General features: G+C 51.0%; 4 protein-coding genes, 2 long non-coding RNA genes and 1 pseudogene across 9 annotated transcripts; 1 reads left to right on the top strand and 6 right to left on the bottom strand.

The window, feature by feature from the left end:
• Positions 1-18,971: 18,971 nt before the first annotated feature.
• LOC144367877 (uncharacterized) lies at positions 18,972-41,309 on the bottom strand. Of its 4 annotated transcripts, none has more exons than XR_013427433.1 (5): positions 40,887-41,309; positions 27,960-28,260; positions 26,578-26,717; positions 22,609-23,742; positions 18,972-19,659 (listed from the first exon to the last, which is right to left on the bottom strand). It is a non-coding gene; the product is annotated as an uncharacterized LOC144367877 (long non-coding RNA). The 4 variants fall into 4 exon arrangements; XR_013427434.1 differs by having other exon boundaries at positions 23,567-23,742; positions 40,887-41,301; XR_013427431.1 differs by having other exon boundaries at positions 18,972-23,742; positions 40,887-41,301.
• Lrrc38 (leucine rich repeat containing 38) lies at positions 39,349-66,580 on the top strand. Its single transcript, XM_005317480.4, has 2 exons — positions 39,349-40,569; positions 65,593-66,580. Exons 1-2 carry the CDS (start codon positions 39,936-39,938, stop codon positions 65,844-65,846), a joined length of 888 nt encoding a protein of 295 aa, XP_005317537.2. The 5' UTR covers positions 39,349-39,935; the 3' UTR covers positions 65,847-66,580.
• On the bottom strand, positions 53,789-55,591 carry LOC144367695 (uncharacterized). Its single transcript, XR_013427219.1, has 3 exons — positions 55,398-55,591; positions 54,998-55,272; positions 53,789-54,828 (listed from the first exon to the last, which is right to left on the bottom strand). It is a non-coding gene; the product is annotated as an uncharacterized LOC144367695 (long non-coding RNA).
• A 17,657-nt stretch (positions 66,581-84,237) lies between the features above and the next one.
• LOC144368560 (PRAME family member 12-like) lies at positions 84,238-86,761 on the bottom strand. Its single transcript, XM_078027742.1, has 3 exons — positions 86,466-86,761; positions 85,637-86,206; positions 84,238-84,787 (listed from the first exon to the last, which is right to left on the bottom strand). Exons 1-3 carry the CDS (start codon positions 86,759-86,761, stop codon positions 84,238-84,240), a joined length of 1,416 nt encoding a protein of 471 aa, XP_077883868.1.
• A 14,995-nt stretch (positions 86,762-101,756) lies between these two features.
• Positions 101,757-102,514, bottom strand: LOC144368559 (nanos homolog 1-like; annotated as a pseudogene).
• A 3,812-nt stretch (positions 102,515-106,326) lies between these two features.
• On the bottom strand, positions 106,327-108,986 carry LOC144368558 (PRAME family member 12-like). The gene is made up of 4 exons (XM_078027741.1): positions 108,685-108,986; positions 107,732-108,313; positions 106,984-107,118; positions 106,327-106,900 (listed from the first exon to the last, which is right to left on the bottom strand). Exons 1-4 carry the CDS (start codon positions 108,984-108,986, stop codon positions 106,327-106,329), a joined length of 1,593 nt encoding a protein of 530 aa, XP_077883867.1.
• A 25,953-nt stretch (positions 108,987-134,939) lies between these two features.
• On the bottom strand, positions 134,940-136,190 carry LOC101966372 (PRAME family member 20). Its single transcript, XM_078027740.1, has 2 exons — positions 135,904-136,190; positions 134,940-135,525 (listed from the first exon to the last, which is right to left on the bottom strand). Exons 1-2 carry the CDS (start codon positions 136,188-136,190, stop codon positions 134,940-134,942), a joined length of 873 nt encoding a protein of 290 aa, XP_077883866.1.
• Between the last annotated feature and the right edge of the window lie 3,617 nt (positions 136,191-139,807).

Genomic DNA, 139,807 nt, shown 5'->3' with positions numbered 1-139,807 from the left:
ACAGTTGGAAAACCCTACCCTCTAGCAGCCCTTCCCTGGGTGAATCACTGGGGGCTGGTTGCCACACTTGCAGGTGCAGGAGAGTCTCATCCTGGGGCTACAAGATAGGAACTGAGTCCCTGAAGCATGGAGAAACCTGGAGGGGGAAAGATACTCTTTCTGATCTGAGCCCCCTTGATGATACTTTATTATTATTTCTCCCACATGAATACTATTTGTGGAGCGATGCCTGGGGCTAGATTCTGGTTCCAGGAAACCCAGACCCTAACCCTTCTCTCAGTGATGTGTCCGGATTCTAGAAGGTTCATTCCATGACTTTGTGGGAAAGGTTGAAGGAGGGGGAGATGATAGGGAGTAGGGTCCTGTTGGAGGCACTGGAGACGGGGAGAGGGTCCAAGACAAAGGGAGTTCTGTGCACAGGTTCTGGGCACTCTGGGTCTGAGTAGCTGGTGAGCATGACCGGGCCTAGGAGGAGCTGCGGAGAGACCTGTGGGCAGAAGTTACCTTCCTCAACAGTGGAAACTCCAGGTTGAAAGAGGGAATGCTGGCCTTGGGCAGAGGAGAGACTCAGGGTCAGCTAGAGTGGAAGCCATGGAGCCTGAGACTCAGCCCAGCTGGAGGGACAAAGGAAAGGAGGGCAAGTGCTAGAAGAGTCCCCCACTCTTGTGAAACAGCATATGGACTGTGAATAAGGATGAGGCAGAGATGGAACAGTGACTTTCGAGTGAGATAAGAGTCACAGCCACCCCCACTCAATGGCTTTGCCTGCTCCTGGGGATTTGCACTATCTCATTCATTCTTCAGAAAAACCTTTGTTCTAGGAACAACCTTTGATCTAGGAGTTTGCTTTAGAGCGGACTCACCTGGAGGGCTTGAGGACTCAGGTTGCAGGACCCCACTCCCCCAGTGCTCACTTATTTGGTCTGGAGAATCTTCATTTCTAACAACTTCCCAGGTGCTGCTGCTCCTGCTGCTGGTCCTGGGGCCCCACTTTGAGAAGCACTGTTCAGAGGACATCAAAATTGTCCAGAGTCCTACAGCCAGTGAGTGATAGAACCACAGGGTGACCCTCTCCTGCAAATCAGGACAGGAGATGCTCCGGACGTTGTGCCTTGATTAAGGATTTGGTAGGAGAGTTCTGTAAATTGCTTTCAGGGAGCAGGAAAGCCCCCAGAGAGTAGGAAACTAAGTTGTGTAATGAGAAGGAACCAGGCCTGAACATTCAGGGTGGGCCCTTGCACCTGCGGGGTGCTAGAGATTGAGGCTGGGGTCTCTCCCTGCCTTCTCTGTGGCGTCTGTACAGTCCAGAGAACAGTTGACTGAGCTTCTTCAGATTGTCCAAGGAGACACAGTGCTTCGGGGCTGAAGCACCCCGACCTGAACCTCCCAGGGCAAGGGCAGTTCTGTAACATGAATTAATCATGCACTTGGGGTACAGGCTGGGGCCTAAACCTATAGGGCAGGAATGAGATGAGGCTGTGGGTGGTGGGAGGTGCTGGGACTGAAGGAACTTGTTCTGATGGAAAGAGACCAAGTGTCTGGGAATTGAAATCAGTGCTGGTGTGGCCTCAGGCAACATGCACCTTGGTTTTTGCTTCTTTAAACTATGGGAGTGTCTTTCTACCTGTAAGGGCTCCTCAGGCTGTGAGGAGCACAGCTTCATGCTTGCTCCTGCCTGGTTCTCGGAGTCTTTGCTCCTCTGGCACACAGCTGCATATTCAGCCAGCCCGGTGTCTCCTGCAGAAGTTCTTAAAATGAATCCAATAGGACAGGTTTCTTTCAAGTTTAGGAAACCCAGCTCACCATCAGATCACCCTCTTTGCTAGTGAAATCCTCAACTCAGGCCTTATATCTAAGCTGCCCTTGATCCTGCCTGACCCCTGGGACCCAGAACCCTTCTGGGAAACTGGATTACCTCCCCACTGCACTCAGGAACCAGCATCCTGCACCATGACCCCAACCTGGAGTCTGGCTCCTGCCTTTCCATGAACAGGGGACTGGCCCACTGAGCTCCTCTGGAGCACCCTGCTGCTCTTTGGATGCTGACCTTCCCTGCTACTGTCAGAGTCATGCTATATCCAGTATTTGACCTGCCTCGTAGTGGACTGCATGCAATTTGACTTGCATTTGAAAAGATAGATACCACTTGTCTTTCAGCACAGAGTTAAATAAGTATGGTGGTCAGTCCTTGAGTCTGTGGGGGACAGACTCGAGGATACCCAGCCCCCGGGGTATGGACCTCTGTGGATGCTCAAGTTCTTTATGTAAAGTGGTGTCATGTTTGTAGTTTAAATCATCTCTAGATTACTTGCAATACCTACAACAGTGCACATGATATGCACATAACTGTTACATGATATTGTTTAGAGAGCCGTGGCAAGGCAAATTTTCTAGTGTGTTCAGAATAGATGCAAAGCTTTTTTTTCCAAATATTTTCAATCTGTACTTGGTTCAGCCTGTGGATACAGAGGGCTTACTGTACATGTTATAGACCATATTAAATATGTTTAATAGGTAGACCATATTAAACACTCCATAAAAAGGAATCCCAGGAAGAATGGCTGTAACTGGAAAAAATGTTTCATGACATGATTTGATAAGATTAACCATGAAAAAATTTACATAAAATTGTGTCTGTGAATTTTAACCCATATATCTTGACATTTTTAAAAAAGTTTTTTTTTTTTTTTTTTTTTTATTTTGGACTGGGGATAGCACCGGCCTAACATGTGCAAGGCCCTGAGTTTCATCCCCAGCATAGCAAAAAAAGAAAGAAAAAAAGTTTCAACTTTTATTTATTTATTTGTGTGGTCCTGGGGATTAAACTCAGGGGCCCTCTACTGAATGTCTACAGACATTCCCAGCCCTTTTAGTTAGTTAATTATTTGTTTGTTTGTCATGATTTATTTATTTTTTTAGAGGAAGAATGGTTGATTCAGGCTCATGGGTCCAGAGGTTTAGTCCATAGTTGGCTGACTCCGTAGCTCTGGGCCAAGGTGAGACAGAGCTTCATGGCGGAAGACCCGCAGAGGAGAGCAGCTCAGGACATTCCAGCCATGAAGCAGAGAAAGAAAACTGCTCACCTCATTGGGGACAAAGCACAAACCCAAAGACACACCCCCAGCGACCTGCTTCCTCTAGCCACACCTTACCCTCCTGCAGTATTGTCCAGTTAATCCACATCACTGGATTAATCCACTGATTATGTTAGAGCTCTCATATCCTACTCGTTTCACCTCTGGGCAAATTTTTTTTATTTTAAATATTTTTTAGTTGTAGTTGGACACAATACCTTTATTTTATTTATTTATTTTTATGGGGTGCTGAGGATTGAAGTCTAGGGCCTTGCACGTGCTAGGTGAGTGCTCTACTGCTGAGCCACAACCCCAGTCCTCACCTCTGGACATACTTGCATTGTCTTACACAGGGGTTATTGGGGGGACATCTCTTATCTAAACCATAATGTTCTGCACCTGACCCCCAAAAGCTCATGCCCATCTCACAATGCAAAATAAATATAGTTCATTCCCAAGAGTCCCCGTGGTCTTAACTGTTTCAGTACTGCCAAAAGCCCACGTCCAAAACCTCATCTGAGACTCAAGACAACCAAAACGATCAAAAACAAGCCACATATATCCAATATGTCATGGCACAGAGTAAATATTCCCATTCCACAAGGGAGAAATAGGGCACATTTCTCGATTTCCAACCCTTCTTTCTGTGCCCTGTTTCTCCCTTATGTGCTTCTGAGCTCCCACCAGAATTGCCCACTAAACTCCGCTTTCAACATCCTAAAGCTTTTCCACCTGACTCAACTTTCCTATGTACACATAGAAACACACCACAGTGAATCTCCACTTCATGTACAACCCAAGAAGCACGCTTTCAACCCAGAAAATGCTCCATAATAAGATCAGGATGGACAGGACTCTGCCTCTCCTCTGGAAATGGGGAGAGGTGACTGTGGAGGTGTGATGTTCTCCCAGCTGGTGGAGAAGATAAGGAAGGAGCAAGGAGGCTTTGGAAAGTGATCCCCTTGGGCCCTCCAGGGTGGCATTCCCCTGGGGAGATCCATGTGCATCTGCTGTCCGAGGCTTCCTGCCCTGTCCCTCCCTGGGTTGGATGTCCCCCTAGCACTAGTGGGGTCTCATCCCACCTGTGGTAGTTAAAGGGTTGAGCCCAGGATGTTCCCAGAGAGGGTGGCTTCCTGTCCCCTTGGATAAAGTCACAAGTTCCTTAAAGCCATGAGGTTAGTTTACTGACATATCATTTTCAAATATATAAAGTATAACATATAATATAATATGATATGATATAATATAATACATCAGCCTCTGGTGCTACTTCCTAAATGTCTATAAAGGAAAGCTTGTGATTTTTGTCCACTCTCTGGAAGGTCCTCACTAGAGAGGAACCCAGCCCAGCCCAAGACTTGGAGATTGAGTGATTGGCACGTGGTCTATACAGACAGCCTGACCAGACAGAGACAAGATGAATGAGTGACTTCCGGGATGCTGGGAAAGTCCTGCTGGCACATCCCCAGATCTCGTCCCACTTCCCAACACTGGCTGGGCTAGGGCTGGCCTAGGGCTAGCATTCCGTGGAGGTGCAGTCTTTGGCTTAAAGCCTCTGTCCCTGTTGACTGCAAGTTCTCCCGGGAAGGGCGGCGCCTTGGCACACACAGTCATGTGGACCTTGATACAGACGGGGTCTGGGTTTGCTGCTGGGTGGCTACGTTGGGAAATTGCTAGGAGCCACAGCAAAAGTATTATGATACATGGCACCTTTGTTTTAGGTGACTGCCAGCTAGCCATTGAGATGATATGATTATGTTAAGATTTACATTCGTATGGAAATTGGACTCCTGCTGTTCACCTAGCCTGCTACGGGACTCATGTTACGGGACTCCCGGAGACTTCCCATTGGTTGGGGAAGGATAGTAGGAGGGAATTTCCAGGGGAGGTCCGGCCCCCGGGTCCGGTAGACGCACACACGTGTGTGGACCGGCTTGCTAGCGGGGCGCACATGGATCACTGTCGGCCTTTTTAAAATAAAACTCTGTTTTTGCTCGAGCGGCTTGTGATTCTGTGCCCAGTCGGGTTGCAGCAGGAAATCTGAGACTGGGTAATTTATGGAGAAAAGAAATGTATTTCTCTCAAGTCTAGAGGCTGATAAGGCCACCATCGAGACCACAGGGTCTTGCTGTGTCATTACATGGTGGAAGGTAACATGGCCAGGAATAGCAGGAAGCAGACTCAGACCTTTCTTCTTGTAAAGACACCAATGCCAACATGGGGTTCACTTTCATCTAACTCTGATTATCTCCCAAAGGCCCCACCATTGAAGACCACCCAAGTATAAATTTGGGGATTAAATTTCCGATACATGAAATTTAAAGGATACATTGAAACCATAGCAGATGCATCTCTCTCCCTCTTACAAGAAAAGGTTTAATAAAGTACCCAAGGAACTGCTTTCTTGGATACCCCGAGAAGGAGAAGCCAGATACAGTGGTGCACACCCTAATCATAGTCACTTGGGAGACTGAGCTACACGGATTGCAAGTTCTAGACCTGCCTCAGAAACTTAGCAAGGCTTGTGTCTCAAAAAATAAAAAGGGCTGGGAATGTGGATCAATGGATAGAGCAAGCACCCTTGGGTTCAATCCCTGGTACCATAAAGAATAAAAATATAAAAGGGAGAAAGTGTGCAAAAAAGGAATCCCCAGGTTGCTAAAGACACGTTTCACCAGTGCTGTACATTTTTTGGTGAAGTGGGGCTTGTTGGCTGCGATGACTGCTGGGTTTGGCAGGAGCCTCCCTTCCTCTGGCCATCCTCTGTCAGACAGAGAGGAGGGGCGCCCAGGCCTTGGTCGGCTCTGCTCTTACCCGCTCCCTTTGCTAGGGGAAGGTTGAGTCTTCAGGACTGTGTCTCCCGTGGCCCAGGCGGGGCCCTGTGGCTGAGGACAAGGAACAAGGTGTGATTGTCAGTGTTTCCCGGCTCTATTAAAAGCACCCAGCTTTTGCTTGAAGAAATAAGGAAAACATTCAACTTGCGGATCAACAGGCTTCTGTGCTGTCTGTTGTCCTGGGACGTCCTTGGCCCTCGTTGCTGGACGCAGTCATGTGTACAGGGTGGACATCACACCCTGTGGGAGAACTGAGCGTTGCTCTGGGCCAACAGGGTGGACGTCACCTTTGCGGTGACAGGGAGACACCCCATCTTACACATTCCGCGTCTGATGTGGCTCCAAAGAAATGCAGGAACTCCTCTGTCCCCTGCTGATTTGTCCCCTGCAGCTCATTGCTTATATACATACTGCCCTTCCCCCAGCCAAAAGAAAGGTCCCTGAACCTACCCGTTCATTTGAATCGGGGTGTCTCTGATGGTTTTGGTGACAGGGTCCTCAACTACTTCAGTGGGTGGGGACACAGAGTCAGGCGGATCCTCTGCTTGCTTTTAAGATAAATACTGAGCTTTAAAGGGCAGACCAGCAGTGGGGAGATGGGTTCACCTTATATTCCGACAGCTGTTACCCATGTGCCGGGCACAATGACAGCAAATTGCTACTGCCACCAGGTCCGGCGCCACCCAGCCTGGAGTGCTGGTCCCCAAGATGAGGCCCCAGGCGCTGGCCCAGGCCCCACCCCACCTGCCTGTGAGGCGTGGAACACCTTTGGCATAACTCAGATCTGGTTGGTAAATGAGAATCTCTTTTGTTGAGGTCCAAATCTGTCTTAATCACCGCCCAGGAATCCAATTCAAATATTCAGACTTCAGAATCTGCCAAGAGGTGGGTTTGGCCATGACAGGAAAACAGGAAGAGGCTTTAAAGTCAATAAAGCTGGAAGAAAATAGCTTTTATGTTCGCCGTGCAACCCCACAGCCCTGCCGCTCAGCTGCCTCCAGATCAGGGACGGTCCAGCACGGGGGTGGGGGGCTAGGGCTCTCTTGTCCCGACAGCCTGATTAAGTTTTCTGGGGACAGGCAAGAGGCACAGGGAGTTTCTGGGAGATGTTATTGGAGTGCATTAATTGTTTTCCTTCACAGCCCGGGGCAGCCTGGTCACATGTCCATGACTGGCACTGAGGGCCGCAAGCCAGCACACAGACTGTCTGTTCAGTGGACAACTGTCTATGGAACCTGGAGTGTGCAGCCGGCAGTGTCCTGGCCTGTGCCAGGACCTGGCAGGTGGCGGTGTCTGAGGCTCTTGTGCTCCGAGGTGGGGGCACAGAGGAGACGTGCAGAAATTCAAAAAGGCCAGAGGTTGTGCTGAGTGTCCTGAAAAAGAGAAAAGTCCAAGGAGTGAGCAGCGGTGCTCCCCGTGGGCAGCACCGGCCCTCCAGGGGCCACCGGCAGGACAGTTCCTGGGCATTCATTTCCAGATTCTCAGCGGGCCTGTGTCCCCTTTCCTCACATACGTCCAGCCCCTGGCCCCAGTGTCCTTCTCCCACTTCTCTCTAGAATGACTGACCTCTCAGCCATGCTTGATCCCACAAGGGTGTGTTGCCTAGGGAGGGTGAGACCCTCTAAGGACACAGAGGGACACTTTGGAATATTGATGAATTCTGTGCATGTGTGTGTGTGTGTGTTACTGGGGAATCAAACCCAGGACCCTGCACATGCTGGGCAAGCACTCTGCCACTGAGCTGCATCTCAAAGGGGTGTCTTTGGATGGTGAATGGGATGATATCATCAGTGCAGAGCCCCCATGATCCGATCCTGGTGGCTTTATAAGAAAGAGAACAGAAGATGCACAAACACACACACACACACTCACTTGCACGCACACAGACACCAAAATGTGAGCCTTCCTGGCTCTTGCCATGCTCTACCCACCTGGGGACTCTGCCAGTAAGATGGACATCATCAGAGGTGGCCCCTCGACCTTGGATCTCGAGAACTGTGAAACGGACCCAGCCTGCAGCACTGTGCTGTTGGCTCCAGAAACGGATGGACACGGAGTAGGTGCAGCCTCCCTAAGGCCAAGGAGCCTCTGCCAAAGGAGGCCTTGGTGTCTTTTCCTGGTACAGGGACGCTTCTGTCCCATGTGAGGCCTAGCTTGGTATCCGGAGATTTTGACCCATGTTGGGTCATTTAGAATTCAGGGGGAGAGAGTAGTGACAATATTAGTTTATGACCCAGCTGCCCGCAGTCTGGCTGGGCACAATTCAGGAGCCACTTGTCAAGCAGAAAAGAACTTTATTTAGAACACACAGGCCACACCACATGAGCTCTTCAGGAATTCCCTCAGAGCCCAACTGCCACCACCGGCTTCCCACAAGCCTCTCAACTCCCCCACACCTCCTGCTCTTGAGGCCGATTGGCTGGGTCATGTGGGCGGAGCCAAAGAAGTCCCCCAATGAGCAGCTCCAGTGGTCTGAAAGGGCGGGGAAACAGCCCAATGAGATTCATGGCAGAGTAGCCAATCAGCTGGCAGCTGGAAGTTTGCTGGGGCCACTATGAGCCAATCATCAACTGGCAGCTGGAAGTTTGCTGGCAACTGGAAGTTTGCTGGGGCCCCTTCGGCTGTGGCTCCCAACACCCAGCCTCTTCTGTACCCTGACTCTTGACCCAGACTCATTGCTGTGGGTTGAGAACCCTGGGCAGGCTGCAGCACCTGGCTTCAAACCAGAGACAAAGTCACCCCCTGCCTCATCTGTCCATGTTAGAATTCGTAAGAAGGTGTTCAATAACGTGGCATGCTCACCAGGAAACAAATCAGACTCTTGACAAAAAGGAAGTCTGATTCGGTTGACTGATCTGATAAAGGAGGGTACAGCCTTGCCAGTTAGGTGTCGTGGGAGAGAGCTCCCATTAATTCAATGAGCAAAATTCTCAGCTCTGTGAATTTTTGTGAAAATACATATAAAAATACATATAAGAAGCTAAAAGAAGTTTATTTCAATGCATTGGCAAAGGTCTCCTGAAGTGAGAACGGTCATGCTTTTCCACCCATTATTTGAGTTGATCCAGTTAAACAAAGTGCCTCTAAGTGAAAGGATAATAAGTAATGAGTAGTCACTAAATAATTCTTGGTGATACCTTTTGGGAATGCTCAAATGACTTAGCAACATATCTTTTTGAAAACCAAAAGGTATTTCCCAATACAATAGAAAGAAAATGTCCCCCTCCAATACAATAATCTAATTAGCATTATTAAATTGTCATATACTGATTTATTACTATGTCATCTTTGATAAATATGCATCTTGTGTATAATTGAGTGAAATTGGCCTGTATCCTTTTTAGCATTGTTATTGTATGACTTTAATATCCAAGCTTTATTAGCCTTGTAGAATAAATTAGGGAGTGTTTCTTCCAATAATCTGTTCTTTGAAGGTTTGGAAGGGCTCACCTGGAATGCCTATGGGGTGGGTGTATGTTCTTCTAGTCAATTACTTTTATTTATTTTGAGTTTTAGTTTTTTTGGGACAAGATCTTGCTGTGTTGCTCAGGTTGGCCTCCAACAGGGGTCAAGCAATCCTCCTACCTCAGCCTCCTGAGAAGCTGGGACTATAGAGCCACCACTGCACTCAGACATTTATTTATTTGCTGCTGGGTTGATCCAGGACCCTGTGCATGCTAAGTGCACTTTCTACCACTGCGATACACCCCCAGCCCCAATTTTGTATACTAATTCTACTATTTTTTTTCCGAATACTGAAGATTGAACCTAGGGTGCTCCACCACTGAGTTATACCCTTAGCCCTTTTTATTTCGAGATAAGATCTTGTTTATTTGGTTAGCCAGTCAGTCTCTCTCTCTTTAAATTTGTCTTGCCAGAAGTTTTAAGCTTTTTTATCTCAAGAAGCCAGATCTGGCTGTGTGAATATGACTTGCCAGGCACTGTTCTAAGCGCTTCACATGTAGTAGCTAATTTAATTTGGTGTATAAATTACTGTCTCATTAAGCTTCCATATCTTTCACATTTTCCATCTTTTTGTGTATTTTGCATTCTTCAGGTCTCGATTCTCTCTCTCTCTCTCTCTCTCTCTCTCTCTCTCTCTCTCTCTCTCTCTCTCTCCCAGTTCCCCCATTCTTCCTCTAGTCTCCTGCTTAACACATCCACCGAGTTTCAATGATCAGATCTTTCTATTCAGCTCTTTCTGTGCCGTCTGCCTGGTCAGATTTTTAGGTTTCTTGTTCTTTGCTCTCTTCTTTTATTTTTTTTTTCCTATAAAAATGTCATTCTTTGGGTTTTGTATCTTACAATTCCAATATCGGAAATTCCTAGGATCCTGCATCTGTCTTTGGGGAGCTCTACTTCCCTTGCCCCCCAGTGTGTGGGGGGGTTTGGGGGGAGCCTCTGTGGGTTGGATGTAGTCTGCGGAGATCATGGAGCTCTTGGTGACACTTTCCTTCCGGAAGGATTTGCACTGTGGCTGCACTGTGCGCACTTGAGCTCCCTCTGAGAACCAGGGCTCGGTGGGAGTCCCAGATTCACCTCCCTGGTCTTGCAGAGAGCTGGGGCTTAGCGTCGGGCAGGTCCTCATTCCATCTGCCATCGTCACAGGAGCTGACTGTTCCCATTCAATATTCTCCTCCCTTCCCTCACTGACCTTGGAGATTGTCCTTCTTTTCCTACAAAGCGAGCAATGCCTGGAGAAGTGTTTATTGTAATTTCCCCAAGACCTAGTTATATGCAGTGGGAGGATCCTTCAGACACACTGGTTTGCCATGCTCCTGGGAGGGAATTATATGCATTTTTAATCTTTAGATTACATCAAAGAGAAAATCTGAATTAAGTGTTTTTCCCCCTTGTTCCCCAGGGATTGAACCCAGGGGCGTTCAATGAGCCACATCCCCAGTCATTTTTAAATATTTTATTTAGAGACTGGGCCTCACTGATTTTTCTTAGGGCTTTACTAAATTGCTGAGGCTGGCTTTGAACTCCTGATCCTCCTACCTCAGCCTCCTGAGCTGCTGGGATAACAGGCATGTGCCACTGTGCCAAGCCCCTGAATGAAGTGTTTTTGTGTTGTGTGTGTGTGTGTGTGTGTGTGTGTGTGTGTGTGTGTAGTTGAGGATGGAATCCAGGGCCTTGAACATGTCAGGCAAGTGCTCTACCACTGAGCTACAACCCTGTTCCTGTGTCTTTAACCCCTTTTGTACACCACTTAAGAGTCAAGATTTCACCAGCAATAACATCTGGCTATATTTATTTATTCATTTATTGGTTAATTTTTAGTCCTGGGCATGGAATCCCAGGGCCACATTCAGGCTAGCAAAGAGCTGTACCTCTGGGCTGCACCCCAAGCCCTGCAGCTCCTAGAATTCAATAATATCACTGTTTTACTTTCATTCCCTTTATAATATGGTCACACTCTATTGAGGCAAGTAATACCAGTTTTCAATTTACCATAGCAATACGAAGTGGTCTGTAAAGAGGAATTAACTTCTATATGAAAATTGATTCAACTTAAAGAAACCATTAAATAAACAATCTTACTGGTTGCTATCAAATATTGCAAAAACCATATGAGAACAAGGACTAGGAAACACAGGTCAGTACCTTCCCCGTTCCTCACCTGTCAGTACCTTCACCTGTCCTCCGCAGCCCAACCCCAGAGCTCCTTCTGACCCCGTGAACAACCCAAGAAAGCTCTGTGGCCAGGGCCTCCCAGTCCCCTCCTGTGACCACCTGTCTGAGTCCCTAACTCACCCAGGACTGAAGCAAGCTCCTGAGACAAACCCAAGCCCACGCCCCCCAGGACAAGTGTCCCTTATACCTGTTTGTGCCCCCCTCAGACTTGGTCTCCTTATGTGACCTCATTGCTCTGTCTCCTGTGTCCCCCTACAGGCCTTGTGTCCCTGAAAACCCTCCAGGTGTCTTCCATATAACAGGTGCTCCTCTGGCATTTGGCCAACTCTGGTTGGATTTGGACATTAAAATGGGTTGGCATAAGCAGGGGGACAAGCTGAGGTGGGAGGGAGCCACCTAAAAGGCAGACCATGCACCAGGGGGTGACATCAAATGAGCTGTTGTTCCCGGGTAGGTGGATGATTTGAGTGGAGGTATAAAGACCCCAAGTGGCTGGAATTGTGTCCCTTGGGAAGTGCAGTTTAAATCCCCCTGCTCTGGGGTCTGAGAGTCAGCACGTGATCATCACTGATCACCGTGTCCAGCCACTGGGGGGCACTGAGCAGAGCCAGGTTCAGCCAGTCCTGCTCCTGAGGTCACCACCAGCCCCATTTCAACATGGAGCCAGTACCCACGGAAGTGAATGGAGTCTCTGGCCGGAAAGGAAGTGGCTTCCTGGTCCCTGCTCCTGCCTTTTGAAAGTCGATATTTATTTGCAAAATGTTGTTCCCTTTTTCCAATTCTAAGTCTGTTCCTAAGACCTGGGGAAAGCCCCGTGGGGATTATGTTCTTTCTGGAACTTGCTGTGGTCCAACAATTTCCCTTATTGAGTCTCTCCTTTTTCAAGTCAATGGTTATTTTTAAATACGCCTGTTTCAACAAATATTAACTGAACGACCTCTCCAGTGTGGGGTTTGAGAGCCAGGCTGTGAATCAGACTGGCTGGCTTCAAATCCAGCTTCTGCCATCTGCCGTGTCCACGTCCCTAAGGCTGATATTGCCGTAGCCGCTGAGTGGGGATCGCAACAGCGGCTGCCCTGGAGGGGCATGAGTGGAGCTCAGTTGAGCTCACCTGTGGAGGTACAGGGTGCTTGGTGATGGACAAGGAGAAAGGTGATGATGATGATGGCATGTGCCGTGCACCATGGTAGGTTCTGGGGACACCAACAGCAGTGAACTCTGGCTTGATCAGATGTAGCAGGCGGTGGTGGAATAGAGAGTGGACAGTACAGTGAGGAATCCGTCCCCTGGTGTGTGTTCATAGGAGGGCAAGTCTGCAGCAGGAGCTCCCCAGCCCCTCGGGAAAGGAGGTGTGACCTGCAGGTGTCCTGTCCTCAGCATGCTTCTCCTGTTCTCTGCTACCATTGGGATCTGGAATGTTCCAGGTGAGCAGCTTCCTCTGCCACATGCTCCCTCCCATGACGTTCAGCCTCACTGGGGCCCAGAAACAATGGAGCCAGCCGCCCATGGACTGAAACCTCTGAAAATGTGAGTCTCTCTACTAAGCTGATTTCTGGAAAGGATTCCGTCACAGCAACGGAAAGCTGACTCCCATGCCCTCCATGCATGAAGCCTGCCTGGCTCGCTGTGGCTCCCCAGCCCCACCTGTGGCCAGGTGGCTCAGTGTGTCTATTGCAGGGTGGATGTAGTTAGAAGCCTTTTGTGGCTGCACATCTTGTATCATGTCCTTTGATAACACGTTTTCAGCTTTAAAGCCATCAATTTGTTCTCTGTCTTTCCAACGTCCCTGTCTATTATGTATGTGGCCTCCAAAATAGCATCCGATAACCCTGGTCTCCTGGTATTTGTGCCGCATTGTGTCAAGATCATTAACATAGGGCAAAAATTATGGCATGTCACTTCTGAGTGTATGTACTCCCCACCCCCGTTGCCCGCCCCCCCCGCCCCCCCAGCCATTGATCTCTGGGGAAGTCAGCTCCCATGTTGTGAGCTGGCCTCTGCAGGAACCCAGTGGGCTTCCTCCAACAGCCAGGTGTGCTTAGGAGCAAATATTGAAGCTTCCATTGAACTCTGAGCTGACTGCAGTGCTGGTTGACACCTCATCTGCAACCTCATAAGAGACCCTGCCTCATAGTCACCCAGCTAATCCATGCCCAGATTCCTGACCCTCAGAACCTGCATGACAATTAATATTTATTGTTGTTGTTTGAAGTTGCCCAATTTGGGGACCATCTCTTGTACAACAACAGAAAACAAAAAAAAAACAGTATGTTTTCTAAGACGTCCACATTTCCAAGGGGAGACAGGGGTGTTATTGATTGGCTTTCCACAAATCCCACGCATGATATAAGCAGAGGTGTAATAGCTGGTGGATTCTATGGCGCAGGGTGTCTGAGCAGCCCTGAGTGTGAATCCTGCCCCTGCCGACCCCACCTCCAGCATGGCCATGGCTGAGTCACTGAGCCTCTCAAGCCCAGGAAGAGGGGATAATGTAAAGCTGTCCTCAGGATGAAAGGAAATCGTGCTTGTGGGGGGCCTGAGGCAAGCCCACCTCACAGGACCTCTGTTAGTGTGAATTACGCCAACCTTACCATGAAGTCACGGAGGTGTTGCGGGGGGGAACATGGTGTGGGGAGACGGGAGGACCTTGGTTCTGAGAGCCAAGTGGGATATGTTTACAAAATTGCCAGTGCAGATTTGCCTTTTGGAAGTCACCCTAAATCTCTTGTTGATTTCAACAAAGTGAGCTCACATACAGCAGCTCTGCTCACAGATTTGGTTGAAGGGCATTTGGGACAACGGGTCCCTTTCAGAATGGGCCTTTTTAATTTTTCTCCCAGGATGGACAGAGTCTGATTATTTTATCAAGAGCTCCCCACCACCCCCCTACAAGTGACACGTCCCTGACAGACATTCAGGCGCTTGAAAGCAAGCGTAATGCCCCAGTGTGGAGTTTACTTGGCTAATTTTAAACCCCTGGGCATGCATCATAGGTACTTAGCTCCAAATTATATGGTGGACCTGGGCTTGCTTTTCCTAGGCTTCATCTGTGTGGCAGGTAAATAAAACATCCCTGTCTGTGAAGGAAACACGACAGGTCTCACGAGGCCTCCGTGTCTCCATCCTCCTCTGGCAGGGCTGCAAGTCACCTGTGTAGGCAGCTGTCATCCATCTATGGGGAAGTCTGACAGTCCTGGGATCATGAAGGGACCCAGGACAAATAATAGCCCAGGTTAATGGAGGCCACCAAACCGGGAGACAGCCTGCTCGCTCTTCAGCCTTTGGAAATAATGGCTTAGGGGGCTTAATGCAATGCCCATTTAGGCCACGAGGGGGCAGCAGGGGAGCACTCCGCTGGCCTGGCAGGGGCCAGGCAGGGACGGTTTGGCATTTTCCTGCCTGTCCCCCAGGATGACGCCTCGAGACAGGACAAATATAGAGTAAACAATTGTCGGAGCCTGCAATTTGGGTGCCACAGCTTCAGATGTCAGCTTCTTCTCTTTGTGACTTCTTGTTTTTTTAACATCTAATGAGAGGGAAAGGCGCTGGTGTTTGGAAATAGAAATCTCCTTTTTCAGGTCAAGGTCTGGGCTCAGATTTGCCTGCTTGGAGCGGCGCCCTGTTCCTTCTCACACGCCTTAATAAACGTGTTCGCTCACAGGACAATAATGACGGAGCCTCTACCCCTACGTGCCAGGCGCTCTGTGGGCCACTGGAGGGCCAAGGGCACCTGGTGGAGTGGGGAGGAGCTGGGTGGGTGGGACCGAGTGGGCAAGGTGACGGTCCCTGGGCACTTCAGAGCCCAGGGCAGAGGGGAGGGCATGAGTGGAGGCTCTCCCAGGCCTGTCCACCTCTACTGCTGTCACCAGGGCCAAAGCCACTATCACCTGGGCATTCTCACCCGGCCCCCTGCTTCTCCCCAGACCCCCCTAGACATCAGTCTTGGTGACAGCTGGCTCTTTGAAAATGTTAATCAGATCAAGCCTGTCCCTCATGTAAGCCCCCCGTCCTGGGCTCCCAAACTCGGCCCCCTCTTCCTCTCCTGGCCACACCATGTTCTGACAGCCTCTCATGCCCTCTGCCTTCCAGGCACCCTGTCTTCTTTTTAATTCCAGAAATTTCCAGGCTCCTCCATGCCTCAGGGCTCTCGGATCTCTCTTCCTTCTACCAGGGTCTGCTTCTCCCGCAGGAGCCCACGCAGTCCCATGGGCCCTCCGCGTGGAGGGCGCCTCGGGGGCTTCAATCTCTGAAGGCGCCATCTTGAAACGCTCAGTAGATTTGGACTGAGGCCCCACGTTTTCGTTTTGCTCTGGGCCCTGTGAGTCGTGTCGTGGGTCCTGCCTCTGCACAAACCCTCTGTTCTCTGCACGTCTGGCTCCTTCAGGTCTCCTCCACTCAAACCTCACCTTCTCAGAGAGACTCTGCGTGGGCCCTTTGATTTCCCTTCTCCTTGTCTGCTGTCTGCCCCCTCCTGTCTGCCCGCGACGGTGTCCCCATTCAAAGCCCAGAACTGCCCCCTGCCCCTGTTGTGCAGGTACCTGAGCTGAGTGGAGGAGACAGAACCAGGGAGGAGGGAGGGCTGAGTCTGCGCCGCAGGGGCCTGTGAGCCCTGGGCCTGCAGCTCACCCTCTGTGGCAGCTGCCCTCCCTGAGTGCACCCCACAGCTACTTCCTGGTCCCTGGTACTCTCAGCAGGTTCCCTCTGGGATCTGCATGTGGATCATGAATATTTTTGCGTGTTTGTTTGTTTTCTTGGTTCAAGGTGCTGGGGCGTGAACCCACGGTCCGCCCGTACATGCCAGGCAAGCGCTCTGCCACTGAGCTACATCCTGACTTTCTTCAGTTTTTACTTTGAAACAGGTTTCCAGGACGTTGCCAAGACTGGCCTTGAACTTGTGATTCCCCCTCCTGCCTCAGCCTCCTGAAGCCACCCATTCTAAAGTTTCCTATCCCAGGTGGCTGATGGCGAGAACAAACACCAGCAGCCACCTGGAGACTGGTTGGCATCAGCTTCTCTCTCTCTCTCTCCCTCCCTCCCTCCCTCTCTCTCTTTGTATTTGTGGTGCTGGGGACACAGCTCAGGGCCGTGCACACGCCAGTCAAGTACTCCACCACTGAGCCGCACCCCCCAACCCCATCAGCGTAATTATCTGGTTTGGGGAATGGGGCTTCTTTATCCTCTAGTGGACAACAGAGTTGGGCGCTCTCTAGTCTCATCATGTTGCGCAGACTGGCTCTGGACTCCTGGGCTCGGGGCTCCTACCTCGGCCTCCTGAGCAGCAGGGACTGCAGGGGCACCCAGCTCTTCCCTTTGCTCAGCACCCGTGTGCAGACTCGGGCAGGGAAGCTCCCCCACCCCACGCCAGCATCTGTCTGCTGTCCTCTTAGGCAGCACAGACCTTCCTGCCGTGGATGAGCTGTGAAATTCTAGTCCAGAACCAGAAGGGGCGAATTCTTGTCTGATGTCCATGCCCACCCAAGTCCCCACAGCCGGAGAAGAAATGACTGGCATCTGCCCGCCCCCTGGGAAATGGCCATGCTAAGAGGCCATCCGGGGGGCAGGGAGCAGGGTCCACGGAGGCAGGGCTGATCCCGGCTTCCCAGGTCTCTCTGTGCAGCTTCATGAGGATGGAGTCGGGCTTGTTACTGACTAAGCGTTTGCAGAATCATCTCCAGGTTGGAGTGGCCCTGGGCAGGGCCCTTGAAGGGCGTCTGGAGTCTCACAGCTGCTGCCCGGACTCTGTTTTGCTAACAGATGAGGTTTCTTCTGAAATTTCTCCAGTGCAGAAAAAAAGAGCTCCGTTAAGCCTCTGGCTTCTGAGACCAAGGGTTCAACCTGCGTTGTTGCTTCGGAGTGTTCAGTTAAAACGTGACTTGATTCTATCCACGCTGCGGATTGTGGCTGACTTCCCAGGGCTACAGGGCAGGGCCATCTCCCTCCTGGTCCAATTTATTCAAGAAGACCTTTGTGACCATCGAGCTGTAACAAGCCCAGTGGGAGGCCCACCCGGGGGGCTGGGGGGGCAATGAGTGAGGAGAATACTAGCTGTCCTGTGTCAGGCAGAACTGGGCATATGTGTGTGACTCCCTGTGTCTACCACCAAGTCATGGGGGTGTGGCTACTAACCTCATTTGATAGCAGAGGAATTTGAGTCCTAGAGACAGGAGGAGCCACAGGCTGAGTCACCCAGTTCAGAGGTGGCTTGTGGCCCAAGGATGTGTGTGTTGGAAGATTGTTTCTGGGGACCTTGAAGAGATGGAACCTAATGAGAGGTCCATGGAGACGTACCCTTGGAGGGACTAAGGCCATTCTTAGGGGATTCTGGAGTTGATTCTTATGAAAGAATTGTTATAGAAGAATAAATCTAGCAGCCGCATCCCGGTCTCTTTGACTTCCTCTCTAGTGATGTGTTCTCTTGCTCGGGTGACCTCCTGCCATGGCAATACCATCACTGTGAGGTCTTCTGTGCAGCCAAGCTGAGATGGTGCATGCCCTGAACCTCCAGAATTGTGAGCTTAATAAACCTCTTTTCTTTTAAAGTATGCATACTCAGGTATTTCATTACAATAACAAAAAAAAATGGATTAATAAACTCAGCTAATACATGCATCACTAGGACTGGACCCGTCCAACTCCAGTGCCCAAGTTCATGAGCATCACCCATCATGCCCCTTAAACACTTTTCTGAGACAGGAAGAAAGATAGTGACCTAAATCTTGGGCTTTCCCTGCAGACTCAAGTAGGGTCCAATAGCCACAGTGAAAACAAACCACCTTCTACTACCTATCTTGTCTTTGGAGGAATTTCCCGCTTTGTTCTACCCAACCGAGAACTTGACATTGAATACTGTTTCTGGCCTAGACTCGGCGGGGGTGTTGCCTGGAGATGCACAGGCTGTGTACCACTTGCTTCTCTGCTTAGTCAATTTTCTGTGGGTGTAACAACACCTGAGACTGGATCATTTAGACAGAGGAGTTTCTTTGGCTCATGTTTCTGGAGGCTGGAGGCCAAGAGCATGGCACTGACTTCTTCTTGGCTTCTGGTGAGGGCCTTCTTGCTGGATTATAACTGGCAGAGGGGCAAGAGGGCAGGAGCAAAAGAAAGCCAAGGAGGCTCAACTTGCTTTTATAACAAACCACTGGGGCAAGAATGGCACCTCCCATTAGAGGCCCCAGGTACCAACACTGCTGCCTTGGGAATCCAGGTCTCAATATACGAGTTTTGAGGGGACACATTAAACCATAGCACACACTGTTCACATAAACCCCCATGCGAGGGCTAATTGCACTTCTGTATGCAGTGGCCCTTGGCTGGTATTCATTGCCTTAGTGAAGTCGTTCAAAATAAAGGGAGTGATAGGGTGAAATGAACTGGAGAAAAGGAGAAAGATGATCAAGGATAATAAGTACAACCAGGCCAGATGTGGTTCAGTCAATGCCAACAATAGGAAAGAAAACAACTTGTATTCGTTAGCTATTGCTGCATAACAAATGACCCCCTCCCCAATTTAGTAGCTTACAGCCACAAACATTTATTATCTCATAGATTTTGTGGGTCTGGAATTCTGGAGCTGCTCAGCTGGGTGGTTCTGGTTCAGGCTCTCTCTTGAGACCGCAGTTCAGACGTCAGATGGGGTTGCAATTGTCTGGGGTAGAGAACCTGCATCCAAACTCACTCATGGTTGTTGGGCGGGATCTCGGTTCCTCACTGAGGGCGGAGCTCTCAGCTCTATGCACATGGGTTTCTCCACAGACTGTTGGGTGCTTTTACCACACAGGAGCTGACTTCTCCCAGACGGAGGAATTCGAGAGAGAGAAGAGAATGAGAGTGAGGGCCCAAGATAGAAGTTGCAGTCTTTTTATGACCTAGCACCAGAGATGACATACCTATGCTATTGGTTCAGGGACCATCCCAGCGCAGTGGGAGAGGGGACTACACAGGGTGTGAATACCAGAAGCAGGGACCATCTTGGAAGTTGGGTACGACCCAATACCCAACAAGAACACTAACATCCTTAGAAAATAAAGTTTCATAGCCAGTGCCTGGATCCACCATCTTGGTTTTCTAAAGTCTTCAGGCCCTCCAGGAATTTCAGCCAGTGAACTCTCTCCTTCCTGATAGTTGAGTGAGCCATCACGGGTAAGTTCAACCAGGCCAGATGTGGTTCAATCGATAGGGAAAAAAAAACACTTGTATTTGTTAGCTATTGCTGCATAACAAACTAACCCTTCCCCCAATTTAGCAGCTTAAAGCTGCAAACATTTATTATCTTTGCTCTTGGCTCTTTATAGATTGGCTTTGAGCCTCTTTGGTCTTATCTCCTCTTTTTCCTTAGCCAAACTCACAGATTTCATGCATGGGATGGACCTGAGGTCTGAACACCAAAACAAGGGAAGGCTTCCCACCCTCTTATGAGACCTCTGAGAGAAGAACCTGCTAGAAACCAAGCCTTCCTCCTCCATCTAACAAGTGACATAGTTGTGTTTGGGTTTGTTGTTAGCTGGGCTTCTTACGTAAGATCCTTAAACCGGCAGCTATGAAGAAGGCTAAAGTATGCCAAACCTAGAGCCACTCAGGTCTGGGTTCAAAGTCCAGCTTTGACACCTCAAGGTCATGAGCATGGGAAAGCTAGGTCACTTATCTCCCTTACTTGATTATTGCATTTTTTTAAAAAAAGTGAGATAATATCTAAGTCCCAGGATTGAGGAAAGAGTTCAATTAGATGCCACATGAAAATGGTAGCCTGGTGCCCCAAACTTAGAATTCTGTCACCCAGTCAATGGTCATTAGCACTGACACTATTGAACCACGTAAAGAAACAACCTGAGTGCTTCGATTCCATGTTTTTCAAAGTTTTTTTTTTCAGAATGTGAATTTTTAATATAAGAAAATGCTCAGTTTCAGCTATAAAAGTGATAATGTTTAAAGATGTGCTGCAGCCTGAGCTGAGGTTTTATAACAGCCCAGAGCCTGAGAAGATTCTGAGGACCCATTTTTGCAAGGAAAGTAATGGGGGTGGAAATGATGGAGCTATAAAAATTCCAATTTGCAGTTAACTTTTCAGGAACACACTTTGTCCCTAAAGTGAGGGGCAGGTGCATCCCAGATGAGATGAAAAAGCCCCTTCACCCCCTCTCTGTTCATTCATTCCTTCATAATCGGGCAATTGGTATTTTTTTTTTTTTGGCCCAATAACTGCCTGTCTGCAGGTGTGATCTCTTAGAAACGATTGCCACGGACTCCCTTGTCTGAGGTTCTCGCCTGCCCCATGCTCGCTCATCAAAGGCACATTCTTATTTTCAAGGCAGCAATTTGACCCACCCTCACTCCCCCTTCCAATATGCATTATCATTCTGTGCAGAGGTCTCCGTCCCTGAGTTCCACACTTCAGGATATTGAAAGTCGCTACGACTCCAAGGCAAGTCACCCATCGACAGCTCCCGAATAACTAATCAGGATAGGGAAATGGAGCGTCACAAGGCAGAGCTCATTTTCTGCTCCAACAGGGCTCGTGATTAAGCTGAAAGGTCCCGTTCACCTTCTCTTGCATTTGAGGGTAGAGGGTAGACCAGATACCCAAGAGGACTCTGCCTGTAGGGCCTGGAAACGGGGTGGTGGGTGGGTCATTAGGTGCCACTTCCAATGAGCCATACCCCCTCAAAGGTGATGAAATCCACCTCTGCTGAGGTCATTTGCTTCTTAGAGGTCAGACACTGGAGAGACTCCAAATTCAGCCTCTCCAATCTGATTCGAGAGGCCCACCTTCTTCTCCACTAAGCCCCATGGTGACTAACTGCATTTCCACGGGAAGCCGCCTTGTCGAGATCAGAGCTCAGGGGCTGCTAAGAACCAACCAGGACTCAGGCCTGAAGCTCAAGATCTGGCCTCTCATTGCCTGTCTCCCCTCCTAAGCACCCGATTCAAGACCTTATGTGTACACAGCAAGTGCCCAATAAATGCTAACTGACTGACATGGTTTTTGCACATATAATTGGCTGGTTTTGCTCCATCGAGTTCTCTCCTTGTCACCTTTCCCTCTGCCTCCGGTCACGTCAGAGGCCCAGCTGCTGCTGGAGAGAGCTAGTCTGAGGACCCCAGGAGAGGCCATGGAGCTCCGCCTCCTTCCAAGCTCCACTAAACTTATCGACTTTGAAGAAGGGCCAGGGGAGAGCCGGGAATGAAGCCGAAGGTGGAGGTTTGGGGAAGCAGGCAGAGCTGTGGGCACAGGGACCAACGTGACTCCAGCTAACGCCTCTTCCTATGGTGTGTCCCCCAGAGGCTCATGCACTGGAAAGCTCGGTCCCCATATGGCAATGGTGACATGGTGGCAATTTCAGGAGGTGAGTTCTAGTGGAAGAAGTAAGCTCCGTCCTCAGGAGGGGGACTAAGTCTGTCCCCTGGGAGGAGATCAGGTCTCTTCTGTGTTTGCTTGCTCATGGGGCCCCTCCAGACATGCCAAGTTCCCTTTTTGCTTCTCTGCCACATTATAATGCAGCCAGGAGTTGCCTGCCAAGATGCTAGCACCAAGCTGTGTGGACGCTACAGCTGCCAGAATCATGAGCCAAGTGCACCTCTTTACTCTATATTTCCCAGCCTCGGGTATCCTGTTAGGCAACATGAAACAGACTAATACACCTCTCACTGAGGCTTCTTTGAGGAGCATGTTAGCCTCTTTGTGTGGAGGAAGGGCTAGAAAGAGATGGAGATTCGTTTGCCCAAGTTCCACAACTAGCAGGTGACGGAGTTAGGAAGGAGACCAGGTCTACCCGACACCTCCAGCCCAAGGGATCAGCCGCTTAAAGAATTCTGGGCCTGGTCAAGAGGTGATCTCCAGAGAAGAGGCAGCAGAAGCCTGCTTCCTGAAACATTTTGGATTCAATTTCTGATACCACGGGCAGAGTGTAAGCTCCTAGGTATTCATGTCTTCTTGATTTGTCTCATTTTGCTGTGAACTAGAAGTTAGGGAGGGGAAAGACTGTCATGAGCTCGCTTTGCATCTCGGGTGTGTTTTCTCCATCACTTTGGGGCACCCAACGATGCAGTTGCCCTGTGACACTACCTACCTGGAGGTGGAGGCCGGTGCCCCAGGGCTCCCAGAAGACTGGGCCACTCCAGGTGCCCCTCAGGAGTCTCCGACCACCCTTGCTTCCGACCCACGGGTCATGCAGCTGGGTTCCCCATGGCCCCTCCTCAGGGGTGGAGATTCGATGGAACGGCTCTCGGATGGAAGTCAGGAGAACATCTCCCAGGGTTGTTATGAAGGGTACAACCCCGGGGCAGCCCAATGGAGACCACGCACAGGGCAGGTGGGAGTCCTGGGGACAGGGGCAGGGCCTCTGGGCCCTCCCAGCTAGTCTGCCCCCATGGTCTGGAACTCTGAATCTCATGATTCAAGACGCGTACAGACCCAATCCCAGCCTCCCTCCCTCCTCTGGAGGCTAGTGGGGAGCCCTGAGGGTCCCCATCCTCTACCTGCTTGTTAGGGAACCCACCCTGGCTACCTCCTTGCATTGTACAAGCTCAGAGGTGACCTAAGGGGCTCTTTATGAATCACAGAAGACTCTCCTGTCCCTCGGGCACTTCCAGGGGTTTGCAGAGCTCCGTGCCAGGAGCCAGGAGCAAAGGGCCAATGTACCTTTGTGGTCCTACAGTATCCAAGGTGACCCTTTCAGCCCTCCCTCAGGGCAGCGCACACCTCAGATGTCCCCAGCACTTCTAGTAAAGCCACTCGACTTGACACCAGAGGACACAGCAGCTCTGAGACTGGAGTCGCAGTGAAGCTGCTGCTTCTCTGTCCTGGCTCTGGTTATTTTCCCAGGTGCAAGACCCAAAGCCTGACTCCGGCTCCCACAGAGTTTCAGCAAAAGCAGGACTTGATTGGCTTGTGGAGGGGCGAAGTCTCCAGAGACCACGTGTCATGGCTCCTCCCGGTTCTCACTCTACCTCTCACCAGTTTGTTCCAAGGCTCCGAGCTGGTTCAGGGCCCTCCGTGCACACAGGTGGTGCTTAGTAAATACTCACCGCGGTCACAAAATGGCCTTGGAGGCTGCAAGCACACTACCCTCACACCATGCCTCCCAGTGGAAGATAGGATGCTTCTCAGGTTCCAGAGCCTCATGAAACAGCTTCTTGCAATTCTTGGAGCAGCTTGGGTCACGTGCTGGGGTCAGAAGTGACCACCAGGAGAGGAGGTGGGTCTGTGAAAGAAAAAGTCATGCATATAAAAGACGGTAAGGAAGGCTCTGCTCAGGCCCATGGCAACAGGCACAGGGACGACCCTGAGGGCTTTTGCAGAGAGGAGGCAGATCGCCTTCATCCCAACACAACAGGAGATGACCGAAAGGAACCTCAGGGGTCAGGGGGGGACTCTGGCTGAACTGACCACGCAGGATTCCTGCCAAAGGCAGACTAGGATAGCTAGATGCCAGCTGGGCAATTTGGGAGACGGTGAACCTGGTCAGGTGTCAAGGGTGGGGGGTTCTGGCTAAAACTGGGCTCTCGAGGGCACGCCCAGGACAGGGTCTACCTGAGAGCCCAGAGGAGCCCAGCTGGAGTGTGGTCCCCCGAGGAAAGGGGCCAGAGGAGGGCAGAGCAGAACTGGCCACCAGGAAAACTGTGTGGGTGCTGGGGGGACAGTCGAGGTGCCCACATGGGGATGGGATCGGGGACCCTAAACTGAAGGCGGAGGTGTGTCCTCTGGTCGAAGGTGGCCCCTTGCAGCAGTGTTGCAAGATGGGACCTTCGAGGGGTGATAGGGTACAAGGGGCCCACCCTTGACAATGGACTCGTGCCACATCACCCTGATAAGAGGATGGGCTGCGCCCTTACACCCACCCACCCCCACACACGTGTGCTGTCTTGTCCTTCCATCTTCCAGCATGGGATGTCACAGCAAGAAGGCCCTCACAGATGCTGGCCCCTTTCTTTTGGACTTTCTAGTCCCCAGAACTGTATGAAATAACCTCTGTGATTTTTAAATTATCCAGCCTCAGATATTCTGTTACAGCAGCCCCAAACGGACCGAGACAAAACTTAACCCCTTGAACTGCGAGGTGGCAAATTTATATGGGTTTGTTTAATCCCTGGACCCAGTACAGCTACTTAGCAAAGATTCCCCACGAAGCATCCCTAGGTGTCACCCAGCCCAAGAGCCTCATTTGAGAGATGAGATAAAGACAAGAGAGGTGAGTGATGTGTTCAAAATGACAAAACGAGTTAGAGGCCGCACCAGCCCCAGGACAGATCTGCTGAGTTCAGGGCGTAGTCTTCTGCTCAGAGCTGGATAGATGGTGACAGCCGGCCGGGTGCTGGAGCCCATGGCTGCCCACCCCTAGGAGCCCGTCAGCACACGTCAGGAATTCCACTTATCTGTTGATAAGCACAGTCTTTATAAAAAAAAATTAAATCATGTAGGTTACGATTAAGGTGTATTTAAAACAAGGGCCATCAGGCACTCATGAATGTTCATAATAAATATGAGTAACAGCCAAGAGGTGGAGACGGCCCACATGCCCAGCTCCCAGTGAACAAATATCGGGATAATATTCAGCCATAAGAGGACATAAGGGCTTGGGGTGTGGCTCAGTGTAGAGCACTTGCCCAGCATGTTTGAGACATTGGGTTCAGTCCTCAGCACCACGTAAAAATAAATAAATCTAAACAACTAAAAATATTTTTAAAAAAATTTTTTAAAAAGTTTAGCCGGGCAAGGTGGCACATGCCTGTAATCCCAGCAACTCGGGAGGCTGAGGAAGGAGGATCGAGAGTTCAAAGCCAGCCTCAGCAAAAGTGAGGTGCTAAGGAACTTGCTGAGACCCTGTCTCTAAATAAAATACAAAATTAGGCTGGGGATGGGGCTCAGCGGTCGAGTGCCCCTGAGTTCAATCCCCGGTACCTGCCCTGAAAAAAAAATTCTTAAAAAGTTTGAAAAGGGAGGTGAGGCGCTAGGCCACGCTGGTGGAGGGATGGACTGTGAAAGCGTTCTCAGTAGAAGAAGCCAGACAGGAAAGGCTACAAATTACGTGGTTCTGTTTATATGAACTCTCCAGAATAGGCAAATCTGGAGAGATAGAAAGCAGATCAGTGTTTCCCAGGGGAAAGGGGGCTGGAAGTGACCACTTAATGACCAGGGGTGACCATTCTGGGTGATGAAAAGTCTGTGGCCATGGATACACAACATTGTGGATGGACTTACAGATACCAAGTCGTCAACATTAAAATAGCTTAAAATAAAAGGTAATAAAAACTCCAGGCTCACCGTTTCTTGGTTATTTTACTATTTTTTAGTATTGTTCCTCTCTCTCTCTCTCTCTCTCTCTCTCTCTCTCTCTCTCTCTCTCTCTTTCTTTCTGGGCACTGGGAATGGAACCCAGGAATGCTCTACCACTGAACCACATCCCCAGACCTTTTAATTTTTTATTTAGAAGTTGCTTAGGGTCTTGCTAAGTTGCTAAAGCTGGCCTCGAACCTGTGATCCTCCTGTCTCAGCCTCCCCAGTCACTGGGATTACGGGCATGAACCACTGCGCCCAGCTTAGCACACTCTCAAGGTTGTTTAGATTTGTTGTCTGTGTATGGTGGAAATTATGTAAAATAGTGAGCCATTGCATATCACTTCCTAACTCCAGCTCAGCGACACCATGTTAGGAGCTTGAAATTAGCCAAGGTGGGGATATTTACACACAGATAATGGAAAGCACTACAAACCAGGGCATACACTCCCCACCCCCTCATTCTCTCTGTTTCTCTGTCTCTCTGTCTCTGTCTCTGTCTCTCTCTCTCTCTCTACACACACACACACACACACACACACACACACACACACATACACACACACACACTCTCTTAAAAGATTGTATAGATTTGAGAAAGTGATGGAGACAATGTTAATAATGCGGGTTAAACTGAAAGGTGGGTTGTAATGTAGCAAATACACTATGATTAGCACCAAAAAATTAAAGGAATATTTTAGCATTTAAAGACTGTAATCTGATTCAGCAGAAAAGTTGCTTACATTAGTAATGAACTCCCTACCTACATTTTTCTTGCTTCTTTGCTCATGCAGATGAGGAGATCGATCAACACTCATGGAACTACACTCACAAGCCAACCAAGGCAGCACCTCCTGGCTGAGTCAAATAGTGATCACCCGAGGTGGAGCATAGACACGAGTTCTGCAAAAAATTCAAGAACATTCTTTGAGAATCCATTGGCAAGATGAAAATTCCAATAAAGAGTATTGTATAATTTATAATTATTTTGAAATTGTGTTATATGTCTGCAAAATCTACACACACACACACACACACACACACACACACACACATACACACACACACACATACACACACACACACACACACACACACACACACACGAGCCTGAGAACACATTCAGCCCGTTGCTGGTGGCATCACATTTCTAGACACGATAGGGCTCGACCTAAATGGGTACTTGTGTCCATGATTCCCCCCAAAGTGACAATCCCACTAGAACTATCACTCGTCACTGTCAAGCCTTAGGAACAGGATGTTGGCAGCGCTGACAGCAAAAGGCACTGGTGCTTTACGGAAAAGCAGGTTCCATTAATTTCCATCGGCCAGAGGAAATGAATTAATTTCCACTCCGAGGACCAGCCTGCAGTGTAGTCTTCAGATCTCAGGAATAATCAGGGAACCCAGTTGCTGGATGTTTAGATGAATGAACAAAATAAGCCTCGCACTTGGTCAGCACAGACTGCAGAAAAACCGCTCGGTGACCGCATCGCCTCCAGTCTCCTGGTTGCTCATCAAGGAAGCCCATAATCTTCCAGGTAAGTGATTTGGTGGGATCTACACAAAAGCCCCAGTATAAAGTGACCTCTTCCGGCCCCATGGAGCTCTCCTCAGGCCACCCCAGGTGGAGGACAGCAAAAGACGGCATGTCCTGCCTCCTGGGGTGAAGGACAACCTTGTCTAGTCCTCAGTGGGTGGGGAGGGGGGGATCTCAGGATGGTGAAGCACTTTAGAACTTCCCAGAAGCTTTGCAGATTATCCAGCCTAATCCTTGCAGCCAATCTAAAAAGAATCTTAGAATACCGAAATCAAATTAATATATTCTACAGGGCATGGGGAAACCGAGGCTCTGAGCAGGCAGACTAATTGGTCTAGCCTTGTACACCTTTAGGAAAAATCAATTTGCACTCCAGCCAGAAAGCAAGCAAGGGCCAACTAACCAGTACAAGGAGGAGGGAAGAGGAGCTAAAAATTTGCTAACCACAACGGCTAGTGGGAAAATAGGACAATTATAGTCGTATGCTCTGCTGGAAGCTGCGTGAATGTTCTCTCTCTCTCTCTCTCTCTCTCTCTCTCTCTCTCTCTCTCTCTCTCTCTCTCTCTCTCTCTCTCTCTCAAAAGATCCTCTTGTGCTGTACTCACCTTCTCTGACCTTTTGAGACAGCCCAATGCCTACAGGGTGGGAGGAGGCCAGGTAGGTGACGTGGCCCGGTGACAGCTGCTCTGCAAGGTTATTGAAACAAGTGCCATGGAACTGGGACAAGTGACCAGATGACTTCGAGGACTACGAGTCACCAACGGGGGTGTGGCAAAAGGCATGAAGGAGCTGGACAGAGGAGTCCAGGGCAGGATGGAGCCGGAAGGCACGCAATGAAAACTTGTGGCTTGTTTATTTCTGGAATTTTCCTTGCAACACCTTCAGACCATGGTTGAATTTGAGTCCCTAAAACGATGGGAAGCGAAACTGAATGAGGGGGTGACCACTGTAGCTTAGAAAAGAAAATGTAGGCTAGGTGGATGGGACCCGGAGGGAGGCACGAGCCTCGGGGGATACATAGCATCCCTCATCCCTACCTGGCCGGCCCCGAGTCGACTGAGAAATGAGAGGACAGAAGGCTGGACTCTTTGTTGCTGAGAAAGCCCACGTGGGGGAAGGGCAAACGTACAACCAGAACAGAAGTGGACAGGTGCATCTGCCCAGGCAGTGGCAGAGCCTGGCTGGCCTGGGTCGCCGACTCCTAGGGTAGAGCCGCCTCTGCAGAGCCGGCCTGAGGACCACAGCCCCCAGGGGCAGTGAGGAGATGGCTGACCTGTGAGGACTCAGCTCCCCACGTTGCTCTGCTTCCCCGGGAGGAATGTGGGAAAGGCCAGGAGCCCCTTCCCCAGAGCGGGAGCGTTGCCATTGCACAACCCAGGCGCTTTGAGGGTGCATCTGGCGGCCTTGGCCTGGCCGCTGTGTGCTTGTGTCTGACTTAGAAGGTGACAAGTGCCCCTTCACCCAGGGGCTAAGGGCAAGTGCACGTCTCCTGCTCACTTTGCCTTCTCCTCCATGGTTGTGGGACAGCTCTGTCTGTCCCAGCCCAGATTCCAGGCCTTTAAAATACCAAATGGGGTCAATGATCAGAGAAATGCAGGATACAGGACAGGAAAGGACAGGGAAGGTGAGTGGAACGAGGCTTCAAGGAGGGCCATGGTGCCCGGTGCAGCCACGCAGACCAAGGGAAACTGAAGAGAACCCGGAAGAGCCGCAGAGATTGACAGAGCTGTTGTGGCCTGTGGCTCAGATCTTCTTTAATGTCATTCAAGAAGCACCAGCAAGCACAGAATTTATTATTTAATGACTTGATGTTTCAAGATGGCATTTCTTTGAACTTGACACCATAGAGACTCTTGGCATGTATTACCAGCTAGTAACTGGGGTGCCCACGATAGTAGGACAATAGGACTTCACTGGGCACCTATGCTGTGCCAGGAGCTGTGCTGGGGACGGGGGCTGAGAGCAAGTCACCGTCCAGCCCTCACAGGGCTGGAGACAAGCACGTTAGCAGACACCCCTAGCTCAGCACGGCGGGGTGCACCAGCGAGCACCAGGCACTCGGAGACCACAGGTGGGACACAATTAGAGCAGGAGAGAGTCCCACGTGGAGACCCAGCAGGGCAGAGGCCCAGAGGACCCACCCAATACAGAGTGGGAGAGAAGGTGGCTGGAGAAGGAAGCAAAGGCCACATCTGGACACGGAAGCCCTCCACCCTGCTCACGCTCACTCCAAGGGCAAAGGGGACTTGTTAGAAGTTTGTACTTCAATTTCAGTCTGTAAAACAAAACTGGGGCTGTGCCACCTGTAAGGTTTTACCAGAGGTTAGTATGTATGTATGAATGTATTTATTTATTTATTTCTGAGCTGGGAATCAAACCCAGGGCCTTACACATGCTGGGCAGGTGGTCTGCCCCTGAGCTACACTGCCAGGCTGCCACCTGTAAGGTTTTGTAAATGGCTGATTTTTCAATGAATCATGCAACTCTTCATGTTACCAGTCTTTTGAAACAAAATTTCTTTTTTCTTCTCTCTTCTTCTTTGTTTCTTTGTTGTTTTTAGGGCTGAACCCAGGGACACTTAACACAGAATCCCATTCCCAGCCATTTTTATTTTTTGAGACAGAGCCTCACTAGGTTGCTGAGGCTGGCTTTGAACTTGCAATCCTCCTGCCTCCGCCTCCTGAGTCACTGAGATTAAAGGTGTGCACCACGGTGCCTCACCCTAGTATTGATTTTAAAGGTTAATGAGTCTCTCTTAAATATTCATAGCCCAATTTATTTCATACTGTTAGGCCTCTATGCTTTTAAGAATGCAGCTCCCTATCTCTGGAATATATTTGCTCTATCAGAAAGAGATTCTCCATCTACTTGAACTCCTATTCATCCTTCACAACCCTGTCAATCATCACCTGTTCTATGAAACCTTCTCCTGACCATCTCACCCAGGTAGGTAGAATTACATATTCTTTACTCGTCTGTGCCACTGGATTTTGTATACACTTTTTTTTTCATTGCTTCACAAGTTATTTGTGTGTGTGTGTCTGCCTACCACACTAGCTACTTGTCTGAGAGAACCATCTAAGTTAAGTTGTTTCATTATCACAATTCCCTGGCCCAGAAGAGTATATATACATTTTTTTTTAACTGAACTGAATATTTCCAAGTTTCAAGTTCTTTTCTCATTGAAAATAGATGGCAGGACCTGCCCTACCAGCTTTAATATATATATATATATACATATATATATATATATTTTGAGAATGAAATAACCAGTAAATAAAAATACTCCAATAGAAGGCAGGAGGGACTGCAGGAAGGTCAAGGCCAGCACAGCCCTGCTTGGCCAGAGCCCCCTGCTGCTCGGCTGGATGTAAGGTGACCTTATTTGGTTCATGAAGTGCCCCAGGCTCTCCTAAGCCTTTGGCATGGTCACCGTGCACACCGGTGTGATTGGGGTCAGCTAGAGACAGTGCCTCGGAGCTGGTGGCATGGAGCAGACATGCGACCCCGTCACTCCCAGCTGGGCAGCTGGGCCCCGTTGTTTTTCTCCCCTGCACTTTCCGCTCCCTGATGTCATCAATAAACAGCACCCACTTGCCTGTGCTGCCGCCCTGGCCAACCACCTGGCAGGTTCCCTGGGCCCCCTTGAAATGGGATGTGGCCCGAGGGCCTAGGTTTGTATGCACGGAAAGGAAACAGAGGTGCCTCCAGGCCTGGGCTGTAGCATGCCGGGTGCGGCCCCTGCTGCCTCCCTCCTGCTTCCTGCTGCCCCCTGGGATGCAGGTGAAGACAGTGTCCTAGCTGCTTTGCAGAGCAATGAGCTGGAGGGAACCTGGGTCCTCCGGGGGACCAGGGCTGCCCAGGCTGGGACACATACCTCGAATTTCCTCTCAGCAAGGAAATCCACTTCTACGTCCTTTAATTCAATAAACTATGGGGGAATCTCTTTGTTATAGCAGCCAGCCTCACCCTGACTGACATCCATGAATGCTTCATGACAAGTGTTCTCTGTCCTTTTCATTCATTGTAGTGTGTCCTAGGATAATACCTGGTTCCTAGTAGGTGCTCAGACTAATACTGCATTCTTGAATGGAGCCAGAGGCCCATATTGGAATCCCTGACAAGCTGTGTGCACCTCCGTGTCCTCACCTGTCCCACGGGGCTAACAACTGGACCTATGTTTTGGATTACCGAGATGAAGGTGCTGTGCATAAAGCTCACAGGGCAGAGCCAGCCACATCAGTCATCAATAAGTCTTAGACACTATTATAATTATTTTTTATTACTGCATAAATGTTGAGGGTTTTGCAGCCTTTGGGGTCTTCAGTAATGCTGAAATGATTTTTTTTTTTTTTAGCAAATTAGAAGAACTTCAGGTTAGAAGGGTTGGAAGGAGATCCATGGAACAGAGAAAGAGGGTTGGGGGACGAGGGAGGAAGGACAGGAAGGGGAGCCACAGGGGAATGAAAATGACCAAAGAACACTGTGGACATGTGTGAAGAGCCCACTGTGAATTTCACCACTGCCTACAGCTATAAAACACTAATTTTTTTAAAAAAGCTATAAATAAAGAGAAAGGAGACCAGTAGAGAGGACCAGAAGGACCAGGTGAGCGGGGAGGAAAGAGGAAGCACTGCGGACTTAAGTGAAGCAAATCACCCCCCATGCATGTGTGGTTGCCAGAATGAACCCCAACATTGTGCACTAATAAAAACATCAGAAAGAGAGAAAGACCTCCAGACTGCGGGGACAGTAACGGCCACTGCTCCTGCCATTGGCTGGCAGAGATAATGGGGCTTCTCCCAGGAGTTGTCTGTTCCATGAACTCAGTGTGATGGCTTTCGGAAACACATGCAAATGTATGCAAATCACATGCAAATCCACACAAAAATAGCCCCCTGTGTGCCTCCGCATTTACTAGAAAGAATTCGGGTGGCTTTATGCTGTTCCACCCTCAATCAGATCAGGTTTTCTTTCTGCTCTCTCAGAAAGACGCACCTGGAAGGGGAGAGGTGTGCGCGTGGGTGTGCGCGGTTCTGTGACCTGGGTGGGGAGGGCAGAGGAGGCTGGTGAGGGCACTGAAATATGCTCAGCAATCAGATGTGACAAATCCAAAACCAACTGCCAGGCTCCAGCTGGAGGCCCTTCTTCTGATCAGCTGCCATCGAATTCTCCCATCACCCCATGACCAGACAGCGAGACCACGAAGGAGAGGCCGTCCAGTGATCGGGAGTACTTGGCCAGGGGTGGGGTGATCCCATGGTTTGGCAGCATAATTACAGAACCGGGACCCCTTCAGTTCAGCCCTCAAGTCCTTGGTCAGTGGTCATTTCAGATGGCGGGATCATTTGTCCACATGCGTGGGTACTCACTCACTCACTCATTCCCAGATGTCAAGATAGAGAAGACTCCACCTTTGCTCACGAGGACTTCTTCCTGCTGTCCTTGCTCTGGAGGACCTCTTCTTCTCACCCTGGAGCTCAGTAATGACCCAGTGGTGGAGACCCACATGCAGTCTCTAAGCATCACCCCCCCCACACCCAGGCAGAGGCGGTGGAAGGAGCCTGGGCCAGGAGACACACAGAGGAGGAGGGATTCGCTGCACCTGGGCAGGTCAAGGCCACAGGGAAGAACGTATGGTGTCTTCAAGGGTGAGCAGGAGCCTGCCAGGTGGAGCAGCAGAAGGAACGGCTGTGTTCCAGGCGACAGAAGCATGAAGCCATTCGGCCACGTGCTCCGAGATCTGATTTGGGAAATACGGTCAATGGTGTCGAGATGTACCTTTCCCCAGTTCACCCACCCCAGCTCGCCGACTCCTGCAGATGCCGGTGACGTTTATTAGCCCACAGCACTTGTTTGGCAGTTGCCATATACAGCAAGTCCTTGAATGGTTTGTCCCCTGCTGTGCATGCTTGGCTCTTCAAGGAGGTTGTGAGTCACCTGAGAAAGGAGCCTGTCTATGCTATCTTGGTGCCCAGGGACCCAGCCCAGTGCCTTCCTTGGGAATATTAAGCAGGTAAAGGATGTTGTTGCGAGAGGTGTCCACATGGAGGAAAATGCTCCCACATTCAGGATGCCACTGTTTCCTGAGCACCATCCAGTGTTGTGCCAAATGCAGGTTTGTACATTGTTGTCTTGTTGGTCCCCACAAGAGTTACCGAGCAGACAAGAGTCCTCATGTGACAGATGGAGCAACAGAGGCCCAGAGAGATTGTCTGGCTTGTAGAAGAGGAGCGGTCCAGAAGTGCCGGGACTAGGCTCTGAGCGCAGGCCGAGTGGTCGGACCGATGCTCTGAGCTCCTGCTCTACCCACGTTTCCTGCTCCTGTTCCCGTGCACTTGGTCAAACAGCGTGCCCGTGAGTTTACAGACCGACTCGTGCACCCTGACCGGTAAGCAACCCCTAGTTGTTCTTCTCATGGCTCCTTCCTAAGCCAGGGCTCCTGAGCTTGGGGCTCGGCCTATTCCATACCAAGCATGTCACTAATTTTCCAGAAAGGAGAATAAAGGGGACCAGCGAATTGTTCAGGGTAATTCTGGAAGGACACCTTGGAGGAGACCAAGTTTCCTGAAGCCACCTTGGAAGGTGGATCCGAGGGCAGCCAGGAGCGGGTGTGCGTGAAAGCTCGCGTCTGACGGGAGACAGGGGATGGGTAAAATCATTCGTGTGTGCTGTCTGCTTTCCGGGGAGTAAGAGGACCTACACATGGGTTTGGAGGACCTCTCGGCTCCCAGGCAACTGCAGGGGCCCAGCTGGAGCACTCTGTGCTCCCTGCATGAATCTCTTGCTTTCTACAGGACTGGAGCCAAGGCCACCTCTGGGGGGATGAAGGCCCTTGTCTCACCAGAAGAGGTAAATGAGGATCTCCAGGTGAGACACCTATTGGAGGCTGCTGCACACCTGGGAGCTAGTGGGGAAGCATTATTTGCAGGTGGCAATGAGTCAATAAAATGAACATTCTTCAGTGTCTTTTAAGTTTGGGGATTGATTCTAGGAACTGGGATCAAGTATTGATCTTGGGGGAAGGTAGGCTGAATAAGCTCAGAACCAGGTCAGCAAGGTCATGTCAGGTGGTGATGTAAAAATACTTTGGAAAAACAAATAAACCAACAAATAAAGGCCCGAGGAAATATAAGAAGTCAGGGAAAGCCAAATGTCAGAGGGGCTGACATTTGGGCTGAGAAAACCCAAAAGACCAAATGGTGCCAACCATGCAGAAAGGTAGTCCAGACAGAGGGCACAGCAAGGACAAAGATTCTGTAGTGGGGACAAACACAGGGAATCAGAAAGACCAAAGTGGTTGGAGGGTGGTGAACCACAGGGAAAAGGGTCCAAGATGGGTGGGAAAGGCATGTAGGGCCACACCACGTGGGGTTGGGTGGGATTTTATTCCAAATGCTTTGATGATGTATTAGTGAGCTACTGCTGTGTAACAAATCACCACATCCCTACTTTAGCAACTTAAAACAAAACACTTTTTTTTTTTTTTTTAGTCTAATAGTCTCTGTGGTCAGGAATCTAGGCAGTCCTTCTCTGAGTCATTTACTTAAGGGTGTTTCACAGGGTGCAGTCCCAGCATCGGCTGGCCTGTAGACATCCCAAGTTCAGCCAGGGAAGACTGGTTATTGGTAGGATTCAGTTCCGTGTAGGCCATTGATCAGACACCACCCTTACTTCTTGCCATGTCAGCCACTCCAACATGGCAGCGTGCTTCATGAACTGGGCAAGCCGAGGAGGTGACAGAACCTGCTAGCAGGGTTGAAGTCACCATCTTTTGTAACCTTATCACAAAAATGACATCCATCTCCTTTGGCATGATCTATTGGTTAAAAGAAAGTCACAGGTCCCACCCCCATTTAAGGAACCCCTGGGGGTCGGATCACCAGGAGCATTTTAAAAGTCTGTGTGACACAGACCATTGGAGGTGTCTGAGAAGGGAGGTGACATGATCTGTCCTATATTTTCAGTGGGTCACCTCAGCCTCCTTGGGCACTGGGTGTGTGAGGGGGGCTGGGCAAGAGTGGAAGGCAGATGGCCAGTTAGGGGTTCCGGGGAGAGATAACACTGGATTGAAGGGAGGAGGTGACAGTGGAGAGGCAGAGAAGTCAGATGAAAGAGCTGGGGATGACGCCAGGACCCACTGAGACGTGCCTCCTGCCTGGGGGACGATGGTGCCTTGGACTCTTGTGTTTCTCCTGGACAGAGAGGGTGGCAGTACACTCATTCTCCTCCAGCCCTCCCGAGGCCATACATTTGCTGGATGGCTGGCCAGCTCCGGAGGACCAGCCCATGAGCAGAGAACAGATGTCTCCTTGTGCCAGGTCAAGTGACTGACCCCACGTCCTCATTCTCATTAACCTGCACATGCTCGGACAAAAGCCAGTGGGCAAGGGGGAGGGAGGCCACTCACCTGCACCTGTGCTCACAAAGTCCGAGGAACTGGACAGGCTCAAGGGGGTGAGGTATGTATGTACCCGCTCCCATGCACACAGGTGTATGTATGTGTCTGTCTCAGGTGGGCTGCAGTTGGAGTGGGGAATCGTCCAGTGCAGAGAGTCATTAAAACTGACCTGAGAATCTTAGGGCATCACTAATAAGTTCCAGAGACAAGACTTTTCAATTGACATAAAGTCTATCTACTGTACCTATCAAGACGAACCATTGCTTGTTCACCATTTGTAATATGACTACATGGGACAACCTTACTGCTAAACATCCGATTGACACCTCATTTTATTCTCATAAGAGCCCAGTGAAGTTGACACTCAATTTGTTCCATTTCCTACTTAAGAAAACCGAGGCTTAGAAAGTTAAGTAACTTGCTCAAGGTGACGTATCACAGATTTGACCCTGGACTGTCTGACTCCATCGAAATCCATGTTCTCAATGGCTGCTATGGTCTCCCTGCCTCTGGTTTAGGTTGGTGGAAGATTAATTTCCTGGTTGCATAGAGGAAATTAGGTGGGTGCCACTTGCTACAGGGACTGGATTAGCTCTGACCAGAGCAAGGGGCAGGTGGTGCCCCCTGGTGGTAGTGGTAAGGAAGGAGCTTCAGGTTGCCCTTTTAGTGAGACACAGCTGTGTCCCAAGGAGCACAGAGCGCATTCCACAGAGTCCAGCTGCCCCAGGCAAAGGGCTAGAGTGTGTCTCCTTTCCCAGGGCCCTGGGGATGTCCTCATGCCTCCTTCCCAGGCAGCCAGGCACTGATCAGAAGTGATTCACACCAGTAACCCAAATGACATCACCGAACGCCACATTCTTATTCAAACCCAGGCTTTGCACCTCAATTCTGACTCCTGCACATAACACACTGGCATCACCTCAGTTACAACTCAGGGCCTCTGACTTTGGCTAATTTAGAAGTCATTGCTGGACTGTGTTTGCTACCAGGGTCCAGGTTTGTGGGGAAGGGGTGTGTGCAGTGGCTGGAATTTCCTGGGGACCCACCATGCCAAGGTGCCACCCCATGGGGAATCAGATAGGGGTGGGGAGTAAGGCAAGATAGGAGGTGCCCTGAAGCTCAAGGAGCATGGCAGGGCCACAAGGGTTCTGGGGAGGGGGCTGGGAAGGTATGAAACCAGATTTTTAAAACATCAGGACAGCTAAGTGTCAGAGCCTGGGTTAGAACAAACTCTGGTTTGTTGCCTCTGAGCACAAAACAGAAGCAGAGCTGGCAAGGGGAATCTCTGAGAGGTTCCAGTGGCTCCTCCTGCAGTGTCTGTCCTCCAGTCCTAAGAGCCCCCCACCCCCACCTGGGGAGGATGCAGGGTGAGTGGGTGCGTGGCGCAGGTGGGGACTCTCAGTGCCTGCGTTCTATTTCCAGCTCCTATCACTGACTCATAGCGTGACCTTGCTGAGGTCATGGCTCTGTGTTTCTTGGGAGGGGGGCCGAAGGGGGATCAGAGGTGACAAAGTTTGCCTTTTCCCCAGGGATGGGAGTCCTAGACTATGGGGGACCTCCTGCTCCCCATGAGCCCCAGCTATGTCTGGTCCTACTGATAAAATTTTTTAAAAAATTGTAGATTAGGATCCAAGGGATGGGGGGGGCACTCAAAGCCAAAAGCAAGTTGTCCCTGCCATTTTAAGAGGCGTGGCCACTCTTAGGTGATGTTTCTCCCATGTTATACAAAGCACAGTCCCATACAAATAATTCCCCGCATGGGGAATTAACATCACTGCAAGGGGAGAAGGGAAGCCTTTTCTCCCTCACTTCAAGAGGAGGGACTTGAAGCAGTGGGTGGAATTGCACAATCCCTTCATTACCAGGAGCCCCCTTTTACTATTTTGCTACCCCTCGACACCCCCCCACACCTGCTAGGCCCTCGTTGACAAAATGCTCTGCACTTATTAGGTAGAAACTCGTGGTTTTCATTCATCAAACTCACTCGTGAGTGACAGTTAAAGTTTCTGCCCAGCACAGAAGAACTAGTGCTACCTCGGAGCTCGCTGCCAAGAATGACAGTGTCGACGCTGGATGACCTCTTCCTAGGTAAAAGACCAATTTTTCACCAGACTTCCTGAAATTTCCAAGAGGTCATCTCCAACAGACCCAGGCTGGAGAGCCCCCAGAAAGACTCTGGGTTGTGGTGGGGTCAGGATCAGACCCGAAGCTCAAGGAGCATGGCGGGGCTCACAGGCTAGTCCTTCAGCCAAGCAGCCCACTTGGCAGGGAGGCCTGTGTGCCCCCCGAGACCCAGGTGCACAGGAGCATCAGTGCAAGACGGCAGCGCAACCAAATGCAGGCGTCATGAAGCAACGATGCTCAGGGCTCAGACCAGGATTGGGGCCCCTCAGTACTGGGCTGAGCATTCTGAACCAAGCCTGAGGTTGGAAAAGCACGATAGATCATTTGAAGGTGCTTCTGCAAGAAGAGTGGGGGTGGGGAGGGGGGCTCTTCTGCTACCCATTTCACTGTGTGTGACTCTTGAAAACGGAATCACTGAATCTCACACCTACTCAGGAGCGTTCAGACCAGTCTTTCCAATGCTCCTTTTCAAGAGAGTGAGACCAGAGATGGAAGCCGAACCCTCCAGGCTGGGGTCAATAAAGGCATGCTGGGACCCCTGGAGGAGTGGGAACATAGACAGGGGACACCGGAGGTCCAGCTTGGTAGCCTGGGTATAAGCAGGGGAAGAGCTTATGGACTCTGAGCACCTCAAAGCTCCCAGGGTGCCTCCTCCTCCTCTGGACTCCTGCAAACACTCTTCTCTTGGAGCCCTTGGCTCCATCCCAGAGGCTCAATTGTTTGATCCCAGGGCTCAGAGGCGTCAACAGCCTGTACCTTTGGAAAAAGACTGGGGGCTTAGCTCTGTGGTTTCAGAATCTCAGGCTCCACCAATCCCTAGCAGGGCCAGGGGCCTGGGCAGGGGCTCTGGGAGCCTGTTGCCCCCACAGCTGTTCCCTGCGCTATTTTGGTCCCCGGGGAGCTAGTCAATTCCAGGGTATTTGGACCAAAATAGCTGATAGCAGGACCATCTCCTGATGGCTCTGTGTGGACCTCCCCACGGGAAAGTTTGTAAAGTGGATGTGGGGTAGCCAAGAGGGAACTCTCTGACAATGTCTGAGGTCCTCTCAGCCTTTGGGCAGCCCTGGTCACCCACCTACCCATCAAAGCTTGCGGTTGATGGCAGAGGGAGGGAATAAAAATTTCTGAACATGGTTTCTTGGCTCCCTAGTCCTCCCACAGCCAGCCAGATACATAGTATCCTTTCCCATTTCACAGAAGGGGCTAACCGGGTTGAAAGAGGTGGGTTCACTGGTCCCACGCCACACAGTCTTGGACCTTGGGCCACCATGCCTCTTGTTAGACCCTCAGCGGATCCGTGCCGGCTGGATGCCAGTTCTATCACGAAGCTCAAGCCAGTATGGAAAGTGCTGACTGGTCCTGGCTGCCCTTGGGGCCACCGCGGGGGCCCTAGCAACCCAGGCTTCGCTCACTCTTCGCCCCACCGAGATGGGTAAACTGGAGGTGGGAGGAGGGAAGCTCAGTCACCCGGCAGCCCCTGGCGCGGTCCAGATAGCCTGCGGCGATTTTCCCGGGCTCAAAGCGAGAGTGTACCAGGTTACGCTCCCTTTGGCGAGCGGGCTGGCTAGCAGAGAGCGCGCTTTGGCACCAGGCGGGCACTGGGGTGCGGGGCGCATGCCCCAGACACGCCCTATGGAAGCCGCTCCGGGGCTCAGTAACTGAACTTAGTCGTCGAGTGCCGCTGGCCAAGTCTTACTTCCCGGCCCGAGTTGGGGCCGCGCTGGCGACAGCCGAGAGGCTACCCGCAGCTCCCACCTCCCCCTCCCCCCCCCCCCCGGGATTTTCCAGCGGGTTAATTTCCTGTGCCGGTAAATCCTTTTGCGAGCGCCTGGCTGCTCCCTCCCCGCCGCTCCCTCCCGCATCCTGCCGCCGTGACTCCCCCAGTGGGTCAGCGCCGCCGCGCTCCGTCGCCCCCGCGCGCCCGGGCGCACGCCCTCCCCGCCCGCCGCCCTCCGGCTCCCGGCGCCCTGCAGCCGGGGCCCTGCTGCGCGACCACGCTCCAGGGCTCCCCAGAGAGTCGCGTCCGTGTCGCCGCGGCCGGCCCCATCCCTGGGCCATGCGCCCCCCCGCCGCCCCCCGCCGCCCCGCCGCGGCGCTCGGACTCTGCAGCCTCCTGCTGCTGCTGGGGCCTGGGCACGCGTGCCCCGCGGGCTGCGCCTGCACTGACCCACACACGGTGGACTGCCGCGATCGCGGGCTGCCCAGCGTGCCCGACCCCTTTCCCCTGGACGTGCGCAAGCTGCTGGTGGCCGGCAACCGCATCCAGCAGATCCCCGAGGACTTCTTCATCTTCTACGGCGACCTGGTCTACCTGGACTTCAGGAACAACTCGCTGCGCTCGCTGGAGGAGGGCACGTTCAGCGGCTCCGCCAAGCTCGCGTTCCTGGACCTCAGCTACAACAACCTGACCCAGCTGGGCGCCGGCGCTTTCCGCTCGGCCGGGAGGCTGGTCAAGCTGAGCCTGGCCAACAACAACCTGGCCGGCGTGCACGAGGCCGCCTTCGAGACCCTGGAGTCGCTGCAGGTGCTGGAGCTCAACGACAACAACCTCCGCCGCCTCAACGTGGCGGTTCTGGACGCGCTGCCGGCGCTGCGCACCCTGCGCCTGGACGGGAACCCCTGGCTCTGCGACTGTGACTTTGCCCATCTCTTTTCCTGGATCCAGGAGAACACGTCCAAGTTGCCCAAAGGTGAGCTGGGCAGGCTGGGCGGGAGGCAGCGGGAGCAGGAGGAGGCCACCGCAGCCGGGATTCCTGCCCGCCCCACAGGGGGCTGAGCCTGGAAGAGGAGTCTGGGGGCTCATCAGCAAGGGACGAGGGAGAGTGGGTCTGGAGAGAGGGACTTTCCCTGATCTCTACTGGGAAAGAGGAGAGGCACACACAGGAGGGGGCTGGAGCCTCTTGACCTAGGTGCTTGTTTTTCTTTTCTTCATCAACTCACTTTCCCAAGTTTGGGACCCGCCAATTCTCCTGCCAGGTCTGTGCCCCTCTTGGGCAGATCAACTCACCAGGCCCAGGACAGCTGGGTTCCAGTTGTTTGTGGGTCCTTCCTAAGTGGAAAGCTCTCCATCTGTGGGAAACAGCCCATTCCCAGCACCTTGGAGAAGAGCCATCAGTTCTAAAGGCTGCTCAGCATCCTTGAAGCCTAAGCCAGTGTCTCTGCTTCCCAGCTCCAATTTGCTGCTCTGTCTAAAAGGGGAGCGGAGTATTCCTGGGGAGGAATACAGGCAGCGTCAGCCAGTCGTGCAGTAATGATTTATGGGTTTGTGGTTTTTTTCAGCCCAGATGTGAAAAAGCCGAACAAAAATGTCAGAGCTTGTGGGATCCCCTGCTCTCCTGGTGACCCTTCCAGGACCGACCTGTATGTACATACCCACTTGGATGTACATACTAAGAATACAGGGTGCCCAGAGTTTAGGGGCTTTGGGAAGGTCAGGGGAGGGGCGCTAGGGCAGCCCTGAGGAGGGACGCCAGCATCCACGGGGGACAGACGTCCTCACACTGGATGGATTCCAGCTTGTGAGCATCGTGCCCACAGTGACCTCTGAGCCAGATCCCGCCTCTCACCTTGCCTCCAAGGCTTTAGAGGACTGGGGACCAGCACTGTAAGGCACATGTTTTAAAAGGCGATATAGGTGCAGACTTGGCTGCAGTATACCTTTTATTTCAAGTACTGAGAACTCAGAGATGCTGCTCACCTGGATGCAAAGTTCCTGGGTTCACCTGTTCGTTCTGCCCTGCCATTGGCACACCTGGGTATTGGGGTGGCCATTCCCCAGTAGATAGAGGCCCCCGAGCTGGCCTTTCACTCTGGGCTGGCTCTACCACGTACACAGATTCTGAAAAGATCTGCTCTGTGGGGTACAGAGTCCCCAGCTTTAAACTTGTCCTGTCCTCCTGCCTCGCTCCCCTGATCCACCAGAAGGCTGTGCTGGTGACAGGAGTGGGCTGTGGGGCTCGCTGGGATGGGGGCACACCGTGGTGCTGGTTGCCCTGGCCCTTCCGTTTGGTGGGCTGGCCTCTGCCCCACTGCTGGTCTGCTTGGTAGAACAGGCTCCCACTCTTCCAGAGCAGGGCGAGTGCTGGGGCAGAGGTGTCAGGGTCAGTTCTGCTGAGGGCGGCCGGGTCCTTGAACTGTCCACTTACTCTTTCTGTGCATCAGTCTCCTCGTCCCTAGAGTAGCTAGCTGACCTCTAAGATCTCCACAAAGCCCTAGATTTGAATCTGAAATCCTGGGTTCGAGTCCTGGCTTAAAACCTGGGCTAGTCAGGGTATGTCCCTAGCTTATTTGGGCCTCACCTTGCTTGTGGGTGACGCTGTGTGGTCCATCTGACCGAGTGGCTGGCAGCATCCAAACCAGGTAATGTGGGAGAAGGTGGAGTGATGGGAATGGGAACAGGCCCTCCCCCAGCGTCTGTCATTCAGGGCATACAACAGACACCAGGGGCTACATGGGGCTGGGGAGAAGGAAAGAGAGGCTCTGGACAGGGCAGGCTGGGGGAGGACTGATCTCATTCAATCAGGACGGATAGAGGCTGCGTGAGGGCACCTCCAGGACACAGCGGCAAGAGTGGCTGTGGGTCTCCCTGCCCTCATTGTTAGCCAGAGCAGTGCCCCGGCCCTGAAAACCAGAGGCGGGTGGGTGGTGAGGAAGTGGCACAGGCCTTAAAGGGAGAGACCCGAGTTCAGGTCTGGACTCAGAGGTATGATCCTGGGTGAGCCCCCGACCTCTCTCAGCCTCAGTTTTCCTCCCTCTTAATTCAGAATGTAGTGACGTCGTTCTCTTCCTGCCTGCTGTGAGGTCTGAACAGACCAGCTGGGCAAGGGCTCAGCAGTGCCCAGCACCCAGTGGTGCCCAGGGGGGGGGGCGTCACCCCTTCCTTCCTGCAGGTACGCTGCTTCTGAAACACTTTAAAAACATTTGTATCAGCACCTGATGGTTGTGTGTATCTGTGGGTACCCGGTGATAACGTGACACACAAGGCAGAGTGGTCCTATCAGGATGATTAGCCTTTCCATCTTGAGCACTTATCATTTCTTTGTTCTGGGAAACTTTGAATTCCTCTCTGCTAGTTCTTTATGAAATATACAGTAGGAGCTGGGGATGTAGCTCAGTGGTAGAGCGCTCCCCTAGCATGTGCAAGGCCCTGGGTTCCATCCTCGGCCCCACATAAAAATAAATAAACAAAATAAAGGTATTTAAAAAAGTGAATTACTTAATAAAATATACTATAGGTGGTTGCCAACTCTGGCCACCCCCTGTGCTGAGGAATGCTAGAACTCACCTCTGGACAACTGCATGACGGTGCCTCTCTCCCCGCAGCCCCTGCCCACCCTGCGCTTTTCCCAGAGGCCAAGGTCGAGGGTGGGATCCCTGCCTCTGGCACTGATCTGCACACCATTCTTCTTCCTAGACGCATGGCCTTTTTGTGCGCTCAGGCCACAAAAAAAAATTCTCATCTGTGAAATGGGGATGATAGGGTTGCTCTTCAGGGGGCTGTTGGGAACGTTGGGAGGGTGTTATTTATCTATGAAGTGCTTGCAACAGCAGCTGGTGCCGCCCGTGCCGTCCGCTGTAACTGGGAGGCCCTGCAAAGTGGTGTGTGTGACTTACCCAAGATCTCACAGCGCTGGGGGATGCACAGACCGCTCCCCCACCGGCTCCTCCTGGCTCCCAGCCCTGCCATGCTGACCACCCACTTTGAGCCAAAGAAAATCAGCCTTCACAGGGGACAAGCTCCAGGCCTTTCTACACTCTGCATCTTCCAGGGGAGGGATTCCAAAGAAAGAGCAGGAGGGAGCCGGCGCTTTCTCCCTGTGACCTTGACTAGCTCTGACAGTTGCAAAAATGTGTTCTTCTGCCAGGTAAGCCTCCCCCTGTGGCCACAGCACCGAGGGGGAGCATTTGGCCTCAGAGCAAACCGGGGAGGAAGGGAAGGGCTTGGCAAGACCCTCTGGTTCCCACTGCCCAGGCTGCGCAGGGCAGAGTCGGAGGCGTGGGAAGGAACTGCCCTCCTGGAGGGAAGAGGCTCAGCGAGGCCCGTGTGCCCAAGTGCCAGTTAGCAAACCCCAACACAGCCTCGAAACAAAAACCCAGGACGCCCGATGGATGTTGAATTCCAGATAAACAACAAGCGATATTTTAATGTAAATGTGTCCCGTGCAAAATTTGGGGCAGACGTACACAAACAATTATCTGTTGTTTTTCTGGAACTCAACATTAAAGGGGGTGTCCTTCACTTTACCCGAGCAGCTCTGCCACCCCGCCCTCTGGGTGTCCGTCACGTGGCAGGTACAAATGCTGCCTCTGTGACCACAGCAGCCCTCCCTGGCAGGTGGCTTTGTCCACAGTTCACCCAATAAGGTGAAGAGGCCCCCAAGGCCCCGTGGTTAGGGGCTGAGATGGGCTTGGACTCCAGGGCGTCCAGCCCCGGGCCTGGCCTTTCTCCCAGATGTGGGAAAGGAGGGTGCCACCACCCCCAGCGCGTTCGCTCCCCTGTCCTCAGCTCCCTGGAGTGACTGTGGGCTGCCTCCGCTTTCCAGCCCCAGCTCTACGCCTGGCCTGATGGTTCTCCCCTGAGGTAAAGGGGTCCCAAGCTGTTGGGGGGCAGTGGTCCCCAAGGGGACAGTGATGATCTCTCTTTAAGCAGAAAGGGCTCCAGACCTGGAGGCAGGAGACCTTGGAAATCACTCAGGTGACCTGCCAGGGGACAGAGGGAAGGGTGGGGGGTGTCTGGAGGAGACCAGGAGGCAGCAGTGATGACACTCTTGTCCCTGGTGTGGTGCTCTTTGAGGCTGTCCCTTCACGGCAGCCCAGCAAGTGGAAAGGCGGCAGAGACACAGAGACTTGGCGCTCCAGGGTGGAGCGTCCACCTGGGTGAGCGTCCACCTGGGTGAGAACCCCCCCCCCAAGCGCTTGTTAAAATGCAGATTCCCGGGCCGAGGCTGCAGACCTGCAGGTGAACACGCCCCACCGCCCGCGTTTCCTCCGCACACACAAGCCTGAGACCTGCTCTCACAGTGGGAAGGGCGATTTGCTGGGTCTCTGGCTCTGCACTTCACTAGCTGTGTGACTTTGTGTAAGTGGCCAGCTGTCTCTGAGCCTCCGATTTTTCTTTTGCAATCGAATGAGTAATAGGAGGATTGGAAGGTGCCTTCCAAATTGAACACCATGTGGTTTGAAAGGGATATTATCCTGGTCCACTGGGGAGTTGGGGCCTGGGAAGGCCAGAGGCCCTCTGAAGACCCTTCTGCTGGAATTCAGAAGGCTGTGGTCTCTTGTCATGGGGAAGCAGGCGTAGCTCCTAGACCAGCTGGGACTCAGAGCTGACTGTCCAGAGATGGAGGGACTTTCCCTACGCTATCCCCAGCCTTGGTCCTGGAGCCACAGAGGGAGAAGGATCCTGCACTTGAGAAGTGGTAGCTGGTGGGCGTGGGGCTCCGTGTGCTTTGAAAGTGGGTGAAGTAGGGGACAGGACCACTCCAGGCCTGAGAGAGGGGGACTGGATTCACCCAGGTGCCCTTCCCAGCCCTTGGTGGCTGGTGGGTCACAGCCTACAGCACCAGGGAAGAGATGTGAAGGGTCTTTCACCCTATGACCTTGACACATGGAGGTGCATTGCAGGCTTGGGGGGAACTGGGCAGAACTAACAGGGCCACATGTCATGCTCTGCCTCTGCTGGCCCTGGCCAGTGGGGACAGCCTCCCCACAAAGATCCGCCCTCATCATCAGGCCATTCAGGGGCTGGGGCCACACTAGACCCTCCCCTGGGCAGTCATTTCAGGCAGGACACTGCTAGAGTCACAATGTCACTAGCGCCACCTGCTTACCTGGCCTGACTCGGGGCTGACTGGGGGGACCACCCCCGTCTCCTAGCACCTGCCTCCCAGGGCCGGAGCTGTCACATGGGTGGGGATTTCTTGTCACTGACAAAAGGAATCGTTTCTCAGCCCAGGAGACAAAGCCTGCCCTCTCCTGAAGGTCACACTGGTACTTTCTCCTTAGTGACCCCCAAGGTGACTCTATTTCTTCTTCTAAGAAATAAAAGCACTTTTTTACTTCCAGATTGTAAAAATAACTGGCTCCTGTAATTAAACTGGGGAATTGTAAGGAAATATCATGAAGAAAATAAAAAACAAAAAAATGAAAACTCAGAATCCCATCACTACTCAAGTTGTACAGTTTTCTTCTTATGCTCGTAGGTATTTTTAAGCCAATCGATATCAGACTGCACATGTCCACACTTTTTTCTCTTATTGAGTTGAAATGAGAGAACTCTCGCTGTAGTTCTTTGGCTTTCTTTGTTTATTTATTTATTTGTGGTGCTGGGGATTGAACCAGGTCCCCATGCACCCTAGGCAGGCACTCTACTGCTGGGCTGCATGCACAGCTCTGAAAACCAACCCCAGGAGCCCGGAGGTGAGGTCCTTTCGCAGCGACACTAAACCTGCCTGCTGTGGTTAGCCAGCAGGTTGTTCCCATGTATTTCTGTAATGTAAACAGTTCAGAGCTGGGCATCCTAATGCATGCACATAGCTTCAGCTGTTTCTTTGGATGGAAACAGAGGGCGATGGCTCAGGCCTTTTTAAAGCCATAGATACATTTTTGCTTGGAGAGACCATTAGCAGAGAGTCTAGGTCTCAGGAGGCTGGTCCTTAGCAGTCCTTTGGAGGGTTGTTTGCAGTGGACGCTGAAGTTCAGAGGACAGAGTGAGTGCACCTGTCATCACAGCTCCCAAGAGACGAAGGCAGGAGAATCGCAAGTTCAAGGGCAATCTGGGCAACTTAGTAAGACTCTCTCTCAGAACACAATTTTAAAGGACTAGGGGTGTTGCTTCATGGTGGGGCACTTGCCTAGCAACGCGCGAGGTCCTGGGTTCAAATGCTAGCTCTGGAAAAAGAGGGTCCAGTGCTCAGAGTTCCCAGGCCCAGGACAAGAGGAGCAAGGAGAGCAGAAAAGGCCGAAGAATGATCCTCCTTACCAAAACGCTAGAGGAAGAGACCCTCACCTCCCCGGGCTCTCTCGAGCTGTCTGCGTCCACACCCGCGGCTCCTGGAACACAAGTATCTGCAGCAGCTGCAGCGACTTATAGTAAATGGGGCCCAGAACTGAGGTCTGGAGCCCACGTGACTTGACCTGTTATTGCTCTAAATGTTCCCCCATGGGCTGGGGCTGGGGCTGGAGCTGGGGCTCAGTGGTAGGGCACTTGCCTAGCCTGTGTGGGGCACTGGGTTCGATTCTCAGCACTGTATGTAAATAAATAAAACAAAGGTACAACAACAAAACAATTTTTTAAAAAGTTCTCCCTTTTGATAGCAGCACAAAGACCTCTCTTGGTCGCTTTAACCTGCATTACTGTTTGACCCCATGGATACTGCATATGTTTTTTTTAAAATTTTTATTATTATTATTATTATTATTATTTTTGTACCAGGGACTGAACCCAGAAGTGCTTTACCACCGAGGCACATGCTCAGCCCTTTTTATGTCTTAATTTGAGACAGGGTCTCACCTAATTGCTTAGAGTCTCGCTGAGTTGCTGAGGAGGCTGGCCTTGAACTTTCGATCCTCCTGCCTCAGCCTCCTGAGTCGCTGGGGTGACAGGTGTGCGCCACGGCGCCCAGCAACGCTCTGTGTGTGTTTATATCCCTAAGGAATCGTGTTCCCGCGCAGGGTTGGTTGAGGTCTCAGTTGCTCTTGCCAGTGGCCTCTCCCCTGCCTGTCACCTGTTTGTACATGTCCTGTGTGTCACAGGCTGCCGCGTTTTCAAATTGCCTCCGAGAGGTGAGTCACCGGAGTGTCACCTTTCTTGCCTCTATTGGTGTCCAGGGGTTGGCATCGGCTTTTACAGGCACTGTGTCTGAGTTCCGGTGGAGAGCCACCTGCAGACACGACCTGAGGTGACCCCAGTGAGCCTGCCCGGTGCTCTCTGGAGAGGGCCTTTGAGTCCTGCTACTCTGCCCCCAAACACTGGATGTTTCTAAAAAGGTCGCCTCTGTCATGTCACTCTGTCACTTAACTCCGAGGGACATCTTGTTGTTGAACAGCATGGGACAGTGCATGGGCAGCCCCAGGGACACCCCGTGGGGGATTTTGCCAGTGGACTCAGATCCCAGAGGGTCTAGGCCTTCCAGCCACGGGGCCGTCTGGTCACTGCTGACCCCCCGTCTTGTGGTCTCCAGAGTGTTCTGGGAGATGAGGCGGCTGACGTGTCTTTTCAGCCTTCAGGCGGGCAGTGGCCGTCAGGATGCGTGGGGACTCCAGGCTGTGCAGGCCGGGGGAGTGAAGGTTCCGTGCATCACACTGTGTCCTGGACACGGCCAGCAAGAGACGCAGCCTCCTGTGCTGCTCTGGGCCCTGGAGTTGCTGACTGCTGTGCCCCCTGGGCTCCTGCTCCCTTCCCATCCCCTCCCTTGGCTCACGCTCTGCTCTTCTGATCCGCTTGCCTCCCCCTCTCTGGGCTCCAGGCTGGGCCAGGAGTCCGTCCTGTGTGATCCTGGGTCCTGTTCTGCGTCTAGGTCCTCTGCTTGCCCGGCAGGCCGTGTCTGGCTGTCTTTGTGTTTCAGAACCAACTCGCTCCTCCTCCCTCCTGGCCACCAGAGCCCTCCTCTGTCCCTGGAGCAAGCCAAGCCCCAGCCGCTGGGCTCCTTCCCCCTCTGCCTGATGACATGCAGCTCCTGGTTGTCCCATCACCAGGTCTGCAGCTGGCTTCACCACCACCACCCCCCCCCCCCAGAGGCCATCCCTCACCACCTGCCATCCCTCTGTCACCTGTCCTTGGTGCATTCATCATGATGCTGAGGTTGGTATGATCTGTGGAAAGGGAGGCTCCAAGAGACGAGCAGCCTGGAGGCCGGCCTGGGTAGACGGTGGACGGTGGGATGAGGAGAGGTGGCTGCATGGTCCTGGGGGCCTTCCTGGCACAGGCTGGCACAGTTCTGGCCAGCAGAGCATGTCCAGACCTCCTTCAGCAAGGGCAGGATGGGGAAGCAGCTCCCCGGGTTTCTTCCCTGGGTCTGTGACCCTGGTCATATCCTGTGGCCTCCCTGAGCCTCAGGCCTCCACAGTGAAGGACAGACTGTGGGACAGTTGCCCCTGTCCCTCTGCCAGCACTTGCTGACCAATGAAGGTGGCAGCTGGGGATGTGTGGTGCCGTCTCTAGCAGTGGCCGTGGCTGGAGGGGGCACAGGACACCCAGGGCATGGATCAATAGCCGGTGAGCCCCGCCGAGTCGGACGCCTTTGCTTGTCAAACAGAAACGGGAACCAACCTCAGGGGTGCGAGCAGATGGAAGGACGTGCCACCAGGAATCTTGGTCCTGAACAGCGGTGCCCAGGGAGTCCTGGGACTGAGGCTGGGGTCCCCCCTCCGCTGTCCAGTCTTATGGTCTTCTCTCCATCCACCGATGAGCTTTCTCTACTTTCCTGTCCCCTTGGCAAAAACTGTACCTTCCGTGGCTGCCACCCCGCTCCACTCACACCGGGAGCTGAGGCCGGGCGAGACTGTTCTCCTGGGGCCGTGGGAGGCTCTGTCTGGCCCCCTCTTGGAGCCGTCCCTCTCCTGGTCCATCCTACTTGGGGAACGGATGGGGTGACATGGTCCATGATGGTGCCCAGGAGCTTCTCAGTCACTGGGTATGGGATGGGGTGTAGGGAGTGGCTCTGAGAAGGGAGTCTGAGCAGACCACTCCCCAGGTGTCCGTGGCCACAGCTGGGCTTCCAGTGAGTGGACAGAGAAGCTCTCGGACACTCCTGGGCCCAGTGTCCCTTTAGTCAGATGCAGGATCATGATTTTGAGCTCTTTGAATCCGATTGGTCCCTCAGAACTGCCTCTTAGTCTAAGAGGCTCCTAGCTCTCTGAGGGTCCAGACTCCCTGCCCTTGACCTTGGTCCCAGGACCAGCGTGGAGCAGGGAGAGGTGGAATGCCGCGGAGCTCCTCTGCGGGCAGCTCAGAGCTGCAGGGTGGTGTGATGTACAAGCAGGTGACACTCCTCCCCGTGGACACCCAGACACTGGGATTTCAAAGGCACTGATGCCCAGATCCCATGGCCTTTGTAGGTCTGTGTGCAGCCCTGGTCTCCTGAGCTCCAGGGCACGAGTCTGCGTAGAATTGCGGACCTGGGTGCGGGACGTCTGGGAAGAAGGTTGAGGCCCCTTTGAGTAGGCACCTGAGCTCCGTGGCGGGTAGGAGCAGCAGCTACTCTTTGCATTTGGAGAGTGAACATTTTAGGTCTTTCTGGAAATTGGTGTTTAGATGTCAAAAATAGAGGCTTGGAAGAGTGTGCTCCCCGTCTCCAGCTGTCTGAGGGGCGGTCACTGAACACAGGAGACTTGTGAGTGGCCTCAGAAGACTCGCCTGTGGTTGGGAACTGCGGGCTGTCAGGACTCTGTAACGGGGCTGCTAAGGGAGGTGACCGCCCCTGGAGTCGTTCCCGCAGGGGCCTGGTGACCACCGTTCAGTGTAGCTACCGAGTGCCTAGGGGCGAGGTTCCCCCGGAGGCTCCCGTCCTGGTTCTGACCTTCTGGGGTCCCGTGGTTCTGTCCTGGTTCTGCTGGCTGAAGGGGCAGGGCCTGCAGAGGCTCGGGGGGCTGGACAAGGGCTCCCCTCCGGCTTTCCTCCCCTCACCACGAAGCCCTTAAGCCCTGCAGCTGGGAAGAAATGAAGCCACCTGCCTTTGTCCAGCTCAGGTCTCTCTTTCCTCACACCCAGCCCCTGGGGGAAGCCATCCTGGTGGGTTTCTAAATGTGGACCAGGACCATCCAGTTCATGTCCAGCTGCCCCGGGGCCAGGACACTGACCCCCAGTGGCCCTCCCTGTGGGCCCACGGGACCAGGGCTGTCCCACGGCCAGTGCCACCAGGCTCCTTCATTCACTTGTGGACATTTGTCCTGCTTGTGCCTTGCTCCAGAGAGGCCCGAGTTCTGTGGAGCAGGGAGGCTCCAGGACCTTTGTCACGACCATTCTGCAGCCTGTCGAGTCTCATTTCAGGAACAGAGTCCCTTAGTGGCACCCCTAGGGTCCATAGCACCAGCTTTAGGCTCTGAGCCAGGCTTGGCCATTGCGCCTCTGCATGGGAACCCGGCCCTGGGGGTTATCAGCCAGAGGTGACCTGAACACAGTAGCGGAAACTGAGCAGACTAACCCCCGCCCCCCGAAAGCAAACCCAGCGCCAGGTGCTCGGGAGACGGTGGTGAACCTGACCAAAGCTCTGCCCTCTTGGGGCGAACATTCCAGAAGATTCAGAAAAGCTAAGACTGTAGGGTGATCTCATCTACCCTGCTTCATTTTTTAGGTAGGAAACCATGGTTCAGAGACTGAGTCACTTGCCCAAAGCCATAAGGCAGACTAGGGAAAAGCCAAGACCAGATCCTAGCCACCCCCCAATTTCCAGGTGAACACTAGTCCCCTCATCTTGCACAGCGGCCATTAAAGAGGTCATAGCACAGTGGCTGAGGGCATGTGTTTGGGATTTAGGTTCATCACAGTTTCAATGCAGCTTCTTCAGTTGCTGGCTGTGTGAGCCTGGGTAGACGGCTCAACTTCTCTGTGCGTCAGCTTTCTCATGAGTAAAACATGGACGATAATGTGTGTATTGTGAGGGTCACAGAGAGAATCCCTGGAGAGTGCCTGGCACAGTGTCTGTCACACAGGAGGAATGTGTTGAGTGCCTTGCTGTCACTACCAGGGCAGTCAATCAGTCCGCACCTCCACAGACACTCAGGGGCCCCGTTCCAGAGGCTCACTGTGAGCCAGTGTCTCAATGTGGCGTCCCCAAAGGTGAAGGGAACTGAGAGTGGACACCTGGCTCCAGGGTACAGCTCTGCCACCGGCTCTCTGCGTGAAGTCCTTTGGCTGCTGGAACAAGTCACCATGAACAGAGGGGTTCAAATGACCTCTCGGTGGCCTTGGGGACTGGGACCCGGACGGCCACGCAGGTCTGCCGGGCTCAGATCAGACCCTCTGTGTCTGTTCACCTTTCCTGGCCTCTAGAGGCCGTCCCCGTCCTGCAGCTGCGTCCCTGTGACCTCTCCTTTGCTGACTCTGACCGCCTGGCACCCTCTCCTAGGGACCCTGTGACAATCCGCCCCCCCCCCACCCCGGTGACGCAGGAGGGTCTCCTTCTCTCCTTCTCGAGATCCTCTTAGTGACACAGGTCACTATGACGGGCACTGCTCAGCCCCAGGAGGAGGGCACTGAGAGGAGCCTCCGGGGGACAGGGGAGGGGGTGGGAGAGGGGAGGTGTCAGCGCCGAGTGTCTTTTTTTTTGCTTTTTGGTGGAACCCAGGGCCTCGGCCCGGCCCCGCTATGCCAGCGCTCTGCCCTGAGCGTCCACCGGCCCGCCCCTCGAGCCATCTTTTATGATAAGATAGGGTGGATGTCGGCTGGTCCACATCTCGAGATCTCCTGGGTCTAGAACGTCAGGGGCACAAACACAGCCACACCCGTCCTGCGTGTGCTGGGGAGAGCTCAGAGGGTGGCGGGGCTGGATCATCACTGGGCTTTTAGAACAAGTTTGTTTTCATTAAAAAAATAATCTAACACGGGACACTATCCTTTATACCTGTAATCCCAGCGACTCGGGAGGCTGAAGCAGGAGGATCACAAGTTTAAAGCCAGCCTCAGCAACTTAGCAAGGCCCTAAGCAACTTAGCAAGACCCTGTCTCAAAAAAAAAAAAAAATTAAAAAGACTGGACTATTGGGCACAGTGACACATGCCTATAATCCTAGCAACTCAGAAGGCTGAGGCAGGGGGCTTGCAAGTTCAAAGCCAGCCTCAGCAACTCAGTGACCCTAAGCAGCTTAGTGAGACCCTGTCTCAAAATTAAAATAAATAATAAATAAATAAAAGGGGCTGGTTTATGTATAGCTAATAAGAATAAATTTAATTTTTTTTTTAAAAAAGGGCTTGGGATGTGGCTCAGTGGTTAAGCCCCTGGGTTCAATCCCTAGTACCCCCTGAGACCGAGTCTGTACTTGGAATGGAATATTACCTAGCCCTGAAGAGGAAGGAGGTCCCGGCACATGCTCTGATGTGGATGGATCTCAGGACATTGGCTGAGTGTAGTAAGCCGGTCACAAAAGGACACGTCATGTAGGGCTCCACCTTTATGAAGTCCCTAAAGTGGTCCCACTCATAGAAACAGAAAGTAGACTGGTGGCTGCAGGGCTCAGGAGAGGGGAGGAGGCTTGGTTGTTTAAGGGGGGCAGAGCTGGAGTCTGGGGGATGGAAAGCACACAGTGGTGCCTGCCAGGAATCCCAGCAGCTTGGGGGACTGAGGCAGGAGGATCATTTGAGCCCAGGAGTTCAAGGCCAGCGTGGGTGACCCAGGGTGCCGCTGGTTCAAGGGGAAACAGAAAGAAAAGACAAGAAAGAGCCCGGCTGGGTCTCCTTCCCGGCAGGCTGCAGTCGGCCGGCTCCTCCTCCTGGGGCTCCCCGTGCATCTGTGCTGTCACCCACATCCCCGGCTTCTGTCCCTTGGATTCGAGCAGCATCCACCCACAGTGTCACTAGACATTAACAAACGTCCCCCGAGGGGGACGGTCACTGAAGTTCAGAACCACTGCTCCACGTGGCCGTGAAGGGTCCTGAGGAGCCAGTGACGGGGAGGGATCTGACACAGCCCTGATCTGGGACAGCATCAGGGGAGGGGGCCGCAGTCCCACACACCCCCTCCACCCCGGCACCTGGCCCGTCTCCTCTCCAGCGTACCAGCAAGCCCTCCTCTGGGGACGAGCTGGGGACATTAGGTGACTGAAAGGGCAGAGCTGTGTCTGACCCCTCTGATGGCCACCGGGACCCCTGGGAGCCACCAGACTCCCAAGCTGCCTCAGAGTTCCCCACACCAGCCTTGCCAGGAGGTTCCCTGCCACCAGGTCCCCAGAGTCGCTCGGCACAGGTTGCACCCGACTCAGCCCAGCTCCCCACGCAGGGAGATCGGCAATGGTCAGAGGGGTCAGGTGCGGCCTGGACTTGCAGTGGACCAGGTGGTGGTGGCGTGACAGAGACCCCCTAGTGGTGGCGGTGGACCTGGTGAGGTGGACAACATGGAGGTGGTGGCAGTGAGGGTCAGGACGGTGGCTGTGACGGTGATGTTGGTGGCAATGGTGGAAACTCCAGAGAATCCCACTTTAGCCCTCGTGACTGTCCCAGCTCAGATCCTGCCGGGGCAGAGACACACCAGGACACCCACAGGGGGTCTCCCGGGCTTGGGGTGGGACTGAGGTCAGGGTGGGGGCCAGGCTGCAGGGCGGGTCTGAGTACCCTGGGCACAGCCCCTCTGTCTGCAGAGCCCGGCGAGTGGGGCGAGCCCTTGACCCGATGCTGCGGAGATGGCCTCCTCTTCATGAAATCAGCTTATTACTTAATCAGCCCAAGTGTCTGCCGGCCGAGACGGGGAGGGTGATTGGGAATTTTCCTCCGGTGAGGCAGCAGACATTTAATGAAAGTGACGGTGGAGAACAAAGGTCAGCACTATCGGAAATTAGAGGTAGCATTCCCTGGCACCCCTGCCCCGGAGCAGGAGCAGGAGTCTCCTTGTGCAGGATTCCTCTGCAGCACGAAGCGGCTGCTGCTGCAGCCACAGCACACACCCCTTCTCCAGGTGCTCGGAGTGGATTTAGAAGCTGCTGCCTGGAAAGAACACGAAACAGGGAATCAGGGATCTGTGCTCCAGTCCCAGATGCCAGGTGACCTTGGACAAATTCCCTGACTGCTCTGGGCCTCTCTGTAAAAACAAAAACAAACAAAACCCAAACCAGAAAGGCACGCAGGGAGGGTGGAGAGGGGGTTTCACCAGCACAGGCTGCCTCACTTTGGCCAAGTGAGCGGCAGGCACAAGATGCAAGTGATTGGGAGGTGTAAACTCCGGCCAAGAGCAGGAACGAGTGTCCAGGGGTCCCAGGAGAAGCTTCTGGGTCCGTCCTTCTTCCAGGATGAGCCCACTGTCCCTGGGAGTAGGCAGTGGAGGAAGGGCCGGGGTCAACACACTCCCTGCCCAGGCCCTTCTTGCCACCAGGCCCTTCTCACACCTGGGGAAGACTTGCCAAGGTCACAGCACAGGTCTCGGGCGGGCAGTTCACAGAAATAGCCAATGAAGCTGGGGACAGTGGCACATACCTGTAATCCCAGGGACTCAGGAGGCTGAGGCAGGAGGATTGCAAGTTCAAGGCCAGCCTCAGCAACTTAGTAAGACCCTGTCTCAAAATAAAACATAAAAGGTTCTGGGGATAGGACTCAGTGGTTAAGCCCCCACTGGGTTCAATCTCTGGTTCCAAAAAAAAAAAAAAAAGTGGTCTTTTGTTGCATGGCAAGGTGCTCTCCGTGTGGTCCGGCACAGTGGCGGAGGCTCTTTCTCCTTGCAGATTTTTGGAGACGGACGCTCAGAAACAAACCTAGAAGGGCACAGAGCAGCGTGTTAACGGCGTGTTCTTATCCCCTTTCTGCTTCTCTTCCCCTTTCTGCTTGCTCGGTGTGGGGACAGCCTTTGCTACACAGGTTTAAGGACACCAGTGCTTACCGGGGGCTGCTGTTGGTCAGGGTGGGACTGTCCCAGGAGCGCAGCTCAGGGACAGGCCCCGAGATCTCCCTGGCCGCAGGCTGCCCCTTGGCGAGGGGCCGGTCGGGGTGCCAGAGATTAATCTCCATCGACCATCTGCTGTGTCACCATCTATTTATGGAGGGTGGCAGTTCGTCAGCCTCTCAGCTCAGGTGTCAGCTGCGGGGACAAGTCATCAGTCAAGGGGAGCGAGCCTGGCGGGGGGGGGGCCGGGGGTGACAGGCAGGACCCTCGCAGGGGTGAGGCCCCGTCTCCCCTGGGTGTACCCTGGCGGAGAAGCTGGTGGTTCTAAAGGGAGGGAGCCGTGGGCCTGTCCCGCCTGGGCCCGGGCCAGATGGAGCCCACTGTGGCTCTGGTGGACGTGGGCTGGAGGGGGACCCGTCTGAAGGCCGAGGTGGGAAGCTGAGCCCACCAGGGGGGGGCTGCCATGGGGCTGTCGCCCAGGAGGGGAGGCGGGCCGAGCTGCCTCATTCCCACCGCCTCCCAGGACCCTCAAGCCACTAGGCATGGGGCTAGGACGGCTGGGCAGCGTTGGGTGATTTGGGGCACAGGGACAGAGAGAGTCAGGACAGGGGTCCAGCTTGTCCTCTGAAGTCTAGGCAGCAGCTCGGGCCACAGGAAGCCGGAGGACGTCAGGCAACCTGCAGAACCGACGAGGCTGGAGATGCGGGCACAGAACAGAACCAGGTGGCTCAGGGGGTCCAGGAAACAGACGGCCCTGGCGAGCTCTCGGGGTGCGGCTGAATGGGCCCCGCCAGGGCTGTGTCCAGCGCACCCGCGATTCTGTCCGGACACAAGAGATGGAGGTCCCTGGCTGGCCGTGGCTGGGCAAGGGCTGGGTGCTGCAGGAAGGTTGTCTCAAGACGTGCTCCATGGGGAGAGTGGTGACTGTCCCCAAGGGACACCTCCCAGTGAGGAGAGATGGAGGGTGAGAAGCCAAAGGGCCAGGGGGCACTATCACATAGATGTCCCTGGTAGTGGGGTGAATTGGGTGTCCCCCAGAAACATTCACTCGGGTTTTAACTTCTGGCACCCGGGCGGGACACCGGCGAAGGTGACCTTATGTGGGAAGTCTTTGCAGACGTGATTAAAGGGAAGAATCTGGAGAGGAGCTCCTCCCGGGCTCAGGGAAGGGCTGCCGAAGTCCAGCCGACAGAGGCGGGCGGTGAGGCCACGAGCCAAGGGGCACCAGGAGGTGGAGGAGGCGGGGAAGCTCCCTCTGCCCGGACTGTCACAGGATCTAGCTCTTCGGACAGCTCCATTCTGATTTCAGGACTCTGGCCTATATGGGCCTTAGGCCACGGGCTTGTGGCAACTTGTAATCAAATAGAGCTGCGGGAACCCTCAGAAAAACCCGTGAGTGCTCCGGGTGCTGTGAGCCGGGGCCACCACCGGGGGCAGCATGGTCCAAGCCAGCTCTGCCAGGTGAGGGTGCTGCTCGTCCTGCTGCAATCCCGTGCCCTCTGGGTCCTGTCTCCAGGGATGACTTGAGCAAGCAGGGGAGAGAGGCTACCGGCCAGTATTCCAAGTGGACGACTTTAAGTAAGGAACACAGCTGTTCCATCCCTTTATCTGTGACCCAGGGTCCCCACAGTGCTAGCTGCAGAGTTTATTTTGCAAATTACAGGGACAAAGGCAGCTCAGAGAGGAGGGGACATGTGGAGGCTGCAGGAGGGTCAGGTGCTTCGTTCCCATCCACCTGCCTCCCAAGAGCAAGGAGAATTCCCACCTCCCAGGAGGGAAAGGCTTGGGAGACTCCCACCCAGCGTCCTCCTTCTCCTGCTGACCAAGCTGGGGAAGAGCTACCCGTCTGCAGGGAAGGTGGCCTGGGGAGTCACGTGCTCTGAGCCTGTCTTTACGGTAGGTTCATTCACAAATACTGCTGGCGAGAGCTCTAAGTCCCGGAATGCAGCAGAGGGATGAGGTGACATTTGAGTGGGAGGCGCAGGGAGGTGGGACCTAAACACATGCAGGGATGTGGGTGGCACGGGTGGCGTGGAAAATAAAGCCAGGTTGGGGGTGGGGATGGAGAACTAGGAGAGGTCAGGAGACTGGCTGCTTTAGATGGGGGAGAGGAGGCCTAGTCCATTAGGTGACCTATGAACAGAGACCTGAAGAAAGTGGGGTGCACCCAGGCACAGTGGCGCACACCAGTAATCCCAGCAACTCGGGAGGGAGGCTGAGGCAGGAGGATCACAAGTTTGAGGCCAGCATGGGCAACTACAAAACAAAAAGGGCTGAGGATATAGCTCCGTGGTGGGGAGTCCTGATACGAAAAATAAAAAACAGTGTGTCAGGTGAGGGAGCAGGTACAAAGGCCCCGGGGCAGTCCTCTGATTGTGGAGTTTGAGGAACAGCAAACAAGGTGACATGGAAGGGTTTGGGGATGGAGGTGGGGATTGTGGGTCTCATGTTGAGAGGAGGGATGGGGAGCCCCCGGGGGTGGGGTGTTGAGCAGAGGGTGACGAGGATGTAGGTTTCTCTGTAAAAGATCCATTTCCCAGGGGAAATTGGGGCAGTCTCCAAGATAGAGGCTGGAAGGCAGCTGGAGGCTCTTACAGTCCTCCCCAGGAGACGGTCCAGCAGCTCACCCCCCTTTTCCCGAACCTCAGCTTCTCCTTCCTTCCTTCATTTTTCAGTTCTTAGATTCAGGGAGGGAGCTGTTATCAATTGCTCTTTTTTTTTTTTCCCCCACAAATTATCTGCAGTAAATAGGAGGGTACCTCGCACCTGGGACGAGCTTCCATGAAGAAGGCAGAGAAATCATAAGAAAAAGGAGGTTCCCAATGTCTTTTCCCCTAAGAACCCCTGGTATCAGTGGGTCTCAATCCCAGGTCTGAAAGAGTTTTCTACAAGCCAACTGCAGGGCTGGCAGCTAGCCGGGGCCGGCCTCCGGCGGGCTGTGCTCTGACACACCAGGCCTCACTCACACTTTCTCTGGAAAGGACCAGGTACTCAATCCGTAGGATATGTGCCTCGTCACAGCTATTCCACCCGGCTGTTGGCGGTGAAAAGCAGCCACGGATCATGAGGAACCCACCCAACCCACCCAACCTGGCCGTGCACCAAGAAGCTTATTTACAAAACGTGGGGAGAGGGGCAGGAGGGAGGATGTGTCTATGGGCTGTTCTTTGTTGTCGTTGTTTTGTTTTCCAGATATCTTTGTTTTATCAACAAATAACAGTGTCTATTTTTAGGAAACAATGTGACATTTTGATCTCTGTGTACTTCAGACAGCTGAAGAGGTGGCTTGGGGAAGGGAAAAGAAAGTCAAGCAGGGACACTCCAGGGAACCCCGCCCCGCATGCGGACAGCCTCAGGGCCTCCAGGCCTCCTACCTCTCCTCCCAGCTCCTCCCAGCTCCTCCTCTTCCGTGCCACCCTCCTCTTCTATCTGGAAGGGTGTCTGGCGGTGTCCTGCCACCTTTGCTGTTGGAGGCCAGGGTCACTGTGCATCCTGCCTCCCTGTCTCCCTCCTGCTCTTTCCTCTCCTTCTCTCTCTCTCTCCCTCCCTCCTTCATGGTGCCCAAAGGGAAGACGCACCTGTGTGTGTGATGCATGGACGCAGGGAGCCGCCCAGTAACCCACATCGACTCAGTGGCCGCGAGCAGCCGGCCACAGACCCGGGTCTTACCACGGCAGAAACGTGGCTCGTCCCGAGATCAGGATGCCGGCAAAGCGGGGCCCTGGGGAGAGCTCTCTTCCTGGTGTGCAGAAGGTTGGCTTCTCAGTGTGTCCTCCCATGGCAGAGAGGCAGACAGACAGACACACAGACAGAGGAGGAGACAGAGGGACAGCTCTGTGCCTGTCCTCACGGGGGCGCTAACCTCATCATGGGGTCCCCCCTCCTGCCTCATGGAACCCTAGGCACTTCCCAAAGGCCAGTCTCCCAACACCATCATTTTGGGGTCTGGGGCTTCCACCTATGGGTCTTGGGGGGACACAAATTGTGACATCGTGAAGTGCATTTTTTATCTTACTCCTCATTTCCTGGCACACAACTCCTCAGATCTGTGGCATCTCTGAAGCCAGAGATTCTTTCTCGATGCTAATGGTAGCTGCAGGATGGGGACTGGTCCCTGGGAAAAGTAGAGGGTTGGGACTTTGAGTCCCATCCCCCAGCCCCTGGGGAGGGGAGAGGGGCTGAAGGTCAAGTTGATGGCCAGTGGCCAATGCTTTAATCCATCGTGCCTCCGAGATGAAGCTGCCACAAAGCCCCCAAGGTCAGGTAACGGAACAGGTGAGGGCTCTGGAGAGGGTGCCCCCACCTCCCTCCCCGCATCTCTGCATCTGCATCCTTCGTCAAGCACTTTATAGTGCGCGGGTAAATCCGTTTCCTGAGTTCTCAAGCAAATTAGTCCACTGGAGGAGGGGGTTTCCGGGAGCCCCCGTTCCCAGCCGGTCTGTGGGCAGCACTGGGGAAGCAACCTGGGCTTGAGATGGCACCGGAGTCGGGGCGGACTCCAAGCCTCAACCCTGGGACCTGCTGCCACCTCTGGGAAGGTAGCGTTAGCTGATGTCCACTGCAGAATCACAGCCTGCTGGCCGGGAGAAGCCCCCGAGTGTCCCAGGTCACAGAAGCCTTTTGTAACGGTGCAGAGTCAGAGAGAGCGGAAAAGTTCATTTCCCCGGTACATAAGCATTCAGTCCCTGGGAGCCACCTGCTGAGCAGAGCGGTCAGTTTCAAGCAGGGAGCTTTGTCGGCCCCCATCAAGGGACACTGGCACTCTGGGTGGGGCTGCTGTGGCATCTGGGGGGTAAGGGGCAGGGATGATGCTAAGCTTCCTGCAGTACCTGGGACAGCACCCCCAGACCAAGATGCCTCCTGCCCCCAAGGTTAGCAGTGGGGGGTCGAGCAACCCAAGATCCTGCAGGAGAGCAGCAGGAGACCCCAGCTCCAGAGACCCCAGCTCCAGAGTTCCGCAGTCAGTCTGGGCGCCTTTGCAGATGGCTCTAGGAGCCGTCCCCTGCCCCCCTCTGCTGGGCCATCTACTGGGCGACTCTCTTTGTCCGGCCCATCTTGTTGCTCTGCCCTTTGTGAGCCACAGAAAGCCATTAAGTCAGTGCATCTTATCATGATAACCACACAGGGCACGGGCCCGGCTGGCTGGTCCCCATGGGGGTTGGGGGGGTGGGGGCTTGCGTGGCCATTTTCTCCCAGCCACAGAGAATGGGAGGTGACATTTCTAAAACCGTCGCTTTGTAAAAATGCCAAGACAGATCTCAAGCCACAGGGAACACTGGGGAAATCAGAGGGGACTCCAGGAGGCCAAGGCCAGCTCAAGTCGGAGCCCAGGAGTGGGTGCCCCGGGCTTTGAGGCTGCTCACGGAGGAGGAGGATTTCCAGGAAGATCCTCCAGCTGAATCATGACCTGATATGAGCGGAGGGCTGCAAGGAATCTCCCGCTCCAGCACCTGCCGGGGCCTCACACCTCCCACTGCCGTCCCTCGCATCTGTCCTCCTGGCACCTCTGGCTAGGGTGGGCTGCTAGGAGGGAGGCGACTGGTTTCCACTGAGGAGACCAGAGTCTTCAAGGGACCCCCAACACACTGCCTCAGGGCTCCTCTGTGTGATTCAGAAACATCTAAAATGCTCTGAAGGAGGCTTACGTTGGGTTTCTTTTTCTTTTTCTGCTTTTTCCTTTTGGTACTGGGGATGGAATCCAGGGGGTCTCTACCACGGGCCACATCCCCAGCCCTTTTTATTTTTTATTGTGAGACGGGTTCTCACTAAGTTACCGAGGGCCTCCCTAAGTTGCTGGGGCTGGCCTCGAACTTGTGATCCTCCTGCCTTAGTCTCCCCAGCTGCTGTGATGACAGGCGGGCACCGCTATACCTGGAGAAGTTTGGCTGCTTTAAGGAAAAGAAAGAGGCTTGACAAGGCAAAGCACCTTTGGGGTTCAAGACCACTGAGTTACATCTCCAGGCCTTTTTAAAATTTTTAATTTTTGGTACTAAGGTATTGAACCCAGTGGTAAAGTGTTCCTGGGTTCGAAAAAAAAGGAAAAGAAAAAGAAAAAAAAAAAGAAAAAGAAACACTCAAAAGCTGTGGCCAGGTATAAGCCAGGGAAGCCCACAGAGGTCTGGTCCACCTAATCCTTGGGTCTATAAATCAGGCACCGATTCAGGGAGGAGAGAATGCAGTCGGGTTGCTAGGCAACAGTTCCCATGGTGAGAGGGCAGCATCTGGTGGGTGGGTTGTGGATCACACAAGAAATGGACCAGGACCGACACGCACCCTTCATCTTGTGCTTCTGAGCTAGAGGAGGGAAGACACACTGAGAAGAATCCCAAGGTGGTCACGGGGGTTCCGGGCAATTAACAGGGCAGCTCTCTGCAGGGTACAAGCTGGTGCCGAGCAAGGTGGGAAGGTTTCATCTTGACTGTCAGATATGCTGGGAATGGGGTGAGGGTCAGCTCTGTGAAACTGGAAAGCTCCGAAAAACAGCCAGAGAAGTTCTCCCCGAGAGTCGGGAGGTGGTGAGGAAGGTGGGTGAGTTAATGGCAGGATGATGTCCTCACACCTCTCTGGCTACTTCCACTGCAGAAGTGGACCTTACGCTCCAAGGGTAAGCGTGGGCCTCCAGAGCCGAGTGCCGGCCCAGATCCTCACTTTGCCACTTCCACTATGAAGCCTGTTGCCAAAGAAAGCCCTGGGCCAGCATACGATCCTTCAGTTTTCTCATAAATGGGCCTCGTGCGTTACTGTGAGAATTGAGTTAATAGATAAGGTAGCATTTAGGTTGGGATTTTTTTCTTTTTCCATGTTTTGGCAGTCCTGGGTTTGATGAACAGAGCCCCCCATCTCCACAAGCAAACTTCGTAGGACCTGAACCAGAAATAGAGACTAGTGAAGTGCTGAGCCACTAAGGGTTACTTGTTACCAAGCACATTCTACCCACCCTGACTAATGCATGCATAGTATGAACTATGTACCAATGCAAGGCATCATGAATCCCAGGCAAGCACTCCACTAATGAGCTATGTCCCCACCCTGTCCCCTATACATAGAACCATATCTGCAGGTAGTAAGCGTAATGAAACTGTTACAACTGCTCTATTTGTTTATCCTTCCTCTTCCAGATCAGAACCAAGCTCGGAGCTCTTTGTGCATTCTAATATCACATGTTCTCTTATACCTGAGGTCTGCAGAATCACAGCAGTCATTTGGGTTGGTACATAGTTCATTTTGTGCATGTGTCAGTCAGGATGGGTAGAATGTGCTTGGTAACAAGTGGCCCTTAGTGGCTCAGCATTTCAGCAGCCCGTATCTGTAGTTCATGTTCACTGAGGTTTGGTGGTCGAGATGGGGGCTCTGTCCATAATATTCACTCACAGGCCTTGGCAGTCAGAGACTTCATCTCAATACGGGTCCATTTCCCAGCTCAGCTCATACTAAATTCTCCTTTCTCATTCTGCTGGCTACGCTGTGATTCTCAGATGCTGAGCCCTGTCCCAGGCTTTCTGCTTAGAATGATCTCCTGGCTGGTTCCTCCTCACCCTTTAGACTGTTCCTCCTGGCCTCCCCATCTATAGAGTCCTTTCTCCCGCTCACCCTCGACTGCTTCACCTTGGTGTTACATCCTAACAGTTTAATGTATTTCTTGATCTACTCCCTTGTCATCCAAATTGCAAGCTGAGGCCAGGCGGTGACACAGGCCTGTAATCCCAGCTACTTGGGATGCTGAGGTTGAAGGTTTGCAAGTTCAAGGTCAGGCTGGGCAATGCAGCAAGACCCCATTTATAAATAAACAAACAAACAAACAAATAAATAAGGCACAAGGAGGCCAAAGTTTTGTTTTGTTCTCTGCTGCAGCCCCAGGACCTACCACAAAGTAAGTTACTCAAAAATTTTTTTTGGTTGAATGATTGAATGAGTGTCTGTCTTCTCCCGTTAGAGTTCACACCCTTGGGTGGTAGGGTCCTTATTTTCCTTGCTTGTCATCAGTTCCTCGGCACAGGCAGGATCCTCAACACGTGTTTGTTGAGTCAATAAATGAGTGCTTAGAGAGCCACCTGTCACGGTGCTCGGTGTCTGTGCCGCGGGCAGGTCACCCATTAGGCTCATCTAAGATGAGGGTAGGGACAGACTTCACCTGCCTGCCACTCTGACCTACTCCACTGATGGCATTCGGGGGGACCCCAAGAGTAACAGCTCACCAAAGCGGGGGAGTCGTCAGAGGTGTCTCTAAACGTGCTACGCACCCTTTACCCATCACCAGGTGGCTACCTGATGGCAGCCCTGGGAGGAAGTGCCAGAGTCTTGTTCCCACCCTGCCCTCTCTTCCTGGCGTCTCTCCCTTTCTCTTCCTTTTGGAGGCCTAGTGGCTCCAGAGCCAGGTTGCTTGGGTTTGAATCCGGGCTCGGCCACTTACTAGCTGTCCCACTTTGAGTAGTAACTTCACCTGTCTGAGCCCATGCCCCACCTGAAAAGTGGGGCTGATATGGAGGCCTTTCTACGGAGTTGTTGTAGGGATTAAATGAGTTCATCTAAGTCAGGTGCTCAGAACAGAGCCTGGGTGAGTCCTACGGAGCCATCCTTGTGCAGATGGTGGTGTGGTGGTTATTATTAGCAAGCCCTTACTCAGCATGGGCTCCGTCGTTAACATTTTTCTAGACCGGAGGGTTTGAGGCTTCTTCTTACATTAGTCAAACACTCAAGTGAAATCCTACAGTCAACCCAATACAGAAAGCAGAGTGCAAGAGGCCTCCTCTGGCCATATCAGGGGTGGGCTCAGGCCCCTTCCTTGGGTGTTTGCATAGTGAAGCTTCTCAAAGTTGCCTCCGGCCACAACAGAATCCCCCAGTTATTAGATAATGCAGAGTGGGCTGGCGCAGTGGTGCCTCCCTGAAATCCCAGCCGCTCAGAAGGCTGAGGCAGGAGGACAGGGAGTTCAAAGCCAGCCTCAGTAATTTAGCAAGGCCCTGCCCCTCAGTAAAATGTAAACAAAAGGGCTGGGGATGTGCCTCAGTGACTAGGCACCTCTAGTGTCAATGCCCAGTACTGAAAAAAATGCAGAGAAGCCCCCCGCCCCCCAGGACCTCTGGAAGGATCCCTGGGGATCCCTGAGCATCCAAGCACAGTCTTCTGGTGACTCTTCAGCACACGGAAGCTTCACCCAAGTTCCAAGTACCAAATACTCCATCTGGGGCAGTGGCACATGCCTGTTGTCCCAGTGATTCGCTGAGGAGGCTGAGGCAGGAGAATCCCAAGTTCAAGCCCAGCCTCGGCAGCTTATGAAACCAGTAACTCAGTGGTGGATTGCCGCAGTCCGGCTGGGCAAAGTAACCAGGAGGTGACAAGCAATTTGAAGGTTGAAGAGGGAACTGCTTTATTGCGGGGGAACTGAGCGGGAACTCAAGGTAGCGGGCACCCAAGGTAGCTATTGCGGAACAGCAGAGGTATATATACCTAACTGATTACACACAGCTTGACTCAATTAGCATCATCCAGATACAGCAATCAGCCAATAAGGAATCTCCACCATCTTAATGGCTGGGTGGCCTTTGCCTCGCAAACCACTCCTCCTGGCAAACTGCCAGGCGGCCATCTTGACTTGATTTGCGGTCCCCAACAGTGGATGACAACCTTGGGTTCAGTCCCCAGCACATAAATAAATAAATAAATAAATAAATAAATAAATAAATAAATAAATAAATAAATAAATAAAAAAAAGTACCAGATGCCACAGGAAGGCCCCCTCCAGCTGCCTCCTCTTCCTCCCCTCTCCTGTGTCGGGGCGGTGGGGTTTAGGTGGCAAGCCTCTCTTCCTGTCCGCCCTGAGGATGGTGGAGAGGAGCGTGGCATCCAGTGGGGCCATGGCCCTGCAGCCTGGAGGGTCCTGCCACCGGGTGGGCCCTGCTCCTAGTCCCTGACCTGCTGCCACCTCCTGCTCCCCGCCATGGCTGGCTGAGGTCCCCAACCGTAAGTGGAGTGCAGAGACCCCCATGCCACCCTAACTCCAAACCCAAACGGCCCCTAAGCCTCCAGGAGCCCAGGGAACACCCGTGTCCTGATTCTCCCCACGATGGTGACTCTGAGGTCTAGAGAAGTCCCAGTTCCGCTCGGTCCAGCTCCTGTCCCCTCGTGTCTGGGTGGGGCGGGACTCCCGCTGGGCGGGGCTGAGGCTGACCCTCTGGCCACCGCCTCTCCACAGGCCTGGACGAAATCCAGTGCTCGCTGCCCCCGGAGAACCGCAGGGTGGCGCTGCGGCAGCTGTCGGAGGCCAGCTTCAGCGAGTGCAAGTTCAGCCTGTCGCTCACCGACCTGTTCATCATCGTCTTCTCGGGCGTGGCGGTCTCCATCGCGGCCATCATCTCCAGCTTCTTCCTGGCCACCGTCGTGCAGTGCTTCCAGAGATGCGCCCCCAACAAGGACGCGGAGGACGAGGACGAGGACGAGGACGACTGAGCCCCCTGCTCGGGCGCGTCCCTTGCCAACCCCCAGCCAGCGGAGCCTCTCGGAGAGGGAGGGGAAAGCGCTGAAGACAGGGAGGCACCGGCCACCCTCCGTGAACAGGACAGAGCCTCCTCGGTGAAGGGGACTGGGGCGCCCATGGCCCCGCCCATCGCAGCGCCCAGAAGCCCGGGGAGCTTGGGTGGGTCGCTCCTGAGCAGGGCCGACTCTCGGTGCAGGCTGCTGGGCGGGGGAGGGTCCAGCCGGGGTCTCTGCAGGAAATGCCAAGATGCATCTCCAGCCCTTTTTTCTGGGCCTGAGCTGTGCTTGGGAGACCAGCATCAACCTCTTTCCCCCAAGGCCGGCCGGGAAGCTGCCCAGGCAGGGCCTCCAGTTCAGAGCCTCCTCCACAGAAGCAGGATTCTCTCCATGTAATAGGCCTCAGCAGCCTTGGGATGTTGCATGGAGAACAAGTCAATCCATGTGCAAAAGACCTTTGTGACCCCCCCACTTCCCTGTGTGGAGTCCTCATCCCCAGGGGGGTGAAGCCCTTGGGATGTCCTGAGGGTGGGACTCTCCTGATCGCCCTCAGAGTAGAGATGCCAGAGAACCCCTCACTCCCTCAGCAGGTAGGACACAGCCAGAAACCAGCCATCCATGAACCAGGAATCGGAGCTCAGTCCTGACACCCCCACCTCCCAATTCCAGCTCCCAGAACTGTGGGAAATAAATGTGTTGTTTATAAATCACCCCGGTGTGCTGTTCTGTTATAGTGGCCCAGGCAGACTAGGAGACCCCGTTCAGCTAAGGTGGAACAAAGTGTATGCCTGTGATCCCAGTTCCTCGGGAGGCTGAGGAAGAAGGATCATAAGGGAGGCCAGCCTCAGCAACCCTGTCTTTTTTAAGACAGGGAGGTGGAGCTGGGCATGCAGCTCAGTGTTAAAGTGCCCTGAGTTCAATCCCTGGGTCCTTGAAAAATTAATTTTTAAAAATGGCTATCAAGGAAAGCAATGAGAACTGGCCACAGGCCGTTCACTGCTGTTGTTTTGTTTTTCACTGGAAAAACCTTCATTGGTGTAACGCAAACCCCGACCCTCATCCTGAGAGGCAGCAACTTGCAGAGGAGGGACAGTCACTTTGTCTCTTTGGAGTCACGGTGCTCCCGTCCCCCAGCCCCTCCTGAGTCCTCCTCAGCCTGTCCCACTGGGCCATTCTACAGGCCCCGACTCGTCCTCTCTGGAACTTTTGGAAAACTTTTCTTGTAGTGGGCTGTGACAGGCAGCGTTTTTCAGGATGTGGAACGCAGCACTTCGGTTGGAGACCATGTGAGACAGGTTGTGTGTCCCTGGGTGGATGCAAGACGTCCCGTGAGCAGCATTGGACGGGCTGCGACAGAGTCTTGGATGGAAGGCTCTCAAGAAGCTCCTGGGATATTTGGGGAAAACATTTCTCCTTTGTTACTCATAATATATTTTTATTTTCTCTTTGCAGCACTGAGGATTGGAGAACAAATCAATCTATGTGCAATAGAATGCTCTACCACCGACCTACAACCCCACCCCTTTTTAAGATTCTGAGTTGCAGAGTTTGGCCTCTAACTTGTGAAACTCCTGCCTCAGCCTCCTGAGGAGCTGGGATTACAAGTCTGCACCAATGTGCCCAGCTTCATAATATATCTGCTATATTTCCTTCATCTCTCTATTTTTGCTTCCATTAGTAATTATTGAGAGATTGCTAAAAGCCAGATACTGCTTTAATTAAGAAAGACAGTCCTGCTCTCTTTGGAAGGCCTTATATTTCTATGGGTAGGACATAGGACCAGCAGGGAGCCAAAAATATCATTGCATGTAGAGAAACTCTGCACAAAGAAAATCAATGAACTCCTGTGATAGAGAGTAACTTGGGAGCTGCTCTAGAGCAGGTAGTGGGCACATTCTTCAGGGGTCTCTGAGAAGTAGAGAAACAGAGTCAATAGGAGGTGTAAAAAGAGATTTACTATAAGAGATTAGTTAACATTGTTGTGGAGGCTGAGGAGCAGGAGCCGTGGCTGGTGAGCTGGAAGCCAATGGTGACATTTGATCCAAGGGTAGGAGAAGCCCCAGCTCAGCATTCAGGGGGACAGAGAGCAAATGTCCGCTTTCTCCACCTTCTTGTTTGCTTCAGGTCCTCAGTGCTGGATGGCGTCCAATACATGAGGGAGGGTCATCTAAGTCACTCTACCTATTCCAATGTTAATCTCATCCAGAAACACCCTCAGTGGACACACAGAACTAACCAAATATCTGGGCACCCTGTAGCCCAGTCAAGCTGACATATAAAACCAGTATTCCTGTGATGGGTAGCCTTCAAACCGGGTTCTGACTCCCTCTTCTCTCCCCTCTGTCCCTCCTCCTTTCTTCCTCTTCTTCCACTCTCCTTCCCTACCCTTCTTTACCCTCGTCAACCTTGAGGAGACTCCCGGTCCAGCATTATGGTCGCCAGCAGAGATCCTTGGCTCAGAGGGGCTGTCTTCTCACAGTCCCTGGGCAGGTAGAGAAGTGAGCAGCCTCCTCCTGGTCTCCATGGTCACCTCAGCACCTTAGGGAGCTGCGAAGTGGGCCCTGATGTCGGGGAAGGTGGCACTTCTGTTGAGAAAACCATGTAGGCACCCGGAAACTGGTCATCCCGAGCCATGAGACGCTGCTAGAGTTTCTGTTGAAAGTTCCAGCCGACACTTACACCCTGATGGGAATGGAGGCTCCTGGGGGAAAGTTTTCACTCAGGACAGAGGGAGGCTCCACTCACATTGGGCCATGCAGGGAGGGGAGAAGACTCCAGAAGAGCTCAGTGGAGGAGCACAGAAGCCGGGAGTCAGACACTACTTAATGTCCTCACCTGTCGGTCACCTGCTGCTCACAGCCTGGCCACACACTCGGCCGGGCGTGTGTGGAGCAGCTGCCATCACTGTTCCCCATCCCCAGGAGCACCACTCTCTGGTCACAGCTGCAGGCTTGAACCCTTCTCGGCCCCATGGAAGAGTGTGTTTCTCCCAGAATCCTCAGGAGGTGGTGCCCAGGCAATGGACATGGCGCTAGGCCCCGTTCTAGTGGGATCTGGAGGATGAAGTTCCCACCTGTCTCCTCTAGTCTTTCAACCTGCCTCCCGAGGGTCACACTGCCTCCCGAGGGTCCTGGTACCAGCCCTGTGCAGCAGTCCCTGAAGGGGTTCATGAGGGGGGCAGGGACAGTACTTTCCACATCCCACAGTTTTAGCATGAACATTATTCTGGGGGGAAAAAGAGGGGTTTTCACATAATGCTCAGTGACACCATTACTTCCTGGATATACAATTCCTTTGAAAATCTGGGAACAAGCCATGTGTGGTGGTGCACGCCTGTCATCCCAGCAGCTCAGGAGGCTGAGGCAGGAGGATGGCAAGTTCAAGGCCAGCCTCAGCAGCTTAGCAAGACTCTGTCTCAAAAAAAAAAAAAACCCAAAAAACCTAAAAGAACTGGGGATGAGGCAGGCTCAGTGGTATCCCCTTGGGTTCCATCCCCACTACCACAAAAAATAAATGCATATATTTTTCCTTATGTCAGTGTCTATATATGTTTTAATATTGGCACTAGAAATTGCCATTTTTCTTTTTGTGAGTTATATCTAATCACGATAAACTGGGGCAATAAATGGGGTGCGTGGTGATTTACCTTTTACACATGGGTGTCGTTTTGAAAAGCGGGTTTGCTCTTCTCAGTTCCTGATGACGTGGCTGCTTCCCAGTACATGGAGTAGCCTCACAGAGATGCCTAGTAGTGATTTGTGCAAAGAAAAGAGCCAAGCAAAGCACACCTGTTCCTATCAGGAAGGATCAAAAGTTCAAGGCCAGTCTCAGCAATTTAGGGAAACCCTGTCTCAGAATAAAAAAATAAAAAGGACTGGGGACATGGCTCAGTGGTAAAGCACCCCTGGGTTCAATGCCCAGCTTAAAAAAAAAAAGTCTCTTTTTTCCTGTCTTCTCATTTACACTTTGCAACTTGCCTTTCAGGGAAGGAAGGCTTTTGATGTAGAACACGGTGACATGGGGCCATACATGGTGCCCCCACTTAATGCCCCTTAACGATGTTTAGCCTGGGGTAAATTCTGATTGTTTTTCTACTTGCACTCTAGAGTTTTAACCATGAACATTTCCTTTATGTGTATTGGAAGTCACCACTTGTATAAACCATCAGACCAAAATATTAACATTTTCTCCTTGGTATTTTGGGACTTTTCTGCTTTAAAACATATAGACCACGATTTATATCTTGTTAACTGAGGGAATTTTGAATCTCTTTTAGTAGAACTGCATTAAGTTAATGGTTTTATAGAAATTAACTTTTGTTTAAGCAACTACTGGTGCAGATATTGTACTGAATTTTGACATTTATGATTTTTGTAGTAACAACGGGCACAGACAGATAAAATGTCAAGTGAAAAAAAAACAATGTTCTAAGAGTGCATTAATATTTTGTCTTAAAACTATTTTTATTACAGCTGGGTGGAGTGGCACTTGCCTGTGTTTCCAGCTACTCAGAAGGCTGAGGCAGAAGGATTCCAAGTTCGAGGCCAGCCTCAGCAACTTAGCGAGACCCTGTCTCAAAATAAAAAATAAGGGCTGGTGAGACTGGGATTGTGGTTCAGTGGTAGAATGCTTGCCTAGCATGGATGAGGCACTGGATTCAATCCTCAGCACCGCATTAAAAAATACATACATTTGGGCTGGGGATGTGGCTCAAACGGTAGCGCACTCGCCTGGCATGCGTGCGGCCCTGGTTCGATCCTCAGCACCACATACCAACAAAGATGTTGTGACCGCCGAGAACTGAAAAATAAATATTAAAAATTCTCTCTCTCTCTCTCTCTCTCTCTCTCTCTCTCTCTCTCTCTCTCCCTCTCTCACTCTCTCTTTAAAAAAAATACATACATAAAATAAAGGTATTGTGTCCATCTACAACTGTGTGTGTGTGTGTGTGTATACACATGTATGTGTATATGTATGTATGTATATATATGGGCTGGGGCTGTAGCTCAGTGGAAGAGCACCCCTGGGTCCCATCCCCAGCCCCAAACACCAACAAATTGAATAAAAATCTCTCACAGTCAAAAAAATATTTTTTACTAAATAGGCACCGTCTCTGTACCTTGGCTATAAACTCCTATTTAGCGGCCTCAAGGTTGAAGTGACTCATGATTTGCATAAGTGATCTGTTCAAACCCTGTGCGTGATCTGAGCAGGAAACCCCTTTGGATCTTCTTTTCTTTTTCTTTTTTCTTTGTGGTGCTGGGGTAGAACCCGGGGCTCTGCATGTGAGGCCAGCGCTCTACCCCTGAGCCACATCTGCAGGCCCCTGTGGGTGTCACCTGCCTGCAACCAACAAGGTAGCTTTGTTCCTAAGTCCCCAGGCTAATAAACACACGTGCAAATTTTAAATGTTTTTCCATGGAAAAAAAGAGTTTTAAAATGAGAAAGACCACTGTTCTCTGCTGTTTGCAGATGGGATCATTTTTTTTTTTTTTAATGAACATTCCTTCCCAGGGTGTGACTTATATTTTGGCCCTGGAAAAATACTACGTCCTTTTTTGGGAAATCCTCACTCCCACAGTCGGGACCATTTGCTGCTCACGCTTTGCTCTGAGTCCCGTTGGAAGCTGAGCCAGGAGCTAGTTTTCCAAGAACCATCTCTTAGCATCGGGCACAGACCCCTGTGCTCAGGCCCCCTCCGCCTCTGAATGGAATCCCACCGCAGAGCGAGTGAATGTCAGCTGTCTCCACAGCAGCTCCCAGGGAGTGACCAGCCGGTCCTCACAGCCAAGTGCCTTGGCGGACTGCAGATCCTCTTGCAGCCAGGAGCCCTCCTTGGAGGGTCAGTGACCCTGATTTCTTGGCAGAATGGGAAGAGCCCCGTGCAGCAAGGGGTGCACCCTGCCCGCCGACTGTCTTCCCTGCCCTTGTCCCTGAGAGTCCCAGAGTGCCTTCTGGGGAAGCAGAGCAGAGTCCCAGAGTCAGCCCGCAGTCCAGCCTCTGGCTTCTCCGTTTCGTAGCTGTCCCCAGCCCTGCTGTGGTGGCCTAAGGACCCAGCTGCCCCTCTGCGCCCAGAATCTGGATGAATGTTGGAGCTGCTTCCACACATGCGACCCACCCGCCCCCAGAGCCCACTCGCCCAGGAAGGCAAATGAGGACAGCTGAACACCTAAGCAATGTCCTGGCCACCGTCACCCTTCCTGCCTGAATGCAAGAGTCCCCCTGGCCCAGGCTGCAACCCTCAGGTGATAGGTGGGGACAGGGAGACTTCCTCTTGAGAAGGCCACTCTGACGGCCTCCATCCAGAGGCCACCATGTCTGCTCAGCTTGGCCCAGGACAGCATGGCCACCACCGGCGCTGCCTGGCCCCTTGGGGGCCCCTCAGGGCATTCCTGCCTGCCCAGGAGCTTGATGGGGAAGTGCCTGTTTCTGGAGGTGCTCACACCCTGAGCTTCCTTTCAGCCCCCAGCACACGACAGGGCCACCCTGCCTGTCCCAGAAATGGGAACCATGACCGCTGCCGGGGACCAGGCCTAGTCCCATGGACAGGCTGAGGACCAGCCCCCTAATGCCTGCCTCCAGTCTCTTCCCTGGACTCTAAGACCTCCCCTTCCTCAGCTCCGTCCACTCGTGTCTAGAAACTTGAGCAGCTTCCCTGGGGCAGGGCTGCCGCTGCCCAGCCAGAGCAGCCGCGGCCCCGGAGCAGGCGCAGGATGGACGTCGAGGAAGCCGGATGTCCTGGGCTCCCCGGGGAGGCTGTGGCCTCGGCACACACTCGAGCCGTTGCCTCGGAGGTGAGAAACACAGGGACCTCCTCAGGGGCTCTATGGTGGCCCATGGGACAGGTCCCTTCCTCCCTGTGGAATCCTCTGTCCCCACAGATGAGGCCAGATTGAGGGTGTCACCCGTCATTAAATAACAACTTGGCCCAGGCCTGGCAGGTGGCCCCTGAACTGTGGCCCAAAGACACAGACACACGGTTCCCAGGTCAAGAGCTGCAGCAAGTGACCTGGCTGGAGGGCGAGTCCCTGGGAGTGGGGAGGCGGGGCAGGGTGCAGCTGGTCCACAGCGGAGCCCACTGTGCTGGCCTTTCAGAAGCACCGCAGCCGTCTAGCTGGGCATCTGGGGGAGCTTCGAAGTCGACCCTTGTTCACAGCGACCCCAGGGGATGCCTGCAACCACAGGGGGTGCCCAACCCCACTTATTCCACGTGTTCCCTGCACATGCGCACCTATGGTAAACCTTAATTTATAAATGAGTCACAGTGCCCAGCACAGTGGCCACACATCTGTAACCCAAACTACTCAGGGGGTTGAGGCAGGAGGATCACCCCTGCAAGGCCAGCCGGGGCAACTTGGTGAGACCCTGTCTCAAAATCAAATAGAAAGGGCTGGGGATGTGGCTCAGTGGAGTGCTTTCCTAACATGGGCGAGGCCCTTGATTCAATTTCCAGGACTGTAAATAAATAAATTAGACACAGTAAGAGGTCAGCAATACTCCTAATAAAATATAATCAGTCTAGCATTATTCTACAACAGAAGTTATTTAGCCAGGTGTGCTGGTGCACACCTGTAATCTAGAGATTCAGGAGGCTGAGGCAGGAAGATCACAAATTTCAGGCCAGCCTCAGCAACTTAGCGAAGCCCCCTAAGCAACTTAGCAAAATCCTGTCTCAAAATAAAAAATAAAAAGGGATTAGGGGATTAGGCTCAGTGGTAAAGCCAGATTTTGTACTAGCAATCCCTAGTACAAAATAAACAAACAAATGAGTAAATGTTATTACAACATGTGAAGTGTTTATCTCAGGAATTTTCCATTTAATATTGCCAAACTATGGTTGACTACAGCTAACTGAAACCATAGAAGGTGAAGGACTGGTGGGGAGAATATTGTATCCAAGGGTTAGGATGCTAGAGTCACAAAATATTCAAGCAGAGCAGAGTATCTCCATTCTACCTGAGCACCTGGGGCACTGGAGTGGGGCCTGCTGCTCACCCCAGTGGCCCTTAGCCCATGATGCTGTCCTGAGATTCTAAAGGGACCTGCTTTTGTCCCTCTCCCCATTATTAGCACCCTGAAGCCCCCCACCCACCTTGGGGTCCTTGCATAATTCCAGCTGGTCCCAGCCACAGGACCCTTGCTCCTGCTGTCCTCTCTATCTGGGATGCTTTCCCTCAAGTCTTTCCTCTGTCTTGGCATCCAGATCTCCTCTCCAGGTCACCCTCCCAGAGAGGCCCTCCCTGCCAATCCCAGCAAAGAAACCCTCCCCTGTCACCCCCTGTGATGGTTGGTGTAAGGCCTCAGCTTGCCCGGGCTAAGGGGTACTCAGCGGGCTGCAACAGCGCCCTTTCTGGGGGTGTCTGGCGGAGCCTGGCCTTTCAGTTGGTGGACGGTGGCTCCTACCCAGTGTGGACAGGCCTTGTCCCCTCCGCCGAGGGCCTGGACAGAACAAAAAGGCAGAGAAAGGTGAACTCACTGGCCCAGTCTTCTGGAGCCAACACCCTTCTCCTGACCTTGGGCGTCAGACCCCAGGTTCTCCAGCATTCTGACCCCCGGACTGGACTTGTGCTGCCGGCTCCCCTGGCCCCCAGGCCTTTGGACTTGGACTGAACCACAGGCTTCCCAGTGTCTCCAGCTTTCTGCACATCATGGGACATCCCAGCCTCCACGTCACCTGAGCCAGCTCCCCCAAGGAATCCCTCTGACACCTCTGGGTCCCTCCCTCCTTCTCTCTCTCTCTTTTGGGTTTGGATAAGTGGGTGGGTTATGAACAGATGGCTGGGTTGTGGATGGCAGGTGGGTGGGATGAATGGATGGGTGACAAATTCCTGCCCTTTTCAAGGATTTAAAAGCTGCACATCCTGTGTGAGGCCCAGGGACAGGGAGATTCACACTCAGTTCATTAAAGGAAAACTTCCCTCTCTGCCTTACAAAGGACAGGGCCCTGAGCCTGGGGCTCTGGGAGCCGGTTATGTTTCCTTCTTTGGTAGTTGCCTGTCTCTGTCATAGCTCAGGCTGCTAGGACACCTGGCCTTCCCCCAGAGCCGTGGTCAGACTGCCACATCATCAGGTCAGCCCCTCGCCCTTGGTACTGCCGGCCCTGGCACCAGCGCTGGATACTGAGTGATTTTCATTTGTGACCATCTGACCCCTAATTACTTCTGTTAATTACTTGGACAGGATTTCCATATAAAAACAGCTTAAAACCTAGGGAAGTGGGAAGGGGTGTTCTTCATCTGTCCTTGTCCACCACCTGCCCCCTCCAGGGAGGAGACTGGGCACAGCTTAGGTTAATTTATACTCCAGAGGTCGATTCTTGCAGATTCTGAGCCTGGCTCAGGTCAGCCTGTCATCTGATGGACTCCCTCAAAGACCCGATGCTCTGCTAATCCCGTGTCTTCTAAAGTGACTGATTTGCTTGTCCAGGGGGGACGAGTGTGAGAGTGGGAAGGAGGGAGAGGGAGGGCAGAGGCCCTGGTCCACTGTGCAGTGTGGAATTAACTGCTCTTGTTACTTGTGGTCCCCCTCTCTGATTTCCACCAAGGAAAGGCCAGCCTATAGCAGCCCTGACCCTGTACAGAAGTCCACGGGGGACACAGCTGGGCCTGGGGGGTCGCTCAGTGGCAGAGCACTCACCAGAATGCGTGAGTTCAATCTTCAGCACTCTCCCCACAACACACACACACACACACACACACTCACAAGAACAAAAGCCTGCAGCTCCTACCACCCCTCAAACATCTCCTGATGCACAGGGCTACTATCTTGGCCCCTCCTCTAGTGCAGAAAGGCAGGGCCCCAAAGATAGCAGGAAACAGTTTTATTTGGCTGCAGCCAGGTTCAGAGGGCACAGCTTTCACTGTAATCAATTAATTTCCTGAATCCCTGGTTCAGGCAGTTTCAGAACATTATACCCAGCACGTAAGGGGAGGAGCTCAGAAGTTCACCTAAAAGCAGCTTTTTCTTTCCCTGTGCTGGGCAGGTTAACCCTTCAAGGACAACACCTGAGAAGGGGAGAGCTTCATCTCCCTTTTCTCTCCTCCCCTGCCAGCTGTTACCATGGAGCCCGGGTGGTAACTTCTCTAATCTTAGAAATGTAGACGTCTCTGTGAAGCCCAGCTCAAGGCCAGAGGTCTTGTGAAAGGATTTATCTTTTTATGATCACATTTTGCATTTGCGGACACACTTCTGTACTGTACTACTGTACTGGATGCATGTTTGTGCAAAATAAGTACAGAGGCCTGGAGCACCTGGGTGCTGATCTCTTCCAGGCCAGTGGCCAAGTAATAGAGCAGCAGGGACATAGGAAGTTTACCTCCATTGAACTCTCCATTGAGACTCTTTTGCCCATAGTTCTAAAATCAATTATGGTGAAGATTTCTGGAGAAGCTTAGTTCAGGTTTTCTGTGGAGGGCGGGTGCCACTACCTACGGGCACCAGATTCTTTGGTCTGTTCTTTCCTCGCATTCCCTCCACTTTTCCTGCCTAAGCCCTCCCTGTCCTAGAGGCTTCGTCCTCGAGACCGGTTCGCTCGTTCATTCAGGATTTGTTAAGTGGCCCCCCCAGGCCAGGCTCTGGTCAGGCAGCAGGCCATCAGGCCCCCACTGTGGTGCTTTCCTGCCAGAGAAGACAAGGACAGGAGCAACCACTTGTATGATGACATCAGGGGTCCCAGAGCAGGAGCCATCCCAGGGTCAGGGCTCAGGGGTCAGGGAAAGAGTCGCTGGTGAGATCTGTGGAATCCTCAGCAATAAGGGGTCCGTCCAAATGTCTGGAGATGGCCAGACTCCAGCAGGGCTTGCAGTAGCGGGAGGCCAGGCCCAGGGGTGGTGGAGACACTGACCCTCGCACACCATCTGCCCCCGAAGCCGACCCCCCTCAGAGCATCTACATAAAGGGCTTAGCACAGTGTCCTCTGTCCCTTTGAGATGTGTGTGGAATTCATGCCTGCAACTCAAGTGTGTGTCTGCCAAGGACTTGGGGACCAGCTCTTTGACATGTGCTCAGGAAAGGTGGGGCCTCTGCCTCCAAGCCTCACAAGAGGGTGGGACCCTAACTTCTGCCCTTGCCAGCTGCAGACCCTGGGCTAAACACACTCTCCTTGGCCACTGTTGTGTGTTTCCTTACTTCTTTGACTCCCCTGAGCCCTCCACCGCCCCCTCCTTTGTGCAGCCTCTAAAATGCCCAGTGGTGTGAGCTACTCAGGAGGCTGAGGCAGGAGGATCGCAAGTTCGAGGCCAGCCTGGACAACTTAGTGAGACCCTGCCTTAAAAAAGCAAAACAAAACAAAACAAAAAACCAAAAACCTGAGCATGCCTGGGTTCAAATCCTCAGGACTGCAAATAAAATAAAATGCCCGGTGACCTCTGCACAAGCCAGAATGGAGGTCCGCTTTTGCCCGGCAATAAAAATCTGCTTTGTCTAACTAAGCCTGTTCTTGTTTCTCTTTGGTGTTGTGAGAGGGACATTGTGAAGCAGAGCATGGGCTGCCCAGGCTAAGTGGGAGGGTTCGGAGCGAGGGGGCAGGTGGAGGATGTTCTAGGAGAGAATCAGGGAAACCCAGGGAGGCTCAGAAGAGCTGGAGTGGAGAGGGGAGGGGGTCACTGGGGCCCTTGGTCCCCCCTGGCACGGGTGTTCCTCTGCCCTGTGGGCAGCCTGTCCACGCATCCCCATGACTGCCTCTCAGGGGCACAGGGCGCCTCCTGCTTCCCTGGAGCTTCTCTTCCCTCCTGGATCTGCTCTACCAGGGTCCCGCCCCCTCTCTGCTGGGCTGCTTTGGGGCTGTCCAGCCCTCTCTGAGACCAAGAGGATGCACACCACAGGGCTTCTCCCCTCTCTTAAAAACTGGGATGTGGGTCACACACCTGACGCTCATTCTTCTGTTCACCGTGGCGCTGGGGATGGAGCCCAGGACCCGGAGCCTGCTGTGCCCTCCCCGAGAGCCACCCGCCAGCCTGGAAGCTCAGCCTTTGCCACGGTGCAGTCAGGGGCCCTTAGCATCACGCAGCCGTCCCCACTGTCCAGCTCCAGAACACTTCATCTCCATGCCCATCAGCAGTGACCCCCATGCCCCTTCCCCAGCCCCTGGCAGCCACCAATCTACCCGTGTCCACTTCCTATTCTGGACAGTTCCCAGGAGCTCTTTCCTCAGCGTCCACTATGCGGAGCCCACGCCTTGTTTATCCCTTCAGTGGGGCCTGGACATGGGACGCCTCTGCCCCTGGGCGGCTGTGAGTGCTCTGCTGAGGACGCCCGTGGACTTGAGTGTCTCCTGAGCACGCTGTCAGTCCCCCCAGGTGAATCTGTGAGGGTGGAATCTCTGGGTCCCCTGGTGACTCCAGGAGCTGCCTCTGGGAACAAAATCTGTGCCCTTTTCCAGTAGCCACAGACAAGGGTTCCGATGTCTCTGGTGTTCAATGGCCCTTGTTGCTGTGACTCTGCCATCTCCCTGGGTGGTCTGGTGTGGCCTGGGGTGGAGCTCCCTTGGGAGCTGGGGAGAAGGCCTCCTGAGCCCTTGAGCACACTCCTACCAAGGACTCTCCAGGAACTGCCCCTCCTTTCTAAAGCTCCAGGGAGGGCAGTAACCAGAGCTGCCTGGCTCCCAGGCCTGAGGCTGCCAGCTGGGCTCTTTCCTTCAAAATCTACTTGGTAAGAGGCTCCATGAGTCTTCCCGCTGTGGTGCTTCCAGTCTCCACCGTCCCAGCTTCTCCTCCATGTGGCCCTGTCTTCAATCACACCCCACAGCGGTCAGGAGGGACAGCAGGGCCAGGAGCAGGCTGGGGGCAGCAGGAGGCTGCAGGAGGGAGCTGCTCCCTCCCTCCCGGCTCTCTGTAGGGGCGCTGCCTCCACGGCCTGCCCCCTCCTCTACTGCAGTCCCCACTAGTGAGATGGGCACTGGCCTCCCAAGGCAGCCATGTTGCCTGGCAAGAGGAGACTTCCCGGGTCAGGCTCTGCCCACCCCGCCACCGCTGCCCAGCTTCAGAGTGCCCAGGGGCAGCCTTCTCTGGCACTTGCCCTCAAGCCAGCACAGCCTCCACCAGGCTGACACCCCTTCCCACAGGGGCGTGAAGAGAAAAAAGAATGCCCAGGTTTGTAGTATTTGACCGTCTCTGTGTCTTGGCCAATGTCAGGCTACCAATGTGAAGTTCCAGCAGACTCAGGAGGACAGGAGCATAACTGGACTCAGCCACAGGGGGAGCCATGTCCAGAGGCCTGTGCCCTCTCCCCGCACTCTCCCCAGCCCATGCCAGAGACTAAGGGCAGGGGCGACTGGGGTACAAAAGCCCACTCCTTGGACTTAAGGTGGGACAAGTCCTGGGAGACAATGTGTGCTCCAGGGTCCCCCAGGGATAGGGCTGAGCCCGGGCACTCCTGGAACCCCGCTGGTATTCATTGTTTCCTCTCCTGCTTCCCTCACTCTGTTCCTGGTTTCTCCCCAGGGCTGCGTCATTCTTTGTGCTGAGGCTGTCCTGTGCACCCAGCATCCCTGGTCTATGCCCACTAGATGTCAGTAGGATCCTTCCCCAGATGAGACAACCAACCATGTCTCCAAAATCTGCCCAATGTTCCCCGAGGGGATTGGCCTTCACCCTTGCCCCACCCTAACACTTGAACTCTTCAACCTTGAAATAATCCCAGCTACTTGGGAGGCTGAGGAAGAAGGACGGCAAGTTCAAGGCCAGCATCAGCAATTTAGAACTTGTCTCAAGATAAAAAACTACGGAAGAGTGTGCCTGGGTTCAAGCCAGCCTGCCAAAAAAGAAAAGAAAAAAAAAAAAACAGGTGAAGGGTTGACTTTGGGTTTGTCAAAGAGAGCAGGACATATTGGGTGAACACTTTATTTAAATTTATTTGATCCCCAGCTTTTTATTTAGAGAAAGTATCCCACTAAGTTGATTAGGGCCTTGATAAGTGGCTAAGGCTGGCCTTGAACTTGCAATCCTCCTGCCTCAGCCTCTGAGCTGCTGGGATTCCAGGTGTGCGCCACTGCACGAGGCTGGGAGAGCCCTTTGATGGGGCATAGTGGAGGCAGACTGTGTCTCCCTCTGGACTTGAAGAAGCCGGCTGCTGCCTTACATTCTCCAGGTGCAGGGAAATGAATTCTTCACTTTTTTTAATTTTTAACTTTTTTGCATTGTTGGGGAAGGAACCCAGGGCTTCACACTACTAGGCAAGTGCTCTACCACTGAGTTACATCCCCAGCCCTGGGAAATGAATTCAGCCAAGAATCTTGGGAGCTCAGAGTGGTGAGTAGGAAGGATGGAAATATAGGACAGAAGTAAGATGCAGACTCCTCTCGGCAGTGGCGTCGGCCCCATCTTCCATGAGAACAACACTTCTGCCCTGCTGGCCTCAGGCCTGGGGCCTTCCTCCCAGGACAGCCCTGTCTTGCAGGGAACTCTACCTGCATCTGGGAGCCTCAGTTGCCCTTGGTCCTCCTCCACTTAGTCCTTAGGCCAGTGCAGCATATTTTGGGGTAATGTGTCTTGATCCTTCAGAGCAAGCACAGACAGGGCACAGAAATAATGAACTTGAAACAGTTAACGACCTTACTAACATCACACAAGTTCAATGGATATTGCAGATACCGCCAGTGGGAATGTATTGCCAATGCCTCACGGACTTCAAGGCTGCTGTTATCAAAGATGTATGTTTTCTGTCACTTTAAAATAACTTGCATTTTCTAGAACTTTCCTGTTCTGTCTGGTCTGGCTTCCTTCACTCAGTATCACTGTTTCAAGGTTCATCCTTATTACATATATTAAAAGTTCATTCTTTTTATTGCTAAGGAGCTTTTGTCTATTTTTCAGTGCTGAGGACGGAACCCAGGGCTTCCATCCTGCTAGGCAAGCCCCCCACCCCTGTCCTTACTGCTGCACAGATTTGAGGGCTCTGACAGTGATCCGGTCCTTTGATCTCTCCAGGCCTGTTTCTCCAAAGGGGCAAATGGACAATGGACTCTTGAGGAAATGCTACCTGGAGACCTCTGTGTCTTTCTCCCTGAGTTCAGAACTCATGGCACCAGGTGCAGCAACTGTTTACTTGTAGGCTAGAGCCTGTGTGGTTTCGGCCTCAGAATCAGAAAGAAAAAAAGAGAAATCTGTTAGTTCCTGATTTGGAAAGTGAGTGTCGGAGACTCCAGGATTCTGCAGCCCTCCACGTCAGGCAGGGGCCTCCGACCGCAGCCCTTGGCAATGGGCAACGCTCTCGTCCCTGAGCAGCCACAGGGGCTGGGAGGACAGGGTTATGGACACAGAGAGGATCCGCTGAAAGCCCAGAGTCAGCTCACCACCGTCAATTCTGCCCTCCCTTCTGCTGGGATCTTGAGTGAGGACTATAGATAGTGTGTGGGGTTACAGCCGAGGGTGGGAGGCGACCAGGGAGCAACCCCTAGCCCAGAAAAGAAATGAAATATCTTAAAAGGAGAAGAAACAGAAACAAGAAGCATTTCCACATCTCATGGGCAGCCCTGGCCCCGAGTTTCGTTCCCCGTGGTTCCACAGGACTTCTGATTGGGCAGGGGAGGAGACAGGTGGTGAACCTCCTTGCCCAGAGCAAGTCCTGGATAGACATGGCTGGCGAGGGTGCTCAGTGGCGGGGCAGCCCAGCATGCACAGGGCCCTGGGTTCCATCTCAGCCCTGGGATCAGGGAGGGTGGATTAAGGAAATAAGTTACAGCTGGAACCTTAGAACTTTCAAAGTGGAGAAGATGGGATGGGTGCAGGCAGCGCTGAGCCCAGACCCACGTGGCAATGTGTCCTTCCCTTGACCTCGAGAGCTACAGCTTAATGGCCACATCCCTGTACCTGCCAGGGAAGCCCTGTTGCCACTGGGAGCTCCTAGCGCAGGCCAAGTGCTTTCCATAGTTTTCAAATCTGCACGCCAGACTGGTCCTACTAGCTGCTTTTCCCTCGTGGACACTGGTGCTCACAAGGGAAGTCATGTGCCCAGTGAGACCCAGCCAGTCCAAGGGCTCTGGATGGGACGGGCAGGAAGCTTCACAGTGGTTCCCTGGCATCCATAGGACATTGACTTATCTTATTTTCTTTTTTTGTAATGGGGATTGAACCCAGGGGTTCTTTACAACTGAGCCACATGTCCTGGCCTTTTAATTTTTTAATGAGATAGGATCTCCCTATTGCTTAAGGCCTTGCTAATAGCTGGGGCTGACCTTGAACTTAAGATCCTCCTGCCTCGGCCTCCACAGTCACTGGGATGACAGGCATGTGCAGCCACACCCAGCGCTCCTTATTATTATTATTTATTTATAAGGAATTGAGCCTGGTATAAGGGAGTGAGACTGGGGCATTTGCCAATGAGCTACATCCCCCGCCCTGCTCTGAGGAATAGAATGTAAATATGCTGGATTGCTGCTGAACTGGGCCCTGGAGAGGAGCCTAACACACCTGGCAGGCTGTGCTTCCTGCCTTTGGGAGCCACTGTCATGTAGGAAGCTCAGCCCTCCTGAGACCACCAGGCTGAGAAGTGCACCCAATAGGGAGAGGCCCTGGTGGGCAACAGGCCACAAACAGAGAAGACCAGAGGGCACTGTGGTACATAGCTGTAATCCCAGCAACTCAGGAGGCTGAGGCAGGAGGAATACAGGTTGCAGGCCAGCCTTAGCAACTTGAGACCCTGTGTCAAAAAAAAATAAGGACTGGGATGTAGCTCAGTCATAACACTATGTATTAAGCACCTGTGTGGCTAGACAGGGGGTCAGGTAGGGTCCTCATGGATGAAGATGGCAGGTGAGTCCCTGTCTCTGGGGCTGGCCACCTGTAAGAAGCAAGAATGTGCAATGTGGCCAACTGTGATCCATTCCTTCTATGGAACAACCATGGTGTGGACGATGGGGTGTTCAGGGAGGGCCTCGGAGGTGATGCCAACTGAGACCTGGAGGAGGAGCCAGTCTAGTATTGGGGAATAGGGGGCATATGGGGACAGCAGAGAGCCCCCTGCCTCCCCTTCCACAGCCAGAGCCAGTCACCACAGCGGTTGAACCCCTGCTCCAGCTGCTGCTCCTGCTTGGCCAGTAGCAGATTTTCACCCCAAGAGGGAGAGAGAGCCAGTCTGCTTGAAGGAGAGTGACCTTGGCAACATGCTGGCTGCAGAAGGTGACAGCACTTTGATCTTTCTCCACACTCCTCCTAAATGTTGGCCTGGCCACAATTCTGCAGATCTGAGCCCCTTTGGAACACTCGTCCACTCGTTCTGGAAGCTGCAGATGCTGGGAGGAAGGAGAGTTATTTGATCGCAAAAAGAACAGTCGCGAAATGGTTTGGTTAAATCCACAAGAAGGGGGTCCAGGAGTGTCCTGTTTTATTGATCACACTGGGCAGATTGTCCGCAAATAACCAAATAAAAAAATCCATTTTGAGCCCCCACCAAACAGAAAACAATCCTAGTCTTGAATCCTGTTCCTCAGTTATGCCAGAAGGTAGCCTTGAACCTCCAGTGGTGTCTGAATTAGGCAACTGGAAGTCCTTTTAAATAGCCTGGTCACACAGTGCAGACTAAAATTCTAAAGTACCTGGGGTTTCTGTCCTCTGACCTTGGCTATGGTTATCCGATCTTTCCAAGTTAACCTCCCCCTTCACTTCCCTGAACAAATCTGCAGGCAGCACCAGGCTTACAGGACTGCTGGTCTGTCTTGGTAGCTCAGACTTGCTTCTTGGCCCTGAGCAGAGGCACAGAAAAAAAGCAGGGCTTCAAATCCAGCAAGGCAGGTATGGCAGTTATGTCCCATGCTTCCACAGGATTTCAAATTAGCAGCCGGGTGTGGTAGCACACACCTGTGGTCCCAGCAGCTTGGGAGACTGAGGCAGGGGGATCAAGTCCAAGGCCAGTCTCAGCAACTTTACTATGTCCTATGCAACTTGGAACCTGTCTTAAAAAGGGTTGGGGATGTGGCCTAATTGTTGAGCACCCTTTGGTTCAATACCCCCCCTCCCACACACACACACACAAAAATCATATTAGTGAAAATTTAGTACATTTTTATTATGGAATAATAGAGCCAAAAACCAAGTAGCATAATAAAATGAAGGCCCCTATACCTATCTTCCTGAAGGCCAACCCTAACCCATTTTTCAGGGGTACTGGGGATTGAAGCCAGGGCATTTGACCAGAGCTACATCCCCAGCCCTTATTTTGAGATGGTTTTCCTGAGTTGTCAAGACTGGACTCAAACTTGAGGCCATGTGCACACATGAACCCCATCTGAAATTTGTAAGAAGCATTTCTTGAGGTTCTGGAGAACAGCCTCTTGCCTGAAGGGCGCACTCTACTTGAGCCTCACCCCCAGCCCAAGAAAGCTAAAATGTTGTGCATGTCAACAATCCCCTGCCTACTGAATTGCCACTGGGTTTCAGGCAATAAAATCTGTACGTTTGAAGTGAAGAATACAATTGCAAGAATAAATCTGGATGTCGTGGACAGGCCTGATGTCCTTCACCAGCTGCATCAGCTCCTCCCGAACCTGGTCAAATTTCATGGGGTTGATCTCAGTCCAAATATCCCCGAGGTTTTCGTCAAAGATCTCCAGAGGGGCAGGGTACTTCGCTTGTTCCAGCGGCAGGCTAGCCGTGTGGCTCAGCAGGTTCTTAAGAGCAGTCAGGGGGATTTGGTTCCCATAGAAACTGAAGGTTTTGAGCTGGGAACAGTGACCCAGGGCTGGTGAGATGGCATTTAGCTGGGTCTCTGTTATCTCACAAAACTCTAAGACCAGGGTCTCAAGGGTGTGTGCCACCTTCTCCAGCAGGACCCGGAGGGGCTCAGGACTCATACCTTTCATGCGAAAAGAGCTGAGATCCAGACACTTCAGTTGATCAGTGCTCGGACACATGGACAGGTGCTGTAAATCCTTCTCCTTGAGCGGACAACCTCTCAGCGAGAGCGTTTTCAAGGGGGTCCGACTCCTGGAGAGAAAGCAAAGAGTTACTTCTGGAGAGTGAAGGCACCACGTGGATATAGTGGGAAATGGTAGCCGAGAACTGTCTAATCCCAAACCCAAGGTCGCCCTGACCTTCTGATGATGGTGGACCCCCAGGACACTGCGGGTTGCAGAATCTGCTCCTACACTCACCCATTTCAGGGTGAGCCTTTCACCACCACTTGAGTGACCAGGGGGTCCATCATCTCTAAGGCTCCTCCACTCACTGCCAAGCCCAAGGCCACAGCTCTGGCCACAGGAGGTCAGGGGGAGTCATGTAGGAAGGACAAACCCAGGCAAGATGAAGGAAACCAACCCGGGTTGTCCACTGGGGAGGCTCACACCTTGTACCCTCCATCCCTGCTCCTCACCCTCAAGTCCAGAATCACCACCTGAGGCTCAAAACAGCCTTCCCCAGGGGGGCATTGGGGGTGGCTCCTCTGCTCCCCGCTGGAGAGCACAGAGCTTCTCTGTTGCAAGGTGCAGGTGTGGGGGCTTCCCTCCTGCAGCGCCCTGTCCTCTACCCGTCTCCAACCTCCTTCGCTGGACAGGACTCCCAGGGAAGGAACCTCACCTACCTCACTAGCTCCTGTCCCCCCAGCTGGCTTCCCAGCATCTGCCGCTTCCCAGACCATGCGCCCTGGTTCAGCCCTCTGCTTCTATGTGGGTGGTGATGAGACCACCCTTCAGGACTGAGCAGGGACCAGAACCTGAGGTCACTCAGTCACTCCTCAGCATCTCCTTCCCTGACATGGCCAGTGGCCAGGGCACAAGCCCTGTAACTGCTTGGTCAGCAAAAATGGCTTTTGCGGCAATGCGCACCCTTCATACTTACAGGAGGATTTTGGGCAGCATTCCGCAGAGGAAGAAGACGTTGCTCACGTAGAGCTCACGGAGGTTTTTCACCTTCCGCAGTTGAAAGCTGTATCTGTGGGAATACCACCTGTTTTTGGAGCGGTTGGTGAAGTCGTGCGGGCTCATGTTGGAGAAATGGAGGATGCGAAGGTTCTTCATCTTGCTCAGGAGAAAACAAAAACGGAACATCATTTCCAAACTCCAGAGGTTAGCATTCACCTCCAGTTCCCGCACATAGTAAAAGGCCACAGTCCTCCGGATTTCATACTCTGCGTAGTAAGAATCGAGCTGGAGCTTCTTCCAGTATATACGGACCACCCTCCTTGTTCTCATCACCCACTCGGTGAGGATGAAAAGCAATGCTCGGAAGAGTGTGTACGGACAGAATTCTATGAAGATCTTCAAGCGTGGCTTCGCTGCTCTTTGGCTGCATTTCTCTCTTTCCTTTGGAGACGTGGCCTCTTGTGAGCAGGCGCCCAGTGGGGCTCTGGACCACTGATTGGGGCAGTCCTGATTCATTCGAAAATCGATTGCTTTCAGTTTCCATTTCCTATGGAGAAAATGGAAAGGAGGCTCGAAAAATAGACAAAGACCCGCCGACTTCCAACCTGTGCATTAGACCCCAGTGAACCCCTTGTTCTGGGCGGCTGCTCCTCTGCTCTCCTATTTTTCTCCATGTCCTTTCTCCTTGAATCCAGCCAGGGACCCTTCCTGTGGAGGGGGCAGGGCAGCCTCCTCCCTGGCACCACCTGGTCCACCCTTCACCCTGCCCCGCCCCCCCCCCATGTCTCTTCCTGGGCCCCCCTCACCTGGGGTGAACCTTGTTGAAAATCAGCGAGCTTAGCCCATATAGTAGAGTTCTTAAGGCTGTCAAGGCCTTCAGATCTTCTATCTTCACCAGGTAGTCCACATGCAGACAGGCCAAGGGGCAGGACAGCACCATCTTCTTTATCAACTCCATGTGACCCCCCATTATAGCCTCCTTGTACAACTTCAGGATGAGCACCCTGGGCAGGTTCTCCAGATTGGGGATGGGCATGTCCTTTTCGGATAGTACGTTCTGTATCACCAGGTCCTGGAGTGAGGGTACGGTCTCGAAGCTCATCCTGTTGAATCTGCAGGGAACAGAGGCACCCTTTCAGGCCAAGCCTTGAAAAACCCCTTCCCAACCAGCTGAGGTCCAAATCCTGGTAAGCCACAGCTCTGTGGTGGTGGGGATCAAATCCCCAGTACCCAGATTTACCTCTGGTCCTCCCAACTCTAATCCCACTGGTTGTCAAGGAGTCTGAAGGCTCACCAGCCCCCTGTGGACAGGTGACTCATCCTCACTTTTGAGATCCTGGGGCGTGAACCAAGGGCTGAATGCACGCCAGGCAAGTGCCTCACCACTGATCCACATCCCAAACCTAAACCTCACTTAGGACCCCCTTAAAGAGAATGCAAATGTCACAGGGCCAATGCCCAGCCTGGTGGCACAAGCCTGTAATTCTAGCAACTTGGGACACTGAGGCGGTAGGACTACAAGTTCAAGTCTAGCCTCAGCAACTTAACAAGACCCAAGGCCCTCGTGAGAGATCCAAACAGAATAAAAAATTCAAAGGGCTGGAATGTGGCTAAGTGGTAAAGCACCCCGAGTTCAATCCCCATTACCAAAAAATGATTTTTTAAAAAATGAGAACCTCAAGTTCAAGGGCAGACTGGGAAACTGAGCAAGACCTTGTCCGAGGCTCAAGATGTGGTTCAGTGGTAGTGAGCTTGCCGAGCATGTGAGGCCCTGGGTCAATTCCCTGTACCACACATGCACACACAAAATTATATACATATGTGGACTTGCACAGATGTAAATCTAGATATAGCTATAGCTTAGGAGCTGTGCTGAGGGTGGTAGCTCAGTGATATAGGAGGTTACTGAGCCCACATATAGCCTTGGGTGAGATCCACATTGGACTCCAAAAATGAAAATCAGAACTTTTGGTTGCTGAACTTAGAGGAAGTTTACTTGGGGTTCCTGGTTTCAGAGGTTCATTTGACAGACAGCCAGCTCCATTGCTCAAGAGGCAGAAGAACATGACCAAACAGAGCCTCAGAAAAGCTGATCAGTACAGGGCAGCCTGGAGGTGGTGGGCACGGTGCCAAGTAACTTTAACAGGGGTTCATGGGATGCTTTCACTATATCCCTTGTGGCTTTGAAACTTACATCTTCTTTTCTCTAACCTTCTCTTTCATGAACTCCCTGATCTCCTTCCCGATCTCTCCTTCCTAATCCCATTTTCTTGAATCACCTCTATAAAAATCCCCTGTTCCTGAGGATAGGCAGAAGCACAGACTTTGGGACACTAGTCCGTGTGTTTCTTCTTTGCTAGCAAAACAATAAACCTTTTCCTTTTTCTCAATATCTTGTCATTGCTATTGGATCAGCATGGAGGATGGGGACCAAGCCTTTGGTTGCAAAAATATAAACCCAAAGACACACCCACAGGGACCTATTTCTTCCAGCCACACCTCACCTGCCTAGAGTTTATCACCCAGTATGTAGTCCTATCAAATCCGTTAAATAGATAAATGTACTATTATGGATCTTATAACCCAATTGTTGCACCCCTTTCATTAACACTTGAACCTTTGGGAGAATACATCCTATCCAAACTGTGACACCAAAATCCAGTAATAAAACATTGATATAAAATATATACATCACATATATTCGCACATATTCCTTTGTTTTGCAGTGATGGGGTTTGAACCCAGGTCCTCATACTAGGCAAGTCTTCTAACACTGAGCAACACCCTCACCCTGTTTTAAGCTCTAAATATAAAATGACTTGTAAAACCACAATACCACAAATTCCATGAACTGTCATATAAAGGAATATAGACTACATATGAAAATTGTCAAGACAATTCAAAATCAAATAGATAGCTCTCACTTAAAAATTTTGCACTGGGTCAGGCACAATGGCACACACCTGTAATGCCAGTAGCTAGGGAGGCTAAGACAGGAGATCTTGAAAGCCAGCCTCAGCAATGGTGAGGCACTAAGGAACTCAGTGAAACCCTATCTATAAGTAAAATATAAAAATAGGGCTGGGGATGTGGCTCAAATGGTCAAGTGCCCCTGAGTTCAATCCTCGGTGCCCAAAAAAGAAAAAAAAAAAATCATTGGGTGCAGTGGTACATGCTGGTAATCCCAGCAATTTAGGAGGCTAAGGCAGGAGCATCAAAAGTTTAAGGCCAGGGGCTGGGGATGTGGCTCAAGTGGTAGCGCGCTCTCCTGGCATGCATTTGGCCCGGGTTCGATCCTCAGCACCACATACCAACAAAGATGTTGTGTCCACCGAAAACTAAAAAATAAATATTAAAATTCTTTCTCTCCTCCCTCCCTCCCTCCCTCCCCCTCTCTCCCTCTCTCTCTCCCTCTCTCCCTCTCAAAAAAAAAAAAAAAAAAGGAAAAAAAAAGTTTAAGGCCAGCCTTAGCAATTAGGAAGATTCTAGGCCCTGTGCCACCAAAAAAAAAAAAAATGTAAAAGGTGCTGGAGGTGTGGCTCATTTGTTAAGCAGCCCGGAGTTCAATCCCCAGTGCACAAAAAGTCAAGTTGCAGGTCAGCCACAGCACCTTAGCAAGACGTTGACCAACTTAGGTAGACCCTGACTCAAAATAAAACACAGGTCTGTGGAGATGAAGCTCAGTGGTAAAGCCTCCTTGGGTTCAATCCCTGAGAATCAGCAGCAGCAGCAGTGGTGGCAAACTGGGCTGCAGTCACCAGGGCAGACTGGCTGTGGGAGACAGGGTGGCGCATCCTTAGGGGGGGCTGTCCCTTACCCTCTCTGCACGTCGGGATGGAAGGGTCTGGCTCTCCAAGTGTCAACAGATCCAGGCAGTGACTCTTGGTGCAGGATTCTCTGGAACCTTCTCTGGCTGCTCTGAAGCTTTTATTCCTCCTCTCCAAACCCCTCCCTTCCAATCAGAAGCTCATATCTGACTAGATTATTGAATCTCCTCCAATTAATCCTGGTTGGATTTTCAGCCTATTGATTGGTTTTAGCAGATCTGCAGGCAGGAAGGGGAAGGGATTCTGGGTGGGGTGGAGATGCTCTCAGGGATTTCTTTCACAGAGCTTCATTCACAGGGTCACCCTCAGTTCTGAGCATGGGACACCAAAGGACTAATCTGATATTGGACAGAGAAACCTCAGTTCTGAGCATGGGACACCAAAGGACTTAATCTGATATTGGACAGAGAAACCCCTGAAAGCTCATTGTTCAGAGGCCCGTGGCCACACTGATACTGCAAACATGTTCTAGAGTTAAAAGCTCTTAGGTGTGATGGCTCACTTCTTTAGTCCCATCTATGCCAGCAGCCCCAGAGGCTGAAGGAGGGCAATCCCTAAAGCAAGGAGCTCCAGGCTAGCCTGGTCAGCAGGGTGAGAACCCATCTCAAAAACAAAAACAAAAATACTTTATGAAGTCAGGCGTGGCAGCACACACCTCTAATCCCAGTAGCTCCAGAGGCTGAGGCAGGAGGTTTGCAAGATCAAGGCTGGCCTCAGCAATTTAGCGAGGCCCTGAGCAACTCAACAAGACCCTGTCTCAAAAAAAAAAAAATACAAAAAGTGGCTCAGTAGAAAAGAAATTGGAAAAGAGTTGCTACAGACACTAAAACCAGCCTCTACCTCAGAGCAAAGCCTGACCAAGGAAGGGACATCACCTTTGTCCTTGGAAAGACCCACAGAGCACTCCTAGGCACATTCCCACCCTGCTAAGTTGTTTATCTACAAATAACAGAAGAGATATGCTGAGCCAGGTGTCCCTGACTCAGTCAGGCTAGGTGGGGACCCTTAGCAACCCCCTAGCAGCTACCAATCAGCATGAGACAGGGAAATACCTGGGCTGCCAGATGACCCTCCCAGTAGTTTATGGTGGTTGATAATGTGTTGGGAAACCATGTAGTTCAGCACAAACACCCCTCTTGGCTTAAACCAATCAGTTCAAATGGAAACCCCCTCTTGTACTAACCAATCACCTCTACCCAACTTGTTCCCTCCAGTGAATGTGCTAATCATGTTTTAGAGTTGTTATTTGATTTTCCGGTGGTGTGTGATGATTTGCTAAGAGATGCTATGATGTATGTGGGGGTCCCTGCCTTCTCCAAAGAATGCATAAAACTGCTGCAAACCCTGGGCTCGAGGCCTCTCAGCATCACCAGTTGCTGTGTGCACGCGGAGGACCAAGCTAGCTCGAAATAAACACCTCTTTGCTGCTTACATAGATCTTGGGTCTCTGGTGGTCTTTGCGGGTCCCGGATTCGAGCATAACAGAAGCAGGGCAAACAGGAGGCATGCTCAGGTCCATTGGATATGAAACATTTTAGCAAAAAGAAAGAAAGGAAAAAAACCCTCCCAATCAGGGGTACTGGCTCTAAGTACTAAAGCAGTGAGAAAGGTCTATGATAATTGCTCCCGACAGTCTCCAGCCTTCTCTCACATATTCACTTCTGTTTGAGCTTTTAAAAAACAACTTCATAAAATACAATATAAGAACAAATTGGTTTCTTCTTGGTTTGGTTCTGATTGGTTGTTTGCACTACGGGGGACTGAACCCCAGGGTGTTCTAACACCCAGTCAATCCCCAGCTCTTCTCAGGTTTTATTTTGAGACAAGATCTAACTCACTGAGTTGCCCAAACTGGCCTGTTTTTTTTTTTTTTTTGCAGGGGTGGGGCTACTGTTGATTAAACTCAGGGGCACTCAGCCGCTGAGCCCCATCCCCAGCCCTATTTTGTATTTTATTTAGAGACAGGGTCTCACTGAGTTGCTTAGTGCCTCACTTTTGTTGATACTGGCTTTGAACTCTGGATCCTCCTGCCCTAGCCTCTGTAGTTGGGATTATAGGCATTCACCACCAAGATCCACACAAACCATTGTTCATTTATTTATTTATTTTTGGTACTAGAGTTTCAACCCAGGGCCGCTTTACCATTGAGCTATAACCCTAGCCCTTTTTATTTTTTATTTTGAGACAGGGTCTCACTAAGTTGCTGAGAGCCTTGATAAATTACTGAGGCTGGCATTGAACTTGTAATCCTCCTGCCTCAGCCTCCCAAATTGTTGGGATTATAGCATAAAACACAGCACCTGGCAAAAGCTGTTTTTAACATATATTATACGATAGTAACTACTTTTTAAAATTCTATGATAACTAGATTCATTTATTTACTTACTTGTGGTACTGGCATTTGAAACCAGGGTGTTTTAGTTTGGCTCGGTCTCCCCAACCCCACACTTTTATTTTGTTGTCATTGTCTTATTAAAAATAAATGACAGCAGAATGCATTACCACTCTTATTACACATATAGAGCACAATTTTTCATATCTCTGGTTGTATACATACATGTTCTTTGGATAAGGATGTCCATCACATTCCACCATCCTTGCTAATCCCCTGCCCCCTCCCACCCCTCTGCCCTATCTACAGTTCATCTATTCCTCCCAAACTCCCCCTCCCTATCCCACTATGAGTCCCTCACCTTATATCTCAGAAAATATTGGAATGGCATTTGGTTTTGGGGGATTGGCTGACTTCACTTAGCATTATCTTCTCCAGTGCCGTCCATTTACCTGCAAATGCCATGATTTTATTCTCTTTTTGCTGAAGGCCATTACCAAGTAGGAATGAAGCATCGAAATTTCCTTGCCAAGCGTACCCCATGCTGCTTAGAGGAAATTCGATGGGACATTGCATGCATGCTTTAATAAGGTGACCTTGCTCAAGGACCAAGGCGGATCCGGGTTTAGAGCTGGTCAGGTTTGAGGAAGTAACCGGCTCCTTGAGTTTAAGGCGTTGCCAGTTTAAGACAATGGGTTTTAGGGAAGTTGGAGGTTGAAGATTATTGCTGGGATTAGGGTGTTCCTGCTGCTTGTTCCCCTTGAGTTCTCGTGAGATTAAAATGGGATTTGGAGAGAGCCTCGTGGAGTAGGTGAATTGTGCGGGAGACGGCAGAACGCGATTGCCCCTAGACCTGTGTGGGGGCGGTGTGAGAGCGGGAATAAAGAATTGCTGTTTGAACCTACAAAGCTGTGTGGTGGCTGGTGATTCTGGTGCCAAGCCGAGACTTTGGCATCTTTTATTGCTGAGTAAAATTTCATTGTGTATATAGGCCACTTTTTGTTTTTATTCATTCCTGCTCCAATACTGAGGCCTGGAGCCCTGTGCAGGGGTCGCAGTGCTGGCGATTTCTGTGGAAAGCAGCTGTTTAGAGTCCTCAAACACTCTCTGTGATGCAGTATTCCAACTAGGTGAGATCTGGACCACAAACCAACAAAGAATGCTGCCTCCCTCTGGCCCGCCATCTTCCTTCTCCCCACCCTTTTTCTTTCTTTTTTTTTAATTTTTTTTTTTTTTTTAGAGAGAGAGAGAGAGAATATTTTTTAATATTTATTTTTTAGTTTTCCGTGGACACAATATCTTTGTTTGTTTGTGGTGCTGAGGATCAAACCCCGGGCCACATGCATGCCAGGGGAGCACACCACCACTTGAGCCACATCCCCAGCCCCTCCCCACCCTTTTTAAATGCTGGTGATGGAACCCTGTGATGCTTTACCACTTATCTTCCTCCTCAGTCCTTTCATTTATTTTGAGACAAGTTCTGGCCAAATTGCTAAGGGCCATGATAAATTGGTGAGGTCAGCCTTGAATTTGCAGTCCTCCTTCCTCAGCCTCCAATGTGGCCAGTGCTATAGGTATCTGCCACCACACTTGGCTCTGGCACTGTTTTTTTCCCTAAGCCACAGAGAGAGGTTTATCTGGTAAAGTAGGTACAAATTCTAGGGAGAATGGTGCAATCTCAAGGAAGATGCCTTTGGGGTAAAGCAAGAAATACTCAAGGTGAAAAACCAGCCTCTACCTCAGAGCAAAGCCTGACCAAGGAAGGGACATGACCTTTGTCCTTGGAAAGACCCACAGAGCACTCCTAGGCACGTTCCCACCCTGCTAAGTTGTTTATCTACAAATAACAGGAGAGATCTGCTGAGCCAGGTGTCCTTGACTCAGTCAAGCTAGGTGGAGACCCATAGCAACCCCCTAGCAGCCACCAATCAGCATGAGACAGGGAAATACCTGGGCTGCCAGATGACCCTCCCAGTAGTTTATGGTGGTTGATAACATGTTGGGAAACCATGTAGTTCAGCACGAACACCCCTCTTGGCTTAAACCAATCAGTTCAAATGAATACCCCTTTTGTCCTGACCAGTCACCCGTACCCAATTTGTTCCCACCAGTGAATGTGCTAATCATGTTTTAGAGTTGTTCTTTGATTTTCCATTGGTGTGTGATGATTTGCTAAGAGATGCTATGATGTATGTGAAGTCCCTGCCTTCTCCAAAGAATGCATAAACCTGCTGCAAACCCTGGGCTCGAGGACTCTCAGCATCACCAGTTGCTGTGTGCACATGGAGGACCAAGCTCGCAATAAACACCTCTTTGCTGTTTACATCCATCCTGGTCTATGGTGGTCTTTGGGGGGTCCCGAATTCGAGCAAACAAAGACAGAGTGCAGGCTATCTCCAGAGGGACAGAAAATCTCTGGCACTAGTTTTATTTATCACTGAAGAAGAAAGCTGAGGTTCAAGCATTAAATCTTTCACTTGTGTTAGTTCTGGGGAAAGTGGTGAGTTAGGGGCTTTACAGATTCCAGAAGTATCTTCAGATTCACATTTGGATTTTTTGCTGGGAGGCTGCCAGCCCTGAGACAAGCCTGAGGGCCCCAGTGCAGGTTTCTGGTATTAGCAGAACTTCTTTAGTGAAGTTCAAGTTTTTTTTGTTTGTTTTTTGTTGTTGTTGTTTTCTGACTTTGAGGTCAAGGTAAATTTGCCTTGACAGTCAGGCAAGGTGGCTCACCCCTGTAACCCCAGAACTCAGAGAAGCTGGCAGGAGATGGCAAGATCCAGGCTAGCCTCAGCAGCTTAGTGAGACCCTGTCTCAGAATAAAAAAGAAAAGATAAAAAGGGCAGAGATGGAGCTTGGTGACAGAGAACTCCTGAGTTCAATCCTTCATACAGGGGAAAAGGAAAGAAGGGAGGAAAGGAGGGAGAGAGAGAGGGAGAGAGGGAAGGAAGAAAGAAAGGCAGGGGGATGCCGCAGTCTGGCTGGGCACAAGATCAGGAGCCACTCACAGCTTTGTAGATTCAAACAGCAACTCTTTATTCCCGAACTCACACCGGCCCTCTACACACGTTCTGGGGAAATCCAAGTTCTGCTGCCAAACTCACGTACTCCACCAGGCTTTTAATCCCAAATACTTTCTGAATTCCAGGAGAACTCAAGGGGAACTCAGGCAGCAGGATATGCCCTATTCCCAGCAGGAATAACCTTAAACCTGGAACCGCCCTAAACCCAGATTGTTCTGAACCAGGAACGACCTAAACCCAAGGAGGGGGATACTCCCTAAAACCTGATCCACCCTAATCCAGTAGGATCCTCCTTAAACCGGGTTCCACCCTGGTCCTGGAGCAGGGTCACCTTTCTCAAACGTATATGCAATGTCACTTCAAAAGTCCATTTCCAGGAGTCCTTCCTCTAAGCAACATGGGGTATGCTGGCAAGGAAATTTCCATGCTTCATTCCTACTTGGCAATGGCTCTCAGCAGGGAGAGGAAAAGAAAGGAGAAAAAAAGAAAGAAATGGAGGGTAGGGAAGGAGAAAGGAAGAAAGGAAGGGGGAGAAAGAAATTGCTTCTGGCAGTATACAGACCAACATCAGGCAAGATTGATTAGGGGTTGACATGGCAGGAATGCAAGATTGCTTTTTTTAAAAATAAGTAAACATTTTTTTTTTGAGAGAGATAATTTTAATATTTATTTATTTATTTTTATAATTTTCAGCGGACACAACATCTTTGTTTTGTATGTTTGCTGAGGATCAAACCCGGGCCGCACGCATGCCAGGCAAGCGCGTGCTACCACTTCAGCCACATCCCCAGCCCCTGCAAGATTGGCTTAACACTTGAAATAAACCTGGAATGCAAATCTCCTTTCATATTTGAATAACAATTTCCTTGATTAACCATATCAATGGAATAAAGGAAAAAAATAAGAATCATCTCAATTGACACAGGAGAAATATTTGTCTGCCAGGTATGATGGTGCATTCCTGTTAACCCCAGCTACAGGAGACTGAGGCAGGAGGACCACAGGTTCAAAATCAGCCTCAGCCACTCAGTAAGACCTTGTTTCAAAAATAAAACATAAAAAGGGCTGGGGACATGGCTCAGTGGTTAAACGCCCCTGGATTAAATCCCAAGTACCCACTCACCCCGCAAAAAATATATGGGAGATTCAGAGAGAGAGAAGGGAAGGCTAAGAAGGTCCTATAGGTGGCTGGGGGGGGGTGTTGGGGTTGGAGATTGAGAAAGGTTTTTCTTTGTTTTCATTTTCTTCCTTGTTTTCAATGGAAAATTGTTTCTAAATTGGCAAAAATGACCTATGAGAGAAGATGAAACAAGATTCAAGAGAGATGGACCTAAAAACAGGGAGAAGGCATCGAGAAACCAAGAGGTACCCATGCTTGGTACAGGATGAAGGGCAAGGCCAGGGAAGGTGTCTGCATTACTGGACCTTTTACAGGGAGAATGTGGTTTTGCATTACGTGGGGAAAGAACCTATGAAAACCGAGTTAAGGTTGCCCACGTGGGCCCTTAGGATTGCTGGACTTTCATACTCATATGCATGCACACACACACACTCACACATGCACACATACACACACACACTCACACACTCACACATGCACTCATGTAGTGACCATAGCCTCAGGTTCCATGCTCAGCTCCAAGGGAGATGGAGACACAGCCCCTGCCCTTCAAGGGGCAGCTCCATCTATCAGGTGAGATTGTCCAGTAAACAGCTGGAAAACATCCTTAGCCCATGATCCAGCCTGGAGCTCCAGGTATTCACCACATGAGTGAAGCTGTCCCAGGGGTCGGGTGGGGACCTCAGCTTCTCTGTTCAGTGGCACAAGATGTCCTGCAGTTGGGGAATGGAGACACACACAGTAGGCCACACAGCTGTGAAAAGGTGCAGGGGACCTGAAGTGCAGTCACCAGGGAGGGAAGCCAACCCAGGGTAGTGTACTGTAGACATTCCTGAAGACACAAAACCAGGGGCACAGGATAAAGCCCAGTGGTTGCCAGGTTTGGGTGGGAGAGAGGGCTGAACAGCTGGAGCACCCAGGGGCTGTAAGCTGTGAATTATTCTGCATGACACTATAATGGTAAATACCATGTCGTTGGGCATTTCTAACCCCAGAAGTGTAGACTCTAGAACCAGAGTCAACTATGGACTCTGCATAACACTGATGTGTCACAGTAGAGGTATAATGCCAGATTCCTGGGAGCCCAATAGACCTCCAGGATCTGAATCTGATACAATCACAAGAGTCCTTATTGCAAACTCAAGCCTGGACTCACAACCCTTTCTGATGCAGCAGTCCCAGGAAGTGAGTCCTGGTCCTTTGTTCAGTGAGATTTTATAGGTTTTGGGGGATACTCTGTGTGTCACAATGTCACACAGCAAATCATCACACACCGCAGGAAAATCAAACAATTCTTAACATTGATTAGCACAATCACTGGTGGGAACAAGTGAATCTTAGTTCAAGAGGAGGATTCCTTTGAATTGATTGGTTTAATCCGTGAGGGGTGTATGTGCTAAACTACATGGTTTCCCAAAATGTTATCAACCACCAAGACTACTGGCTAGTCATTGGGCATTCCAGGTATTTTCCCTGTCTCATGCTGATTGGTGGTTGCTAGGGGGTTGCTATGGGTCCTCACCTAGCCTAACTGAGTCAGGGACACCTGGTGCAGCAGATCTCTCCTGTTATTAGCAAAGAAACAACTCAGCAGGGTGGGTATGTGCCTAGGAGTGCTTTGTGGGTTTTTCCAAGGACAAGGGTCATGCCCCCTCCCTCTGGACAGGACTTGAGGTAGAAGCTGTTTTCAAAAATGGAGTCACATCAGTTTCTCAGAGGCTTGAATCGTAGCGTATGTACCACTCTGGTGTGAGATGCTGGTCCTGGGGGAGGCTGGGTAGGCAGAGGGACTTGGGAAGGGTGGAGCTTCTGCTCAGTTTTGCTGTGGTTTTAAAACTACTCTAAACCAAAACAAAAAAACAAACAAACAAAATCCAGCCTATGTTAAAAACACATAAGGGTAGGCTTCCAGGTCTAATGTTGGTTTCTCCTTCTGTTTACCAGGGAGTCCTTGCTTCCCCGAATGCCGAAGTATAACTCCAGAGAGGCCCATCGAGGCAAGGGGAGGGGGACAGAGGAAGGTGATGAGCCCAGCCTAATTCCATCTTAAGATTGGGAGCCACCTCATCACAAAGACATGAAACGGTCATTTCTGTTTTACTATAAATTACTGAGATTTCTAAACTTGCTTGGAATGCCTGCAAGTGCCTGGAACTCACCCATCCTGGCTTTCCCTGACCAGATAACAACCCTCTCTGAAACCTTAGCAGGGCCTCATAAATTCTGGCGTTGGGATCTGAATTTACTCCCTAACTTGAAATGTTGAGCTATGTAGATCATTAACCTACTACCTGCCTTTGCATTATGCTTGTCAAAATCCTGTAATCTGTAAATTTCAATACCCCCCCCCTTTGCAACTTTTTGTGCTATAAAACCTTGTTCCTAGAGAGCTGGGGCAGTGTCCTCTAACCCACGGGTATCCAGAGAGAGTCCAGGCCGGCCAGAATTACAAGCTTGCTTTAAGTTGATTTAAATTGGAGTCGGGGGTCTTCTCTGCATCGTGGTTAACAGAAGGCTTTATTAAAGGACAGCAGAAATGACTTCCCCCCAGAGGAAGAAGGGGACCCGAAGGGCGGAATCTGTGGAAGGGGGGGTCTCCCCGTTTTTCTAGCTAAGGTCTTCTTTTAGTCCTCCCACACCCCTGTCCTTTGTTTCCCTCCATCCTGCAGGGGTGGGGGATGCAGGAGGGAAGGCCAAAAGGTGGGAAATAGGTGGAGGAATGGGCCAGGGAGGAGCAAGGGGAGGAGTGATCTGGGCAGGAAGGGCCTGGGGTGGTTTGATTAGCGCCTCCCTGTTTGCTGGAAGCTACCTCCTCTGGGAGGCGTCCCAGGCCTTGGGGACTTTAACATTCAATAACCCAGGTGTTGTTCTGGTTTCCCAGGCTCAGATTGGACACCCTCTTCTTCCATTCCCACTGTGGTCTCCATTTTCTTTATGGAACTTGATATTTGACCCAATTTACCTAACTACACTGTCCTTAAAATCTGGCTTCGCTTCTCCTCCTCCTCCTTCCTCTACTTCCCCTTCCTCCTCTTCTTTCTTCTGGTAATGGGAATTGAACCCTGGGGCACTTTACACTGAGCCACGTCCCCAGTCCCCACCTTTTGAGAATTGAATTGGGGCCATTTTACCTTTGAACCACATCCCCAGCCCACCGTCTCTGCCCTGTTTTTATTGTTGTTTGTTTTAATTTTAACATAGGTTCTCTCTAAGTTGTTCAGGGCTTTGCCGTATTGGGGAGGTTGACTTTGAACTTGGGATCCCCCTGCCTCAGCCTCCGGAGTTGCTGGGATGACAGGCATGAGCCACTATGCCCAGCTAACATTTAACTATACTGAATGATTATTTAAAGAAATAAATCTCACTCATTTAAGTCTAAAATTAATTTTTTAAGTCTTGTTTGCTTTGAGAGAGCAAATCAAGTTAGACATTTATTTTAAATATCCTGCTGTAGTATTTGAAGGTACTTCTTATGGTTTGGATCTAGAAATGTTCCCCTGAAAGCTCACGTTTTGGAAAAAAAAAAAAAAAACATGATCCCCAGTGCAGCAAGGTCAGAGGTGGGGCTTAGGCAGTGAGGCTGTAGCCCCTCAGTGTTTAATCTACTGGAGGAGCTAACAATTTGAGTGGGTTACTGAGCTGCAACTGTAAGGGAGGGGGTGTGCCTGGAGCAGGTAGGTCACTGGGCGGCTGGCCCCTGGGGGTTGTGTCTTGCTGCTGACCTCTTTCTTGCTTCCTCTGCTTTCTGGTTTCCAGGAGCTGAGCAGCTCTGCTCCACCAGGCCCTTGGGCCATGTTGTTCTGCCTCACTCAGGGGCCAGGACAGTGGAGCTGGCTAACCCTGGCTGAGGCTCTCCAGCTGGGAGCCAAAAGAAATCTTCTGCCTTGTTTTTTTTTTTTTTTTTTTTTTTTCCTGGGACTGAAGATTGAACCCAGAGGTTCCTCTACCATTGAGCTACTCCACAGTCCATTTTTATTTTATTTTTTAAATTTTGAGACAGGATTTCACTAAGGTTCCAAGCTGGCCTGGAACTTGTGATCCTCCTGCCTCAACCTCCTGGGTTCACAGTGGGCACTTTCATGCCCATTTAATTTTTCTCTTTTTTTTTTTTTTTTTTTTTTGGTGTTTGGGTTCCAGGGATTCAGCTCAGGGGCACTGAGCCACTAAGTCACATCCACAGCCCTATTTTGTATTTTAGAGACAGGGTCTCACTGAGTTGCTTAGTGCCTCACTTTTACTCAGGCTGGCTTTGAAGTAGTGATCCTCCTATCTTAGCCTCCTGAACTGCTGGGATTACAGGCGTGTGCCACCCTGCTCAGCTCTCTGTTTTAAGTTCTTTATGTCAGGCATTTTGGTTACAATAACAAAAAGCTAACCCAGTACTCAACTTCTTTTACACTATTGAAATCAATTAATATGCACATTATTTAAAAATCACAGCACAAATGTTTATACTCAAACATCATTTTACAGTACTGGGTTTTGAAAAATACCACTCAAAAATAGTCAATGCTTATAAAAACTCATGCCATGACTTCTGAGCTACCAGCAGGTGGAGTGTGAAATCTACTACTTGGAAAAGTTTTATCTTGAGATCACTGCAGGTAAACAGTGCTCCCCAAATCCACCCTCTTCTGGCTGCTGAACGCTAATTTTCCTTAAAATTTTATTTTTTTATTCCTTTTTGGTACTGGGGACTGAACCCAAGGATGGTTAATCACTGAGCCACATCCCTAGCTCTCTGTAATTTTTATTTTGAGAAAAGGTCTTGCTAAATTGCTTAGGGCCTCCCTTCGTTGCTGAGGCTGGACCTGAACTTTGACTCCTCCTGCCTCAGCTTCCTGAGCTGCCGGGATTACAGTCATGTGTCACCCATGCCCAGTCCATTTATTCATCTTTCATTCATTTTTGTGGTCCAGGGGAATGAACCCAGAGGCTCTCTACTACTGATCTATATCCCCAGCCCTTTAATTTTTACTTTTAAACAATTTAAATTTTTTTCCTTTAGATTTAACAGCACCATCTCCAAGTGTATACACAATATGATTATGACTTGGCATAGTTCTTAAAGTGAAAAGGCTAGTTGCTACTTCAGTAATAGAAGATCTGGTACATAAAAGGAGCTGTATTCTACCTGCTACAGACTGCATTTTACACCTCCTGTTAGGACCCAAACAAGCCACAAGGAGGGAATACTCACCCAAATTAATACTTAAAATAACTAAATTTTACCTCTTATAATGCTTATAATTGCTTCACCTGGAATTAGAATATAACTAAGGACAATTAAAATACTGCATCAAACAATAAAAATAGTCATTTTGCTGACATTCCATAAAATCGTCAGTTTTAAGGTCAGTTCAGAGGCTATTAAAAATATACTAGACCTAGTAAAGTGCTTCCATTCATAAAAAGAAACACCCAAGATTAGAGATAATTTCATATAGACGCGCATCTAAAATAGGTCGACGTATACAGTAAATGAACAGCGTCCCTCGGCTGCCATCTTCAATTAGTGAAATGCACATCCAGCCTTCTTCGCAGTCCTGGATGTGTGCAAACTAGAAACACAGTCCCCCTCATCCATCCCCCTTCAAAAAAAAAAAAAAAATCAGCGTCTAGTCTCAATCTGCTTGACAGAAGTACTCTGCACAGCCGACTTCACGACGTTCCAGGTTGAGCCTGTGCTGACAGCTCCGCATCTCCCCAATAAACAGGGAAAGATCTTTCCAGAACAAAACGGAGGGCAGGCAGCGAATGCAGCAGCGTCAGGTGCCATCACACTGGACGCAGGGCCCTCAGCGCAGCTTCCTGCCTGGCAGGTTGTCCCTAGCGCCGCGGGGACAATACTTGATGGTGTGCGCATTGTCGCCGCTGGCGCCGCACAGGGGGCACGTGTAGCGACGCAGAACCGGGCACAACACTCTCCCATCGGGGCCCTTCAGGACGTGGGGGGTGTGGAGAGCCACCGCCTCCTTGTTCCTGCAGATCGCGCACCTGCAGCTCGGGTTTGAGCAGCCGGGCGGCGGCCGTCCCCGAGGTAGCTTGCAGTCGGGGCTCGGCCGCCCACGCCGGGGCCCGCTCCTCTCGCGGCGGAACCTCGGGGGTGGTGGCGGCGGCGGGCGCGCAGCCCAGCAGCACCGCGGCGGCGCCACCTGCGAACGGGCTCAGCTCGGCGAAGCGCTCCTCCAGCAGACCATTTTCGACGGGGCATGCGCAGAGCTCCAGCGCGCCCCCCAGGAAGAGGCCCCGGACCCCGGCTCGTCGCTGTCGTCCTCGTCGTAGTCGGCCGGCCCCCGTGTGGGGGGAGCAACAGGACGAGGACGACGAAGAGGGCGAGAGCCGCCACCGCTGACCTCGCCAGGGGCGCAGCCGGAAGCGCGGTTCGCCGCCCACCGCCTTGGTGATGAGCGTAGCGAGCCCCAGGTCCACCAGCTGAAGGGCTGCGGGTGCGCCTGACCTGGGCACTCACATAGCGGGCACTGGGCACGACCGCCACGGGCGCAGGGGCGCGGCCACTGGGGGGCGAGCGAGGCGCCCAGGGAAAAGCCTCCATGGGCGGGCTGCGGGTGTCACGCCCCCTCCCCGCCGCCAGCCCAGGCTGGACAGAAGGGATACGCCAAGCCTGCCCGCAGGCCAGCCGCTTAAACAAATTTTTGATACCAGGGATGAAACTCAGGGGTGCTCTACCACTGAGCCACATCCCTAGCCCTCAATTTTTTTTCATTTTCAGACAGGTTCTCACTAAGTTGCTGAGGGCCTGGCTAACTTGCTGAGCTGCAAATGCAGCTCAGGGGTAGTGTGTTTACCTAGCCATCAGGAAGGCTGAGTTCTGTTCCCACCCCAGGAAGCAGGGCATCCTTCACCTCAGTCTTTTCCCAGCTACCCTGAAGCCAGGGTTCTGTGTCCTCTGAATTTGCAGCCACATGCTAAGTTTCATCTCTAAGTGCCCAGAGGAAAGCTTTTCCTTTGCACTTGACTGGGAAGGCATATAGTAGTGGCACACAGCTGCTTCCTGACAGGGACCTGGGCCATGAAACATCCAGTTGCACCAGGTTAAAGGGCACCTGTCTACCCAGTAAGCACAGGAGGGGGCACAGACCCAGATGTTCAGGGGAGTCCTAATGTCCCTCAGTATCCCCATCAGCTTAGCACGAAGCAGGACAAACCACCAACATGGAGAGTGGGACACTGATTGGTCTCCAGAAGGGCGGGACACACGCTCTAGGCTTAACTGACTCCGCCTGGCACAGTGCAGCAGGTGGTTCTCCAGGACTGATGTGGGGAGCACCATTGAAGCTGAACATGGTGAGCTGGGAGCAGCGGCTCAGGGAAGGCGGGTGGCATGGAGCTGCGAGTCCATGACCTCACAGTCTGCAATTCCAGGGTCTGCAGAGTAGCTACAACCTTTCTGTAGCAGAACTTGGAGGGGCACAGGACTTCAACTGGACGTTTTTGGAGGAAGGGGGACTGGGAATTGAACCCAGGGGTGCTCTAACACAGACCTACATCCCCAGTCCACTTCCTTTTTTATTTTGAGACAGGGTCTTGCCAAGTTGCTGAGGATCGAAGTCACTGTGGCTGGTTTGGAACTTCTGATCCTCCTGCCTCAGCCTTGTGAGCCACTAGGAGTAGAGGTGTTCGCCACCACACCTGGCTTTAAATTTTGATGCCATCAAGATCCATGTGATTCAGCTGACTGATATCCAGGCCCAGGGACAGATGCTTCAAGGCTGATTCTAAGTACAGGGAGTTAGTAATGGAGAGGTCTGGTGGGAAGGGTTGCCTAAGGAGACACCAGGCAGTTAGTTCTGAGGAGCAATGACAAGGTGGGAGAAGACAAACTGGCCCAAGCCCAAGGTCACCCTGACCCCTGATGATGGTCAACACCCAGGATTCTGCCTGTGGCAGAATCTGCTCATTCACATCACCCATTTCAGGGTAAGCCTTACACGAGGTAGGTCCACCATCTGCAAGGCCTCCATCCCTGCTCCTCACCCTCAAGTTCAAATCACCACCTGATGCTCAGAGCAGCCTTCTCCAGGGGGACATTAGAGGTGTCCCTGCTGGAAAGCACAGAGCTTCCCTGTTACAAGGTGCAGGTGTGGGGGCTTCCCTCCGTCAGCACCCTCCCCTCTACCCTGCTTCTCCCCACCTTCGCTGGACAGGCCTCCCAGGGAAGGAACCTCACACCCACCTCACTAGCTCCTCTCCCCACCACCTGGCTTCCCAGCAGAGTTCTGCAGACCACAGCCCCGTTTAGCCCTCTGCTTCTGTGTGGGTGGTGATGAGTCCATCTTTCAGGACTAAACAGGGGACCAGACCCTGAGGTCCCTCGGTCACTCTCCAGCATCTCCTTCTCTGACATCACCAGTGGCCAGGGTGTAGCCAGTGCAATTTATTTGTTCATTTATGGTGCTGGGGAGGGAACCCAGGGGTGCACTACCACTGAGTCACATTCCCAGCCCTTTTTATTTTTTGAGGCAGGGTCTCCCTAAATTGTTGCAGCTGGCCTTGAAATTTTGATCCTCTTGCCTCAGCCTCCTGAGTTGCTGGGCTTTTAGTTCTGTGCCATTGTGTCCAGCTGCTCAGGTAACTGACCCTACCTCAAAATAAAATTATTAAAAGGACTGAGGCTATATTTCAGTGCTAGAGAGCCTCAGGGTTCCATCCCAAGTACTGAAAAAAACTTTTAGAGAGAAATTATAAAAGCTGGGTTACAATATCATAGAGGATTTGAATCTTAGAGATGGAAGGGAAACCTCTTAGTTATCTCAGTTCTGGGTTTAGGTAGACCTGGGATGTCTTTTCTTCTTTAAGTAAGAGGGAAATTTCCTGCATAATCAGAGCATAACCTAAGTAATAGAGTTTTTCTTTATTTCTTTGTTTTTTTTGGGGGGTGTACTTGGATTTCACTCAGGGGTACTGGACCACTGAGCCACATCCCCAGCCTTATTTGGTATTTTATTTAGAGACAGGATCTCACTGAGTTGCTTAGTGTCTCACTTTTTGCTGAGACTGGCTTTGAACCTGCAATCCCTCTGCCTCAGCCTCAGGAGCTGCTGGGATTACAGGCATGTGCCACTGCTCCAGGCATAATGGATTTCTTCTGCAGAGAACTCAAGTTTATCCAAGGAGGTCTTATGGCTCTCATTCGTCACCTACTGTTAAAGGGGAAGAAAAACTATTTTAGAATCCTGTGCGGTAGGAGACCATAAAAAAATCATTTGCAAATTGAGTGAGAGGCATTTCTAGGACATTGTATGGTTGAGAGGTCTTGGCCTGATGCCTGAGAGGGGTGATGTGGCATTTCAGGGCACACGTGTAGATTCCCAGTCTGGGTTTATTGCTGACTTTTCAGAAGGCAACAGTGTTGGCTCTGCTTATCACCTGGGTACCAGGGACAGCAGAGTGAAGGTGTCTGCTGCGAACCATTTGGAGCCTGCAGGCCCATTAGATGACAGGAGCTGGGGTTTGGAATTGCAGGAAATCTTGCATTTATAATTTCATCTATTGCACCTAACGCTTGGGTACCTGTCCAAACTCCCTTTAGGTTTCTTGACTGATGGGTTGTTAAATTGTACAAGGATTTATAAGTTGTATTCTATGAAGTTCTCTACAGTAGTAGGGCACCCTTGGGTTCAATCCCCAACACACACACACACACACACACACACACACACACACACACACACAAAGACTCAGACTATTTTTCCCTGAACCTCAGCCCTTGTGGATAAAGCTGTGGTCCACTGTGACCTGAATAACTCAGATGGAAGTCTCCTACTATCCCCAGATAAACTCCTTTGTTGAGCAGGTTAGTGTTCTCAGTTCTGTGGGCAACCACAGGTGCATTACCCCATCGAACAGCCACATGCATCAGAAGGAATGACACCCAGAAAAGTAAAGAATGGAGGGTATACTCAGAATGGCCCTGCACTGTTGTGATGCCATGAGGTCCTGGGCTCCAGTGTCACTGGTCAGCCACTGGGTTGGCTTCCTGACCTTTAAGCTGAAAACCATGGAGGACAGCAGAGGCTCTGCTGCAAGTTCCCCAAGTGGCTCATTTGCAAGTCGCTCGTTTGCAACCATCCATGCAGGACTCATGCCCTGTGCACCTCTCAGCACAAATGTACTTCCAGAAATTCAGATTCCTGTTTCTGACCTCTAAGACACATGTCCCCATCGGTTCCAAGTCTCCTGACGGGAACCAAGCCTCTGTGACCCAGGCCTCCTGCATCAGCTTCTCTGTTCCCACTCATGTTAAGCAGTGCCTGGTGTCCTGTTTCCAGTTCCCCTTGGAGAGACACTGGTGTCTTACCTTTATTTTCAAGTGCACAGGAGAACATTTATCATATATGCATCCCACTAGGCAGGCAGCCAACAGCGACACGGACTGGAGGGCAGGTTATAGATAAACCAGTTGCCACATCTATGGCAGGGTTTAGTATAGAAAAGGACGTTCTTTGGCTCTCTCACATCCCTCAGTATCTCCATCAGCTCATCGATGAGTTGGAAAAGTCTCCCTGGGTGGATGGCACCCTGGGCATCATAGCTCTCCAGAGGGGCAGGGTACTTCTCTAGGCGCAACCGGGTCAGCCTGGAAGTGTGAAGCAGCAGGTTGCTCAGGACCGACATGGAGATGTCATTCCCATTGAAGCTCAAGACCCTGAGCTGGGAGCAGCAGCTCAAGACAGGTAGGATGGCCTGCAGCTGGGAGTTGGTGATCCCACAGTCCTGCAAGTTCAGGGTCTCAAGGGTGGCTGCAGCATTCTCTAGCAGAATGACGAGGGGCTCAGGACTGAAACTCGTCAATTTGCTGCCCCACAGCGTCAGGTGTATTAGCTGGTCGAGGTTTGGAGACCCCGACAGATCATTCCAGTCTGGATCTGAGAGCTGGCAGTCGGTGATTGAGAGGGTCTCCAGGGGGGTCTTCAGGAGCCTAAGCAAAGACCAAGCAGTTAGTTCTGAGGAGTGATGTCAAGGTGGGGAAGACACATTGGCCCAACCCAAGGTCACCCTGACCTTCTGATGATGGTCTCCACCCAGGACTCTGCCTGTTGCAGAATCTGCTCATTCGAGTCACCCTGTCTCATGCTGAGCCTTTCACCCCACTTGAGTGACCAGGTGGGTCCTTCATCTCTAAGGCGCCCCTCCTCTCTGCCAAGCAGAAAGCCACAGCTGTAGCAGAGGGGGTCAGGGTGAGACGTGCCAAATAACAAACCCAGGCAAGATGGAGCCGCACAAACTGGGGTGGCCCTCCTGCGGGGCTCACACCTGTACCCTCCACCCCTGCTCCTCACCCTGCAGTCCAGAATCACCACCCAGAGCTCAGAGCAGCCTTCCCCAGGGGGGCATTGGCGGCAGCTCCTCTGCTCCCCGCTGGAGAGCACAGAGCTTCTCTGTTGAAGGTGCAGGTGTGGGGGCTTCCCTCCTCCAGCGCCCTCCCCTCTCCCTGCTTCTCCCCACCTTTGCTGGACAGGCCTCCCAGGTCAGGAACCTCACACCCACTCACTAGCTCCTCTCCCCCCCATGGGCCCCCCAGCAGAGTTCTGCTCCCCAGTCCACGGACCCCTGTTTAGGGCTCTGCTTCTGTGTGGGGGTTTAGGTGAGACCTGGCTTCAGGACAGAGGGAAACAAACACTTCATGGACTTTCTAACATCTCCATCAATGTTAAGTCACCATGGCTGGCACACAGCAGGTGCCCGCTGAAGTTTCATGTGACAAAGAGTTTGCTCTGATGTCCTAGGACAGTTCCCTCTGCTTCCTCACCTGAGCACCTGGCACAGACGGCCTTCTAGGAGGAAGACACCATCCAGGTACAGCCTCCGGAGGCTGTCCATCTTGGCAAACTGTGAGGTAATGTCATCCATCAACTGATCCCTCTCCTCCTGGGAAGCATAGGCAGACACATAGACGTGGGAGAAGAAGAGCTTCCTCAGGTTGCTCATCTGGCCCCAATAGGTGGCAAAAGTAGCCAAGGTGGACAGTCTCCAGAAACACTGCACGTCCAACTGCTGGATAAAGTCCAGATCCAACCTCTCCAAGATCTTCTCTATGGTACGGACAGGCAAAGAGCACATCTGCAGCTTCTTGCAGCACAGCTGTATCCGACCCTTCCTCTCATCCACCCAGCGAAAGAGGAAGGAGAGGAATGCATTCAGGGGTCTTTGCTGAAAGCGCAGGTTTACTAACACCTTCAAGGGCAGAGTGGGCCCTGTGTCTGGAGAGGCCTTCACTGTTTGCCTCTCCTTCATGACTCCTGGTGAGCAGGCATCGACCACGGCTCCAGACCACGTCCTCCAGAAGTTCCCATGAACATTCCGCAAATCCAGCACCTGCAGTTTCCACCTCCTGCGGGGACCACAGCAGAGTCTCAGCCCTGAGGCCCCTTCCTTCCCCTCTCAGCTGCTGCTCCCTGCTCCACCTCTTCCTTCTGTCTCACTTCACTCTACCCCTTGCCCCTCCAATCCAGCCTGGTGCCCCCACCTGTACCAGCTGAGGGAGGGGCAGGCACAGCCTCCTTCAGGGGTCAGCACAGCTGCCACAAGCACCTCCACATCTGGAAGCCCCTCCCAGGTGGGGCTCAGCATGGCCACGGCCTCTCCACCCCTCCTTGCTGGCAGCACAGGAAGCCTGTGGAGCACACTGCAGCACCCACTCTCCCTGCCCACAGCCATCCCTTCCCTGGACGCCCAGGCGCTGCCTTCCAGGGTCCCCCTCACCTGGGGCGATCCTGCTGGGCAGCCAGCATGTCCAGCCCCTCCAGTGCCACTCGGATCATCCCCAGCTGTGGCGTATTCATCAGGGCCCCCAGGGGCAGGCGGGTGAAGGGCCAGGCCTGCACCATTTTCTTCAGGACCTCAGTGTGTCCCCCGCTGAAGGCCTCCAAGAAGAATGGTGGGAAGAGCTCTATGGGCAGGTCCTCCAGAGCTAGGATGGCCCTGGACTTGTCCTTCAGGAGGCTGCGCCCTGCCAGCTCCTGCAGTGTGGGTGGGGTCCGCTGCTCATCCTTTGGAGTCTGCATGGAGGAATCCTGGGGGATGCCCCGCCCAAACACATCATTCACAGCCAAGCTCCACAGCTCTACCTTATACCCACCCGAGGAAACCACTCAGCCAAGTGGATGCTTTTGCAATCAGTTGATCCAATTCCACTCTCTGGGTGGCAAACCTGGCCTGGTGGTTCAGGCCTATAACCCCATGGCTTGGGAGACTGAGGCAGGGGGATCACAAATTCCAGGCCAGCCTAGAACTTAGTGAGACCACGTATCAAAATGAAAAATAAAATAGGGTTGGGGATGTAGCTCAGTAGTAGAGTGCCCCTGAGTTCAATCCCTAGCTGCAGTGAATAAATAACTAAAGTGTGTGTCATTGGTTTTCATTTTTAAAAAGAGCAATTTTTAAATTAATTTACTTACTTATACTTTTCTTTTTTTTTTTTGGTGATACTAGGGATTGAAGCAAGGGGTAGCTTACCACTGAGCTACACACTTACCCCTTTTGGTTTGTATTTATTAACTTAATGGCACAGGATTAAACTCAGGGTGCTTTGCCTCTGAGCTACATCCCCAGCCCTGTTTGTTTTTGATACCAAAGATTGAACTCGGGGTACTTAACCACTGAACCACATCCTCAGCTCTTTTTATTTTGTATATTGAGGCTGCTTAGGGCCTTGCTAATTTGCTGTGGCTCAGCCTCCCAAGCCACTGGGATGACAGACATCTGTCACCAATCCTGGCTCCCAACCCTGTTTTATTTTGAGACAGGATCTCACAAAGTTGTCCAGATAAGTCTCAAACTCCTGATCTTCCTGCCTCAGCCTCTTGAATAGCTGGATTACAGACAGGTACCACCATGAACAGTTTAAATGTAAGCAATGCTAAAATCCACATATAGTATTTGAGAGCATTTGGAAGTAAGAGATGGAAAATGCTAACTCTGAGATGAGGCTCGATTGTCACATATATCTTGTACACGTGACAGCGTGCCACTTTGGAGTGGAGTCCTGGGAAAGAAATAGATCAGAATAGAGAGCAGCCTATGAAAAATATTGTGTGGTTCCAGAAAAAAAAATTCTAAGTGAAGGCAACCAAGCCCAAGCATGAGAGGGTTAAGAAGCTTTGAGGTGCTGAGTGGCTGAATGAAATGCCTGCTCCAGTCCAGCCACCATTGAAGATGCTGTGTTGAATCATTTAAGAAGAGACTTGTCTTAAGACTATCAGACCCAGAGAGAAGGAAGGACAATTATGTTTGGAAAACTGCAGTAGCCATTTCTTTGAGTCCCATCTACTTTTTTGAGTCTGTTTCTCTAACTGGAATCAACGTTACCATGAAGAGGCAAAGGAAGAAGTATTTGAAATTAAAGTTGATAAATAGGTGGAAATTCATCTAAAAAAAAAAAGAAAAACAGAAGGAAAGAAATTTAATATGATCTAAACCAAAGCAGAAATCAAAATTATTGGAATGAAGGCAAAACTGCATTTAGAGACACGAAATACAGACATCTGGTCCTTTGGAGAGACAGAATATGATATTCTTTTTGCCATCACATACTACATGTCAGCATTTTTTGTTTCTTTTTTGGTATTGGGGACTGAACCCAGTGGTGCTCTAACACCAAGCTACATCTCCAGCTCCTTCTATTTTTTATTTGGAGACAGGATCTTGCTTATTTGCTGAGGCTGGCCTCCAACTTGTGCTTCTCTTGCCTCAGCCTCCAGAGTTGCTGGGTTTACAGACATGTGCTACCTCTCCTACGCTCTAGGTCACTGGGTAAGACTGGGTAAGAACTCAGAACAGACCATAGAGGTTCTGTTTTGAGTTCAATTGCCCAAGCTGGTCTTGAACTCATGGGCTCAAGCAATCCTCCTGCCTCAGCCTCCCGAGTAGCTGGGACTAAAGGTGTATGCCACCAGGCAGCCTGAATGGGGTCTCCATGGGGTTTGGTGACTTACCAGAGCTGAACAATTGGCAGGGAGTTCTGAATCCTAGCAGTGCCAGACAGTGACACAGATTCCAGGCTTCTGTGCTTCTATGGCTCCTTGAAGCTTTTATGGGGTCTTTCTAATTCCCTCTCCTCTTTTCAACTCCTAGTTCCAATCAGAGTTATCTGGTTAAATAGTTGAATCTCCACCCACTTAATCCCACTGAACTTCTTCTTTTTTTTTTTCCTCCAAATTAACTGTTTTAATCAAAAGTCCATACCTGAAAGGGAATACCTGAAGAGTAGGGTCTCAGTGAAGGACACATTAATTGTTCACTCTATATTATTGATTGACTTTTATTATATTTGACTTTTATAGTCCTGAGTGTGACACAGGAAAGGGTTAAATCTGTTTTTGGTCTTAGGGAAAATCAACTGAATGCATCATTCTTGGGATTTCTTTGGCCATGCCCTCCTATCTGTCTCTCTCTATATACACAGAAATGATTTTATTCGGTACTGGGGATTGACCCTTGGGACACTTTACCACTGATCTTCATCTCCAGCTCCTCGTATTTTTTTCCTGGAGACAGGGTCTCACTCAGTTGCCAAGGCTGGCCTTGAACCTGCCATCCTCTTGCCTCAGTCTCCTGAGTGACCAGGATTATAGGCATGCCCCACCATCCCAATGGGCCACATGGAATTTACACACATAGGTCAGAGTTACTCAGTGTATTAACTGTCACTTGGGTTTTATGTTTCCTAACATACCAGTTCATGCGCCCCCTCAGGCAGGGAGAGAGGAACCCCTGAGGATACAACTGATCTTCAAACCTTGGGTCCAGAGGATTAGGCCACAGCTATAATGGGAGCAGAGCTGGGGCCTGGGCTGCTGAGGCTGCTGTGTGTGGACACTGGAACTCTGGATCATCAAGGCAGTGGGAAGTACATGCAGCTATTTTTGGTGCCTGCCTGGGGCTTTGTTTTGGCATGGTGTGGTGCAGTTCTCTTGGGTGGTGGGTGTGGAAAGATTAAGATATCTGTTTTTGAAAGATTAAAATATCTGTTTTAGAAGGAGTTTAGAGGTCAGAGGGAAGTAGCTACAAGAGGGACAACAGAGACCCTTCAATCTCAGTGCTGTCCTTGAGGTCAGAGAGGGAGATGCCTTCTTTGATTCCCCAAGAAAGAAAAGGGGAGTCTCCATCTGGGATCAGCACAGTCAACCTGCTGGAGAAGATTACCTCCAAAAAAGTGAATTGACACAGAAAGCCAGAGAGCAGGTTCACAGTGAGAACCAGGGGTTGAGTGTCTAGACAAAAATCCACTGAGAGCCAGGCATAGTGACCCACACCTGTAATTCCAGCAACTCAGGAGGCTGAGACAGGAGAATTGTGTTTGAGGGCAGCCTGGGCAGCTTAGCAAGGCCGTGCCTCAAGGTAAAAAATGAAAAGGACTGGGCATGGAGCTCAGTGGTAGAGCACTCACCTAGTGATCCTGGGTTCCATCCCCTGTACTGAGACAGGCAGGAAGGAAGGAAAGAAAGATAGACCTGAGTGAACACCAGGAGTGAATGGTGGGCTCTTAGGTACATGAGAGATAGAAACAGGGCCAAAGGCATCTGTCCCTGTTTCCATGGTGGCTGTCACCTGGAGCCTTTTGGTTCCTCCCAAAGTGGGGTATTTCCCAGGCTGCATCAACCCTAATCAGTTTCTGTCTCTTGAGCCCATAAGGGAATTCTCTGTAGCATAATGAAAGGAGAGAGTTTGAGTAAAAGCCAATCAGCAGTTGGGGAGCATCAGTTATAAAGTTGAGCATTTCATGCAACCTGTCAGACGCAAGTGCCTATGGGAAAATGCAAAAGGGACCTTTGTTGGTGTGTGTTGGTGTTGTAGCTCCAGGGATTGAATCCAGGGTGCTGTCTACCAAGCTCTACCCCAGCCCTTTTTATCTATCTATCTATCTATCTATCTATCTATCTATCTATCTATCTATCTATTTTACTTTCAGTGAAAGTTTATTCTAATTCTTTGAAAATTGACAAACCATCTCATATTGTAAAACTCAAATCACCAAAACATTCTTTCCTGTTCCCCATATCTCCACTCTCTGTTGTCTCAGTTAAATGACAGTCTCTATAATGAACCTCAACTAACTAGAACTTTCTTTCTTTAAGTATCTACCCATTTATTTACTTATTCTCATTAGGCCTATATGACAGCAGAATTCATTTTGATTCATTGTACACAAATTGCAGCACAACTTTTTATTTCTCTGGTTGTACACTATGTATGTTGCAGTCATATGTGTCCCCAGCCCTTTTTAAAATTTGAGCTAGCCCTTGATAAGTTGCCAAGGCTGGCCTGGAACTTGGCATCCTCCTGCCTCAGCCTCCTGAGTTGCTGGGATTACAAGTGTGCACCACCACACCCAGATAGTTGCTCTTTTTGTTTTTCTTGGTTTGGGCTGTGCCTTTTTCTTAAATGTTTAGCAGAAATTACCCATGTATACTTCACTTATGTTTGCAGTTGAAGCCTGCTTAGGATTATTTTTAAGACATAATGGGGGTTTTTGATGAGAAATATTTGAAGCCCAGCCTTCAAATTTGACGTGTCTTTATCTCTTTCTTGCTTTGGGGCATCTCTTGAGGCAGCTGAGCAAGAGGGTTGAAATGGCAAAGTGTCACTCTCGGCTGCCACCCTTGACTTGGTGCTTGGTACTAGAGACAGGTAGATGTTTCTGCCACCCAGGTACCAATAGAGTGGCTCTCCAAAAACTGACTCTAGAAGAGACAGAAAATGCAGGACCCCAAGTAAAGTCAGGCCCATCCTGGAGGCAAAGGAAGACAGGGTTTCAAAGGCCACATAAGGTGCTTTGAAACCATTATCATTGGCTGCAAGGATTCAGGAACAAGGGTGGCCTTGGTCCAGGATGACAGGGACCTGCTGTAGGGTCTGCATCCTTGGACTCAATCAGCCTTGCATTGAACATGGTTGAAAATAAGTGCATCTGGGCTGAATGTGTAGAGACTGTTTCTTGTTATTATTCTCTAAGCAGCACATTGTAAACCGCTATGTAATGTTCCCATTGTATGCAGTGACATAAGGAAGGCTGAGGTGACTTAAAGCACACAGGAGCATGTGCATAGGTTAGGTCCATAGCAGGAGGAACCCCCGGGCAGTTACAAAGCATGGGGATTCTTCAGCGTGCTCCCCAACAACCAATGGGTCATTGAAGAAACCAAAATAAAAGTGTAAAATGCCTGCAGACCAATGAACAGGGCCACACAAGATATTCAAACCTGTGGACACAGCAAAAGTAATTCTAAGTGGGAAGTTTCCAGCAAGAAATACCTACATTAGGAAAAAATCTCAAATAAATGGCCCGGTACTGCATGTCAAGGGACTGGAAAAAATAAGCATGGACTATGCCCCCAATTAGTAAAATTGGGAGAAGATATGAGTTAATTAACTTTACAAGTAGCTGGATTCCAGACATGTGCCACTCGAACCAGCTTTTCCTACTTGTTATTGTCTTGTGGACCAGGCATTGCACCCAAGGGTGCTTTGCCACTGAGCCACACCCTCAGGGGGGATTTTGAGACAGGGTCTTGTAACCTTGCTTACAGCTTCACTAAATTGATGAGGCTGGCTTTCAACTCACCATCCTCCTGCCTCAGCCTCCTGGGCTGCTGGGACTACAACTGAGGACCACCAAGCCGGCTTTTGCAGTTGTTTTTGGAAAAGAATCTTTGAGGATATCAATTTGACCCACCTGTGCAGACCAATTAAAGAATGCATTCCATTGTTTACATGTGGGTTCTGGTTCTTTCTTTTCGAATATTTCTACCAGGTAGACAGCTCTATTCCAATTAAACCTTCCCAATGTGGTCACATCATTTTTGGACTTATTTGTTTGTTTACTTATTTCTGTGATGCCTTGGATGGAACGCAGGCTCTTCCACATGCTGGCAAGTGCTCTACCACTGACCTATGACCCCAGCTCCCTGAGTTAGCTTTGATGAAGTTCACTCATTTCTCTAGAAAAGCATGGGTTCTGTGTTCCTAGACTGTACAGGTGAAATTGGCCAGTGTTCCAGAAGGGGTTCTACACTGTTTTGATGCAGATGCACAAAGGACTCTGCATCTTTCAGTAGCCACTCCAAGTGTTATAGTTAAAGCATCCTCCTAGTGTTTCACAGATTGACTTCTAAACCACTCACATGTAATTGAATCAAGCCTTTATTGAAGCACTCAGGTGGCGACTGACCACAACATAAAGCTCTTCCCCTGATCAGCCCCGAACAATTGCAAGGTTGCTCTTTATAAGCCTGAAAACCACAAAAGGGGTGTTTGGGGGTCCAGCCAATGCAAGCAAGCCAAGTTACAGAAGCAGGAGAATGCAGTCAGGGGGAGGGACGCTCAACCAATCACAATTAGCCCAGTCACCCCAGTTACAGAAACAGAGCCCCATTCCCCTAGTTACAGAAACAATGCCCATTAGGTAGTTCCGTGTTCTTAAAGGTTTCTATAGCCAAAGGAAAATAACATCTTGCCCTTGTCATGACCCCTCTACCTGGCATGGTTGTTTTACAAGATGGAGTCACAAAACAATATGGAGTCACTTTGGCTGCACTATCACCCAAGGAGTGGAACCCAGTCCCATCTGCCTGACCCGGCCACCCTTACACACCCGGTCCTGTTTGTCATGACATCCTACATTTGTGTGCTGTCTCACAGAACAAATGAACCTAGAGTCAAAAATGAGCAGCTCAAAGAGAGGCGAGTGCTTTATCCCCAGGGCTCTGGGAAGACTAAGAGCCCTCACAGCCCTTCCAGTGTTCAAGGGGTCTGGAGGCACCAGGATATCTTCAAGTCCCTTTTTACTCATGATAACTCTTAAAAGGACAAATGATGACAGATCTCATTTTACAGATCTTTGGCTTTATTTGAACCTGGAGTCCAGCAGCAGTGCAGAACAAATGCTGCTCAGAACCTTCCACCCACCACGTGTGCAAGTTAGACTTAGAGCCACAGAAAAGGAACTTCCATGAAGAGAAGGTGAGGCACATAGTTCACTGTTTGGGGGACAGATGAACCAATGTGCATGGCCCAGACTCTGCTACCAGTTCCAAGAGTGAGCTGCAGTCTGCTTACACATCCAAGTGGGTTCCAGTTCACTATGTGTGGAGAGTTATTCAAGCCATAATTAAAACGCGTCCACAGGCAGCTTTAGAACACCTCAAATGAAGACTGGGGGGACCTTGTTCTCATCCTTGGATGGGAAGCCAAGGCTAAGGTCGCTGCACAACCCCATCAGCCCAGTGCTCATTGGGGGGAAGTGTTAGGGGAAGATCTGTCAGTTATGTGCAACCCCCACCCCACCAGAGCTTGTAATTTATTCAGTTTAATTTTGAAATATTTGCAAGTGTTATCTACCTATATGATTCTACTATTTTGCTGAAAGAGAATTTGGATACCTTCAATGGGCACCAATAGTTTGAGGACAGACTACCTAGGTGGAGGACAGGCAACGTTTGGTGAGACCCAGAGGCTCTGATCAAAGCACAGCATGGACACCTCCTGCAGGCACTGGGAGCTGGACACTGGGGCCTGTCGTATGCACAGATGCCCTTGCCCAGTGCGTCCAGAGACAGGGACCTGAGGTTTCTGGGTCTACATGAAGATCCACAAGGAAGGGGCAGTGTTGAATGTCTGGGTGGCACTGAGGTCCCGTGAGAAGAGGTTTTCTTGCCTTGGCTCATGTTCAGTGCCTACGTAGAATGTTCCAGGCCACCTGTGTGCACCCGCATGTGTTAAGCCACAGAGTAGCCACACATCATGACCAGATTTCAGTTTGATGCCTTGACTTCCTGGGGCTGAACCTCATTGTTCACCAAGTACCCAGGGCCGTCTTTCTGCATCAGCACCTGGAGAATCCCAAGGTTTCATCAGAAAGCCAGGGAAATCCATCACAGAGGACGTCAGAAGACTAACCCTGAGATTCCCTTCATTTCTGACTATTTATGGACCAGCCATGAATCACAATAGCTTCCTCCTGTGCCCATCAAGCCCGAATCCCATTCTAGAGATCCAGGTCCCTGTGTATGTCTCTATGAAGACACATGTCCTGAAGGTCCTGTCCTCGGGGGGCTTCCCTCCAATGGAGCCCCCTGCTGCACTTTCCTTTCCCATCCACACCTCAGGCAGTGCTGAAGTGGTGGGCTCTGTGTTCCCCCTAAGGTGACCCTACATCCTGGTTATACCTCCAATTGCCTAGAAGTACGCTTTTAAAACACACCCAACTAGGCAGCTGTTGGACACGAGCAGTGAAGGAGGCCCTGGTTGTAGAGGAACATGCTGCCACATTGAGGACATGGGACAGTACAAACTTGCCATCCTCCTGCTTCAGTCTCCTTTTAATATTTTAAAACAATGTAGGTTCTGACTTTATTTTTCTTTTTATTTGGCACTAGGGATGGAACCTAGGGGAGCTGTACCACTGGGCTACATCCCCAGTCCTTTGCATTTCATTTCAATTAATTAAATTATTCATTTATGTAGTTTGGGTACTGAAGATTGAACCCATGGGCACTGTACCACTGAGCTACACTGCCAGCCTATTTTTTTTTTTTTTTGAATTTTGAGACAGGTTCTTGCTAAATTGCTGGGACTGGCCTCAAATTTGAGGTCTTCTGGCCTTAGCCTCCTAAGTAGATGGGATAACAAGTGTACACCATCACACCCCATTTCAAATTAAAAGTTTCAAAAGGTATAGCATTTGTCTAGCATGTACAAGGCCCTGGGTTTGATCCATACCACCAAAAATAAATAAATAAACCTATAAATCCAAAACCTGTGTTCAAGTATAGTTGTTACAGGTTGTTTGTTTGTTTGTTTTTTTCCACAAATCTAATTGTAGTTACTTTTAGGAAAAAATCCAAATGGTGACTCATATGATAAATACTTAGAAGAGCCATGATTAAAAATCTGTTGGTAATATGCTGTAACCAGCTAGTAACAAGGTGATTTGGTTTTTTAAATATAGTGTCCAGAACTATATGTGAAAACATATTAGTTTTTTTAAATTGATTTAGTGCAATTTTGAAGCAAATATTAATAAACAGCCAAATAAATATAACTTGAAAAAGTTATGTCTTATTTGACAGGGTTTCTGATCATATCAAACTAGGCTAATTGGGTTAATGTCTCTCTTCTAGAAATCACTTGAGAATTTCTGGAGCCCTCCATAATATCTCAATGTTAGCTCAAGGTCAAGTGACAATGTAGAATTTGATCCTAGAGAAGATAGTCCACAAACTCAAAAGGATTAAAGCACTTAGTGAAAGTAGGGTCTTAGATCATTCTAAAAGATAAGTCATTTAGGCAGAGTGATGAAAGATTTTGAACGTTAATACAGAAAGTTATGTCCTAGGAAATAGTACTTCACCTTTTATGAGATATGACTAAGTTTTCTTTTTTTTTCAAGTAATCAGACCCGTGTTAAAACCAACGTAAAACTCCAGAGGCTGAAGGTTCAAAGCCAGCCTCAGCAAAAGCAAGGCACTAAGCAGCTCAGTGAGACCTTGTCTCTGAAGAAAATACAAAATAGGACTGGGGATAGGGCTCAGTGGTCGAGTATGCCCCTGAGTTTAATCTCCAGTTTGTGCCCCCCCCAAAAAAAAACCTAATCTGAAGCCTAAAATGTTACCTCCCCCCAGTACTGAGCATTGAACCAGGGGCACTCTATCACTAAGCCATGTGCCAAGTCATTTTGGTTTTATTTTGAAACAGGCTTGACAAATTGCCACGTCTCATCTGAATCTTGCCATCCTCCTGCCTCAGCCTCCTGGGAAACTGGAATTACAGGCATGGCCCACTTCCCTGTCTTGAAAGGCACTTCTTAGAGTGCAGCTCTTTGACAGCTGTTCATCTGGAACATTCACATGAAAGCCATCCCAATTTTTAATTATGGTTAGTATCTTTTGCCCACCAATTTCAAAATGTGCTTGAGAATGAACCATAATAGTCTCAGCTGGAGTGCAGAAGAAAGTCTTTTCTGGAGTTCCTTGGAATTTTTGGGTCCCATTCTGTGTTTTATTAATCTCTTGAGAACCAAAGATAAAATCTTATGATCTTGTTTGGAAAGTCAGGGGTTTGGAAGCATTTCTTTTGTATAAGGTGGTGGTTTTGGCAGAGTCCTCCTGAAAGTTCCTTTGATCAAACTTTCAGTCTTTTTTCTTAATATTTATTTTTTAGTTCTCGGCGGACACAACATCTTTGTTGGTATGTGGTGCTGAGGATGGAACCCGGGCCGCACGCATGCCAGGCGAGCGCGCTACCGCTTGAGCCACATCCCCAGCCCCAAACTTTCAGTCTTAAGGACCTTCTCCTGCCTGGTCCCCTGGCCTCCACTTTTGTCAGGTTTTGGTACAAATGAATTCATTTTGATTTGCAGACTTATTTGAAGCATTTTATTTCGGCTGGAGGCTACTTTACAGCGGCCTGGTGTGCTGGGGCTACCGTGCGCACATGTTCTATCACTGATCCGCATCAACAGCCCTGTGCAGCACTGACCCATCAACCATGAAGAAACAGACTAGGAGAAGGCCCCCAGCCTTTCCACCATTTCCTACCGGGTTACTCCCAACCTCGTGGAGGCAAGGGGAGGGCAACCAGGACTTCTGACTCCAAAACGTTTGCTTTTTGCTAATGGCCCCTAAAATTGTAAGTAAATTTCATGTAAATTTTTTCCAATGGAGCAAAGTGACCAAGGACTTGAGGGGAACACCCAAAGCACAGTGGGAGCAGATGCCAGTCCTTGCAGGTAGTTTTCCTCCCAGGGGCGCTCTCTGTGGTGTGCCCTTGGGTTCCCCACCAGCTCTCCCTGCAGACCTGGGCGTTCTGAGGTCAGAGGTGGCTTTCTGGGGCAGCTGAGGAAGTCTGTGCCTCCTGCAAGGACATTCAGCTTCCCCATCTGGACAGAAGGGCACTTCCTGGCTCTCCACCCGGTTTGCTCCGACCCCTCCCCCTGCCCCACCAGCTTCTCCAACTTTTTCCAGCTGCCCTAGTCAGAGGGATCCAGGGCCCTTCTAAGGTCTTGTTCCAGAAATCACAACGCACAAAAAGAGCTTGTGATGAGGCGGCTCCTGCATTGCTTTATGCTGATGGCCCCTCACCTGGAAGGAAGTAGGGCCCCAAGAGCAGACAGGGCCATGTCATCCGGGGAGCGATCAATGCTGACAGATCCAGGGCCTAGGAGCTGCTGGAGAATTCTAGGTCTCCTACCCAGAGCCTGTGAGAGTGGGACCCAGGAATCTTTGTTGACCAATGTCCTTGGTGGCTTTTCAGGCATGCTAAAGTTTAGGGGATCATCTCGCCGAGGGGCTGGGCCATAGAAAGCACCTACAAGCTCCTAAATCCTCCATCCAGGCAGGAGAGGCTGCGAATCCTCTCCTACTAAACACTGAGGTTGCGGGGGTGGGGGGGGTGAGGGGGGAGTGGGGGTGGTGGTGACTTAATGGGGCCTCTTGGCTTTCTCAGTGACTCCATCCTTCCCACGTAAAGGCTGAGTAACCCTTCTTAATACAGCAGCTTTTAAAGGACACCTCATATCCACACCATGACTGGGACACATGCCTTTGACCCATGTCCACTTCTCCCCAGCTTCTCAAAAAGATTATAGCTCCCACCCTCAGTGGATTATAGAAACTGGACTCTTTGCCTGCTAAGGTCCTCTGACAAGACTAGTTTTAGCTGGGGTAATGGCAACTCATCACCTTGAACTAGGGAGAGCAGTGAGGTGGGGCTGGAGAGGTGCCCCCAGGGCAGGGCTTGCCAAGAGCCAGTTGGCAGCTTGCATAATGTTGCAACGTGGCCTGAGGTCGTTTTCATTTCCAGAAGGCTGTTGAGAGGACCAAGTTCCCCAGGATGAATTAACAAGAAATAGGGACCCTATCAGAGGACTCAGTAGCACCAGGTGGGAAAGACTGGCTTGCACTTGAGTGACCTTGGGAAGCTTGGCACCCTGGGCAACTTGACTGGAGGCTGATGATTTGCATTCCACAGAGGAGTAAAGCTTCTCTTGGGTCAGAGATATTTCTATAGTGACAAGGGTAGCAAGACAGGCCATGCAGGCAGATGGGGAGTTGAGGCCCTTGGTTCTTAGAGAGGACATGAGGCCAGGCTCTGCCTGCAGCAGGACTCAGGGGATCTCTAGTCCAGGAAAGCAAAACCCTGCAGGAAAGCCAGATTCACCAGCAAATAGGATCCAGTTTTCCAGCTTCATCTACCCAGCGACCTCCAAGATGCCCCATATCTCAGGTGCAGAAACCAAGGCCTTGGGGCCAGCACCTTCATATCTAGCTGACAGAGACCTCAAGTGATCCCTAAAAGACTTGAAGGCCAACATCAGATTGCATTCAAGTTCAAGCTCTCCAAGCACCAGGACACTACCCAGGTGCACCAACAGTGCTTCTTCCCCCACCACTGTGTCTAATAACAAAAATAAACAAACAGAAAATCACTTTCTGGGTTGGGGGAGACCTAGTTTTGATTTATTATTTAAGGCTGCTCTCCAGAGTAAGCACCAAACACAGAGAAATGAAATCTGAAGCCAGAGCCACCTGTAAATCAGCCATTAGGGGGCAGGCTTGTTCCAGTGTGTCCCATCTCCCCCAAGCACTTTTTTACTGCTGGGTTCTAGAGCCACATTTCATTGTGCCCAGTAGACGGAATGGTCAGCTCGAGGGTGGACTCTGCCTCAGGTCTGGGTTGTCCATTTGCCATTAGCTGGTTTATTTTTCTTTCCCTTCTTCTCTTCCTCCTCCTCCTTATTGTCTTTTTGCCACCCTTTCTCCTCCTCCTTCTTCATCTCCTTCTTTCTTCATACTGGGCATTGAACTCAGGGGTGCTTAAGCACTGAGCCACATCCCCAGCTCTTTTTACTTTTTATTGAGGCAGGTTCTCACTAAGCTGCTTAGGGCCATGGTAAGTCGCTGAGCCTGGCTTTGAACTCACTATCCTTCTGCCAGAGCCTCTCAAGCCAGTGGGATTAATGACACTTGCCACCACATTTGGCTCCCAGCCATATTTTATTTTAAGACAGGATCTCACTAAGTTTTCCAGACTAGCCTCAACCTCATGATCCTCCTGCTCAGCCTCTTGAATAGCTGGATTATAGACAGGTACCACCATGCTCAGTTTAAATGTAAGCAATGCTAAAAGCCATATATAGTATTTGAGAGCATTTGGAAATAAGAGATGGAAAATGCTAATTCTGACATGAGGCTCGATTGTCATGTGTGTCTTGTACACATGGCAGTGTGCCACTGTGGAGTGAAATCCAGGGAAAGAAATAAATCAGAAGAGTCCAGCCTATTAAAAATATTGTGTAGTACCAGGTTTGGTGACCTGCCCCTGTAATCCCAGCTACTTGGGTAGTTCAAGATGCCCTCTTCCTAGCACCTCCCTCAGCTCTGCTTTGTCAGAGTTTGACATGGAATGGTGTCATTTTGATGGAAAACTTTCACCATTAGCTCCACCTGTAAGTGCACAGGAGTTCATGGCTGATAGACATCCTCAGCAAGGACTCAACCAGTTTCCTTGAGTTGTCTGAAACTGATGGCCACAGTTTGGAGTGCTTGTGGTTGTAGGAAAGTGTTTAAAACCCTTTAAAGCCAGGAAGGCAAGCATGGGGACTGTAAAAGGAATAATCGCCAATGGCGGAGAGATAGGTATGCTCATCCTGCTTGCTTGCCTGATTATTTATTTATTTTTAGTATTGAAGATTGAGCCCAGGGGCACTATATAAGGATTAGTAAAGGTCGGTCTCCCCAGTGTCAATCTAATAACCAGGACACAGGTTTCAGAAAAAGGAAGAAGAATGTTTGTTACTTTGCTAGCAAAGAAGGAACCCAGGGGACTCCTGTCCCAAAGGCTGTGATTCTGCCCATCAGCAGGAACAGGTTGTTTTTAAAGAGGTGTTTCAGAGAAAATGAGATTAGAGAGGAGAAACCAGGAAGGAGAAGATCAGGGAAAGGAAGTTCAGGGAGGAGAAGGTTAGGGAGAAGGTTTGGGGGAAAAAATGTAAATTTCAAAGCCACAGGGGATATAGTGAGAAGCTGATGTGACTCCAATTTTGAGAAACCAGCCTCTACCTCAGAGCAAAGCCTGTCCAAGGAAGGGGGCAGGACCCATGTCATTGGGAAAACCCACAGAGCACTCCTAGGCACATACCCACCTGCTGTGTTGCTTATCTACAAATAACAGGAGAGATATGAGGCACCAGGTGTCCCTGAGTCAGTTAGCCTAGGTGAGGACCCACAGCAACCCCCTAGCAACCACCAATCAGCATGAGACAGGGAAAATACCTGGGATGCCAGATGACCCCCCAGTAGTTTATGGTGGTTGATAACATGTTGGGAAACCATGTAGTTCAGCAGTACTCCCCTTGTGGCTTAAAGCCATCAGTTCAAAGGAATCCCCTTCTTGTAGTAACCAATCACCCCTACCCAACTTGTTCCCACCAGTGAATGTGGTAATTATGTTTTAGAGTTGTTTTATGATTTTCCCGTGGTGTGTGATGATTTGCTAAAAGATCCTATGATGTATGTGAAGTCCCTGCCTTCCCCAAAGAGTGTTCAAAACTGCTCAAACCCTGGGCTCAGGGCCTGTCGGTGTTACCAATTGCTGTGTACACAGAGAACCCAGCTAGCTCACAATAAACGCCTCTTTGCTGCTTGTATCAATCTCAGTCTCTGGTGGTCTTTGGGAGGTCCCAAACTTGAGCATATCAATAGTAAAAGAGCATCAAGCGAACCCCTGTTACACATTCCTAACCCCCTCTTTTTTGGAGGAACTGGGGATTGAATGCAGGGCTGTTTGATCTCTGAGCACATCCCCAGTCCTTTATGTTTTTTATTATGAGACAAAGTTTCACTAACTTGCCCAAGCTGTCCTTAAATCGCAATCCTCCTGCCCCAAATCCTGAGTTGGTGGAATTACAGGTGTGTGCCACTGTGTCCACTACAACCACTTTTTAAAACACCCACCACCAAATTTTATTCAGTAAAAGAATATAACACAAATCACTTTTTTTAAGAGAGAGAGAGAGAGAGAGAGAGAGAGAGAGAGAGAGAAATTTTGAATATTTATTTTTTAGCTTTTGGTGACAAAAACATCTTTATTTTATTCTTATGTGGTGCTGAGGACCAAACCCAGAGCCCCGCACATGCCCGGTGAGCATGCTACCTCTTGAGCCACATCCTCAGCTCACAAGTCACTTTTTTCTTTCTTTTTCTTTCTTTCTTTCTTTTTTTTTTTTTTTGGTACCAGGAGTGAACCCAGGGACAGTTAACCACTGAACCATATTTCTAGTCTTTTTCAGTTCAGGAAATACAACCTAACGGAAGAGATTGAAGGGTAAGTTACAAGTGAAACATGGGGACCAGGCAGAGATACATAAGGGAGTTTACTTTTCAGACTTGACAAGGAAAGGCCATCTCTCTATGGAGAGAGGGCAAAACAGCCTTGAGTTCTGGGTCCTTCATGGGGGAGGCTCAGGAAATCAGAGCTGAGCGGGTCCCAATGCTGGTGGTTAAGGGTCGGGTTGGTGTGAGGGGGTGGTGAGCCTTTCTCAGAAACACCCTTGGGTGGGAAAGGGAAGCTTTTTCCTGACATGGCAGCTGGCAGTTAAGATGGCCATGGAGGTGCTAAACAAGGACCTTATATTCCCTCTTTTTTTGTTTTTTTGTTGGGCCCCATGGGGAACAGGGATGTAGGTGAAACTTCTCTAACTGCTTCCTGTTGGGAAGGGGCAGTGTTTGAATCATTGGGACAATGATGGAGGTTGAGTGGAGGTGCAGTGCTGTCCAGGGGGCCCAGTTTTGTTGAGGGATTGGTATTCCTTCAGCAGAGGAGGGCTGTGTTTTCCTATGTTCAAGGTCTTGTTGGAGTTGTTTAATCTTGTCCTTTACTTACCAGATTGATTGCCATGTTAGTAGCATTCCTCCTGTAGGTTCAGACAAATCCACCTTTCTTGGCCCTAAAAAGGTCAAGGCCCCTTGGATTCTGCAGAGCCACAGCAGCTAAAGAATCAAGCTGGCATTGTATGGCTAGGATGGTTTGAGCAAGTTGCTGTAAGTCTCCTGGACACTGGAATGGTAATCCCTGGTGGTGGCAACCCTGGGAGGTGAGTGCAGAGTGAGGGAGGAGGTAAAAATGAAAAAGGGACAGTTGGCACTCATGGTTCTGCAGTGCCCTTGTGGTCCTCAGAGACCAAAGGAAGATGGGGGTTTCAACCTTGGAGAGACGCAGCTTGAGAGGGCCTGTGGGTCTCACAGTGTAAAAGAGCAGAGAGGAATGTATTAAATGGGGGTTAGGAACTCGACATGGGATGCCCTCAAGGTGTGCCACCAAACAAGTAGTAAGAACTATCCAATAGAGTCCAGTCCATTTTTCAGAGAATTGAGAGAAGGAGGGGAGCTTATTGGGAGTGGTAAAAGTACCAGGTCACCAGGAGACAGAGTGGGAGAAAGAGAAGTGGCAGAATTGTCTTTGGCAGAACAACCTCCCTGTGTTGCCAAAGAAGGATCCTAGTGTATGCAAGAAGGGGCCAGAAGAGATGAGGAGCAAGGGGTAGTGGAGAATCAGAGGGTGGGGAGCTGAGCAGGGAGGTGGGCTGTCCATATAGAAGCTCAAAGGGAGGGGTCAAGTGGCTTCTTTGGGAGGGCCTGTGACAGAGGAAGAGCCAAGGACGGAGTTTAGTTCAGTCTAAATGTAATTCAAGGGGCAGTAGTCAGTGGCAGGGGCTCCCTTTGCCAAAGTGAAGGCTCTGATGAGGGCCACAAGTTCATCCTGCTGATATTGGGAGTGGAGGCTCCTACACAACTGAGGCTAGAGAGACTTGCCTACCCTGCCCGTGAATTCCCTCCTGAAGGAAGAAGGAGCCGTCTGTGAACCATGTGTATGTTGCCTGGAGTGAGGGGCCTTCCTGTGTGTGGGAGGGGTGGGGAAGAAGCTCCTCCAGGGTTTCTAAGCATGAATGGGCAAGAGGAGAAGAGGTGGAAGGGTCCTGAGGAGCAGGAATGAGAGTCACAAGGTTTAATGGTGAGCAGGAGGGGAAATTAAGAGTAGGATCTTCCACCAGAAAAACTCATAGAGATTACAGGCAACAAGGGTCAAGGAATGTAAGCCCTTGTAGGTGGGGAGTTCCTTTAGGTGAGGGGGAGCCAGGATGCTGAGTGGGGCCCCAAAGATGAGTTTCTTTGTCTCCTTAATGAGTCCCGAGGCTGCAGCCACAAGGAGCCCATCTCTGAACAGTAGGGTCAAGACCCTTCAATAGATAAATGACCCAGGGCAAAGATTGGCCCCAGCATTTGTCCGAGGACATGCAGAGCAAACCCCTGCTTTTCAACCACATAAAGGTGAAAAGGGCGTGTGAGGTCAGGGAGATGAGGAGAGAGAGAAAGTTTTCTTCTGTATTGTAGCCAAGGGAAAAGTTAAATTGACACTCATTCTTTTAGTCTTAGGCCTCTTATCCAGCCAGCAGAGTCTGTGCTTTGTATTTCAATGTTATCTGCAGTGTGGCTTTGGCCAAGGACACTGCTGCCCAGGGCTTTACAATGTTCAATGCCAATAGAAGAAGGGAGGAGGGTTCTGGGTCATTGTTTGTCTAGAAGGAGGGTCTCTGGAGGAATCCAGAGCTTTTGTGGCAAGTAGAAGCTGGGCAGGGAAGCAAGAGGAGCCCAGGAAGGCTTAGATTAAACAGAGGAGAAACTTGCATAGAAGGGATTTCCTTCCATTTTCCTGAGTGCTTTCAAAAGTTATAAAGATTCCATGAAATATTGGGCTCCAAGGTGTCACTAGGTTATCATTGTCCAAGTCATAAAAGGGCCAAGACTGAATGGAAAGTTCAGTTATTCAGGAGCCATATGGAGTCCGGCTACGTGGGTGAGGGGGAGACTCAGCAGAGAGGTGAGTCAGATGGGATTCTGGACTGGGAGTTTCCCAAGGCAAGTTGGATTGCTGGAGTGGCTACAGAGAGGGAGGCGTTCTCAGCTCTAGGACAAACCAGAGTGAGAGTGGGGACAGAGTGATAAGGGGTCACCACCACACAATTCTCTGGCTCCAGAGCTGACCCTTCCTGGGACTGAGAGAAGGGAGTCCTCACCCGCTACTTCCCTAGTTCCAGGATTTCCCATAGAGAGCCTTGGTGCCTGGCCAGGGCTTTCATGAGCTCCACAGAGGAGCTGAGAACCAAGACCCAGGAGTGAACTCGCCAAGGGGAAGGGATGGGAACATTGCGAATCTTGGTGCTGGGCCAAGATCTAGTTAACATTTGTCTCTAGAGTGGAGACTTGTCACTGCCATCTCTAGAAAGTAAACTTGTGAGAAGGAAGGTTGAGGAAGAGCAAAGTCACTTCCCCAGGAGAGGCCAGTGTTTGAAAAAGAAGAGCCCTAGGTGAATGGAAGAAGGTGTGTGGTCATTGTCCTGGGCCCTCAGGCCAGGGACCAAAGCAGCTCAAATACCTGAATGAAAGAAGAAAGCTGTTGAAAGAATGTGATCAAGTCTGCTCTGCAAAGAGAGGGACAGCATCAGGAGGTACAGCTGGTGTTGTGATCAGGCAGAAAATGGAGGAGGTTTTGAGACGAATGTGAAAGGGCTCATGGTTTAAGGACTGGAAACGTCCACCTCAGAAGTGGGTCATGGGAAGGTACTGGCCAACAGAGTAGGGAACGGTCGTAAGGTAAGGGTGAGGTCAGGGGAGCAGCAGTTGAGTCTGCATGGAAGTGACTATGAGGGGAGAAGGAGAGCATAGCCCCCAAGTTTGTGAGGATGTCCCTTCCCATAAGGGGCACAGGACACTGTGGATTGACCAAAAGGAATGAGTAAAAATTAGAGAGCCAAAAGCCCAAACAAGGCTAGGTGTCTGTAAGGGTTGGTAGTCGGCCCCAGAACACCCTGAGGACTGAATATGTAGCCCCAGTGTCTAGGAGGAAGGAGAAGGGCCTACCTGAAATACGCAGAGTTACCCTGAAGTTATCTCTTCAACACTCACAGTAGTTGAAGAGATCCCTGATAACATTGGGATCTAGAGTGCCCTGAGTTTCCGTGGAGTGATGGAAGTGGTTGGGTGATGGGGACCTGGGTCTTGCAATCCTCTGCAGCCACTCCAGGAGGGCTGGATGCCTGGGGGCTCCTATGAGCTTGGGGACAGTCAATGGCCCAGTGTCCCTCTGATGGCATTTAGGACAAAGACCCAGAGACTTACAAGGCTTAAGACATGTACAAGCCCAAGGACCCATCTGACCACATTTAAAACAGGGTTTGAGCAGACCCGAGGGACACTTCCTTGGGCCAGTGGGACCAAGCATAGATGCTGAGACCAGGTAGATGGCTTGAGCGAGCATCTGATATCTCTGCTTTCAGGCCTTCTTGTCTCCCTCATTGTACACCTTAAAGGTCACTTCCAGAACCTCATGTGGGGAGTTAGGAGCCTCCTCTCAATGTGCCTTAGTTTGGCCTTAATATCAGGGAAAATCTGGGAGAAAAATTATGTCCTCAGTAGTTGTCTCCCATCTGGAGCCTCAGGGTCCAGATTAATATATTGTAATAAAGCCTTGGTCAGCAATCTAAAAATGCTGAAGGGTTTTCATTATTATCTTGGAATTCTTCTTGGAGTGTTTCATAGTTGATAATCTTATGGCTGCCTTTCTAAATCCTGCCCTGAGGCAAGTAATGCACAGGTTTCTGCTAGTTATTCCTCAGGAAAATTCTAATCCCAGTTGGGGTCCTGGTCAGGGACTGCTTCAGTGTCAATCAGATGGGCAGGGAGGTCTGATGTACCTCATCAGCATAATTTCTATGTTGCTTCCAAACTCACCTGTGATGCTCAGGCAGGAGAGTGTTAGACAAGAACATATGGACACCATGGCAGGTCAAATTATATGATTGAGTCAGATATTGAAACCCTTTGATATATGTGATGTGTCTTGAAGTATGAACCAACCCACTTTTCTGTCTGGGAAAGATCTGAAAAAGGAAAGACACATGAACCCGGGTTATACCATCTACCCCAGCCACCTCGTGTAGCAGACACAGAGATGTGGGTTGAGCAGTGGCAGCCTGTGAGTATGTGGCAGGAGGAGAGAAGGTGGAGAGGCTGAGGGGACAGTTGTTGTGGTAGCTTCATCAGAAAGAGAACTGTGGCAAGGTGGGTGTCTCACCCACTGGGTCAAAGGAGGAGGAGTCCTGGGGAGAATCTTCTGTCCCTTTCGAAGAAGGTATAGGGGAGGTGAGGGCTGAGAGGACTTGTGTGGGAGAGCAAGAGCTGGAGAGAGAGGGATTAGGACATGGAAAGGAGAAGGCCTGGCCATATGACATCTCTTTCCATTTTCCCGAACACTCACAATAGCTTAAGGGATCCCTGATAACATTGGGCTCTAGAGTGCCCTCAAGTGGCAATTAAGAGTCATTATTCAAAGGATCCTGAAGCCAGATCTGATTGCACAAGCAGATAAGTTTTGAGGGGTTTAGATCTGGGGTGAGAGGGACCGTAGGTTAGCCTGGAGGCAGCCTAGAGGACTCTGGGAGGGAATGGATGAGGAGCCACCATGAGACATAGGGTGTGAATTTAAACGTGGGCCATCCCCCAGTCTCGAGTATCACCTAGTTGAGAGCATGGTTATGCTCCAGTGGTTGTCAACCCCGCTGGGTAAGCATAAGACCAGGATCCCATACAGGTACTTGGGACCCAGCCAGGACAATGTAGTAGGGGCGAAAGCCCGTATAAGTTACAGATACCCATAGATGGGGGAAAGTCCATAGAGGTTAACCCAAGGTTGAGAGGTCATCTCACCAGGAACAGCTCCAAATCATCCTCTGTGGTTTTGTCTCAAAACCCAGGACCCAAATAAATGACCATTTATACACTGAGTCGATAGGAGGGATCAGCAGTAGCTGTGAATGTTGTGCCTGGGGTGCCCCCAACTACATAGAGTGCCAGACGAACAACTGTCACTTTCCGGGATCTGTGGGTCCTTTAGGTTGACTGGAGATGAACTGTCTGGTGGTGGGTGCAGCGAGGGCCTGTGGAGGAATGGAGAAGCAGGTTCCATGGTGGAATCCAGATCAGGGCCCCGGGGAAACTCCGTGAACCTCAAAGGGGAGATTGGGCACACCAAGGAACCCGATCTTGGGAGGCTCAGGAATCAGAGCCAGGTGGGTCCTAATATGGGTGGTCAGGGTTGGGTGGGAAAGCAAAAGTTTTTCCTTAAAATGGCTGCTGTCACTTAAAATGGCCATCCAGATACTAAGCAAGAATCTGATACTTCCCAAGCCTGTTTGCTGAGCCAATCCCCCACAAACACCCTTTACCTTGTAGCGGAACCAAAGCGGGCTTCTCTGTCCCTGTCCCCAAGGGTAGTATAAGGTTTTGGGAGTCTCTTGTGTCTCTAACAACTCCCTTCCAACGTTTCTTTTCATTTTAGTACCTATTATAATGCCAGATTCATGGGACCCCACTAGACCTCCAGGAGCCAAATCTGATGCAATCACACAGGAATCTTTATTACAAGCTGGAGCCTGGACTCAGAACCATTTAGGATGCAGCAGTCCCAGGGAGTGAGTCCTGGCCCTTAATTCAGTGATGATTTACAGTTTTTTGGGGGATACTCTATGCATCACAACATCACACAGCAAATCATTTCACACCGTGGGAAAATCAAACAAAAGCTCTTAACATTGATTAGCACATTCTCTGGTGGGAACAAGTTGGGTAAGGGTGATTGGTTAGTTCAAGAGCTGGATACATTTGAACTGATTGGTTTAAGCTGTGAGGCGTGTATGCACTAAACTACATGGTTTGCTAACATGTCATCAATCACCAAAACTACTGTGAGGGTCACCTGGCATTTCAGATATGTTCCCTGTCTCCCTCTGATTGGTTGTTGCTATGGTCTGAAATTAGGTCTCAAGCATTCTTTGGTCTTGCATTGCTGAGTCAAGGCTATCTGGTGACTGCAGTTAGGGGTAGCTATTTGCCTAGAAATGCTGGATCATTCTCCCCCCCCTCCCACCACCACCCTGCTTTGGACAGGCCCTGTTCTGAGGTAGAGGCTGGTTATTCGAAAAATTGAGTCATATCAATTTCTCACTATAAGGTTCTTGCTTAGCACCTGGATGGCCATCTTAAATGACACCTAATATATTAAGGAGAACATTTCACTTTCCTGCCCAAGGGCATTTGAGAAAGGCTCATCACTCCTCCATACCAACCCAACCCTTAACCATCTGCATGAGGACTCACTGGGCTCTGATTCCTGATCCTCCCCCATAAAAGTCGCAGAACTGAAGCCTGTTCTGCCCCTCTCCCCTATAGAGAGATGGCCTTTACTTGTCAAGTGTGAATAATCAACTCTCGTGTGTATCTCTGCCTGGTCTCTGTCTTTCATTACTTGCTTATCTCTCTCTCTTTCTTCACTTTGCCTAACTCCCAATCTGGGGTTTCTGTTGTTTTTGGAAAAGAATCTTTAAGAACATCAATTTTACATGCCTGTGCATACCAATTAAAAAATGTATTCGATTGCTTTCATTTGGGTTCTGGTTCTTTGTAAAGCACTCCTCACAGAGACAATTTTCTTCAAATTAAAACTTCCCCCTGGAGTCACATCAATATTGGATTTATTCATTTATTTATTTACATGCTTTTGTGGTTCTGGGGATGGAACCCAGGTCCTTCCACATGCTAAGCAAGTGTCTACAACTGAGCTATGTCCCCAGGCCCTCAGTTAATTTTTATGAAGTTCATTCATTTCTGTAGAAAAGCATGGGTTCTGGGCCCCTAGATTGTACAGGTGAAATTGGCCAGTGTTCCAGAGGGGACCTAGGCTCTTTTGATGCAGATGCACAAAGGAATGTGCATCTTTGTGTAGCACGCCAGGGAGTGGAACCCAGTCTCCTTCTGACCCCGCCACGCTTACACACCAGTTCCTGTTTGTCATGACATCCTACAGTTGTGGGCTGTCTCATAGCACAAATGAACCTACAGTGAAAAGATGAGGAATTCAAAGAGCAGCCTGGGTGCTTTATCCCTAGGGCTGTGTGGGGACACATGCAGCTCTCAGTCCTTATACAATCCAAGGAGTCTGGACACACCAGAATATCTTCAAGTCCCTTTTTGTTCATGAAAACCCTTAAAACCACCAGTGATGACACATCTCTTATTGCAGATCATCCTTGCCTTTATTTGATCCTAGAATCCAGCAGCAGAGCAGAATGAATGCTGTTCAGAACACCCACCCCACCCACCACACATGCAAGTTGGACCTAGAGCCAGAGGAAAGGAAGTGTCATAAAGAGCTGTGAGGCACACAGATCCCTGCGTGGGGACAGATGGGCTGGCTGTGTAGGACCTGGACTATGCTACCTGTTCCAAGAGTGAGTTGCAGTCTGCTTACACATCCAACTGGGTTCTAGTTCACTGTGTATGGAGAAGCCTTCAGGCCCAAATGAGAACACATACACAGGCAGCTTTAGGATGACTCAAAAGAAGATTGGCTGGGCCTCCTTCTCCTCCTTGGATGGGAAGCTAAGGCTAAGGTCACTGCATAATCCCACCAGCCTGAGTCCTCAGCAGGAGTCGTCATTTAGGGGGTCTTGGTCTAAGACCAGGCAGCACAGGCTGGGCCACCCTTTTGCCCACAGCCACCTCATCCTTACTCATCCTCTGATCATCTGCTGATTGAAAGCCTTGTGTCCCTGGGTAGGGAGAGATGGGAAGTGTTAGGGGAATATCTGTAAGTTATGAGCAGCCTTCTCCCCCACCAGAAGGTGGTAATTTATAAAGTTTAATTTAGACACATTTGTAAGTATGATCTACCTATATAATTCTACTATTTTGATGAGAGCTAATTTGGATGGTTTCATTGGCCATGATTACATGTTTCAGGAAAGACTTTGTAGCAGCATGATGGGCAAGATTTTGTGAGGCCCAGAGACCCTATTTTATTCTCATTGCATCCAAAGACCAAGACACCAAGTTTCTAGGCCTATGTGGAGACCAACAAGGATGGGTGAACCTTGAGTGTCTGGGTGGCACTGAGGTCGCCTAAGAAGGGCTTTTTTGAAATTTTACTGTCCACTTAGAATGCTCCAGGCCTCCTGTGTTCTTCTACATGGATTATGCCACAGTGTAGCTACAGATAATGAACTGATTTCAGTTGGATGCTTTGAGTTCCTGGGAAGGAACCTCATTGATCACCAAGTACTTAGTGGTATTTCTCCATCAGCCCCTGGAGAATTCCAGTGTCAAAATCAGAAAACTAGGTAAAACCATCATGGAAGATGTCAGAGGACTAATCTTGAGATTCCATTCATTTCAGACTATTTATTTATGCACCATCCATGAAACAAAATAGTTTCTTCATGTGTGCATGAAGCCTAAATCCCATTCTAAAAATCCAGGCCCCTTGTGATGACTCTATACAGACACATATGGCTCTATACAGAGGTTCCAATCTTCAGGGGCTTCCTCCCAATGTAGCCCCCAGCATCCGATTCCTTTCCCCATCCACACTTCAGACAGTGTCTGAAATGCTGGGCTCTGAGTTTCCTTCATCATCTCTCTACATCCTGATTATATATCCAATTGCATAGAGGGCAGCTTTTCATACACACCCAACTAGGCAGCTGTTGGACAGAAACAGTGATTGAGGCCCCGGTTGTAGATGAACATGTGGCCACATTGAGGACAGGGCAAAGTATAGAAAATAAGGACCTGTGGCTGCCTAAAGTCCTTCAAAAGTTCTGTGAGCTCAGCACAGAGTTGGGAACATCTCCCTGGGTGGATGGCACCCTGGGCATCATAGCTCTCCAGAGGGGCAGGGTATAGCTCTACACACAACTTGCTCAGCGTGGCAGTGTGACAGAGCAGGTCCCTGAGGACTGACATGGAGATGCGATTCTGGAAAAAGCACAAGGCCCTGAGCTGTGAGCAGTGGCTCAGGGCAGGAAGGATGGCTTGGAGCTGGGAGTCTGTGATCTCACAGTCTTCCAAGTCCAGGCTATTCAGGGTGGCTGCAACAGTCTCCAGCAGAATTTTGAGGGGCTCCAGACTAAAATTGGTCAGTTTGATGCCCCTTAGATCCAGGCATCTGAGCTGGCTGGTATTTGGGCATCGGGAAAGATAATTCCAATCCAAATCTGAGAGTGGGCAGTTGGATATTGAGAGGGTCTCCAGAGGTGTCTTCAGGTGCCTAAGGAGGAACCAGGCAGTTAGTTCTGACGGAGAAGATGAATTAGCCCAAACCCAGGGTCACTGTGACCTTCTGAACACGGTTGACATTTTGTAGAATCTGCTCATTCAGATCACTCCATTTCAACCTGAAACTTTCACCACTACTTGTGTCCCCAGGTGGGTCCTCCATCTCTATGAATGTCACCCTCAATGACAAGCAGAAAGCCACATATCTAGCCCCAGGAAGTCAGGAAGAGTCATGTGCCAAAGGCAAATCCAGGAAAGGTGTGTCCAAACACACTGGGGTTAACCCCTGCAGGGCTCCCTCCCTGCCCCTCAGCAAGGTCTCCCTCCTGCTCTTCACTCACAACCCCGAGTCCTCACCTGGAGCTCAGACCTGCCTTCCCCAGGAGGGCATTAGAAGTGGGCTCCTCTGCTCCCAGATGAGGACAACAGGGCTTCCTTGTTGAACAGGTACACGTGTGGGGGCGTCCCTCCTTCAAAGTCCTCACCTCTACCCTGCTTTGTTCCCCTGTCGCTGGACAGGGCTCCCAGGGAAGGAACCTCACACCCACCTCACTAGTTCCTGTCCCCACCAGCTGGCTTCCCAGCATGATGTCACTTCCCAGACCATGAACCCTGGTTTAGCCCTATGCTCTAACCCAGGTTAGGAGATGGAGCTTCAGGATACAACAGGAACAGATGATGGGTTATTTACCTTCCAGTGCCTTGTTAACCACGAGAGGGTCAGTGGGTGGCACACAGTAGGTGCCCTTTCATATTTACTGATACTGCTCTGCAGAGGAAGCTCATCCCCCTTACTCACCCCAGCACCTGCTCCAGGTGGCCCTCGAGGAGGAGGACAGCATCCACACAGAACTTCCTCAGGCAGTCCATCCTGAGGAACTGCGAAGTGAGCTTGGTGAGCAGCCGCTTCTGCTCCTCTGGGGAGGTGTGGGCAGGTACGCAGACCTGGGAGACAAGCAGCTTCCTCAGGTTCCTCATCTGGCCCAAGAAAGGTGCACAAGCAACCAAGGTGGAGGGCACCCAGGTGCAGTGCACTTCCACCTTCTGCACAGAGTCCAGCTGCAGTAGTCTCAGGACCTTCCTGGTGTGGCAGGTGGGTTCCCCAAAGATCTTCAGCCTCTTGCAACACAGGTGCAGCCTGTCCCTTCTCTGTGTGACCCACAGGAACAAGACAGTCAGGAATTCATTCAGGGGCCCTTCTGTGAGGCACAAGTCTATGAATATCTTCAAGGGCAGCTTAGCTGCCATTGCTGAACCAAGTTTCAATGTTCGATTCTTCTTCATGCCCTCTGGTGAGGAGGCATCGACCACGGCTCCAGACCAAGTCCTCCAGAAGTTCCGTGGAGCCCTCTGCAAATCCAGCACCTGCAGTTTCCACCTCCTGAGGGGACCACAGCAGAGTCTCAGCCCTGAGGCCCCTTCCTTCCCCTCTCAGCTGCTGCTCCCTGCTCCACCTCTTCCTTCTTTCTCAGTATTCTCCATCTACCTCCCTCCAATCCAGCCTGGTGCCCTCACTTGTACAGACTGGGGCAGGGGCAGGTACAGTCTCATTCAGGGGTCAGCACAGCTGCCACAAGCACCTCCACATCTGGAAGCCTTTCCCAGATGGGGCTCAGCATGGCCACGGCCTCTCCACCCCTCCTTGCTGGCAGCACAGGAAGCCTGTGGAGCACACTTCAGCACCCACTCTCCCTGCCTATACCCATCCCTTCCCTGGCACCGAGGGTGCTCCCTTCCAGGCCACCTGGGTCCCCCTCACCTGGGGCGATCCTGCTGGGCAAGCAGCATGTCCAGCCCATCCAGTGCCACTCGGAGCATCTCAGGCTGTGGCTGCCTCATCAGGACCCCCAGGGGCAGGCAGGTGAAGGGCCAGGCCTGCACCATTTTCTTCAGGACCTCAGTGTGTCCCCTGCTGAAGGCCTCCACAAAGAGTGGTGGGAAGAGCTCTATGGGCAGGTCCTCCAGATCCAGGAGGGCCCTGGACTTGTCGCTCAGCAGGCTGCGCCCTGCCAGCTCCAGCAGCGTGGGTGGGGACTGGATGCTCATCCTGGGGAGTCTGAAAGAAGAAGGATCCAGGAAAATGGTCCAGAGAAAAGGCCACTATCCCATCCATTGCCAGCCTATGGGAAGGGGGTACTGGGGAGTTAAAACTCATCCCAACCTTAATGGGGGAAAGCCTTTCCTTATTACTTTGTCTGTATAAAATGGGAATTTTGGTGTCATGTTACTTAATGCAGTAGGATCCTCTGTTTGAATAACTACAGAGGCTCAGAAAGGAGTTGCCCTCACATGGGGGATGGTATTTTTAATATCAAAAAATTAATGAGCAATTATAAAGCATGTGCCCATATTATAAAACACTTGGAAATTACAAGAGTCTCATGGATATCTGTTACCCATGTGAGATTCTGCCACCTTAGTGGGAGTTGAAGAGAACAAACAGATCAGAACAGAGTCTGTGAACTGTTGCATGAGATAGTTTGAAGCTTTTTGTTGAAACAAATAATAAAATTACAAAACTACATAAGCCATAAAGTATAATCTGGGTGATGAGGCAATATGGAAGATTAAATTCAGGACACTCAACCAGTAAGTCACTGCTCCAGCCGTATTTTTGGATATTAGTTGGAGACAGGGTCACACTGATTTGTTATCACCTCGTGCTGCTGTGGCTGGCTTTGAACTCTAATTCTCTGGCCTCCACAAACTCTAGAGGTGTTGGGATTACAGATGTGTGCCACCATGCCCAACAAAACAGTATAATTTTAAGGGCACACAAAATAAATATTTTTATTATCAGAAAATAGAATTCCAATCAATTAGAATGAAATAGGATTGCAATCTACTTCCTTGGTTAAGTAATTTTAAATTGGCTTTGCCTGAAGCTCAGCGGAAGAGCACTTTCCTCGGTCAAGTGAGGCATTGGGCTTGATCCTCAGCAGCACGTAAAAATTATTAAATGATGGGCTGAGGACATACTTCTGTTGATAGAGTGCTTGCCTCCCATGCACAAAACTCTGGGTCAATCGCCATATCACCAAATAAATAAATGGATAAATAAATAAATTATATTGTCCATATAAACTTAAAAAAAACAATTGAAAAAAAGAAAAAGTGCAGGGCGTGAGTGCACAAGCCTGTAATCCCAGGGTCTCCGGAGACTGAGACCGGAGGATCATGGGATCAGTCAGCCTCAGCAAGAGCAGGCGCTAAGCAACTCAGTGAGACCCTGTCTCTAAATTTAGATGTGGGGATATGGCTCAGTGGTTGAGTGCCCCCAGGTTCAATAGTTCCTACCAAAGAAAAAAAGAAAGAAAATCGAAAGGGACATAAACCAAAGTGGAAATCCTAGAGTTCAGGATCAAGGTAAAACTACACTGAGAGGCAAAATCGACGTTCTAAATTGGTTCATGAGAAAAGTCAGGGAAACACTTGTCCTGAATCCGCACAGGTGAGGCGGGGACGGGGTGGTGCTCAGGGCCGTGAGGGACTTACCAGATCGGTCCAGGTGTGCAGGGTTCTCGGAGCCTCAGCAGGCCAGGCCGGTTCTCCTTGGGCTCCAGGACTCTTGTGTTTCTCTTCTGGCTCCACAGAAGCTTTTATGGACCTCTCTGACCACGCCCCCACCTCCATCTGATTGGCTGGCATCCAATCAGAAAGCAGTATCTGATCAGGTTCTCTAGTCTCCACCCATTTAATCCTGATCGGATTGTCTTCCTCCAGATTGACTGATTGAATCCGATCTCATGAAAGTGCGCAGAATCCGGGGGAGTGTGACAGTCAGGGATGCGTCCCTCCATGCACTCCACACCATGGACTCAATTTTGTCCATATGTGACCCTCCTGTTCCTCCCGTGAGACAGAAAAGCACTGAGTCCCTATGAAAAAACAACACCTGAAAATAGCTTTCATAGGGGTCTTTGGCCATATCAAAATTATTTGAATTTTTTTTCCAAAAATTCCATAGTAAAAACAGCTTTTTGAAGACAGTATTGTCATCCACGAAGACCACAGAATGGAAACCATGTTTACAACAGTCACACAAGTGTCGATTTACCTTGCAGCAAATCTGGGCACACTCAGAGAGGAAGAGCAGACAAGGAGGGTGGAATCAGTCTTCTAGACTTAGGGCAAGACTCCTCCTGTTTGTCTGTCTGTACTGGGATTGAACCCATTGGTTCTCTACCACTGAATCACATCTCCTGCCCCTCTTTTTTTGCTTTTATTTGGAGATAGTTTCTCACTAAATTGCTTAGGTCCTCACTAAGTTGCTGAGGCTGGCCTCAAATTTGCCATCCTCCTGCCTCAGTCTCCTGAGTTGCTGTGATTATAGGCATGGGCCAACATGCGCCTGATGGGGACTTGGAAAAGTCTGAAATCCACCAAGGGTGGAAACTGTGGGCAACTTGGGAGAGAGAGACACAGGGTGGGACAGCAGGTGTTCCTGACATCAGGGAGGCCACCCACTGGAGAGTCTTCCTGCAGAATCAGGGACCCGAGGGCACATCTCCCAGGCTGCCTTTGCTCCAGGCAGTTTCCAGGGCTCTTTAGGCTGTGAGAAGTTCACAGGCAAAGGAAAAATTGAAGAGCCTGAGTATAAAGTAATTCAGGAATTGAGGAAGGAGAGACGGAAAGAGAAGGAGTGATTGGATGGTGAGCCATGTGAGGGGAGCACTTACAGGGGAGATGTAGAAGGAATGGTTTGATTGGCGGCAGATACAGCATTGCATTTCTGCTTTGTGGTTCTGTCTTTGTGTTAGCTTTTTCATGCTGTGACTAAAATACCCAACCCCAACAACTACACAGGAGGGAAATTTTCTCTGGGGACTCATGGTTTCAGAGGTCTCAATGCACACACAGCAGATTCCATTCCTTGGGCCCTCAATTGAAGGTGAGGCTGAACATTATGGTGGGAGATTGTGGCAGAGGGAAGGTGCTCACATTATTAGAGAACAGAGAGGCAGAGAGATGGCCCCTTGCCAGATACAAAATATACACACTATATTCACACCCCCAATGATCAGCTTCCTCCAGCCACACCCCACCTGTCTCCTGGAATTACTCAGTTAGTCCCATTGGGAATTAATTTACTGACAAGGTTAAGGCTATAAACCAATCATGTCTCCTCCCAAACCATTGTCTCACAGGTGAGCTGTTGGGAGACACAGCATGTAACCATTATGGTCTTCTTGCGTATCTTGTTGGAAAATATCCCTGCTCACATCTCATAATCGTTTGTTAGTTGGATACTTACAGTTGGCTGAGATGATCTTTGGTTTCTGTTTCACATAATGACTTACCACAAATGACCCACATTTAATCTCCTATGTGTGCAGTGAAGTAGGGCTAAGGCTATTTCAGAGACCTCATTGCTTTTTAGGCTTCACAACATTTGAAGTCTAGTCTCTCAACTGAATTCTGAATTTCTCTGCCATTTGTCTGTGTGTAGCCAGCTGAAAGGGTGACTTCACTCCACAGCCCTGCCTTCTCTTACCACCCTTGACTTGGTGCACGAGGCAGGTAGATGTTTCTGTCAACCTAAGTCACAAAGGACAGTGGCTCCCCAAAGAACAAGGGTAGTCAGACATAATAGGGCAGGAATGCAGGACACCCAAAGAAAGATGAGTCAGAGCCCCATCCAGGAGGCAAAGGGAGACAGGGTG

Source organism: Ictidomys tridecemlineatus, chromosome 11 (genome assembly GCF_052094955.1).
Source record: "Ictidomys tridecemlineatus isolate mIctTri1 chromosome 11, mIctTri1.hap1, whole genome shotgun sequence".
NCBI lineage: Eukaryota > Metazoa > Chordata > Mammalia > Rodentia > Sciuridae > Ictidomys > Ictidomys tridecemlineatus.
The sequence above is the reverse complement of the archived record's forward strand: the minus strand, read 5'-3'. Positions and strand labels throughout refer to the sequence as shown.

What these genes read in the sequence shown, in the direction of transcription:
- LOC144368560 (XM_078027742.1), bottom strand. Translation starts at nt 86,761, where the DNA reads ATGAGCTTCGAGACCGTACCCTCACTCCAGGACCTGGTGATACAGAAC. An exon ending in TTCAACAAGGTTCACCCCAG is followed by an intron (nt 86,207 to 86,465) that starts GTGAGGGGGGCC and finishes TTTTCTCCATAG; the next exon opens with GAAATGGAAACTGAAAGCAA. An exon ending in ATGCTGCCCAAAATCCTCCT is followed by an intron (nt 84,788 to 85,636) that starts GTAAGTATGAAG and finishes CTTTCTCTCCAG; the next exon opens with GAGTCGGACCCCCTTGAAAA.
- Lrrc38 (XM_005317480.4), top strand. Translation starts at nt 39,936, where the DNA reads ATGCGCCCCCCCGCCGCCCCCCGCCGCCCCGCCGCGGCGCTCGGACTC. An exon ending in CACGTCCAAGTTGCCCAAAG is followed by an intron (nt 40,570 to 65,592) that starts GTGAGCTGGGCA and finishes GCCTCTCCACAG; the next exon opens with GCCTGGACGAAATCCAGTGC.
- LOC144368558 (XM_078027741.1), bottom strand. Translation starts at nt 108,986, where the DNA reads ATGCAGACTCCAAAGGATGAGCAGCGGACCCCACCCACACTGCAGGAG. An exon ending in GCCCAGCAGGATCGCCCCAG is followed by an intron (nt 108,314 to 108,684) that starts GTGAGGGGGACC and finishes TGGTCCCCGCAG; the next exon opens with GAGGTGGAAACTGCAGGTGC. An exon ending in GTGGAGACCATCATCAGAAG is followed by an intron (nt 106,901 to 106,983) that starts GTCAGGGTGACC and finishes GTCTTTGCTTAG; the next exon opens with GCTCCTGAAGACCCCCCTGG.
- LOC101966372 (XM_078027740.1), bottom strand. Translation starts at nt 136,190, where the DNA reads ATGAGCATCCAGTCCCCACCCACGCTGCTGGAGCTGGCAGGGCGCAGC. An exon ending in GCCCAGCAGGATCGCCCCAG is followed by an intron (nt 135,526 to 135,903) that starts GTGAGGGGGACC and finishes TGGTCCCCTCAG; the next exon opens with GAGGTGGAAACTGCAGGTGC.